The sequence below is a fragment of the Symphalangus syndactylus genome, chromosome 1 (assembly GCF_028878055.3).
Source record: "Symphalangus syndactylus isolate Jambi chromosome 1, NHGRI_mSymSyn1-v2.1_pri, whole genome shotgun sequence".
In the NCBI taxonomy this organism is placed as follows: domain Eukaryota; kingdom Metazoa; phylum Chordata; class Mammalia; order Primates; family Hylobatidae; genus Symphalangus; species Symphalangus syndactylus.
Window position 1 is genome coordinate 35,577,964 of NC_072423.2, and position 144,179 is coordinate 35,722,142.

At 40.7% G+C, this 144,179-nt stretch overlaps 2 protein-coding genes across 6 annotated transcripts; both read right to left on the reverse strand.

Annotated features, from left to right (window-relative positions):
• Positions 1–6,954: 6,954 nt before the first annotated feature.
• ELAC1 (elaC ribonuclease Z 1) lies at positions 6,955–28,283 on the reverse strand. Of its 3 annotated transcripts, none has more exons than XM_055298907.2 (5): positions 27,417–27,576; positions 25,257–25,432; positions 21,049–21,213; positions 11,051–11,518; positions 6,955–8,609 (listed from the first exon to the last, which is right to left on the reverse strand). In XM_055298907.2, exons 3-5 carry the CDS (start codon positions 21,203–21,205, stop codon positions 8,143–8,145), a joined length of 1,092 nt encoding a protein of 363 aa, XP_055154882.2. In that variant the 5' UTR covers positions 21,206–21,213; positions 25,257–25,432; positions 27,417–27,576; the 3' UTR covers positions 6,955–8,142. The 3 variants fall into 3 exon arrangements, with proteins under 3 accessions (XP_055154882.2, XP_063496076.1, XP_055154891.2); XM_063640006.1 differs by having other exon boundaries at positions 25,257–27,106; XM_055298916.2 differs by lacking the exon at positions 25,257–25,432 and having other exon boundaries at positions 27,417–28,283.
• A 9,225-nt stretch (positions 28,284–37,508) lies between these two features.
• ME2 (malic enzyme 2) lies at positions 37,509–107,765 on the reverse strand. 3 transcript variants are annotated; one of them, XM_055298941.2, is made up of 17 exons: positions 107,192–107,765; positions 103,931–104,031; positions 90,239–90,358; positions 77,650–77,783; positions 72,610–72,759; positions 69,310–69,385; positions 68,038–68,199; positions 67,322–67,425; positions 64,988–65,097; positions 64,789–64,886; positions 64,360–64,473; positions 61,329–61,443; positions 59,636–59,778; positions 53,235–53,337; positions 45,942–46,012; positions 45,192–45,290; positions 37,509–38,378 (listed from the first exon to the last, which is right to left on the reverse strand). In XM_055298941.2, the coding sequence occupies exons 3-17, from the start codon at positions 90,344–90,346 to the stop codon at positions 38,211–38,213; spliced, it is 1,755 nt and encodes a 584-aa protein (XP_055154916.1). In that variant the 5' UTR covers positions 90,347–90,358; positions 103,931–104,031; positions 107,192–107,765; the 3' UTR covers positions 37,509–38,210. The 3 variants fall into 3 exon arrangements, with proteins under 3 accessions (XP_055154916.1, XP_063496032.1, XP_055154910.1); XM_063639962.1 differs by having other exon boundaries at positions 103,902–104,031; XM_055298935.2 differs by lacking the exon at positions 103,931–104,031 and having other exon boundaries at positions 107,192–107,229.
• Between the last annotated feature and the right edge of the window lie 36,414 nt (positions 107,766–144,179).

The following is a 144,179-nucleotide window of genomic DNA, read 5'->3' on the forward strand; positions in this document are numbered from 1 at the left end:
AAAATAGGCAAATCTATAAAGACAGCAGATTAGTGGTTGCCTAGGGATGGTAGGTTTGGGGGATGGGAAGGAGTGGGAGTGAGTGCCAATGAGTATGGGGTTTATTTGGGGGATACTGAAAATGTTCTAAAATTGATAGTGGTGATGGCTGCACAACTCTGTGAATATATGAAAAACTACCAAATTGTATGGCATGTGAATTATATCTCCATAAAGCTGCTTAAACAAATCTATCATTGGACAGATTAGATCCTCCTTCAATATTGTTCAAAACAAGTTGGAAACTACCTAATTTATAAAAGAAGGTGTTATTCATTTTTTTCAACGGCAATATCAATATTTCAATTATCCCTTTCACTGGTATCCCAGAGGCTTTTCATTCTGGTACAATGCACAATACTACAGCAAAACACTTTGATTGCAATAGTTCTCAGGGAGATAAACTTTAGGAAATATTTCATATGAGAATATGCCTGTGTATCCTTAGAAAAGTCTTTACATATCTCCAGGGATACTATTACCTAGCCTGAAGACCACTCTACTAGGCTATACTGCCTCTCGGTATAGGCATGCTGGGGAGGATTGTGCCCTATTATCTGCTAGCCGTGTGAAAATGTATTCCATGGGAAGGCCCTTTGTGAGCCAGTTGGGATCAGCATTTGAGTTGCTGACCCAGATATGGGCACTTCTAAGGTACCCATGTCTGGGTCAACAACCGTAATCCCAGCACTTTAGAAGGCCGAGCGATAAGGTCACTTCCAGCCCAGGATGTGTCAAGAGATATAGTCAGACAAGCCTATGACGTCTGGAAGCCATAACAATGTAGAAAACAACCCAGATAACCTTGGTTTCATTTGGTGACAGTGAACTAAACATTGTGTAGTTCTCCACCTGAGGCTGCCTGAATGATTTCTGGCAATTAAAGGTAGATTTATATAGCTGGAAAACTTGATCCCTTGCCTTTCCCCTTTTACTTTTTCGTGGGTGCATTTCATCTTTGTACCTTCCATGTCTGCTGGGTGTATAATTAGCATCCTGACATCTGAGCAGCAGTGCTTCTCAGCTAGCTTTATTTAGGGGTGGAAATATTTTTTGCTTTGGATAAACTTAGGTACTGCTTCCCCCCAAAAAACTTCCTTGTTATACTGGATATGACAGCCTTTTAAACCTTGAAACATATCAAGGACACAGAAATATCTGTGTCTAGATTGCAGCTGGAGTTACCCTGTCCTTTAAGATACACATGAAATTGGCTCAACCCCTGTCACTCTCATTCCATGGGCTATGTTAAGGTCAATGTCCTCTTCACAATTTTCTGAAAATAACTGGGAAACACTGGTTCATGTAATCACCTCTGACTTCAGCTCCTGTGAACTGTATTAGTTTGGGGATTGTCTCACTCTCTTCCCTGCTGTCCTTTTTCCCCCCAGGTCAACCTAGTCATGGAATTTAGAACTTGTTCTCTTTTGGTGGTGTGCAGGGCTGGGGAGGGATCCCCAAGTCATGTGTGTCTAGCAGACTTCAAAGGAAGTTAGGTAGAAAGTAGGGACTTAATTCCAAGCAATGCAGGCAACATAAAATTGAGTATCAGATATCTGTGTTCTTAAAGTTTTTCCACTTTTCCTGCCTGCATAGGGCTCCAGACTCCTGCCTGGGGCTTGGCTGTCTCCTCTCTGTTCTGATTTCCCTATACACTGCAAAAGCTAACATCCCAACTTTTTAGGCAGAGTAAATCTTTTTTCCAACCCTTCCCATGGGTCTAGGTTTCTGTCTGCATATCATATGACACAAAACTAAAGCTTTAAAATTACCACTTAAAAGGATTCACCCCATTAAAGTCACAGACAACCATTATCCTCCTTCCTACTTTTATTTCAGAGACTAGGGGTGGGAATTTTGTTTGTAATATTAATCAGGAAGAATTCCTAGGAAAACAAGGCACTGCATATTAACTGAATAACAGGATGACAGGGAAAACTGAACCAGTCAACACTATTTATTGAGTGCCTAATATGTTCCAGGCACCAAGCTAGGCACAGAGGGAAACGAAAGACACAGTTCTGCTCTTGGGAAGCTTACAATGCTAATGGGAAAGAGAAACATCACTCGCGGAAGCAAAATGAAAATAGTAAGTGCCAAGCACCAGGAAGGTCAGATGCAGGTGCTATAAGAGTAATATGCGGCCGGGCGTAGTGGATCACGCATGTGTTCCCACCACTTTGGGAGGCTGAGGCATGTGGATCACAAGGTCAGGAGATCAAGAACATCTTGGCCAACATGGTGAAACCCCATCCCTACCAAAAATACAAAAATTAGTTGGGCGTGGTAGTGCACACCTATAGTACCAGCTATATGGAGGCTGAGGCAGAAGAATCGCTTGAACCCAGAAGGTGGAGGTTGCAGGGAGCAGAGATCGCACCATTGCACTCTAGCCTGGCAACAGAGCAAGACTCCGTCTCAAAAAGAAAAAAAAAAAAAAAAGAGTAATATGCTACCTAGTGGGGAGGCCAGGGAAGGTTTCCATGAGGCTGTGACTATAGGGCTGTGATCTGAAGCCCAGTAAGGGTTAACTTGGGGAGAGGAAAAAGAGCATTCCAGGCAGAGGGAGCAGGCCTTACAAAGGCTTTGTGACAACAGAAAGCCCTGACAAAGGACTGAAAGAAGACCCACGTGGCTAGGGCTGCAGAAGTGTAGAGGAAGATTAGATTGGGAAGGTGGGTAAGAAATGACCATTAAGTTTCAAGCAGGGGGAATGTGAGACTCAAATGTGCATTTTGAAAAAAACAAAACACACAGACTCAGACTGCAGTATGGAGAATGGGACTGGAATGTTACAAAGGCTTGAGAGCAGCTGCTAACTGCCTGTAGCACCCATGGGGAGACACGCAATTGATAAGATTACTCAGAGCAGCATCTTATCTGTGTGTGTGTTTTAATGTAATTTTTAAACTAAATGAATACACACAAATGGTTTAAAATATAAAATAGTGCTAATACTATTAGGCTTATAAAAAATAGCGGTCCCCTGACCGTCCGTCTCCACCCCTTTGACCCTTCTGACCCCTTCTTCCACTCTTAACTATTCATCTGGTAGTCTCTCCTCCCCTCCTTCTGCTTTTAAAAAACATACTATGCTTAGAGTACTATTTATTTTTCACTTTTAGACATTGTTTACTTCCTACTAAGGAAGAAAAGAATTTTGCGATCTCACCCGCCTCCCCACTCTATTCTTATCCTGCCAAGAGGGAACATTCAGAGCATTACCAGCGCTTCCTTTTTAGTCTTCCCATGTAAGAAAAATACTGACTCATTCATTACCTGAAAAATCCATCAATCAGTAAGTACAGAACCAGCACATTTCACGATAAATTTATACCTTTGTTAGTAAAAAAGTACCTTCCCTGTACATCTATCACGGACGTATTTGAAGCAGTAAGAATTTTTACCCCTAAAGTAAAAACTACCAAATTTTTAAGTTGGCATAAGAATATTCAAGGAAATGACAATACATCCTACTTGCAAGACATAACAAAGTTATTTGCACTGCGAGGTGAAAATAATCTTCATAGGACTAATGTCTTGGGGAAGAAGCATTAGCAAGGTCATGAGCTGATGATACTCCATATCATCTCCAGATAGAATATCGAAACAGGCCACTCCTATTCACTGCTGCTAGGAGTGTAAAAGAACATGGAAACCAGTGGGCAATTCCTACGCAGAACCTCCAAAAAGAAGTCAGATTTTTCACCCTCAGAGAAATCAATTCTAAGGAAGGAAATACTCAGAGATACAAGGATTTATGCATAAGAATATTCATAATAGTATTATTTGTAATAACGGAAAACAATCTCACTGCCTCCAAATAAAAAAATGGTTAAGTGATACTGTATCTATAGAATGCAATAATAGAAAATCATTAAATTTATGCTTTCAGAGAACACTTAATGCCATGTGGAAATGCTCATAATATGCTAAATGAGAAAAACAGTTGAGGTCAGCCTACATGTAAAAATATACATGTGTACATGTGTATAATATACACACATACAAACATAGGTAGAAGCACATACAAAATATCTAAACACACACAAAACTTTAAAAACGCATAGAATAGACAGTTTTTTTCTCCCAATATGGTCTGCCACTCATATACCTCAGAATCACCTTGGGGGCTTATTAAAAATGCAAATTCCTGGGTTTACCCCAGACCTTTGAAAACAGAGCCTAAGTCTTTGAAAACACAGCCTAAGGATCACTGTCTACCTACACACCCTGAGTAATTCTCACCCACCCCTCAGTTTGGGGACCACTGGATCAGAAATAACAGCTCTCTGTGGGTGAAGGAATTACGAATAATTGTCTTCTTTTATAGTATCTTAAAAAAATTCTCTACCAAGCATACGCTGCTTTTATAATTCAAAGTTCATTAAAAGTGCATTAATGAGGCATGAGTATTAAACAGAGATGATTTAGGGTCTATCTGGGCAAGTGTAAACAATTTTGGAGAATTAGAATGTGCACTTTTTTTTTTCTTGAGACAGAGACTTGCTCTTTCGCCCAGGCAGTGCAGTGGTGTGATCTCAGCTCACTACAACCTCCGCCTCCTAGGTTCAAGCGATTCTCCTGCCTCAACCTCCCGAGTACCTGGGATTATAGGTGCCCGCCACCATGCCCAGCTAATTTTTGTAGAGATGGGGTTTCACCAGGTTGGCCAAGCTGGTCTCAAACTCCTAACCTCAAGTGATCCACCCACCTCAGCCTCCCAAAGTGCTGGGATTACAGGTGAACCATGGTGCCTGGCCACAAGTGTGCATTTTTTAAAATCTAAAATACAGAATGAGATTGTCTCAAATAATAATAATAATAATAAAATAAAATCTAAAGTAGGTATCTATGGATTCCTTACAATGGAGGCAGTTTAGGACAAAGGAAGTAATATATTAAGTGTAGACATGGAAATCATTAGCTCAATAAACTGTGCAGGTAAAAAAAATAAATAGAATAATTTTGAGACGTATGGAGAATGCCATTTCTAAAGTTACAAGATCTTCCGTGGCAAAAAGAGGATTCAGTAATCAAGTAAATTTGAGACACAATACATATTATGGTCACCCTCCCCACTTAAGAGTCAAATCCTTGGGTAGATTACAGGTTCTGAGAAGTCCAATATAAGTTTCTTTCTTAATTCTAGCTCCACAAATTCTTAGAATGTCCCTATCACTGAAAACAAATTCTAGCCCAGAAGAGGGTCTAGAAAAAGTTCTCATCATGGACTGATACTCTACACTTGACCCAACATACCATTTCCACATTCCCATGGCCTCTGAAGGCTTAGCCCATATGTATTTATAGAGCCTGATTCTAAGGGCATGGCTCAAGTCAGCTACCAAGTAATGCTCAGGAACAGCAAAATTCGAGTGCCCAGGATACAAGATTAGAACATGTGAAGCAACTACAGATTTACTTTTATCTACTGGTCTCTTTCACTAGGCTGTGTGCTTAGGGCTGGAATTTTGCCATTTGTCTATTCATGTATGTACTACCAACACAATAAAGTCTGGCACTTATTTAGTACTCAGTGAATGGGGCACCACCAAACAGGTGGTTTAAATTCTTTCTGGTAAGTTCAGTAATGAAATGGGCTAGTTTCATTACTATGCACCACCACAGCCAGCTAATCTTTGTAATTTTAGTAGAGACGGGGGTTTAGCCATGTTGCCCAGGCTGGTCTCGAACTCCTGACCTCAAGCAATCCATCCACCTTGGCCTCCCCAAATGTTGGAATTACAAGTGTGAGCCACTGCCCCTGGCCAAGATGGAGTCTTGCTATGTCTCTATAGACTTGAACCCCTGGGCTCAAGTGATCCTCCCACCTCAGCCTCCTGAGTAGCTGGCACTACAGGCACACACCACTGCACTCAGCTCTAGGTGGGCATTTCTAAGGATGTGGCAGTGACTAAGACATAATCTCTATCCTCAGGGGCTTCATGCATTAGAGATACTCATCTGAGCCATTCTAGTCCTAGAGTCCTAGCCTCTTGCACATGTTTAGGTACATTAGATGTCTAATTAATGCTTATTTGAATTTAGAAACCATGACATGCTTTATGCATGATCAAAATTTGGCACTTTTTGGGGGCAGAGTCTACAGTAAGACAGACCATTCTAGAGACTGCATCAGAATGATCATCTCTTAAGTAACCAGACCTATCTTGATCATTGTTCTTTTATTCATTTATTTATTTATTTTTTGAGACAGGCTCTTGCTCTGTTGCTCAGGCTGGAGTGCAATAGCATGATCATGACTTACTGCAGCCTCAACCGCTCCAGGCTCCCACCTTGGCCTCCTCAGTAGCTGGGACCACAGGCACACCACCATGCCTGGCTAAGTTTTGTATTTTTTGTAATGATGGGGTTTCACCATGTTGTGCAGGCTGGTCTGGAACTCCTGGGCTCAAGCAATCCGCCTGCCTTGGCCTCCGAATGCTGGGATTACAGGCATGAGCCACTGCCGCAGCCAATCATCACTACTTTGGAGTCTCCACAACTAGCTAGGAGTCAAAAATTTTGGCCAGAGAAGCCCCAGAACTCAGAGGAATTGAACAGTATGTACTACAACAGTGTTTCTAAATATGTGTGCTGTAAAGCACTCTAGGTTCCTGAGATGTTAACAGGTAGTACCTGGTGAAATATGACTGAGAAAGGGTTTCAATAGAGCTGACAGGCCTCTGTACTGCAGGATTTCTCGACACCTTCAAGCAATGTGCTACGCTCCTTATATATGTTGTCTTGTTTAACAATCTATGACATGGGTCTTACTGTTTTTCCCATTTTTGAAATGAACAAGCTGAAGAAACTCAGAGAGTGAGTTACCTGCTCCAGACCACACAGAGGTACCACCACACGTCACAGAATGGGACTCTGGGATCAGGTATTTCTGGCATCAAACACTGGTTTATGATCATTTGAAGCAATACTGTTTTTAATATGTTGATGGGCGCTACACCACTCCTAGAAGGACAGACAGCAATAATGTGTTTACCAAACTGACTTGACTGAGGAGCCCCTCTGAGTGAATCAGCACTCAAGACTAGCTTTCCATGGAGCATGTTTTAAGAAACATTGTGGAGCAAATAATGTTTATTAATAGGGACACATAAATGAAACCTGTTTAATAGATAAGCATTTTTTACCTCCAGGTTCATAAGCTTCACTTGATGGCTCAATTCTTTTGAATGTTATTTGGTATGACATTACAATTCTAACATATTCACTCTTTAGGATTTGACTTACCTAGTAATTCGACTCATTATGTCACTAATTTTGGTAAACTATATTCACATCAAGAGTATAAACTTTAACTTGCTGTGTATCTCAATGGGCCTGCAATTTGCATTTCGGGGTGAGATGATTCTTTATTGTATACGACTGACCAAAACTTTGCAGGACATCTAACATCCCTGATCCCTGCTGACTAAATACCAGTAGTAGTAGTACCACCACTATCACCACCTACTCAATCACTGTGACAAGAAAACATACCCATAATTTCAAACCTGCTTCTAGAGGAGCAGTGTCACCCCAGCTGAGAACCATGGGTTAAGAGCCAAATAGAAAGTTTAATAAAATGTTAAAATAAACACCTAGCCAAATCCTGCATTCAGTATTCCAGCAAAGTTATGGTCATGCTATTGTCAATCCTGCGTATCCAACGTCTCATGACATTTCTCCCTCTTCTGTTAATAACACAAACAGATTCAATACAAACTGCCAAGATACCATTTTTAGCCACGAGGGCTGAGTCCTGTGCTCTTTGCCAATAGCAGCAATAAAGCTGGGCAGAAGCTAAGCCCAGGACTGCATGAAATATTGGCTATCTGTGGTAGTAGCACAAAATAAGACGTACACCTGAATAGTCTATCATTTTGACAAATCTGGACTTTAAAAAGGATGCTGGGGTTTTTTTTCTCTAAAAAGGTTTATTATCAAAAAGCTTGCTCCCTTTAAATACTGAGCAGCTCCATTCTTTTTAGGATTATTAGGGCCCAAATAATTTCAGACTAAAACAAGAAATAAAAAACTGGACTATAGGTTCAGTAACATATTCACAGACATGTCAGTGTGTACGCAGGAACACTGGTTTCATTTCTTGATTGGAATGCTTATCACCATAAAATCTTCTGCTAGAGTCACTTCTTGGATATCTAACACTGATTCAGCTTGCTTTTTTAGTTCTGCAATGCCATCTGTTTCTCCTTCTCTGGCCAAGGCAACTGGTTTGTACCTCTGACTGAAGTGAGTCAGAACCAGCCTCTTTGCATGGCACAACTTTGCAAATGTTGCTGCCATCTGTGGTGTGCTGTGGCCGTGCTCCTTTGCTTTGTCCATCTGGGCATCATCCAGGGTCGCTTCATGGATCAACAGGTCTGCTTCAAAGCACAGCTTTATTCCTCCATCACCCACAACCCCAGAGCAGTCACCCAATATGCAGATTTTTCTTCCAACAATAGGCTTTTTTAAGACATCTTGGGGAGAAATTGTAACCCCATTTTCCAGAACAACAGAAATTCCATTTTTCAGCTTCCCATAGGCAGGACCTGGCGGAACACCTAATGATGAAGGCAGATAACATTACATCATAGGAATGGAATTTATGACTTTTCAAGAGTCTATTTTAACAGCATTGCAAATAGCTAATGGAAAAGGCATCCGTAATTGTTATAAATGTTTTACTACTTGTGGAAAACTGGAATTATTTATACATTTTAAAAATTTCAGTGTTGATTGATACTAGCAATGCCTTAGTACTTAACACATTTCCCATGCATACATGTCAGACAACTTTTAGTCTCCTAAGTATTGCTAGGACCTTATTGTAGTCACTATAACATTCTTGATTCTCTGCTGTGCACAGAAACAACAGTTTTTGAGAGTGCTTTATTTAATAAGCTCACCTTTGGGTAAAATTTGAGAGTGCATTTAAATAGTGATATAGTCAGGCTGGGTGCAGTGGCTCATGCCTGTAACCCTAGCATTTTGCGAGGCCGAGGCAGGCGGATCACTTGAGCTCAGGAGTTTGAGACCAGTCTGGCCACAAGGCGAGACCCTGCCTCTACTAAAAATACAAAAAATTAGCCGGGCGTAGTGGTGCACACCTATAGTCCCAGCTACATGGGAGGCCAAGGCACAAGAATTGCTTTAACCCAGCGGGCAGAAGTTGCAGTGAGTGAGCTGAGATCACACCACTGCACTCCAGCCTGGACAACAGAGTGAGACTGCCTCAAAAAAAAAAAAAAAAAAAAAAAGATATAATCAACACCTAGTCAAAACAAGTACCTACAAAGTAACTTAAAAAAAAAATTGTTAGCGGGATTGTTTGTATTACGAGATCAAGGAGCATTTTTTCAGGCAATTGTACATTATTAGTCTTCTTGGCAGACAAGGGCAGTTCCACATTTATCAAAGTGGGCTTAAATTAAGGCCGGGCGCGGTGGCTCACGCTTGTAATCCCAGCACTTTGGGAGGCCGAGGCGGGCGGATCACGAGGTCAGGAGATCGAGACCACGGTGAAACCCCGTCTCTACTAAAAAAAATACAAAAAATTAGCCGGGCATGGTGGCGGGCGCCTGTAGTCCCAGCTACTCGGACAGGCTGAGGCAGGAGAATGGCGTGAACTCGGGAGGCGGAGCTTGCAGTGAGCCGAGTTCGCGCCACTGCACTCCAGCCTGGGTGACAGAGCGAGACTCCGTCTCAAAAAAAAAAAAAAAAAATCTCATATTAATTTAAAATAAGACCTGATCATCACTATGGACAATACTTACAAACTAGTATAATATGACCACCAATTCCAACACAGATCTTGTTTAAAGTTTCCAAATATAATAGTGTTTCCACAGGCTTTCAGGTAATAAAAATACCCTTGGCCTAAGTCACTTTTCCTCATTATCTAGCATTTTGTTTTAGTTGAGGAAGAGATCACATAAATAAAAAAAACAAACACACACAAAATGCTACCATGCTTTTTACAGGCACTGCCACAGCATGCCCGTGAAGGCAGTGACGCTGGAGATATAACGTACCTGGACTCTACCTCGCAAGAGGTGCTGAAAAGATCCCCTCATGCATGCTGGCTTAGCATGGAGGAGGTGTGAAGCCTTAGATAAACCCCAAGCCCACCTCTGTATGCTTGCTTTCAACTATGATGAACCCTGATATATAAAACTGGTTGAGGCACAGGGTTTTGAATACCAAATTAATTTAATCAAGGTTAAATTAGTAAGCAAAGTAGATACAGAAGGAAACTCTGAAAGCACATGGTTGCAGCTGTAAGGTTAAGAATGATGGCAAAAATTCTCAGACCAAAGATGTCATCAAAAACACATATCAAAGGGAAGACATGAAAAAATAAAGCCTGGACCTAAAACCACCACCACTACCACCCAAATCACCTTGCCAACCAAGATAGTATCAGATGAAGACAGACTAAGAATGTGGATCCAGGGAGCTGAAGACAGGATTCAAATGTATACTTGGCTTTTGCTCTAAATAGCATTTTTTGGCCCCATGGATTTTCCTTAATAAGCAAACTTTGGGCAAAGGGACTAAGTGGAGAAAATGTCAGTTTTAGGCCTGTGATAGAGGAGTGGAAGCTTACTATGACACTTTTTTTTTTTTTTTTGAGACAGAGTCTCACTTGGTCACCCAAGCTGGAGTATAGTAACACCATCTTGGCTCACTGCAGCCTTGACCTCCCAGGTTCAAGCGATCCTCCTGCCTCAGCCCCCCAAGTAGCTGGGACTACAGGCACATGCCACCCCACCCAGTTACTTTTTGTATTTTTAGTAGAGATGGGGTTTCGCCATGTTGCCCAGGCTAGTCTTGAACTCCCAAACTCAAGTGATCCTCCCACCTCGGCCTCCCAAAGTGCTAGGATTACAGGCGTGAGCCACCACTCCTGGCCTTACTATGACACTTCTTATAGCTTCAGTCAACAGGAGCCCTATTGATGAGAAGCGGGGAAAAAAACAAACAAACAAAAAAAAACACTTACCAAGGTCTTTAAGTTTCTGTGCATTGAGTTTACCTGGGCGTTTCTTTTCCACGACTGAAAACCCAAATGAGGGAATTCTGTGAAAGAGGCGAAATGCTTTTACAACAAACTGTTCATCATCAAACAGAAGGTATGAGTTTTCTTCTGAGTCTAATAGGATAGTTCTTCCTTGTTCCTCTTTGGGAGGACTGTCTGCTCTATTCACATGCGCAAATCCTTTTAGTTCTTCTGCAGGACATTGATCCGCTGTAGGAACCAGTTCATGAACCACATAATGGAAGACCAGCTCCGTGTGAGAGAGTTCCATGGTTCGCCAGATAAAGTCCCGAAGCCCTACAGGGCCATAGATTTCAATAGGCTGTTTGGACACCATGGAGCCACTCTGCAGGCTGATTGTGCAGAGGAGCCCCGGAAGGCCAAAGAAATGGTCTCCATGAAGGTGTGTGATGAAGATCTTGGTAATTCTCCCTTTTGATTGAGATAGAGAAATACATTTGGAAATTTTTCATTAACTAAAAACCCATACAAAGCTATCTGAAACAAGCCTAACAATTTACATTAAAAATAGTAAATTGAATTTAAAAGTCCTACTTATCATCATAAACTTATTCATTTACATTTTGCTACATGATTCCAAAAACAAGAAGACAGGCTTTATTTCACCAGATGGTTTTTTGTTTGTTTGTTTGTTTTTAATAGTTTTTTTTTTTTAAAGAGACAGGTCTTGCTCTGTCATCCAGGCTGGAGTGCAGTAGCGTGATCATAGCTCACTGCAGCCTGACCTCCTGGACTCAAGTGATCCTACCACCTCAGCCTCTCAAGTAGCTAGGACTACAGACCCTACCATTATACCTGGCTTTTTTTTTTTTTTTTAATTTTGTAGAAATGGGGTCTTGCTATGTTGCCCAGGCTGGTCTCAAACTCCTGGCCTTAAGCAATTAACCCACCTTGGCCTCCCAAAGTGCTGGGATTACTGTGCCTAGCCCCACTAGATGGTTTCAATAAGATAACATTTTTCATAAAACATCTTCATATTACATAGTTTTGCAGTTTTCAGAGTATTTTCGTACATTTTCTGTCACATAAAAAAACAAGTAGGCCAGGCACGGTGGCTCAATGCCTGTAATCCCAGCACTTTGGGAGGCTGAGGCGGGAGGATCACCTGAGGTTGGGAGTTCGAGACCAGCCTGACCAACATGGAGAAACCCTATCTCTTCTGAAAAAAAATACAAAATTAGCCAGTCGTGGTGTCGTATGCCTGTAATCCCAGCTACTCAGGAGGCTGAGGCAGGAGAATTACTTGAACCCGGGAGGCGGAGGTTGCGGTGAGCCAAGATTGTGCCATTGCACTCCAGCCTTGGCAACAAGAGCGAAACTGTCTCAAAAAAAAAAAAAAAAAACCAAGTAAAATATACAGGTGTACCAAAATAATTCACTTAACTATTAAATAGATAGGCCTCAAGTATCAAAAGCATCTAGCAATTACATTGCCCCCTACTGCTCCCTCTGAGAAAAGCAAACATATATTCCAGGAAAATAAAATGTTCCACTGGCTCCCACTGACTGGACCAGTGCCTGAACCCAAAATTGCCTTTTAAAGACTCCCTATACCAGACAGGGATTAACCAATCAAGTCACGGCCTGTTTGTCTGGGTGAGGTTGAAGAAGATGGAGAAAAAGGAAGGAGGGTGAGGAAGGGAGGGGAAAAGGGAGGTAGGAGACGGAAAAAGGTGAGGAACTGAGAAGGAAGGTGGGCAACAGATGCCAGAATGCAGGAGGGCCGATCCCCTAAGCTATTATGTAAGGGTACTTGGGTCCATTCTTCCTTTCAGTCTGAACTAACAGAACAGCTTTTTCAGTGCATACTGGCTTAGGTTATAACTTGGTTTAGCCAATGGTAAACTGAATTTATTGCTGGAATATGGCAGGATGCCACATCAGCATTTTCTGAGACGCACCACATGACATTTCAAAAGTAACAACCAAAATTAACACATATCTAGTACAAAAGAGACTTCTGGTCCTTTGCTCAAGGCCCACCTATTTTAAACATTTGATGCTATAAACATACAGAAACAGTTTATTGATACCATAAAAGAACAGGAAGAGTTTACTGTAATGTGATTTGTTCTATAACATCAAGTGTTCTCCAAGCAAGTCTTCCCAGAATTACTACATCCAAGCCCAGGCTCCAGCAACAGAGAACAATAGATTGGCACAGGCTGATTGTGGACCTTGCAAATCCCCAGGAGGCACTCTAGAAGTTTTCTCAATATGCTCCTTTTTGCTGTTTTTTTACCGCCTGAATCCCTCATATCCCCCATCTCGCTGTCCGGGTTGCCAAGCCACCTCCATGAGTGACCTGAGGACTCTGCAGACAAAAGAACTACAGCAATAGGGCCAGGCACGATGGCTCATGCCTGTAATCACAACACTTTGGGAGGCTGAGGTGGGTGGATCACCTGAGGTCGGGAGTTTGAGACCAGTCTGATCAACATGGAGAAAACCTGCCTCTACTAAAAATACAAAATTAGCTGGGTGTGATGGTGCATGCCTGTAATCCCAGCTACTCAGGTGGCTGAGGCAGGAGAATCGCTTGAACCCAGGAGGTGGAGGTTGTGGTGAGCCGAGATCAGGCCATTGCACTCCAGCCTGGGCAACAAGAGTGAAACTCCATCTCAAAAAAAAAAAAAAAAAAGAACTATAGCAGTCACTGAGTCCAGATCCCCCAGTGGCCTAAAAACTGCCAGCATCTGACTTTCTGGGCCCTTTCCCTAACCACTCTAAAACAAAGCCAAACTGAATACCAAAACAACCTGTGAACTCGAAGTGAGGCAAATTAAGTGAAAAACTGCTTCCTACAGTTATCACAGTTTCAAGGAGACAAATATTTCATTTTTCAAGAAACCTGATTTCAAAGGGAGAAGGAATGGCAACCACAATTATCAAAGGTATGAGGAAGCTCTCAAATGAAGACACAAAAATGCCTGAGTTCCCTTTCCCTTGAGAACAAGGAAGTTATGGGGGAATATGTCATCCACAGAGGAGTGGAATATTGAGCATTCTCTAAAAATGAAGACATAGGTATATTTACTGGATTTGGAAAAGCTGCAATATATTGTTTGTATACATTGCTCAGTTGAAAAAAAAAGCAGGTTATGCCAAGAGCAGTATAATTCTATGTATGCAGAACTATACACACACACACACTCCCATACTATCACCATATCTATATACATAGAAAATGCACCTATGGGGGAGACTTGGACTTTTCTTATTTACACTTTTCTGTTTTGTTTGAATTTTTACAATAAGCATTTATACTTTTTATATCATTTAAAAAATCATGCTCTTATAATACTTTTAATAATCATTTCATGTGTACACATAAGTATAGGGTGTAGAATAATATACATGGAAGACTTGGAAGAGTGGGAGGGTGGCGGGGGGCAGGGGGGTGTGGTGAGGGATGATTAGTTACCTGATGGGTACAACGTACATTATTTGGTGATGAGTACATTAAATCCCAGACTTCACCACTATGTAATATATCCATTATCCCTAGAGGTAGTACAAGCTGGAAGGGTTTCAATGAATCAAATAATGATAGGTCCATAATAGGTTATAGAGAGAAATTAGTATGTACTGAGGGTGCTGCATTCCAGTTTGAGACTAGGGGCATCTGAAGTACTAGAGAGTCAAAGGTAATGCCCTAGGATTACTATCTCACCTTCCTCTCTAAGGCCAGAAATTTTTCTTTCTTTTTTTTTTTCGAGATGGAGTCTCACTCTGTTACCCAGGCTAGAGTGCAGTGGCACAATCTCAGCTCACCACAACCTCTGCCTCCTGGATTCAAGCGATTCTCCTGCCTCAGCCTCCCAAGTAGCTGGGTTTACAGGCACCCACCACCACGCCCAGCTAATTTTTGTATTTTCAGTAGAGATGGGGTTTCACCATGTTGGCCAGGCTGGTCTCAAACTCCTGACCTCGTGATCCACCTGCCTCGGCCTCCCAAAGTGCTGGGATTACAGGCGTGAGCCACCATGTCCAGCCTCAGAAATTTTTTTTCTAAGCGTATAGAAATGCAGTAAACTAAAGGTTCCTTTGGGCTTTTGGGGTTGTGTTTTGTTTTGTTTTGGTTTGGTTTTTTTTGGCCAAGATTAGATTTATCAATTGTATGTATGAATGCATGCATTTATGTTTATTTATTTGTTGAGACAGGGTCTTGCTCTGTCACCAGGCTGGAGTGCAGTGGCTCAATCATGGCTCACTGCAGCTTTGACCTCCTGGGCTCAAAGGATCCTCCTGCCTCAGCCTCCTGCTGGGACCACACCTGGCTTTTTTATTTCTTGTAAAGATGGAGTCTCTTTCTGTTGCCCAGGTTGGTCTCAAACTCCTGGCCTCACGTGATCTTCCTGCCTTGACCTCCCAAAATACTGGGATTACAGGCATGAGCCACTGTGCCCAACTCCAACTGTTTATTTAAATCCTATATAGACTGGGAACAGTGGCTCACACCTGAATCCTAGCACTTTGGGAGGACAAGGCAGATGGATTGCCTGAGCTCAGGAGTTTGACAACAGCCTGGGCAACATGGCAAAACCCCATCTCTATTAAAAATACAAAAAAATTAGCCAGGTGTCGTGGTGAGTGCCTGTAATCCCAGCTACTCAGGAGGCTGAGGCATAAGAATCACTTCAACGTGGGAGGCAGAGGTTGTAGTGAGCTGAGATCGCACCACTGCACTCCAGCCTGAGCAACAGAGCAAGACTCTGTCTCAACAACAACAACAAAAAAATCATATATAAATGAACTGTAAAATATACTTGTGGTGGATACTTTAGGTGATCCCTGTGGCCCCTACCTCCTGGTGTTCACGTCCTACAATCCCCTCTCCTTGAGTGTCGCTGGGACTTGTGACTTGCTTCTAACCAGTAGAATATGGCACAAGAATGCAGTGTGATTATGTTATGGGACATAACTTCCTAGCAGACTTACTCTAGAGTCTCCTTCTCCCATGCTGGCTATGAAGAAGCAAGCTACCATGAAGCAGAAACCTACAATGCAGAGAACTCAAGGAGCTCAGGGTGGACTGTCCTACCACTGTAAGCATTCTGCCAACAACCTGAAAGAGCTGAGAAGCAGAATCTTCCCCAGTTGGGCCTCTGATGAAATTGTAACCCCAGCCAACACCTAGATTGTAGCCTAGTGAGACCCTGAAGCAGAAAACCTAGCTAAACCAGGCCCAAACTCCCTAACCTACAGTAACTAGGAGATAATAAATGCAAATAAGCCACTAAATTTATAATCTGTTATGCATTATTAGATAGTATCAGATAACTAACACAAGTATTAAATAAAAAGATGTATCCCCACAGCCAAACCTCTGGTACTCACACTTAACAATTTCTTGTTTCTATTTTAGTACACCTTGCCACCTCAACTCCTACTGTCTAAAATGTTAACTATCAAGTCTCTACTCTGGCCTGTGCCTGTCCAGAGGGCTCTCATGAAGGTTCTTATGAAAGGAATCTCTGTATGATCCAAGAAAAGCAAAGAATAGCACCTGAATTATCTCAAAGTTTCAACACAAGAGAGTATATAATTATGGTTCAATTGTACCTACCTAAAGGCCATATGTCCCAAACAATATGCATTAGCTCCTTCCTCCAACAACTCTTTTCCTGACTTTTTCTCTAGGTCCAGGACATCACCATCAGTAACTTGTATTAATTCTTCACTTCCTCGCACACTAGACATTCAGTGACCATCTCCTCTTGGCTCTACAAGTATCTCTTACATTGAATCTCTCATCTCCATCTCTATACTTCAACATCCTCATTCTCTCTCTCTCTCTCTCTCTCTCTCTCTCACACACACACACACACACACACACACACACATACACAGTGATGATATGGTTTGTGTCCCCACCCAAATCTCATCTTGAATTGTAGCTCCCATAATCCCCACATCATGGGAGGTACCCGGTGGGAAGTAATTGAATAATGGGAGCAGGTTTTCTCATGCTGTTCTTATGACAGTGAGTAAGTCTCACGAGGTCTGATGGTTTGATAAAGGGGAGTTCCCCTGCACATGCTCTCTTGCCTGCCACCATGTAAGACATACCTTTGCTCTGCCTTTGCCTTCCACCATGTTTGTGGGGCCTCCCCAGCCATGTGGAACTGCAAGTAGTCCATTAAACCTCATTTTTTTTTTAATAAATTACTCAGTCTTGGATATTTCTTCATAGCAGTATGAAAATGGCCTGATACAGTAAATTGGTACTGGTAGAGTGGGATAATGCTATAAGGATACCTGAAAATGTGGAAGTGACTTTGGAACTGGGTAGCAGGCAGAGGTTGGAACAGGTTGGAGGGCTCAGAAGGAACAGGAAAATGTGGGAAGGTTTACAACTTCCTAGAGACTTGGAGGGCTCAGAAGACAGGAAGACATGGGAAAGTTCGGAATTTCCTGTTGAATGGTTTTGACCAAAAAGTCCAGGCTAAGGTAGTCTCAGATGGAGATGAGGAACTTATTGGGAAATGAAGCAAAGGTGATTCTTGCTATGCTTTAGCAAAGAGACTGGCAGCATTGTGCCCCTGCCCTAGAGATCTGTGGAACTTTGAACTCGAGAGAGATGCTTTAGGATATCTGGCAGAAGAAATTTCTAGGCAGCAAAGCATTCAAGAAGTAACTTGTGTGCTCTTAAAAGCATTCACTTGTATGTATTCACAAAGATATGGTTTGGAATTGGAACTTATGTTTAAAGGGAACCAGAGCATAAAAGTTCAGAAAATTTGCATCCTGATGATGTAATAGAAAAGAAAATCCTATTTTCTGAGCAGAAATTCAAGCTGGCTGCAGAAATTTGTGTAACTAATGAGGAGCCAAATGTTATCACCAAGACAATGGGGAAAATGTTGCCATGGCATGTCAGAGGTCTTCACAGCAGCCCCTCCCATCACATGCCCAGAGGCCTAGGAGGGAAAAATGGTTTCCTGGCCTGGGCCCAGGGCCTTGCTGCTTTGTGCAGTCTTGGGACTTGGTGCCCTGCATCCCAGCGTGGCTTAAAGGGGCCAAGGTACAGCTCAGGCAGTTGCTTCAGAGAGTGCAAGCCCCAAGCCTTAGCAGCTTGGATGTGGTGCTGGGCCTGCGGGTGCACAGAAGTAAAGAATTGAGGTTTGGGAACCTCCGCCTAGATTTCAGAGGATGTATGGAAACACCTGGATGTCCAGGTAGAAGTCTTCTGCAGGGGTGGAGCCCTCACAAAGACCCTCTACTATGGCAGTGTGGAAGGGAAATATGGGGTGTGAGCCCCCACACATAGCCACTGGGACACTGCTTAGTAGAGCTGTGAGAAGAGAGCTACTGTCCTCCAGAACCCAGAATGGCAGATCTATTGACAGCTTGCACCGTGTGCATGGAAAAGCTGCAGACACTCAACGCCAACCCATGAAAACAGTCAGGAAGTGGGCTATACCCTGTAAAGCCACAGGAGTAGAGCTGCCCAAGACAATGGGAACCCACCTCTTGCATCAGCATGCCCTGGATGTGAGATATGGAGTCAAAGGAGATCATTTCAGAGCTTTAAGATTTGACTGTCCTATTGGATTTTGGACTTGGGTGGGGCCTATAGCCCCTTTGTTTTGGCCAATTTCTCTCATTTGGAATGGGTGTATTTACCCAATGCCTGTACCCCCATTGTATCTAAGAAGTAACTAACGTGCTTTTGATTTTACAGGTTCATAGGTGGAAGGGACTAGCCTTGTTTCAGATGAGACTTTGGACTGTGGACTTTTAAATTAATGCTGAAATGAGTTAAGACTTTGGGGGACTACTGGGAAGGCATCACTGGTTTTGAAATATGAGGACATAAGGTTCTGGAGGAGTCAGGGGTGGAATGATATGGTTTAGCTATGTCCCAACCAAATCTCATCTTGAATTGTAGCTCCCATAATCCCCACGTCATGGGAGGGACCCAGTGGGAAGTAATTGAATCATGGGGGGCAGGTTCTCTCATGCTGTTCTCATGACAGTGAATAAGTCTCATGAGATCTGATGGGTTGATAAAGGGCAGTTCCCCTGCATATGCTCTCTTGCCTGCCACCATGTAAGACATGCCTTTGCTCTGCCTTTGCCTTCCACCACGATTGTGAGGCCTCCCCAGCCATGTGGAACTGCGAGTCCATTAAACCTCTTTTTTTGTTGTTGTTTTAATAAATTACCCAGTCTTGGGTATTTCTTCATAGTGGTATGAAAATGAACTGATACAAGTGAACTGCAATTGCCTTGGAACTGGTCTCCCTGATGCTATTCTCTCTCTCTCCCAATACATGTGCCATCAGAAAACTCGGTCCTAAAACACAAACAAGATTGCCTTATTCCCCCCTTAAAAACATGAATGGTTCCTTTTTCCCAGTAGAACAATAAAGTCTAAATATCTTACTATGCTACAGAGGACTTCACAGTCAGCCCTCACCTTTTCAGCATTCTTAGTTCCATCTAGCCTAGCCAAGTACTCAATGCTCCCCAACATGCCGGTTCTTTCCTGGAAACTTCCTTACTTGTTGCTCACTTTGTTGTCTGTTCCCTCAATGTCCATCTCAACTTCTCTCTCACAAAAACTTCTATGTATCTCTCGGATCCTAGCTCAACTGTTAACAATCTCTGGGATGCCTTCTATTAATGAATGGTCAGTTACTTCCCCCTCCTTTGTGCTCCAAAGTACTTAGAAAATACCTCCATTATTCTACTTATCATATTACATGATGGATTACTGTCTGTTTGCATGTCAGTTTCCATCACCAGACCAAGAGATCCCTGAACACTAGAAGTATCTTTCCTTTAGTCACCAAGTGCCAGGTACTGTGATGAGTTGTAGGAATAATGACTTCAATATTATTTATCAAGACCTAATAAGTGAGAGGCACTGTGCTAAGTTGCTAAACGTCTTATCTATTCACTAAAGTAAAGTAAGTTCCATGATCATTTATATACTTAGTAGATGCCTAGTTGAACAGATATAACTAGGCATCTACTAGGTATACAAATGATCATGGAATGTACTTTACAGTATAGGGAGATAAAGAACACAGAAACAAACTAAATAACATAATTTCAGATACTGATGATGCTAAGAAGTCAATAAAAATAGGACAAAGTAAAGGAATGACTGAGGTGAGAGAGGAACTACTTAATCCAGGAGGATTTGGGAAAGCCTCTGAGAAGATGGCATCTGAGCTAAGATTTAACTGACAAAGATGCAATCACACAGAGAATAAATGATTACATGTAATTCTCATAACACCCTTTCTAAGTAGACTTTTTATCCCCATTTTCAAGATGGGGAAAGTAAAGTTGAAGTTTGTTGATATGCTAAGGTCACAGGCCCAAGACACAGCCAGGACTAGAACCCAGGTCTGCCTGACTCCAAGCTGAAGCTTTTCACCATTGGACTGCTCTATCTCCCAGATGCTGGCCTCTACTCACTCCATTCCCCCTGGTTGAAATGCCCTTCTTCTCCTCAGCCCTGAAATTCCTCCTCCTCCTTTGACAACCCACATGTCAACCTCGCTGAGAAGTTTACCCTGATAACCCCAAGAGGAAAAGAGCATCTCCCTCCTCCAAACATTTCCTACCCTTTGCATCCTCTCATGAAAACTATCTCCCATTGGAGGTAAGTATGTACACTGCTTCCTTGCTAAGGCAGTGTCCATCTAATATGCCCAGTGTATCCCATGACATTTCCCAAACCCCAAGCCTACATGAATCCTTGCTTTCAGCATCTACAGGATAAATGAAAAGCAAGTAAATAAGTAAATGAAGTTCAGTGGACGTGGCCAGATGCCTGCGGGCCTTCGAAGTCTCACCAGGGTCTAGCATTGAAGTGGGATGCAACCATCAGGGCTGTTTCTAAACAAAATGTCCAAGGAGAGCCAAGAAAATGAAGCAGAACAACAAAAAAATCTTAACGAGATAGCTGAAGGCACACTAACCTGCTTTAAGTTGGCTTTTCATAAGCTGTGTCTGTGTTCCCTCACCACAGTCAAAGAGCCAGCACTCGCCTTCACACCGAAGGACCACAGCAGAGGCACCCCGGGTTGGAGATGGGTATGCTGCACCCGTCCCCAGAAATGTCACATCCATAGACATCTTCCACCCTGCAACAGAAAGATCATCTGGGGATTATTTCATATCACTGTACCAAAAACACATTCCTGTAATATTTATCGTTATTATTACTTTTTGGTTATTTAGAACAGTCTGGATTATTGGTCTCTCATAGTATTCCACACATATCCACAGTAAGATTTTAATAACTTGGCTAAAACTACAAGTTGACAAATCTTGTATAATCGTTCACACACCCAAACAAACAAAAATAACCAAACCCAGGCAATTAAAAACTATAGCTGAATTCTAACTATATGATGTTCTCAAAAAGGCAAAACTATGGAGACAGTAAAAATCGTGCTTGCTAGTGATACAGGGGGAGATAAGGAAGAATGAACAGGCGGAGCACAGGGGATGTTTAGGGCAGTGAAACAATTCTGTATGATACAGTAAGACAGACATATGTCATTATACATTGGTCAACTGTACACAGAATGAACACCACTAAAGTGAATAAGCTCTAATGTAAACTTTAGTTGACAGTGTATCAGTATTGGCTTATCAACTGTAACACATGTAGCACATTTTTCTTTTCATTTTTTTCATGAGCTCTTAAGCCTCTGAACATATACCACATTAATGCAAGATGTTAATAAGGGGAAACTGAGGGGTGAGGGATAAGAGAGTATATGGGAACTCTCTGTACTTTCTACTTATTAATTTTTTTAAAAAAATCCTTCTAATAAACATTAAACAACAACAACTCTAGTTGAGATACTGGGCAAGAGATGGTATTTAATGATGCTCACCAAATGGTGTCTCTGATGCCCATAATGATCAGCCCTTTCTCTGAACAATCATAACAGTAATGCTCTATGATGCTCTATAGTCATGCTGATATTTCACAATAATGCTGAACAAATGTCTCACTCCCTACATGACATGGTCCATGACTCACGAGGACTAGGGACTCTGCTATTTTAAGTGATCAGCAACAACCTGTTGAATGTGCAGGTTTATTCCAACTCCTGGCACTATTCCTTTCACTATTTCTAGGTACATCTGACATCACTGATATACTTCTGAGATGCAAGATGTGTATCAAACAGAATACATTAGAATGAACTGAAATTTATACACGACTGATTATAGATTATCCACATTGATGGCAGGGAAGACAACAAATAAGCTTAAGAAAAACTACTATAAGAGAATTTGACCGACAGCTAGATATAAAATATACAAAAACTTCAATAACTCTTCTCAGTTTTAGCAATAACAAGATAAAAACAGAAATGGGGGAAAAAGCCCATTCCAAGAGCAAAAACAAAATTACCAGAAATAAAGTTAGCAGGAAAGGAACAGCACCCAAAAGATTCACACGAATAAGAGATACACATTATGTCCTTGATAGGATGACTTGATATCACAGAGATGTTCATCCTTCCTAAGCTAATGTAGATGTATTTGGTGCAAATTCTATCAGATTTCCAGTGGGATTTATTTTGGAACAGAAACAATCCAAAAATCATATGGAAGAAAAAATAAATGTCTGAGAAGGGGCGAGAAAATTCCAAAAAGCAGTGAGTAGTGACGTGCTTTTCTAGGTATTGACATTTACTACAGCAATCTGACATAATTAAAATAGAATAGGCTGGGCACGGTGGCTCATGCCTGTTATCCCAGCAATTTGGGAGGCTGAGGAGGGTGGATCACCTACGGTCAGGAGTTTGAGACCAGCCTGGCCAAGATGGTGAAACCCTGTCTCTACTAAAAATACAAAAATTAGTCAGGCATGCTGGCACACACCTGTAGTCCCAGCTACTTCGGGAAGCTGAGGCAGCAGAATTGCTTGAAACTGGGAGGCAGCAGTCGTGGTGAGCCAAGATTGCACAACTGCACTCCAGCCTGGGTGACAGAGTAAGACTCTGTCTCAATAAATACATATGTACATACATACATACAATAATATTGGCACAAAAATAGAGGTAAAAGGGAAGGGAAAGTTCAGAAATAAACCAACTACCTATCGGAATCAATACAGTATATAACAAAGGTGTAAAAAGTGTGGTTTCTTTAACGAATGGCACTGACATAATTGGCTGTTCTAGCAGAGAAAAAAGCAAAGAAAGATGCTCACTTTGCATTGTATATAAAAATACACTTCACATAGTTAAGAAATTTAAATGTAAAAAATCCAATAACATGTTCAAAAAAAATTAGGAGAATGTTTATACCCTTAACTGTGGAGATGGGAAGCCCTTATTGGCAAGACATAAAATCCAGAAATTTTAAAAACAGACATTTTCACTAAATAAAATCTTTTATATATATCGAGACTCACAAAGTCAAAGGACAAGAAAAGAAAACCTGAAAAAAATAGTTTGGACCCCCTTATGACAGGGGGTTAATGCTCCTAAAAAAAAAGTTTATGCAAATGCATTCAAAATACAAAATACAAAAATACCGGTGCAATGGAAAAACAGGCAAAGGAGATATATATATATATATATATATATATATATATATATATATATATATCACAGAAGAAATCCAAATGGCCTATAAGCATGAAAAGGGTTCAAACAACTATTGTGTATCTATTTAAAAAATTTAAATTAATAAATAAAAGATAAGGGTTCAGTCTCCAGGTAGTTAGTGGAATGCAAAACAAAGAACAAAGAGGCTGGGTACGGTAGCTCATGCCTGCAATCCCAGCATTTTGGGAGGCTGGGGTGGGAGGATTGCTTGAGCCCAGGAGTTTGAAAACAGCCTAGGCAACATAGTGAGACACTGTCTCTACAAAAAAATTAAAAAACAAAAATCAGCTGGACATGGAGGCATGTGCTTATAGTCCCAGCTTTTCAGGAGGCCAAGGCAGGAGGACCATTTGAACCTGGAAGGTTAAGGCTGCAGTGAGCTGTGATCTCACCGCTGCACTCCAGCCTGCGTGACAGAACAAGACCCACTCTCACAACAAACAAAAAAAGAGAGACCATTTACCACACATCAGCTGGCAGGCAAATATCAATGGAGCAATGCTAATCAGTGCTAACCGGGATGAGGGTAAATGGGTATTGTCACAAACTAATGGTGACAAAGTTATGAATTGCAATTATGCTTTGGGAGAATAATTTGGAATATATATTACCAGTAATAATGATGCTGTTGATAATTATATGCTTTCACCCAGTAATCCCATTTTTCATAATCTACCCAAATAATAAAGATCTATGTAAAATGACGTGTATTGTGGTGCTCTCAAGGTGGCTAAAATATGAAAGCAATCCAAATATATCAATAGGAAAATGGCTGAATATTTTATTGTACATTTGTGCTATTATTTATTCTATCAACTATTTATTCTGCAGCTAATAGAGTCTTCTGTAACTACTGTCGTGGAGGGATGACAAGGAGAAAAGTTACAGATGGCTATGGTATGATCTCATTTTTATAACAATACCCCAAACCCCTACATTTATGTAAGACAGAGAAAGTCTGATGTGGGAGAGGATACACACCATCCTGTTAATATGGGTTATCTCATGGGTGATTAAAGTGATGGGGTGGGGGTTGTGCGGGGGATTAACTTTTCTTTTAAATCTTTTGCATTATGTTTCAATGAGTGGCATTTTATTTAATTTTTTTAAATTTATATTTACTTAATGCTGATGATTTTTTTTTTTGGAAATGTGTCATACGGCCAAACATGCTTCTCTAACTACACACTGCCTAGTCTTCCCTTCCATTTTGGGAAACAGTCCCTCCCCATATTTCCTGCCGCCAACCCTCATACATAAGGTGGTGCATCTCTACCTTAAGCATAGCGTTGAGGTTATTGCTAACATCCCTTTCATGTGTTACTCTACATTATCACCTCCAAGATCAAGTCTTCCTCTGATAATAAAGGAGCTTTATTTGCAGAGGCTTCCTTATTGATTTGCAAGATAGGTAAGAATAAACAGAATGCAGAAAGTTAACATTTGTAAAGGCAAATTAACTGCAGAAGGAATAATAGAATATAATCACTTTGTCATCCCTAACAAATAATGGATTTAGATCAGCAGTACCGGGGGCATTTTAGAATCACCTGGAGAGCTTTTAAAACATATCAGTGAAGGTCAGGTATGGTGGCTCCTGTTTGTAAAGTCAGTACTTTGGCAGGCCGAGGTGGCAGGATGGCTTGAGGCCAGGAGTTCAACAGCAGCCTGGGGAACATGGCAAGACTGTCTCTATAAAAAATTAGCTGGGCATGGTGGCATACACCTGTAGTCCCAAACAAAACAAAAAACCGTATCAATAATTGGACTCCATCTCAGAACACTTAGATAGGAAATTCTGCAAGTGAGACATGTTTTAGTATTAAAAAATAAATAAATAAAATAAAAAGCCTTCTCCTGTGATCCTAACATGGAGTCCGATTTGAGGATCATTTAGTGAAAGGCTAACAGAGAACTGCAATGTATGGATCAGGCTGACCTAAACTCAGTACTCAACTAATCAATCTTTTTAAAAAAAGTTTTATTCTGAAAAACTTCAGACACATACAGAAGTGGAGATTAGCACAATGTAATGCCATACACCCATCATTGAACTTCAACAACTGTTAACTCACAGGCAATCATGTTTCACCTATACACACCACCCCCATTATTCCAAGAATACTTGATAAGACAAACGGTGTGCTGTCTAATGGAAGTACCCCCATTAGGCAGCACGCATTGTCTAGCTGTCTCTCTTTCTGACGTTAACAGCCACTAGTGATCATTGCCAGGATCCATTATTTCATTAGGGGTTGCCAAAAGGTGATATTCTCTCATTTCTTTTGCATGTATTTGCTGGCATTCCCTGGTCAATTGTTACCCTATGGTGCTACTTGTACATAAAAGGTCCACAAAGAGAGGCAAGATGCTATCTAATTCCTCGTGTGATACAATGTGAAAAACACAGTAATCCCCCATTAAGTTTTCTTGCCAAAAAATAGAACCTGACCTGAAAAAGGCTGCAGGTCTAAATACCTGCTTATTAAAGGATACCAGAGATGGAAAAAGCAAAATCCTGGATGTAGAAAACGTGAACCGTACAAATGACTTGTTCAAGTAAAATACAGGGAACAAAATAAAGAGCGAGGGAAAAAGATTAAGAGAGATCTAAGAGGCATCAACCAAATATAACGTGTGTAGATTGTTTGGATACTGATTTGGACAAACTGGGTAAGAGGAGAGAGACAACTAGGAAAATGTAAATGCTGACTGGATAGTAGAGGGTAAAATGAAATGCTAATACACTGATAATGGCTTTATCTCTTAAAACGGTGTTATTGTGTTTTATAAACATGAACAAGGTAACAGATGGAATGGTACATTTCAGATTTGCTTTAAAATACTACAGTGGGGGAGAGGGTAACAGATGAAACAGAACTGATTCTGAATTGGGAGTTCAGTATACTATTCAATTTTCATATATGACTTGAAGGTTTCCATAATAATTTAAAAACAAATATAATGAAAACCCTCCAAACAGGTCGGGAAGTAATCAAAAATTATTTAATCAATGGTGCATGTTTTGGGACATGCACCATTCTAGGCACTAAGAATTAAATGCGAGCAAACCAGATTAGGTCCCTGTCTTCTTGGAAAAAAAACAAAACAAAAACCCAGCTGCTTGCTTTCTCAAGACTGTGATCCACGTTCGGCAAAGTGCGTATTCCAGTCGTGATCACAGTACTGTCATTTCACTCTGGGCCCGTGGATCTCGGTCCTGGCCGCAGATCACAATTCCCCGGTGATGATGGGGCATCAACATTTGGAGGCTTCCCAAGCGATTCTACTGGCTGCCGGGTTGAGAACCGGCGCTCCTTCGTTTTCAGGCAGGCAGTGTCAACCCTGCAATCACTCTGTGGTGTGCCTAGGGCAGATATCGCCGTCCTCCATCTTAGAGCTGAAAGAACCGGGGCCGGGCGGCAGAAAGTAAGAGGCCAAGGCACAGGCAGGTCCAGAGGCCAGATTTCCGGCCTCTGGAGAGCCCAGGCTCCCCTACGAGACCGTGTTAGCCTTGCCGGGTGTGCGGCGGCGCCGGGCGGCCGAGGCTCCGGCCCGCCGAGACTCCGGCCCGGGGCGGTGAACGAGGCGCGTCCTCGCTCCCGGACGCTCCCCAGGCTTAGGTCCCCAGCGCCGGGCCGTGCCTGGTCGAGCCGGCGAGTCCTGAGGAAGCGCGCCCGCCCCCCTCTGGTATGCCCTACCGCACTCACCCTCTCCCCGAGGCCCGCGCCAGGAGCCGAGGGAGGTGCAGGCCCGCACCCTGGCCCAGCTGTCCGCGGGCCTACAATGCGCCCGGGCGGAAGTACGCCGCCGGCCGGGTCCCGCGCGGCCGCTCTAGGATGCGAGGGAGGTCCGCGCTCGGTGGCGCCCGCGCGGGTCCTGGCTCTGGGCGCGCTTCCGGGCTCCCCCGGGGCCGCGAGGGCAGTGATTGAGTTTCCCTCCTTCCCAGGTCGCTGTGTGTCAGGTGGTGGCTATGGCCCTGAGGACCAGAGCAGGATAAACCAAAAGGGAAAAAGTTACTCTTCTTTTGTTTTCCGTGTAATATTTTCCACACAAGAGTGTTCTTCCTGATGTTTTGCTCATACATATGTGTCATTTTTGGTTTTTGGTTGGGATGAATCTTTACTGTCTTTCATCCACTAGGATCCTTTGCCTGACCATGCACCTTCGTAAAGTCCCGTCCATATTCCATTTTCCTACTCTAGGTGGGACTATTTGCTTAACATCTGAAGCTGATTGCGCCGTACTCACTCCAAGCCTTGGTGTTCTCTTAGGTAGCGGACGTGGCTGGAAAAGCCCAGGCTGGCTGTATACAGAACGGGCATGTGGCGATTACAGACCACAGGGAAAAACTCCTTCAGTTTGAATAACAACTTTAAAAAAAGTATTTCAAGCTCCTGTGTACTGCCAGATGCACCGATTTCGTGCTCAATGTACTTGAGGTTGTCAAAATATCCAGCAGCTGGCCGGGCGCCGTGGCTCACACCTGTAATCCCATCACTTTGGGAGGCCAAGAGGAGCGGATTGCCTGAGCTCAGGAGTTCGAGACCAACCTGGCCAACATGGCAAACCTCGTCTCTACTAAAAATACAAAAAAAAAAAAAATTAGCTGGACATGGTGACACACGCCTGTAGTCCCAGCTACTCGGGAGGCTGAGGCACGAGAATCGCTTGAACCCGGGAGGTGCAGGTTGCCGTGAGCCAAGATCGCACCACTGCATTCCAGCCTGGGCGACAGAGGGAAACTATGTAAAAAAAAAAAAAAAAAAAATCCAGCGGCTTCAAAATAGGAATCGGAGTGGTGTTTCTTGAAACCACCAGGACAGAGAGACCGCCACTTGTTTAAAAATCATTAATTGATCTACTTATTGGGCTCTTTTAACCTTTATTCCAATATTAATGGAGCTCTGACTTTGTGGATGGTATTATTTTTGGTGCTGAGAGATTTTTAAAATTTGTCACGGTCCCTGGTTTTGGGGTTATTTTGTTTGTGACAGGGTCTCACTCTATCACCCAGGTTGGAGTGCAGTGGCGCGATCTCAGGTCACTGCAACCTCTTCCTCCCGGACTCAACCAATCCTCCCACCTCGGCCTCCCAAGTATCAGTAGCTGGGACTACAGGACTACAAACTCCCAAGTAGCTGGCACTACAGGCAAGCCACCACACCCAGCTATTTATTTATTTATTTATTTTTTTGTAAAGATGGGGTTTCACTGTGTTGCCCAGGCTTGTCTGAAACTCCTGAGGTTAAGCGATACATCCGCCTCAGTGTCCCAAAGTGCTGAGATTACAGGCGTGAGCCACCGTGCCCTGCCAGTTATTATTTTTATTATTTTTTGAGACGGGGTCTCACTCTGCCACCCAGGATAGAGTGCAGTGGCACATTAATGAATGTTTGCATACATGGCAGAATTTGGTCTGAGACTTGTTTTTATTAAAACCTAGTAGTAAGGTTGTAGGGAGTAGCTAACCCTTACCCACCTCAAACCTCTTTGGTATTGTTATCGACCTGAAAGTACCTGTTTTGGGAGCATGTGTCCAAATTGGTTTAGGTTAGCTCACAACATGGTCTGGAGTTGAGACAGTATATCTGGAAGAAAGATCATATCAGAAAATCTAGAAAGTCTAATTACCTTACCAATAGCTCTAATAGTTTTAGTGTTTCTCATCTGCAAACCTACATCCTGAATCAACTGCTATGTTAGTCTGGGTCATCCAAGAAGGAACATCTCATCCAAGATGAGAATAGACATGCAAGTAATTTTTTTTTTTTTTTTTTTTTTGTCTCTTGAAATAGTGCAGTGGTACAATCAGGACTCACTGCAGCTTTGACCTGCTGGGCTCAAGCAATCCACCCTCCTCTGCCTCCGAGTAGCTGGGACTACAGGGGCACACTACCATGCCAGCTAATTTTTTGTTTCTTTGTACAGACGAGGTCTCACTGTGTTGCCCAGGAACTGCTGAGCTCAAGAAATCCTCCCACATCAGCTTCCCAAAGTGCTAGGATTACAGGCATGAGCCACCGTACCCGCCTGATATGCAAGTAATTTATGTGAGAAGAAATGTCTGTGAAGGTGGGGAGGGAGCCAGGAAGAGCCTGCAAGAGTCTTCATAGCATCATACAGATCTGATCCCAAGTGAAAGAGAGAGGAAAGGAAGAGAGGTTGACTGACGAAGTGCCTTAGGTTGAAGTACAGTTCTGAGCTTGGCAAGGCCACGGGGGAGGGCTTGAGCTAAAGCTCATCAGAAGAGTCTCCTGTCTTCCAGGAATAGGCCTGTCATACCATCCCTGCTGTGAGAAGTCACTGGCTAAGAGCAGCCCACAGGAGGCATGGCTTCCATGTGAAAGCCATGATGAATTTCAGAATGCAGCAATTGGGGATGGTAGTTACTTATATTCCCAGCAGTTGGAGATCTGCAAGGTTGTAAGTGTGATTTTTAGATCAGCTTGAGAAAGAAAATCATTTGTTTTTAAAGTTGTATTCTATTCAGTTTAGACACAGACCAGGTGGTATTTGAGGTCCACACTGTTCAGGATTCAAGAACAGAGCAGCTGTATTTGGGGAAGGAGGTGCTGCTGACCCACTGCTCTTGCTGAGGTATCTGGGTGTTATTTGCTATAGAGGCAATGATAGGCCTTTATTGGTCTGGCTACCTATTTCAGCCTCCATGCAAGTTGGGGCCTGTCTTTCACCATGCCAGCCCTCCCAATAAAGAAGTATGATGGAGCTGTTAAAAAATGGTGTAGGCCGGCCGGGCATGGTGGCTCACACCTGTAATTCCAGCACTTTGGGAGGCTGAGGTGGGAGAATCACCTGAATTCAGGAGGCAGAGGCTGCAATGAACTGAGATCGCCCCACTGCACTCCAGCCTGTGTGACAGAGTGAGAACCTGTTTCAAAAAAAAAAAAAAGAGGCATAGGCTAGTTTTTCTCAACCTATCCCGGGGAAAGGAAGGGCCCTTTGATGAAGGTGATGGACTCTCTCCCTCCAAGAGACACAAGCATAGGATCATGTATTATTTCAGGGGCTTCGTGGACTCCCGGGAGCTATTCATGAATCCTGAGGCAAAAAAAGAACTTTTATCTGAGGGTCTCAGTAGGTATTTGTTATTATATAATTCCCCCCTTCATCACAAAATCAACATAGAGTCTCTCCTGATTTAGTATTTTAACATTAGGGTCTTGGTGTTTGTGTGTGAGGAGTGGGGAGAAGAAAAGGCCATAGAGAATTCCTTTAGTATCATAATTAAATCAAGTAAGGAGAGGAATAGGGTAGGAAGCTGAACAAAAGGGAATGAAAAGATGAGGAGCAAAACTAGTACTCCATATGTGAATTTAAGTCCAACAATACATTCCCAAGAGATCAAGTATTCTGGAGAGAGAAAGAGAGAGAGTGTGTGTTAAGGTTTATATTACCAAGTTTTAAAAGTGTCCTATACACATAGCCTTTAAAAACAAGATCGTAAAGCATTTTATGCATAAGAAAATTTTACTAAGAAAATATAAGAACACACATCTCATTACAACATATCACAAAAGAGAAAAAATAATTCACACAATTATGAAGTTTTTAGACTGATTCTTGGAACCATTTTTAACAAGTCAATCTGGTATAATATGTTCTATACAAGGCATTCCTCTTAAACTAGCATTCCCATAAGCAATTACTACAAGACTACCCATTCCATCATCTTATTAACACAAAGATGTGAAAGGCTAAGCAATGACTTGCAATACGTGGCTTCCTTGAAGTAAATAATTAGTGCTTGGTATGTTAACAAAGGGAACACAAAAATATCAACTGCAAAAGTACGGTTTTAATTTCAGTTAAATTTAAAGGTCATTAGGCAAAGTATAATAAAACATTGGGCAGACATTTTATATTGTCATATATTTAGCTAAACTAGGTCTTTTAAGAAAGTTATTTCATACACATTTTTATATTACTACTTTCTAATTATTCTCACCTTTCAATGGAATATGTGTATACAATACATAGATATCACTTAAAATATACCTTATAATTGAATTGCAAATTGACAGGTGGATTCCTAAAGTGAATATTATAATATATAAGCACAACTGAAATTTATTTGCACAGAAGTGTTAACAGTTGTTGATTCTGCGAAGATTACCGAATCAAAAGATGTTAGTGAATCGGCTACTGAGATTTTTGGTGTAATTTATTAAATTCAAAACCAAATCTTTAATGTTTGTGTCCAGTACTTAAAATGCTGAAGACTAAATGAATAAAAAGTTTATATTATATTTGAATTATAAATGGGAACAAAGTAAAAATCAGATGAACTGGTAAAATGTATTAAAAAGGACCTAAGACTAATTTCATAAGAATAAGTGAGGCCAGGCGCGGTGGCTCACGCCTGTAATCCCAGCACTTTGGGAGGCCAAGAAGGGCGGATCATGAGGTCAGAGATCAAGACCATCCTGGCTAACACGGTGAAACCCCGTCTCTACTAAAAATACAAAAAATTAGCTGGGCGAGATGGCGGGCGCCTGTAGTCTGAGCTACTCGGAAGGCTGAGAATGGTGTAACCCAGGAGGTAGAGCTTGCAGTGAGCTGAGATCGCGCCACTGCACTCCAGCCTGGGAGACAGAGCAAGACTCCGTCTCAAAAAAAAAAAAAAAGAATAAGTGAGAATTCTCATCTGAAGTAACAATTCCTGAAGGTATTAGATAAAATTGCCTACGCAGAAGCCTTTCTTCACTGAGAGGGGTTTGAGCTAAAAACCCAGGCTCTGCCACACATCATAAGACCTTTGACAAGTCATTTAACCTCTCTGTGCCTCTGTCTCTGTCTTTAATCAGGCACAGAAACAGGGGGTAGCAGTGAGGATTAAATATGTCAGATCCCTAGAACAGCGTCTGGTATAGAGTAGGTATTAACCAAAAACTTTAGTTTGTCATTATCGGCCCACTGTATATACCAAATGTGTTGGTGATAATCCAATGGCTGTATAGGAATCAATGATTTGCTAGAATATACACTTAAAACTAGGAAAGGAAAAATTACTTTTCTAGAACATAAAAGAAAATCCTGAAAACCACTGAATATATACCCACAAGTTTCCCCTAGTCTTAACATTAAAAAGTGTGCTGAATGGAGGAATAACTTTCCCGATTGCGAAGTTTTTATTTGGAAAAAACAACATTCTATAGCCATACGAAAATTTTGTTGACAAAATGCTGTTTACCAAAAGACACTAAGCATTCAAATCACTTGACTTAATGTGTCTATTTTATGCAACTGAACTATGAACATATTTCCATATTTACTTTTCTCTTTGAGATGCACAATTTTCCTTATGCAAGAAAGGGAAATAATGTTTTTAAAATCTAATCACTGGTCTATCTAAGTAACTTCTGGCAAGAATAGGATTTGTAATAATAGTCATGTCTTCATTAGGCCCACCTGAACTTACTGAAATTTGAAATAAAGCACCGAGTTTTTTCTCTGCTTACATTAAAAACTTATCCTGATTTCAGATGAGAAAGTTTTCTATAATCAAATTGCTGTGAACATTTTAAATATGAAGTATGTTACTTCAGCTCACCTGTAGAGAGTTTCATTTTAATAATTAGATGCACAAAGTGCAAATCACGAATCAGTTGAGAGCTATATGACTACGTGGCACCTGAACACGTGTGGTCTTGTCTTGGACGGAAACACGATGCTGGTGCCATTTCATTCTTAGGACTTCCCTTTAAATGGAAGCCCAGTAAAGAGCTATGGGTTTATATTAATGTTCTCGAGTATTACATAAGCTCACCAGAGCTGACCCCATTTTGGTGAATTCAACAGAACCCTGTTTTTTTTTTTTTTTTTTTTTGAGACGGAGTCTCACTCTGTTGCCCAGGCTGGAGTGCAGCGGCGCGATCTCAGCTCACTGCAAACTCCACCTCCCAGGTTGACGCCTCAGCCTCCCAAGGAGCTGGGACTACAGGCACCCGCCACCACACCTGGCTAATTTTTTGTATTTTTAGTAGAGACGGAGTTTCACTGTGTCAGCCAGGATGGTCTCGATCTCCTGCCCTCATGATCCGCCTGCCTTGGCCTCCCAAAGTGCTGGGATTATAGGCGTAAACCACTGCGCCCGGCCACTCTGGAGCTTTTTAAGAGTATGAAGAAGTTAAAAAAAAAAAAAAAAAAAAAAAACGCGTCAAAGAAGAGAGGAGAAAAGAATATTATAACCTCTGTCATAAAGGTAGCAGAAACAAACAAACCAAAAAAAAGTATGAAAAAGTTATCCTTGAAGGATACTGACTGGGCTTGAGAAAAAAAGCTATGGGAGCACTTGAAGTATTTTTCCCCAGGCAAGGCTTTCTTCACTCCCCCACCATCCCTTTTGGGTTTTCTGTTATCTGAGAGCCAGTAAATAATGCTTCATACTCCTTAATAATGATATTTTGGTCTTAATTCATTGGCAACTCATTTGCAAAAATGTAAAATCCTGTTTCTCCAGAGGCTGACAATTTACAGAAAAAGGACAAAGGATAAGGTAAGCCATGTCATAAGAAAACTAAGAGAAATGAATGTCCATTTGATAGCTAATCTTTTACAAATGAAAATTGGCTACTAGGTTTACTAAGTATCCTACAAATCTATAATTTAGAATTAAAGAGTATTCTAGTTTTTGTTTTCAGAAAAATATATTCAAAAATTCTCTATTAATTTTCGTTCTTGTAAACAGCCTGTAAAAACATAATAAAACTAGATGAAAACTATTTTGTGTAAGAACATAATTTCAGTTGATCTTTTTCATGTAAATTGAAGTATATGATACATAAACGCTAAAGAACTGCTCACTACATACAGTACCCTGGAGCAATGCCTCTCAGCATGTTGTTCACTGTACCAGCAGCATAGGCATCACCTAGGAGCTTGTGAGAAACGGACATTCTCGGCTGGGTGCAGTCGCTCATGCCTGTAATTCCAGCACTTTGGGAGGCTGAGGTGGTTGGATCACTTGAGGTCAGGAGTTCGAGACCAGCCCAGGCAATGTGGTAAAACCCCGACTCTTCTAAAAATACAAAAATTAGCTGGGTGTGGTGACTTGTGCCTATAGTCCCAGCTACTCAGGAGGCTGAGGCGGGAGGATTGTTTGAGCCCAGGAGGCGGAAGATCCTGCCACTCACTCCAGCCTGAGTGAGAAAGGAAAAAGGAAGAGACCCTGTCTCAAAAAAAAAAAAAAAAAAAAAAAAAAAGCAGAATCTGAGGCCCCACCCCAGGCCCCCTGCATCAGCATCAGAATCTTGTTAGTTTTCCAAAAGATTCTGCTGCCTGCTTTAAGGCAGTGATTGTGAGGGCACAATCGGTGTGTCAGGGGTCCTCCTGAAGAGACACCAGCCAGGGCTCTGCCCCCGGGGGCCTGGAGGGAGAAGGAGCAAAGGCACCTGCATTTTAAAGCTTCACAGTGATCTGAGGCAACTTCTTGGTTATGAATCCATCCTTTAAAAATATTTTAACTAAAATCTTGGACTAAAACTTCTCATTGTCAATAAACCTTACCCTTGCTAGTAATCCAATTTGTTCCATACAACAGGTGGTGGTGGGAGATTAGAAACACATGTATTCTTACCTTTTCCTACTACTTACTGACACTCTAATCATCAGAATTTCTTCTCAATTCAAAATAAAAGATTCTCTATTGCTGTTATTCAAAATAATTACCTTCTTGCTAGGTAAAGTCTCACCGAAGGTAATGTTTTAATTTCTTTTCCAGCTTGATGCCATTCTGGCCTCCCCCGATTTCCTCAATGCTAATAGTCCTTCCTGTATTCTTAGCTTAAATATTAAGCAATTTTACTTTAATTTACATCCAATAATTGATACTTGTTAAAATACTGACTGGTAAATAACAAAGAAAATAGGGAGCTTTTAAAAAAAATAGAATTGTTTTATTTAAGCAGGCTATATGCCATTTAGCCTATTTTTTTCCTTAAAATACTTAATAACTTCCATGAATACTGTACCAGACATACTTAATAAGCAAACTTCATAGTAAAATTACTTAATTCAGCATATGTTCCTGCCTTCAATAAACACTAAGCAAGAAACAGGTTTATAATTATTATACATCTTAGGTTAAACTAAAATCAAGATTTCACACAGAGAGTATGTTTAGGCGTGATTTTGTTTTGATAAAGGGAACATGAAAAACAGAAGCCTCTCAGCCAGGTGCAGTGGTGCACACCTTTAGTCCAAGCTGCTCAGGAGGCTGAGGCAGGAGGAGAGCTTGAACCCAGGAGTTTCAGGCTGCAGTGCTCTATGACCCACGCCTGTCAACAGCCACCACCCTCCAGCAAGGGCGACATAGCAAAACCCCATATCTAAAACAAACAAACCAACACCCATAAGCCTTTTGTCTTTAATTAAAAGAAAGGAATTGTGACCATATGTTATGAAAAAGACTTCTGACTTTACTCATCTGTTCAATGAATTAACCAACTGCATTTTCCCATACTCCAAATGGCAATGCCATTGCAACCATTTTAAAATTATTAAATCATATTCAGAATTATGATGAATTGGACCAGGTGTGGTGGCTCACGCCTGTAATCCCAGCACTTTGGGAGGCCAAGGTGGGTGGATCACCTGAAGTCAGGAGTTTGAGACCAGCCTGGCCAACATGGTGAAACCCCATCTCTACCAAAAATACAAAAATTAGCTGGGTGTGGTGGCGGGTGCCTGTAATCCCAGCTACTTGGGAGGCTATGGCAGAAGAATCGCCTGAACTGAGGAGGCAGAGGTTGCAGAGATCGTGCCACTGCACTTCAGACTGGGTGACAAGAGGGAGACTGTCTCAAAAAAAAAAAAAAAAAAAATTGGCTGGGCACGGTGGCTCACCCCTGTAATCCCAGCACTTTGGGAGGCTGAGGTGGGCGGATCACGAGGTCAGGAGATCGAGACCCTCCTGGCCAACATGGTGAAACCGCATCTCTACTAAAAATACAAAAATTAGCTGGGCATGGTGGCGTGTGCCTGTAGTCCCAGCTACTTGGGAGGCTGAGGCAGGAGAATCCCTTAAACCTGGCAGGCAGAGGTTGCAGTGAGCTGAGATCACACCACTGCACTCCAGCCTGGTAACAGAGTGAGACTCTGTCTCAAAAAAAAAAAAAAAAAAAAAAAAATCAATTTGTATCCATAGGCAGATGATGAAAAAAATGAAGTCTCTTTTTTCCTACAAAGCAATATCAAATACTGTGCATGCTCATATTATCGATAAATTATCTGTTGTTGTTACTATCCTAGAATGAGCATTTAAAAGTTTTCTTCCCTAAAAGCAACCACGGTAGGCAGATACATTTTCCTTTAGAATTCTTCAATATGCAAGCCACACAAGAAAACTGTTCTCAGTAGCCATTATTACCCATTTTACTGGGATTAAAAAAGGCATTTCCTGGATGAACACCAACCTTATTCATCCCCACTTAGCTCTAAATTAATTTTGGTGATTTAAAAAAATTAAGTCTGCCTTCAATGGAGAAAGAGTTGTCACTACTAATGATATTCAAAGAAACAGTATCATAGTAACATCCCAAAATTATCTCAAGTAATAAACAGCATCAGTTCTGGAATAAGGGCATAGTTTCTCCAGTTAAATATGACTCATTTTGATGTGAAGCATGACTAATTTAGATTTAAAAAGTCATGTGATGTTCCCATATGAGTTAGGTATCTTATACTCCCTCCTAGAATCATCTAGAAGTAACAAAAATATGTGTTTTTCATAAGCAAATCTAAATTTCTAGTTGGGCAATAAGATAGCATAACTGAAGCAATTAAATGTAAGATATTTATTAAATAAAAAGGTTACACTATGATTTTTATACACTGTTGAAAACAATGACTTTTATTTATTCAAAGCCAGCAGTAGTTCCCATTACTCTCATAATGTTATAGTTAAGGCTTTAGTTTCAGAAAATAAATAGGGTAAATTTTTAATATTTCCCTAGCTCTGTCTGCTATAAGGGAATTTCAGAGTATGAAGGTAAGATGAAGCAGATATATAAGACATTTTTAGATACTGACAATTTTTCCTTAAAATTTGGTGAAAATTTAGTTTCTTCTCAAAATTCTGTACTTCTATCCATAAAAGTAAATTTCTATTTTAGTAGCTCTAAAAGAACTAGGTGAGAGAAGAGTATTACCCATAATAGTAAATAGCAAATACTTTGGCAAGTCTGAATTAGAGTACAAGTGAAGACATTCACAAACACACTTTTTACATCTCCTGGATGTGGTATGGGCTGTATGTTAGAATTAAAGCATCACAACTATCTGATTGTAGGGTGCTGGTGGGCAATGCAATCAATCAACACGTCTACTCCAACAGATGTGGAGATGCATGGAAAAAATACGTCAACCAAAGTGGTCGGGGAGAACAAAACACAGAAAACACCATAAAACTGAGGACATTATCTCTTCTTGTCTGAAAAAAGGGGTTCACTGGAGCACAGATAGTATTTATCAGGGGAGTGCTTCTATTCTGTTATCACAGGAGGGCTTGATGCAGATTCCGGCCATTCATACACATCTGGCAGCAGGGAATCATATTCACTCCGCCATATTCTTTCTTTAACATATTTGGCCTTGTCTTCAGGTTCTGGGTATCGGAAAGCCATTTTATTAGCATATAGGTATTCTGTAACCTGAAAAATAAATAAGGTTATTGTGTAGGCTCTGAGTATTAACCTATTAGAGAGACAACGTACTATTATAACGCGGGAAAATAAGTTTAGAAGAATGGCATTTTTCTTTCTTCAAAATAAAAAATAACATTGCTTTGACTCCTTTCAAAACATTTGGAAACTATGGAAAGTTTAAAAGATAAAACCAAACACATTTAAGTTCTACTGTGTCATTCTAGTAAATACATTTAGATAACCTGCCCAGCCTATGTCATTCCTCCCAGTCTTGCTGAAAGAGTGGCCTTTCTAGAGGGCCACAGAGACTATTTCCTAATCATAACCAACTTGACCAGGAAGAAAACCTAACCCAAGGTGAGAGAGAGGTTTCTGCTCTAGAATTTGGATTAAGAGGCATAGTAATTATTACAAATCAGGATTTAGACACTAGAACTATAAGGTCATGTGAAGTCAGGGCTAGAATCTATACATGGGAACTGACACCACTATCACTGAGTGCCAGGCACTTTCTATGTGTTTTACAAGGATACCTCCTTAACTCTCGACAAGAACCCCAGGAGATAAGTAGTATCATTATTCTCATTCTGCATATGAGGAATGAGAGGAGTTTAAGCAACTTGCCCAAGGTAGTTACTTGAGAGCTGTTTCAAACCTAAAGCATTGTGAGTCTAGATATTAGACCCTCAACAGTAAGCTCGATTACTCCCCACCAAAGGTGGCTTGAATGAATTTCAAATTTTGCACCCAAGCCACATACCATGATTGATGGTGAGAATAAGCCCTTAAGCCTCAGTTCTGATATAAAATGAGGAATGTGAAACGCTTCCTCACAGGGTAGCACAGCGCCTCTCACACAGTAAAGTTCTCAAGTCATGGTTTTATTGATTGATTGATTGATTGATTTGAAACGGAGCCTTGCTCTGTTATGGATTTATTTATTTATTTATTTATTTATTTGAGATGAAGCCTTGCTCTGTCACCCAGGCTGGAGTGCAGTGGTGCGATCTCAGCTCACTGCAACCTCCATCTCCTGGGTTCAGGCAATTCTCCTGCCTCAGCCTCCCCAGTAGCTGGGACTACAGGCATGCAACACAACGCCCAGTAAATTTTTGTATGTTCAGTAGAGATGGGGTTTTGCCATGTTGGCTAGGCTGCTCTTGAACTCTCGACCGCAGGTGATCCGCCTGCCTCGGCCTACCTAAGTGCTAAGATTACAGGCATGAGCCACCATGCCCAGCACGTTTTATTTTAACTTAAAAAAATGTAGTGACATATGGTAGAAAAAATTCAAACAATTATAAGATGTCACTCTCCTCCTCTAATTCTCTTTCCAAATGGTAACCATTATTAATGTTTCATATTTCAACTTTCTAAAAGAAAAATCTCAGAATAAGATGGTGATTAAAAAATAATCCTTGGTACCAAGAGCTCAATCTCAGTGTATTTTGTGATAGAAAATGTGTTCAATTGTTTTCTGTTCCATTATAGAAAACATATTTTACTAATATTTTATTATCACTGACTAGGAAAAAGAAGTAGGGAAGGGCTAGATCCTCAGTGGCAGGTAACTGCAATAAAGATCTGAGGTTAAAAACCTAAGGGTTGGCTGGGCGTGGTGGCTCACGCCTGTGATCCCAGCACTTTGGGAGGCTGAGGCGGGTGGATCACCTGACATCAGGGGTTTGAGACCAGGCTGGCCAACATGGTGAAACCCTGTCTCTACTAAAAATACAAAAATTAGCCAGGCGTGGTGGCGGGCACCTGTAATCCCAGCTACTCAGGAGGCTGAGGCAGGAGAATCACTTGAACTTGGGAGGCAGAGGTTGTGTTGAACTGAGATTGCACCACTTCACTCCAGCCTGGGTGACAGAGTTGAGACTCCATCTCAAAAACAAACAAATAAACAAACAAACAAAAAACCTAAGGGCCAAATAAACATAACACATGTCATTAGTACAGTTTGTTGACCAAATTGCTCTTCTCAGATTTTGTACTAAACAGGAAAAACAGGAATGATATAAAAAGACAGGCAGAGATTTTTGCTTCCAGGAGGATGGAATAAACACACTTTTCCTCATTCCTTCCGACCTTGGAGAGCTGAACACGTGGCCTGCCTGATGTGAGGGGCAGTGGGAGGTGTTCTGAAGCCAGCGAGCAGCATAATTAACATAAATAAAAAATATAAATTTATAAATAAATGAATGAAGGAGAGAAGGTGGCAGACTAGACACACAAACTCTCACTTGTGGCAGAGCATGGGAGGGAGAATGGGGCAGCGGCCACCATGCATACAATAAGAAGTCAGCTAAAATTTTAAGGAACTGCCAAAGGTCAATGTGAGCTAGTGTTTTATTCTGGAACAACTGCAAGCTTTAGACATAAGGGGGGCTCACAATCACTGCAAATCTCTTTCCCACAGGCTGGTGGTACCCACAGAAAAAGATTACAGGCAAGGCATGAGATTGGAGAAAGCTCCCCTTGGTCCTGGAGGCATGCAGGAGGTGACTGGTGGCTGTCAGAGGAGCATATACAGCCCTGCTCATAGAGCCAAAGGGGTGAATCAGTGGCTGTTTGGGGTGGGGACAGACACAAAGCTCTGCCTCCTCTACTCACCACTTTCTTATTTGCTTCTAAAAAGAAAAGCCTATGCCACTGCAGACACAGCACACACTCTACTCCTGCCTCTGGGGAAACACAAGGAGACATGAACCTGGGCCTGTGTTCCTATACTAATCCTAAGCAGAGGTCTCCTTCTATGACCTCATGTACTACCTCTCATTTAGACATACCAATTATTTCTCTCTCTTTTTCCTTTCTTAGAGACAGGGTCTTGCTCTGTCACCCATAGTGGAGTGCAGTGGTATGATCATGGCTCACTGCAGCCTTGGCCTCCTGTGTTTAAGTGATCCTCCCACCCCAGCCTCCTGAGTAGGTGGGACTACAGGCACATATCACTGTGCCCGGCTAATTTTTTTTTTTGGTAGAGGTGAGATCTTGCTTTGTTGTCCAGGGATGGTCTTAAACTTAGAGCCTCAAGCCATCCTCCTGCCTTGGCCTTTGAAAGTGCTGTGAATAGAGAAGTGAGCCACTGTGCCTGGCCCAGTAATCTCTTAACTGACCAATATCTTCCAAAATCTCTCCCACCTGTAATATTCTATAAATTCTAAAGCTGGACTCTATCATCCTAGTTCTGGGCTCTAAAATCTTCAACTGTTTTGCAGTAGAAGGTAATCATACTCCTTAGCCTGGCACTTGTATATTTGTACAGCTGGCTTTAATACAACTTTCAAATTTTCTTTTATGCCATTTCCCTACCTGTTCCCCCAGGCTCAACTATTATTCCCTAAGCGTACCATCCTTTACCAATTCCCAATCTTTGCTTAGGTTATAGGCACCAAAATAATGCAATAATAAAATTAATAGTCAAAGCTGGCCACAGTGGCTCACATCTATAATCCCAGCACTTTGGGAGGCCAAGGTGGGAGATCTCATGAGCTCAGGAGTTTGAGACCAGTCTGGGCAACACTGCAAACCCCCGCCTCTACCAAAAATGCAAAAAAAAATTAGCTGGACATGGTGGTGCATGCCTGTGGTCCCAGCTACTTGGGAGGCTGAGGTGGGAGGATCGCTTGAGCCTGGGAGGCAGAGGTTGCAGTGAGCTGAGATCATGCTGCTGCACTCCAACCTGGGTGACAGAGTAAAACTCTGCCTCAAAATAAATAAATAAATAAATTTAATAGTCAAAATGATAAAATTTTATGATCAACTGTATAGAAGTTGAAATTGTGGCTGATAAATTCCACAGTCAATCCTAATGCTTAAGAAAAATCTTAGTAATCTAGAAATAGAAGACTACTTCTTTTAAAAAGTAGAAAATACTTATTTCAATCAAAAGCTAGCATCATATTTAATATTAACATACAAAGATGTTAGCCAGGTGTGGTGGCATGTGCCTCTAGCTACTCGGGAGGCTGTGGTAGAAAGATCACTTGAGCCTAGGAGTTTGAGATCAGCTTGGCAATATAGACTCTGTCTCTAAATTGAAAAAAAATACAAGAATACCCTTATCAACCTAATTGCTTAAGACTATTCTGCAGTTTCAGCTAGTTCATAGTTAGAGAAAAACAGACTATGCATATTAAAAAAAGAAAAAATTACTTGCAGACAATTAAAAACTCAACAATTCCAAATGAAATGAAAAACTATTAAAATAAGATTGTTCAAAAAGCTGGTCATCAAGTAAATTCATAAAAATGAATGTTTTCAAATTAGTATTATTCCTACCTTTTCCTATATATTAGAAATGATCAATGAGAAAATACTTGGAAAGAAAAAAAAGTCTTATATACTTCTTTATAAATATATAAAATTTATATATATTATAAATATATAATATAAATATTATATATTTATATATTTATAAAAAAATATAAATATTTTTAAATGACAGAAATTTAAAAATATTTAGAAAAAAGTAAAAATGCCATATTCAGATGAAGAAAACAAAATTATACTGAAAGACTTTTTAAAAAAGATCTTAATAAGTAAAGAGATATAGTGATTGGAGAATACTCAATACTGAAAGACCCAATTTCACCAATTTATAAATGTAACAATTTCATACAAAGTTGCAGAATTTTTTAAAATTAAAAAAGCAGATACAAAAACTTGTCCAAAAGAAAACAATTTAGAACAATCAAGAAAATACTGAAAAAGCATAATGATGGGAAAGTTAAAGTACTAAATGTTACATTATACACATTATAAAATTTAAAACAGTGTCAGATAGTAAACAAAAATGGTCAGGAATAGTAATCCCAGGAACAGATTCAATTCCCAATTAACTGTAAACAACGGATGCATTAATCAATAAATAATGCTGGGACAACTGGTTAACTACTCAGGAAAAAATGTTTCCCTTTCTCATATCATACATTAAAATAAATCCCAGAGAGATTTAAAAAGTTTTATTTTAGAAAATGCAAGTAGACAGTTACGATTTTGGAGTGAGAGAAGGCATCAATATTCATAAAAGGTGAGGATAGAATCCACAAAATAAACAAATAATTCCATAAAAAACTTTTAAAAGACATGTCAAACAATTCTATAAAGTTAAAACGAATGACAAATGGGAAAATATCTGCACCACAGCAAACAGGAGGATCACTACACTTAATATATAAAAAGCCCTCAGAAATCAAAGCCAGAAAGTAGAAAGGCAAATATCCAACATAAAAAAGAGCAAAGGTCATGAAAAAGTAGTTCGTTGAAGAAATACAATTGTTGAATAAACACAAAAAATTCTTCAATCTCACTAATAATGCCTTAATAATGAGAAACAATTTTACCTATTAAATATGCAAGATTAAAAAAATAATTCTAAGTATTGGCAAAAGTGTGGAAAAAGATACACTCATATCTAATTGCTGCAATGTAAATCAGTACTTTTTCTGAAGAGATCATTTGACAATATGCATCAGAAGCCTTAAAACGCCTTAAAAACCTTTGTTCTTAAGCTTAGAATTTATCGCAAAAAAAACCATTACAGCCCGGGCATGGTGGCTCACGCCTGTAATCCCAGCACTTTGGGAGGCCAGGGCAGGTGGATCACCTGAGGTCAGGAGTTCAAGACCAGCCTGACCAACATGGCGAAACCCTATCTCTACCAAAAATACAAAAAATTAGCTGGGCATGGTGGTGGGCATCTGTAATCCCAGCTACTTGGAAGGCTGAGGCAGGAGAATTGTTTAAACCTGGGAGGCAGAGGTTGCAGTGAGCCGTGAGCCGAGATCCCGCCACTGCACTCAAGCCTGGGTGACAGAGCGAGACTCTGTCTCAAAAAAAAAAAAAAAAAAAAATAGAAACCATCACAAATACACAAAAAGATTTATCTGTAAAGATAGATGTTCATTACACTGTTATTTTTTTCTTTTTTTCTTTTTTGAGATGGAGTTTTGCTCTTGTGGCCCAGGCTGGAGTACAATGGCACGATCTCGGCTCACTGCAACCTCCTTCTCCCAGGTTCAAGTGATTCTCCTGTCTCAGCCTCCAGAGTAGCTGGGATTACAGGTGCCCACCACCATGCCTGGCTAACTTTTTTTGTATTTTTAGTAGAGACGGGGTTTCACCATGTTGGCTAGGCTGGTCTCGAACTCCTGACCTCAGATGATCCACCCGCCTCGGCCTCCCAAAGTGCTGGGATTACAGGTGTGAGCCACTGCGCCCAGCCTACAGTGTTATTTCCAACAATAAGAAGCTAAAAACTTAAATGTTGAAAACGGAAATGATGAAACAAATTTTGATAAAATAATAAAGAGAATGCCATGCAGCATTAATGATCACATACATGAGAATTATTATTTAAGTTACATGGAAAAGGCTTACAATATATTAAGTGGAAAAAGTGCAGTAAGAAACCAACTATAAGAATGGGCACAGGTCAGGTGCTGTGGCTCACGCCAGTAATCCAAGCACTTTGGGAGTCCAAGGCAGAAGGATCGCTTCAGGCCAAGGGGTTAGAGACTAGCCTGGACAACACAGGGAGACCCCTATCTCTATTCTTTAAAATAATTTTTCAAAAAGTCACAAGTGACTACATGCATGTGTGTATGCATGCATGTGTTTGCAAAGAAAAAAGACTAGACGGCAACAAACCCAAAATAATCATGTGTGTTATATTCTGGTAGTAAGAATATGGGCCTAAAATTTCTTCTTTGCAGCCTTCTAAATGTTTCAGATTTATCTTAATAAACCTGTATTTCTTGTATAAGAAAATGTCATTAAAATTAATGTGAAGAAGTTTAAGTTATTACTTACTTTAATAGCAATGTTAATAGAAACCTCCTGAATATTAGCAAGTGGTGGGTAAAGTCTCCCTTGGGCTAGCTCTTCATCTGTCAATTGGCTTGTCAGGGCCTGAAGAGAAAAACAGCATTTTGCTTTTGTTTGTTTAAGTAACAGAATAAGGACCCAGTAAAATGGAAAAAGCATTGGGGAAACAGAGAGTAATACAGGTAATATAATTCCTCTTATTTCTTGAAGGAATACCCCTAAACCACTGCAGAAATTAAAACTGTTCATCACTATACAATAAATAACCAGATTTAAAGACTTATTGATTATATTCTGCTTTATATTACACATGTAGAGCTTGGCTTAATTGCAATGGTTACTTTGAACACAGACATTGATTGTATTAATGTGAGTTCTTCAGAAATACTTCAAAGTCTGGAGCTCCCATAGGCCAGCACTCCAAATAATACCAGTACTTGTCCATTAAAAACATGCAAGGAATTATCTATGCTGTCACAATATATTCAGATATACAAATTGCAAGTATAGTCTAAGTGTTATTAAAAGAGAGGATTCAGTTTACAAAAATTTAAAAGTCATGATTAAAAAAATTAATTTTATGTATAAATAGGCAAATCATAAAAGTAATTTATGAGTAACTTCCTTTTCATCAATAAGGCAGATTTAACCCATTCTCTCTCTGCTTTTAACTTTCAGATCTACTCATCTTCATAATTCATCCTTTATAAAATAAACAACATTTAAAACATTTACCTTTGCAGCTTCTAGGAAAACACTGTCACTAATATGCCGGGTGTTACAGAGAATAACAGCTAAAGCCACACCTAGAACACATTTTAAAGTTTACTAGTATGGTCATTTTTCAAATTATGAAAGAAGTAAATTCCTATATTCAGGCAAATAAATGGTAATCCATCCACATCACAAACAGCTCCCCCCAAACAGAAAACAGCCAAGAAGAAACAGAAATCTGAGTTAAAATCAAACGATCTTTAATAATTCTTATTCGCTAAGTAATTTCAGAAATATCAAATGGCTTTTCTCAGTTTAGTTTTTACATTTATGAAAATGACAAATACAATTCATCAACGCTTGTTTTAACCCCAGTTCCCAGCCCACCTCTAACACTCCACTTCTTGCTCTACAGAGGCAATGACTTTCAATTTTTTTTAGCTGATTGTTTAACTCTCCCACTCTTAAATAACTTATGCTTCTTGTGATTTTTCTCTCTCTCTCTCTCTTTTTTTTTTCCTTTTTTTTGCCTTCTCTTATTGTGCTGATCTTGTGTTTTCTGTTTTGGAGATCACTGACTCCTTCCTGTAGGAGTAAGTATTTAGTGCTCTTTCATATTTTCAGCTTTCTTTCTTCTTCCCAATATAGTTAGAGCATAATTTTGGTTCAATCAATATTCAATATTTATATCATGATTACTTTTCCTTTTCTGCATAACTTTGTCTTTCCTGAAGTTAATAATTGTCCTTTTTCCTTTACTTTGATTTTTTTAGTATTTAACATTGTTATTTCACCCTTGAACTCTCACTCAACTGTCTACATTTTCTTCTATTTTAGCTACTTTATATATTCTCAAATTTCATGCTGTAGAATAAATCTGCTAAAGCTCCATTTTGGTCTGGTTGTCCCCCATTCCAGCTATGGAGCTGTCATCCTAGAAAACCCCTTTATCATTATGGGCCTCTTTGCTTCTTTCTAAGTTGACTCCATTTCCTAAATTCAACTTTTCCTAGTTTGTTACTCCCTCTTTTGGTAGGGTACATTCTCCCAAGGCTTTCTGAAGAACAGTACATGGGAGATATATATTTTTTGAAATCTTGCATTTCTGAAAATGTGTTTGTTTACTTCTTTCTACTTATATTTGATAGTTTGTCTAGGTTTAGAATTCTGGCTTGGAAATATTTTTCCTTCAGAACTGTGAAGTATTATTCCAATACCATCTAGCTTCCAGTGCTAGTGAGAAGCATTAATCTGAGTTCAGAGCCTTTTTAGGTGATTGTTTTCGTTTAATCTCTGGATGCATGTAGGATCACTTTAAAAAAATTTTTTTTTGGCAACAGGGTCTCACTCTGTCACCCAGGCTGGAGTACAGTGGCACAATCGCAGCTCACTGCAGCCTCAACCTCCCTGGACTCAAGCAATCCTCCTACCTCAGCTTCCTGAGTAGCCGGGATTACAGGCATGTACCATCACACCTGGCTAATTTTTTTATTTTTTGTAGAGACAGGGTTTTACTATGTTGCCCAGGCTGGTTTCAAACTTCTGGACTCACGCAATCCTCTTGCCTCAGCCTCCCAAAGTGCTGGGATTACAGGCATGAGCCACTGTGCCCAGCCAGATCCTTATTTTTATACCTAACGGTCTGCAATTTCATAACACTGTGCCTTGATGTGCATTATTTTAACTCATCATGTTTAGCATTCAGTGAGTAGGCGCTTCCTATTTGAAAACATGAGTCTTTCAGTTTTGGGAAATGTTCGTGAAGTCTTGGGGATTCACTTCCCTCCATTTTTCTGTTCTTGTTCCCTGACATTTATATTTTCTGATATTGTACCTCTTGGATTGGCTCTCTAATTTTATTTTCCTTCTCCTGTCCTTTGCTCTCTTCTTAGGTAACTTAACTCATCTTTTTCTTCTTTCTGCTTTCAAACTTTATTTTTAGGTGCTTGTTTTGCTTTCTAATTTTTTTTAAAATAAAAATCTGTCTTGTTTATAGGATATAATATTTTGTCCCCCTGAGGATATTGATAATTTTTAAAACTTTCCTTCTCTTCCCATTATCCTTGTTTTTTTTTCCCCAAGATGTCTTTTTCTGTTTGTCTGCTTTGGTCTCTTTTACGAAAATCTTTAATAAAGAGACTTGACTCAGATGACTAGTAATCTTCAAGCATTTCTCACATTTAAGGGTTAAGAACTAGAGAAAATGATTGGAAGCTACGAGCATGAGGGTGGGGTTTACCTCCTCTGAGCATTACTGCACATGCTTTTAAACTTCCTATTTTCTAGCACCTCTGTCCTCAACTATGTCTGGTGTCTCCCAGCCTAGAAACTCTGTTTTACTCTATTCAAAGAATATCCCAAATGGCTTTGAGGAAGGGTAGTCACCAGATTACCTCATGGCTGAGAAGATCACATGGTTAATAGCATTTTTTTTAAGTAGAGAATTTGGTCCATCTAGATTTAATGTAGTTTTTACTTTTATTTTTAGTTTTTTTTTTTTTTTTTTTTTTTTTAAGTAATCGGGGCAGATTTAGCCCCCAAACACTTAGTCTCATCACTCTCATCTCATCTTGTCTATGTTCCTTTCCCTCTTTTTTCTTGCTTTTCGGATTTTTGTTGTTTCATTTCATCCCAACATTACCTTACCATAAACAGGAAGTCTTCGTAGTGTTTTAATGGTTATCCTAAAATTTATATCATGCATCTTCAACTACCAACATTCCACATTAAATTTTTTTTTTGAGACAAGGTCTCGCTCTATTGCCCAGGCTACAGTGCGGTGGCACGACCAAAGCTTGCTGTAACCTCAAACTCCTGGGCTCAAGTGATCCTCCGTTCTCAGTGTCTGGAGTAGCTGGGACTACAGGCGCATGTCACCACACCTGGCTAATTAAATTTTTTTTTTTTTTTGTAGAGACACAGTCTCCCTATGTTGCCAGGGCTAGTCTCAAACTCTTGGCCTCAAGTGATCCTCCCATCTTGACATCTCAAAGTGCTGGGATTATGGGTGTGAGCCAACGTCCCTAGCTCCACATTATAATTTTTAATTTACCTTCCTGCCAATCAATGTAAGTCCCTCGTAACAGCTTAACTCTATAAAACAGAGCTATTGTTGTTGTGCATTTTAATTCTCTCCATATATATTTTACAAAATCCCATGTGATGTTTGTTTCACCCTATATAAACAACATTCATTTTGTTGTACCCACCCACTTATTCATAACTTTCTTTGCTCTTCATTCCTTCCTACACCTTAGAGTTTCTATGTGGGATTATTTTCTTTTTCCCTAAGGAACAAAATTTCCTTTCCTTTAATATAAAAACAGTCTGCCAGGTGGTGAATCCCCGGTTTTTTTTCTGAAAAATGTCTTCATTTTGCCTTAATTCTTGAAGGATATTTTCACTGTGTAATGAATTCTAGGTTGGCAAGTATTTCCCATAAGCAACTTTAATAGGTCATTCCACTGCCTTGGTATCTTATTGTCACTAAGGAGTCTATTGTCAGTCTAACGGTCGCTTCTTTGAAGGAAATCTTTTTGTTCTGGCTGCTTTCATATTCTTCTCTTTGTGGTGATTCTGAAGCCTCACAATAATGTTCCTAGATGTAGATTTCTTTTTATGCATCCCACATGGGTTTCTGTGAGCTTTTTGAATATTGATTGTCAATCACCAGTTCTAAAAAAAACGCAGCCATGAGGCTGGCACATGTTGCCTCTGCTTCATTCTCATTTCTTCTAGAACTTCAATTAAAGACCTATCAATGAAATGTATGTCCCTTACCTATTTTTTTTTTTTTTTTTGGTCTCTCTGTGCTGCATTCTGGATTGTTTCTTCAGAGATATTTTGCTGTTGATTAATTCTCTCTGGTCTAATCTGCCATAAGCCTCATTCACTCAGTTTTTCTTTTCTTTTTTTTTTTTTTTGAGACAGGGTCTTTCTCTGTCACCCAGGCTGGAGTGCAGTGGCCCAATCATGACTCACTCCAGCCTTGACCTCCCAAGCTCAAGTGATCCTCTCATCTCAGCCTCCTGAATAGCTAGGACTACAGGCATATGCCACTATGCCTGGCTAAATTTTTTTTTTTTTTAATTTTGTAGAGATGGGGGTCTCACTATGTTGCCAGGGCTGGTCTCAAACTCTTGGGCTCAAGCAGTTCTTCCACCTTGGTCTCTCAAAGTGCTGGGATTACAGGCATGAGCCACTACACCCAGCTCACTCAGTTCTTATAGATTACTACATTTTTCAATTCTAGAATTTAGTGGTACTTGTCTAAGTTTTCAAGATTGGCTTTTATCTCTATAAACCTAATAAGCATATTTGTTTCATAGCATTTACGTTATATCTAGGGTTTCAGTATGTCTGTTTTTCTTGTTTTCACTGGTTTTGGCTTCTGTTGTTATGTCTCTTTATGTGCCTCATTATCTTTTTTTTATTTTTCTACTTAGGTTGTACTTGAAAATTTATAAAAATAATTTGAGGACTAGGATGGCATTATCTTATTTCAGAGAAATTTTTGTTTGCTTCTGCTGGGCACTTGTGGGCACTGGCAGTCCTGAACAGAGGCTTGAGGTTTTCTAAATCACCCATTGCTGCTGCAAACTATACCCCCAATCCAAGGTACAGCACTTTAGGGTTTCAGTCCAGAGTGGGAGGTAGTGCCAGACACGGACATGGTGCCGATCCTGTCCACCTTCCATGAAAAGCACAGCTGTACCTCTGAGCCACTTTCTTCCTGGTCTATGTTTCCACTGTAAAACTGTCTTCAAAAGCTGGCTCTGTGCATTAGTTCCCTCCCTAACTTTGGTCCAGAATTCTCCAATATTCCATTAGAGTCAGTATCTTATCCCTTTGACCCTTTTAAGGTCTTAAAAAAAAATTTCATCCAGTTGTTATAGTTGCTCAACTAGGTCATTCAAATATTAACAGTTTTTTTTTTTTTAAGTTGCTTTATAAACAGACTTTCAGCCAATCCTCCTGTTTTTAGGCTCATTTCTACCTCAAATGCCAGGTCATTTTATTTTATTTTTTTGAGACAGTCTCACTTTGTTGCCCAGGCTGGAGTGCACTGGCATGATGATGGCTCACTGCAGCCTGGACCTCCCAGGCTCATGCGATCCTTCCACCTCAGCCTCCTGACTAGCTGGGACTAAGGGGTGTGCACCACTACACCTGGTTAATTTTTTTAATTTTTGGAAGAAACAAGGTCTCACTATGTTGCCCAGGCTGGTCTCAAACTCCTGGCCTCAAGCAATCCTCCTGCCTCGGCCTCCCAAAATGTTGGGATTACAGGCGAGAGCCACCATGCCTGGCCAGGTCATTTTTAATGTCTATATTTATGGTATCCACAACTGTTATTAAAGTTAGGACTTTAAAGTGTTATATAAACATAATCAACTGCTAAATTCCTTAATACTCAGGTATGATATAAAAAATGGTTTTGCTGAACTTAGAACAACCACTCAACCCAGCAATCTTATTACTGGGTATATACTCAAAGGAATATAAATCATTCTACCATAAAGACACATGCATGTGCATGTTCACTGCAGTACTATTCGCAATAGCAAAGACATAGAATTAACCTAAATGCCCATCAATGGTAAACTGGATAAAGTAAATGTGGCACATATACACCACGTGTATAAATAAAAAAAAAAATACTATGCAGCCATAAAAATGAATGAGATCATGTCCTTTGCAGTAACATGCATGGAGCTGGAGGCTATTATCCTAAGTGAACTAACACAGGAACAGAAAACCAAATACCGTATGTTTTCACTTACAAGTGGAGCTATGTGATAAGAATTCATGGACACAAAGAAGGGAACAACAGACACTGGGGCCTACTTAAGGGTAGAGGGCAGGAAGAGGGTAAGGATCAAAAAACTACCTGCCAGGTACCATGCTTATTACCCGGGTGATGAAATAATCTATACATGAAACCCCCTGCAACACACAATTTACCTATATAACAAACCTGAAACTAAAAAAAAAAGTTTAAAAAAATAGCTTTGTTAAAATCAGCAGAAAAGTATTTCCTTTCCTACCCTCATGTCTTTTAGGCCATAGAAATGTTACTGAATAGAACACATTAATTTTGAACATTATCAAGTTCTAGAAGGAGATTATGGATGACGGGACAGTTTCTATTATAGAAGTTATGTCTCAAGAGACATACAGGAAAACATGAGGGGCAAAAAAGGGAGAAAAATATAGAAAAGCACCAGGATATTCACAGACTAAATACCCTCTTTACTTTGACAACAGTTATACATGCTTGCCTGATGCCAGCCTATATAAACTATAAGTCTACTTGTCATATCTTAATCAGATCCTGCTGTCAGCTAGTCAGGGAAAGACCTACCAGAAAAAAAAAGACACAAGTGCAAAAGAAAATCATACAAAATTCCTGTTTTACTCAACATAATCTTGCTTAAAAGAAAGAGACAACTGAGGATCACCAGAAATTTACGGAAAATACAGCACAAAGGAAGAAATATTGAACGGAATCCTAATAATTCTCCAGAAAAAGCTGAAAGAATACTGTAACTGTTTTTGTTTTAAAAGTAGCTATTTAGAACGAGCAATTCTAGAATAAAAAAAAGGTATTGGGAATAAAAATAAGTTGTTGAACTGAGTTAATGATAAATGATATTAAGCAATTATTCTTAATTTCCTTTGGTGTGATACCAGTATAGTGGTTGTATCTTAAAAAATAGGAACACCTGGCTGTGCCTGGTGCCTCACACCTGTAATCCTAGCACTCTGGAAAGGGCAGAACACCTAAGGTCAGGAGTTCGAGACCAGCCTGGCCAACATGGTGAAACCCCATCTCTACTAAAAATACAAAAATTAGCCGAGTGTGGTGGTGCATGCCTGTAGTCCCAGATACTCGGGAGGCTGAGGCAAGGGAACTGCTTGAACCTGGGAAATAAATCTATCAGTCACGATAGTAACCGCCAGAAAAACTCCCAGCAAATTATTGACAATGGTTCTGAGAAGTATGATTAAGGAGGTACACCGAGGGGAGATAGAGAGGGTTACATAATTTTGTGCCATTCTGTTCCTCTGCATTTTTACAAATCATGCAATACATTATTTCTATAATAAAAACAAATTTAATTAATAATATGAATAAATTTTCAGAGAAAATGGAGCATGCTGAATTCGATGAATTCCTTGAGTTTCCTTGTACATTTATACCAAAATTCTGTAATACTGTTGCTCATTTCAATTTTCCATTCCAAAGAATTCCATTAAGTATTTTTACATAATTAACTATTGCTCTATAACATAAATAATGGTGGCATTTACCTGGAAAAATATATACGTTGTTTCCTTGACCTGGTGTAAAGACTCGCCCATCTGTGAGTTTCACTGGCCCAAATGGACTACCACTGGCAAACAAACACCTGCCCTGTTAATAAAATGAAATAACTTCAATTTTATTATTTTCTGTGGATGAGAAAATTGAGGTGAATTCATACAAAATCAAGTCCTGGAGTAAAGTAGACCAATATATTACCTGGAAACAAGGCATAATATACTATATAACAATCTTTTCATTACAATCCTTTTGTTAAAATGAGGTTTGTTTTATGTGTAGTATACATTCAATAAATAATAATTAATAAAGTTAAAAATCATTTATTACTAAAAATTTAAAAACCAGACACTTATTTTTAAGAAATTTAAGGCCAGGCACAGAGGCTTACACCTGCAGTCCCAGCACTTTGGGAGGCCGAGGTGGGCAGATCACTGGAGACCAGGAGTTTGAGATGGCTGGCCAACAGAGTGAAACCCTATCTCTACTAAAAATACAAAAAATTAGCTGGGTGTGTTGGCCCATGCCTGTAATCTCAGCTACTCAGGAGCCTGAGGCCGGAGAATCACTTGAACCTGGGAGGCAGAGGTTGCAGTGAGCCGAGATCATGCCACTGCACTCCAGCCTGGGCAACAGAGCGAGACTCCATCTCAAAAAAAAAAAGAAAAAGAAAAAAAAAGAAATTTAAAATGTAGACGGCCAATAAATACCATTCCATATTATAAAGACCAATATAAACACCTATGAATGAAGGGGAAATACCAAAACAAATGGCTGTCATTTACTGTATATCTGCTAAAACTAATTACCAAGTACTTTATATGTGTTAACTCAGTTAATTTTGCCATCATGAAAACTTCATCATCTCCATTTCACTAATTTTAAAAAATCAAAAAACTAAGCCTTTAACATTTTCAAATACTTTGTCAAAAGTCACACATCAAAACTGTAGTAGTTAAATCTTAATCTAGATTTTTTTGTAACTCCACAGCCACAGGTTTTCAGTGATGCGATAACACCTAGCAGCAGGCAGTTTATAACACAGGCATGTGGTATGACCACAGTATCACTCCAGGAAAACAAATGGCCTGATGCCTTGTTAAAGAATACTTCTCCAAATTTGTCACATCTATCCAGTTTTGATACTATGCTCTATAATGGCATATAATAAATGTTACTGGCATATTCAGTGTTTCTAAGAGAATTAATGGCATTATTATTCTTTATAGTATTGTAGACCCTTGGCTTTAGTGGATTTAACATTCAAGAATTTGACTCCAGGTAATCTGAAGGTCAATAATGCAGAGTAAGCATTACTTTTACAAGACATACTTTCCATTTCAAAATGATACAAGGTTTAAGAGTAGAAGCAAGCTATGTTAGTAGGGCACAGCTGACTACCTTAGACTTGCAACTCTATATTGTCATATCATTTTCTATCTATTCTATGGATAGCTATTACAATTATCTATCTGTTCTAAACATTACTTGTGACTAAAAATTTTGTTTCTTTGACGATTAAGGTTAGTTCATGGTTAATGTCATACATGTTATCACAGTAAGTACATAATTATTTTTCTGGCACCATTAATTTTAATAGTCTTATAAGGTAGATTATACAATATAGCACATCATGGAAAAAATGTTCTCATGATATCAGTAAGTTTGGAAATTTAGAAAGATCTTGGGAATCTTCAATAATGACAAGATTCTATAGCAGTTCACATTCTCCAGGTCATCATCCCTGCCTCCCTGCCCATTTAACCCAATAATTAATCCATGGCTTAAATGTGGCCAGGTTTTAATGACAATAGTATATCCTTATTCTGAAGTCCAAGTTGGTCTATGTAAGCAGCTGGCAATTCAACTATGAAGATTTTTTTTTTAAAGTATTTTTCTCACTGAGTGGCAAAGGGTGTTGGAGTAACACCTCCATGGTGAAAACAAAAGGGGACTAAAAATTTAACAGGTGATGACTACTCAAAATTCTATGGCATTATTTCATGTAACACTAAGAAAGAATTTATGTAAAAGTAAGCTGTATGACACAATGCTCTTTTTATTTTTTATTTTTTGAGACAGGGTCTCATTCTGTTGCCCAGGCTGGAGTTCAGTGGCACAATCACAGCTCACTGCAGCCTCAACCTCCCGGGCTCAAGCAATCCTCCCACCTCAGCCTCCCAAGTAGCTAAGACCACAGGTGTGCACCACCATGCTTGGCTAATTTTTAAATTTTTTATACAGACAGGGTTTTGCTATGTTGCCTAGGCTGGTCTCAAACTCATGGGCTCAAGCAATCCTTGATCTTAAAACTGATGAAATACAGTACATCAAACTAGTCTCCTTGGGGAATTATTTATTCCAATAACGTACATTATTACAATAATATTTATTCAAAAAATAAAATTCTTAAATGAGCAGTCTTCTGGTGATATACTACTACTGCTCGAAACACTTAAATTTTTTATATTGTGGAAATGTCAACGATCCACAATGCATTTAATATATTTACCAAATAGTCACTGTAGAAGACTAAGATTTAATTTGGGGAGCAATAACCATTAGTTTTAAGTAGTAAAGCCTGGTGAAAAGGACAGGCAATCAAGCTAAAAGTAATAAAAAGATAAGACAGTATGCTAAAGAGACTAATTTTTAAATATCTGTATGGTGATTTTGTGATTGATTTAGAAGAAGAGATTTCAATAATTATTATATCAATTGGAAACCAACAGTCATGAGAATTTATTTTGACTAACAGAGTGGCCACACAGAAGCAAATGGAATTTTGAGAGAATACATGTGTCAACATAAAGGTTGTTTTTTTGCTGGTTTTTTTTTTTTTTTTTTGAGAGTCTTGTTCTGTTGCCCAGGCTGGAGTGCAGTGGCACGATCTTGGCTTACACAGCCTCTGCCTCCTGGGTTCAGGCTATTCTCCAGCCTCAGCCTCCTGAGTAGCTGGGACTACAGGCGTGAGCCACCACGCCTGGCTAACTTTTTTTTGTATTTTTAGTAGAGACAGGGTTTCACCTGTATTTTTGGTTGGCCAGGCAGACCTTGAACTCCTGGCTTCAAGTGATCCGCCCACCTTGGCATTCCAAAGTACTGGGATTACAGGCATGAACCACTGTGCCTGGCCTACACAGTGTTTAACAATGGGAAAAAAAAAGAATGCCAAATATATCAAGAGTATGAATATTAAGTTCAGGAAGTTCCGAGAGTTCTGCTTTGGCAATGATTTTCTGGGTTGTTTCATACCAAATTTTCCTCTGGTTACAATTTAAAAAAACAGATAAAATACATTTTTAAAAATTTTTGTAAGCAAGTAGAGACCTAACAAGATAGAGTTTGGTGTTGGGGAAGAGAGGTTTCCAAGATTCAAAAGAAGAGGGAAGCAAGATATATGAGCCTAGCATTTGAAGCTTTTCCCCTCAAGATGACCGCTGATTTCCAAATCAAAAGCTGTGACTGAGACCCTGAACAGCAAAGCTACCCAAAGTCTCATGATGACTGAGAGGAAAATGGATGCTCAGGGACCGTTAAGGATGAGAGGTGCTGATAAATACCTCAGGACTTTTGATGATTCATACCCAAAGGGGTGGATATCAGGAGAAAGGGCAAACTGGAAATACCCCAGGCTTCATGTGGACCACATCCTGACTGGATTATGGCGATCTACTCGAAAAAGTAAAGTCCCTTTCTCCAAAGATAACTTTATTCACAGCCTTAAATTATTGCTATAGTTCTTTTTCTACACTATCCATCACTCAATTAAAAGAAAACAAAAACAGGCCGGACACGGTGACTCACGCCTGTAATCCCAGCACTTTGGGAGGTCGAGGCGGGCGGATCACAAGGTCAGAAGATCAAGACCATCCTGGCTAACATGGTAAAACCCCATCTCTACTAAAAATACAAAAAAATTAGCCAGGCACGGTGGCGGGTGCCCAGCTACTCAGGAGGCTGAGGCAGGAGAATGATGTGAACCTGGGAGGCAGAGCTTGCAGTGAGGTGAGATCACGCCACTGCACTCCAGCCTGGGCAACAGAGTGACGCTTCATCTCAAAAAAAAAAAAAAAAGACAAATTAGCCTTACAAACAAACCTGATAACCAAGACAGAACAAAAGATAGATAATAAAAACGAGTGAGATATTTGTTACCATCAGAAAATTTTAATTGCAATTCATATGTTCAAGAAATTAGGTGGGGCACAGTGGCTCATGTCTGTAATCCCAGCACTTTGGGAGGCTGAGGCGGGGGATCACTTGAGGTCAGCAATTTGAGACCAGCCTGGCCAACAAAGCAAGACCTTGTCTCTACAAAAATAAAAATTAAAAAATTAGCTGGGTGTGGTGGTATTTGCCTGTAGGCCCAGCTACTGAGGAAGCTGAGGCAAGAGGATTACTTGAGCCAGGAATTGGAGTCTACAGTGAGCTATGACTGTGCCACTACACTCCAGCTGGGAAACCAAGAGAGATTCTGTCTCAAAAAAAAAAAAAAATTAAATGACAAGATATAATTATTGTTCAAATTATGAGGTAAACAGTACTGTGGTGTGTGTGTGTGTATATATATATTTTTTTTTTTTTTTTTTTTTTTTTTGAGACGGAGTCTTGCTCTGTCACCCAGGCTGGAGTGCAGTGGCGTGACCTTGGCTCAATGCAAGCTCTGCCTCCTGGGTTCACACCATTCTCCTGCTTCAGCCTCCCCAGCAGCTGGGACTAAAGGCACCCGCCACCACACCTGGCTAATTTTTTTTGTATTTTTAGTAGAGACGGGGTTTCACTGTGTTAGCCAGGATGGTCCTGACCTCGTGATCTGCCCGCCTCGGCCTCCCAAAGTGCTGGGATTACAGTCGTGAGCCACCGTGCCCGGCCCTGTGGTTATATTTTTAAAAGAATCCTTAGCTTTTGAGAGATATACTATAATATTTTTCTACTATAAAAAACTTTGTTTTAAAGGAGTGAAGATTAAAAAAATGTATCACAGATTTATTACTTATTCTCAAGGATGTAATCTAGCAATTATAGCTGCTAGACATCATTGTAAACAAGCCTTTAAAAATCACTTCCTAGAGCCACTCAGATCACTTACCACAACAATATAGAAAGTAATTGTGGAGATTACAACTACATCCTTACAGAATGGTAGGAAAAAAACCCAAATGTCAAGTGATTTATAGGCAGATATTTGTAATTGGGCTATAAACCCGTGGTAGTGTCAAAGATCTAAAAGTAGTGAATCTTAAACAGTTTGGATGTAAATAAAAATTTGTTCTCCACAGCGTCAGATGACTCAAAAAAAACAGCCTTAGAAAAGACAAACACTGATGGTGAAGATGCATTTGAAGAGAGTAAAAAGAAAAGTTTCATGAAATGTGAGTACAAGAAAGCAGTATTTAGAGATTATTTCTACAGTACATGATTTTAAGTCTGTTACTAAATTAATAAATTACAGATAAAACAGAAATTCTACAAATGAAAAAATACAGCAACTAAAATTAAGAACCTAACAGATGAGCACAGCTGAACAGAGAATCTGCAAACTGGAAAATAGGGCCAAAGGAAATCACCAGATTGAAACACACAGAGCAAGAGAGATAGTAAATATAGAAAACAGTGTAAAAGATATATATCTCTAACCATATAATTAGAGTCCCATAAGACGAGAGAGAGAATGTGGCCAAAGTAAAGATACTGGCTGATATTTTTTCAAAACAGAAAAAACAAAAACCAAAAACAGACATCAAGCCACAGATTCAGGAGCAGTATAATCCCCATGCGGAATAAATACAAAGAAAACCACGCATATGTCCGCCGTAGTCAAACTGTTAAAAACCTAAGACAATGATATATCATCAAAAAGAAAACAAAAGTCAGAAAAGAGTAAAATGATATCTTCAAAATGCTCAAGTATTTACCAAATTTTACGTCTATGCAGAGTGAAAATATCCTTCAAAATGAAGGCAAAATAAATTACCAAGAGAATTCATTAGACCATAAGACCTACACTTAAATAAAGGAATTCTTCTGGTAGAAGGAAAATGATCCTAGGTAGAAGCACTTGCAGGATGAATAGTGATAAATAAATTAAAATGTAGGTAAATCTGAATAATTTTTGTAAAATATAACAATAATGTATTTTGAGTTTAAAATACATAGAAAATTAAAATTCACAACAATAGTGCAAACAGTGTGAGGGCATTACAATGGAGTTATAAAGTACCTGTTTCCCATAATTGGCATAAGCAATAATTTATATCAGACTTTGTTCACCCATAGATGCACGCTGTAATCTCTAGGGAAACCACTAGAACAACTGTGTAAGAATGTATAACTAATAAGCTAGTGGAGGGAAAATAATATACATATCAATTCATATGATTATTAATACCTCTGTAAGTGTATATGCTTCTTCAGCCGTGCACTCTGCCTGTGCTGTAGGATTACTTAATGCAAATATTACAGGCCTTTCATTGATAGAGGCCATGGCTCTGATTACATCAGGAGTGAAAAGACGACCAGCACCTGCAACTCCTGTAATAAGTAAGGGGGAAAAACAGCAACTTCATTATAGGTATAAAAGCAATGCTTATCAATAGCATTTCTACAATAGGCCTACGATAATAAAAACACAGGTAATACCTCATTACAAAGATGGCACTATCTCAGCAATGCAAAATCTATGAGAACACAATCTCAAATCTGAAAAGAAAAAAAAGTAAGACGCTGAAAGTTCTCACTTAAATATTTATTGTCTACTATACACGTAGTAAATTATGGGAAATTTTATTCTTTCAACTTTTTGTTTTTTGAGACAGAGTCTCACTCTGTCGCCCAGACTGGAGTGTAGTGGCACAATCTCAGCTCACAGCAACCTCTCCCTCCTGGGTTCAAGTGATTCTCATGCCTCACCTTCCCAGGTAGCTGGGATTAAAGGTGTGTGCCACCACGCCTGGCTAATTTTTGTCTTAGTAGAGATGGGGTTTCGCCATGTTGACCAGGCTAGTCTCAAACTCCTGACCTCAGGTGATCCGCCTGCCTCGGCTTCCCAAAGTGCTGGAATTACAGGTGTGAGCCACCATGCCCAACCAATTTTTAAAAAGAGTATATGACTATCTTCATCACTCTAATTGGGAAGATAAAACTTGCTACCACATGGATGAAACTTGACATTATGCTAAATAAAATAAGCCAGTCACAAAGAGAAAAATACCATGTCATTCCATCTATATGAGGTAGTTAAATTCATAGAGAGAAAAAGTAGAATGGTGGTTGTTAGGGGGTGGGGAGTGGGGAAAATGGGGGGTTGTTTATTTTTATTTATTTATTTTTTGAGATGGAGTCTCACCCGCTGAGGCAGGTGGATCACCTGAGGTCAGGAGTTCGAGACCAGCCTGGTCAACATGGTGAAACCCCATCTCTACTAAAATTACAAAAATTAGCTGGACGTGGTGGCAGGTACCTGTAATCCCAGCTACTTGGGAGGCTGGGGCAAGAGAATTGCTTGAACCCGGGAGGTGGAGGTTGCAGTGAGCCAACTCCAGCTTGAGCGACAGAGTGAGACTCTGTCTCAAAAAAAAAAAACCAAAAAACCAAAAAACAAGAAAACAAAAAAACTTACAGCTATATAGAAAATTAAATAGCTCCTCTTTTAAACACTTTTACATTTTCTGCTGAGAATGTAATGCCATGATGGCATAGTCTGATGGCATCTATGCAATGCCTGACTCAAAACACACTTAAAGTTTTCAGCTTTGTTGCCCATGAAAACTTTGAGTCTGCATAGAATTTTCCTGGTAAAATCTGCAAATGGCTTTGGTCTTTTTCATGTTTTGAGTCCAACAGTCATACCAACTCTAAAAGCAAAGCATGATCGACTACACAGTGTCTAGGACCTAAAAGTATAAAGCAACATCTGGTAACTGAATTTCATGCATGGTAACCAAAAAGTTATCACAGAAAACATTGTACATGCTGAAAGCTAGGTAAAACTGCCAATTCATTTTTAGTAATCCTATGTGGTAATTATGACTGGTAACATACAGTTAGGGAGCAAAATTACTTATCAGAAAAACTTTACCTACCGATTATAGTTGAAGGCTTCAGTATATTCACTGCATCTTCAAAAGTATCAGGTATGCTCTCTGGGGCTGGATGAGTAAATGGTTCCTGATAACTATCTATTTTTGCTTTCCGTCCCTAAATTTTGAGATAAAATATAGTATTTTTTTAGTCAATGCATATTAAGGATGAAATAAAAAGACATCATTATGAGTTACACATTGTTTCTACAATAGAAATGTCTTTTCATTTTCATTTACTTTCCTCTTCAACCCATATCTTCCAATTCTATCTTCATCATGTCCATAAACTCAAATAGAAAACAAAAATCAAATCTACCATTATTCCTAGAAACTTTCTAATTCCTCTCAAAAATGCATTTACACTATGAGGTCTTCCTAAGTCCAATATGGCACAAAAGCCTACAGTCCTTTATCTGGGGTAGATGAGTTTTGGAATTAAATTAAGAAATTTTCATATTTCATTTAATTTGATCGATTTATTTTGAGATAGGGTATCACTGTCGCCCAGTGCAGTGGCAGCCTCTACCTCCCCGGGCTCAGGTGATCCTCCCACCTCAGCCTCCAGAGTAGCTGGAACTATAGGCACACAGCACCATGTCCGGCTAATTTTTTCGTAGAGATGGGGTTTTGCCATCTTGCCCAGGCTGGTCTCAAACTCCTGGGTTCAAGTGATCCGTCCACCTCAGCTTCCCAAAGTGGGAAGCTGAGCCACCACATGCATGAGCCACCACTCCTGGCTGAGAATTTTTCATATTTTAGAAATACAATATGGCATATATCAAATATTACATATTCTCCCTCCCAACAGATATTCCACAACTGAACAAACTTCTGAATAGTCACATCAAGTACAAAAGGTTAAGATTACAAAGAGCTTCTTATTAGTTTGAGTCAGGTTTTGCTACTAAGTAAGTTCAAGGCAATCAGATTGGTCACAAAAATAAAGTTCGGAAAAAATTTTGGAATTTCAAAGCCTTTAGGATTTCAGAATTGCAGACAGACACCATGGACTTGTACTACCAAGAGTTCAGAAACAAGAGGAACAGGGAATTCTGGTTAAAGACGGCTGAATGAAGAAACATGCTTTCCTTTCCAAATCCCAGGTCAAAAACCATAAAAGTTAAATTCTTAGTAATGCCACAAAGCCAGAAGAGATATCACTGACAGACTAGAACAATGAAGAATTTCTCAAAGATTTAAGGCAGATAAAAGCATACTGAATGCAAAAACCAACTGAGAAGTTCATATTCTTATTTTGGTAAAAAAGAAGACTTCTGAAAAAGTGTATTTCCATCAGAACTCCAAGATAACTCCAGATAAGAACCTGCAGGGGCTAGAAAAGCAGGACACTATCATCAATCGGCTGAGAAAACCAGGCTGAGCAAACAGTGACATAAGAAGTCACTGTTTTCAGAGTTTCAAAATGAAGGGCAGTGTTTAGGGTCATCAGGAGACACTGGAAGCCTAATGCCCATAGGCCAAGCTACCTGCACACTGGAAAAGAAATACATAATCTGATGATGAATATGGAGATGGACAGGGTTCTCACTTAGTGCTAAGTAAACACATTGTAGCTATCAATACTGTGTTAGACCTGACCTACCAATATGCTAAAGAATCACAACATATTTGATGAAAACCAATATTACAAAAAGAAGTACCAAACTAACTGTTTACTAGTCAAAACATACATCCCCCAATAGCCTTCTAAATATGTGATGTTTTATCCTTGTGCCTTACATACTAGTAAATATGGTAGTTACAGCCTCTTTGGAAGGCAGCACAGCTTAATTATTCAGAGCACAGGCTTCACAGTCAGGATACTTGGTTTTGAATCCTACCTCCGTCACTTATAAGCTGATGACTTTGGAAAACCCCGTTGACCTTTTAAACTGTTTCTTCATTTGTAAAACTTCACAGGATTTTTTGAGATGATTAAAGGAGATAATACATGTAAAGTCTTATAACAATAACAATGTCTGGTATATAACTACTATTACATTTTAAATTACATGTAGTTTAAGCACTCAAGATTTTTCATTCACATACTTTAATTTTTCATTTTTTTTTTTTACTTATAGAATACTGGTTCTAACTAACAAGAAAAGATTTTAGAACTCGAGCAAAGTACATTTAGATAGCTTGCTCCACAGACGTAAATGCCAAGCAACAGCTATACCATTATATTTTAATGTGTACATACAAAAATATAACAGCATTGTGTACTGGATTGGTTTAACTATGAAACAGTTTACTTATATTTCAATGTGTTACACAGAAGATATATGACATTCTTAATCTAGTGAAAATGGTAATCAATGCTAACAAAGGTAGTCAGGCCCAAAGGTACTAAGTTAATCTGGGAGATAAGCTCTTTATTATCCATAAATTGGTTTCAGGAGCACATGCTTTTTTCCTGGGGAAAGGGTCCACAGATTTTTATTAGATTGCTTCAGGGGATTATGATCTCCAAAGGGTTAAGAATTTCTGCTCATGGCCAGGCACGGTGGCCTCGGGAGGCTCAGGCAGGAGAATCGCTTGAACCCAGGAGGCAGAAGTTGCAGTGAGGTGACATCGCACCACTGCACTCCAGCCTGGGTGACAGAGAGAGACTTCATCTCAAAAAAAAAAAATTAATAAAATTTAAAAAAAGAATTACTGCTTAAATATCAAAAGTACTGCAATACTGTAATTTAATCAGGAAGTTCTCAGTTCCTATTAAAAACCTAGTTTTAGGAGTGTCAAACTCGATCATACTTGTACAATGGCCATTTGATCTCTTAAGTGCAAGACAATAAAGCAAGAAAGAGTAAGTCTGATGCCAACATAGAGATTATTAATTAAATATGAAGCAGGAGTCTTTGTAAAAGACAACAAGACTAGGGACACCTGTTGAAAAGAGAGTGGAAGGTCCCAATTGGTATAATTTGGAGACTCCAATGAGAAACAAGATTTTAATGAATAATATTTTAAAAATCCAACTAAAAATATAATAATACTGTTTTGCTTCTCCAAATTTTAAATACCTTACCTTAACTAATAAACCATACTTGTCAAACATCCAGATTTTCTTTTGTGCCTCTTGTTCTGACAGGCCATTTTCTACCATAGACATAACTATAAGATTTGCGATTCCAAGAGCAGCCTGTTCAACAAAACATAAATTTTAATATATACTTGAGTATGATGCAATGCTTGAATTACTTTATATATGAAGATTATATGCTACAAGAAATATTTGGTTTATTTTTCCCTTACAAATCAAACAAAAATTCTTTGTGATATTCTTTCTAAATATATTTTAAATTGCCTGTTTTACAGCAGAAGTCTTGATTTCATACCCTCTACCTCAACAAAATTACAGGCTCATTATGCTCTTTTATAAACATCAATATTCTGCCCATTTTCTAATTCTAGAAGAGAGGATAGGCTTAAGTTTTAAAAAGCCTACAAAACTTACCTCTCCTGCTCCAAGGAATAAGATTTTGTGTTCAGAGATTGGTTTACTAATAACTTTTTGTGCTGCAAGAAGACCTGCTAGAGCTACTGCAGCTGTCCCTGTAAGAAAAACAAAGAGTTTTACAAATAAAAAATGGGCACATTAAAAATGTTTAAAAAGTAGGAATCAAAATCCTTAAGTTTTTTTTTTTTTGCTTTACCTTGAATATCATCATTGAAAGTACAATATTTTTCTCGGTACTTTCTCAAGAACCTGAATGCATTATGATTTCCAAAGTCTTCAAACTGAATGAGTGTGTTCCGGCCATATCTAAAAATAGCAAAACTCACAATAGTTGTGTTGAAAATAACACTATTAAACAGCTTTCCACCTAATATTCCCTATGATAGCATTCAAAAATAATGTATTATGTTAGTTCAGTTAAGGCCATCTGAAAAATTTCAGAGCCTGTGAAAGACTAGATCCAAAATGTAGAAATTATTCAATAAAAAAATGTATGAGATGTTTAAAAAGAACGTGGCATAATGATAAACCCATGGGATATCAATCTATGTAAACTATTTTCAAGTGTCCAGGAGGACACTTCCTTTGACTCTGAACCTCAAAAAATATATATTTGATATGTATATTCTCATTATATTAATAGTTAAACAGCAACACAAGAAAGTATATATTAAATAAGTAATTGAAAAATAATTGCTATTTGAGTTCACTGATATTCAGAAAAAGAAGATGTCAATCGTCTAGGTGAGCTAAAGTAGTAAGGGAAGGCTTGAAAAGGAGGTGCGCCCTGAAAGAACAAAAAGTAAAGAGCTAGGAAAAAAAGCAGGCTGTTATTAGGGTGATCCTGAATTTTCAAAAGTCTGGCTATATATTTCATGGTTTACATTAGGAGATAAGTGAGAAGTTGGTTAATGCAGGTTGGGACCAAATAAGGGAGAATCTCGAATGCTAAATTAGAGAAGAGGGACTTTCTTCTGCATCCCATGTAGAAACAGTAAAGGCTGCAGAGAAAGGAAAAAATTCACATATGACTCCCTTTAGGAAGGATAAACCTGCCAGTGATACGTAGCACATATTGGTGTGGGAAGACACGAGTGACAGAAGCAACTAGGAGTCTACTGTGATATGAAGAGAAGAGATCTGAAGCAGAAGATGCAGGAAGCAAAAGGAGTAACTATGAGCTATTAGGATGAATAGAAATTGATAAGGATCAACTGGGAAATGAGGAAGAAGCTGTTACAATGTAAAGGTAATGGAATAACTAAGAAGATACTATTTGGTTGTCCAAGATAGGAAAGTGAGAGGAAGAAGTAGAGATGGCAATTTCTGGGAAGATGTAAAGTTCAGCTTTAGACTTGTTGACTTTGACTCTGAAAAGGAATTAATGTTTAAATATCTTCTACGTGCCAGCAATTTTAAAGGTAGGCCAGGGTTAGATCATTAAGGTAAAGAGTTTGACTTTATCCTATGGCAACAGGAAACCAATGAGAGATTTCAAGCAAAAGAAAGACATAATGAAGCACACGTTTCAAAACAATTAATCTGGTATTAAGGTGGAGATGAACCGGAGAGGAGAGAAACTGGAGGGAGAATTAGAAAACTCCAGAAGAGAGATAAGGAGAGAGCAAGATTGCGGCAATGGAAAACAGGAGACATTTAAGTGGTAGTACCCACTGAACTTGAGGAATATCTGACTGCATGGGAGACTGCTGGAGAAGGCAGAAGGGTCAAAGATAACACTAAGATCAAAGTTTTGGCAATAGGATGAATGTTACTGCCAATAATAGAAGCTGGGAATACAGAAAATAGGTTGTTTGGAAAGGAAAGGAGTTCAGTGTGGGATATGAATATGCACTCACAACAGAATATCCAGATGGAAGATTCAGGTTATTAGAAATGCAGCCCTCACAAGAACAGTGGAACTACGATGGGTTTTTATGGGTTTAGCAGTAACATGCACAAAGGTCATAGTTGACATGGCTGAAAGAGAAGAGGACTAGGTAGTTATCCACATTTAGTAAGAGACAGCAAGAACCTGTGAAGATGACAAAAAAAAAAAAAAGACCAAGTTAGGAGGAAGCTGTTTAGTAGTCAAGAGAAGAGAGAGTTTCAAGGACACAGAAGTGGGAAAACCTGAGTCGATGGTACAAAGAGGTAGAGAGGTGGGAGGACCAAATGGTCAGAGAACTTAAAATACAAAAGCTGCACAAGAGCTTCAGTGGAATGGTGGGCGTGAGCCTGAAGGTCAAGGCTGAAAAAGGTGCTGAGCAGTAAGGGTTTGATAGAAGCAGTGAGGGCAGACTTCCCTCAAAATGTCAGGTAACTCAAGAAAGCAAGGTAGACCATGGGTACCACCTCGTATCAGCACATCTAATCAGGCAGAAACAGCCAGGCAGAACAAAGTTCTCAAAAATTTAATCGCCTCCTGCTTATGTTCACAAGAAATAAAGGAAAACAAAACAAAACTTTGGTTCTTACCTCGCCCACCCCATTAAAGATGCTTTCATATACTCAAACTTTTAAAAAATACCTGTCAGTAATAGCTTTCATAAACTCATCAATCAGGTCATCATACTGTTGTGTGCGATCTCGTTTCTGGTACAAGCCCATGTAAAATGGGTCTTTTAAGAGTGCCTACAAAATAAACCAAATGTGAAAATAAAATAATTTACATTATATAATCAGTTTAAACATATACAATAAAAATTGCAAAATAAAAAATTACTAATACAATTTTTTAAACTTATTGCCCTACAAGAAACTTTATTTTTTCTTTTTTGAGACAGTCTTGCTCTTGTCACCCAGGCTGGAGTGCAATGGTGTGATCTCGGCTCACTGCAACCTCCGTCTTTTGCATTCAAGCGATTCTCTTGCCTCAGCCTTGTGGCTGGGATTACAGGCGTGTGCCACCATGCCCAGCTAATTTTTTTTTTTTGTATTTTTAGTAGAGTCGGGGTTTCACCATGTTGGCCAGGCTGGTCTCGAACTCCTGACTTTCGGTGATCTGCCGGCCTCAGCCTTCCAAAGTGCTGGGATTACAGGCATGAGCCACCATGCCTGGCCCAAGAAACTTTCAATAGACTTAATTTACTATTATTTATATAAATATTAAAAGTGGAGTTTAAGAAGAAAAAATGTCTAATCATAAAACTTTCCCTTCTTAAATTATCATTTTCAAAAAAGGAATATTGTACACATTTTTAAAAATACAGGAGGAAGATAAAGGGGGAAAATGATGTTACTCACGATATTATCAGTTCCCACATCAATACACACTGGCAGGCATCTATCAGGCCGTATTCCTGCACAAGCTGTATACAAACAAAGTTTTCCTACTGGAATTCCCATTCCATAGACACCCAGATCTCCAAGACCCAGAATTCTCTCTCCATCAGTCACTACAACAGCCTTAATCACAAAAAAAATGCAAATTAAAAGTTGTCAAAAATGGGGCACTAAAGAAAAGCATTTTTAAAAAGACTGATTCACTTCATATATATTTACTCTTTGCTTTTAAAAATAAAATTGTTTCTTGGCTAATTTCCACTGTAAACCAACCAAGCATACTTAAAATTCTAGGACTTCTGACTATTATGAGACATTAACTAGATTTGATTTCCCTCTGACTTCGGTTTAGGAATAGAATTCTTCTGACTAGAGGACCAACTTAAATATCTTCAGAAAGATTAAATATGGCAGAGATGAACAAGATTCTGATGGAGAGATTACCGTAAGAGAAAAATAAGAGTTTAGAAATAAACAGCATGGTACTCCAACACAATAACCTAGGCCAAACAAGAAAAACCTTAGCAACTGTGAAAAAGAAAAAGGTCTAGAACAAAAAAATATACCTACTTATAAGGAAGGTCTTAAGATGATACTGTGAATTTAATTATTTGACCAAATTTTTGCTAGATTATTCAAACCAATGATCATTCAATGTTTATTTTGGAAAGGAGTATAAAGGCAGGTAAGATCATTGCCTATAATAAAATTTACAAAAGCCTACCCAAAGATCTTGAAATAAGTTATTACATTTTATTTTATTTTATGAAAGATAACTAAATAGGCCAGGGCTTATATTTGCTATATTTAACATTTTTATATTTGCTAAGGTTCTAAATCTTAGATTTAAAAGAAAAAAAGGCATAACCAAACTTCTCTAACACCATTCATAAACAAAAGTTTTTATGGCATTTTAATGTATTTTCTTTACCTAGAATAATATTAGTGAAATAGAAACGGAGCTGGAGAAGGCAGGAGACACCAGTGGTGCTGATACCAAGAGGGTTCACCTTGTATTCTAGCTGTAACTTCTTTCTCAGAGTCAAACTTTATACCAGTAGCCCATTTTATAACCACTACTATTATCATCACCTCAGCTGCAAAGCACTAAATCTGCATGTATGTAAGTGCAAAATAAATCAGAGCAACAATGAAAAACTGTTCTTGGAGACTGAGAGGTAATTTACAAGAAAAGAGAAAACATTGTGAAAAGGAGGGTTGTGCTATTAGTACCTTAACATGATTTTCTGGCCAGTTATCCACAATTGATCTAACATGACCTCTGTCTGAGATCGAAATAAATAATCCCCTGCAACAGAACAAAAACACCTTTGCATTTCACAACAGCTTTGTTTCTAAGTTTTTGTTCATAATTGAAATATTTTGATATTTTAATAAAATATCAAGACATGGTATAATTTCCAAGCAGATTTAGCTAAGTCACACTGGTTTATTTTCAAACATTTTCAAGTACTTCAAACTGTAATTACACTGTTCATAGCAGATGCAACAAAGATTATTGTTAAACGATACACTCATTTTACCCAAGAAGAAATGTATCCACATCTCATGTTCAAATAAACTCAATACACCACCAGGAAAAAAAAAAAAAAAAAAATCTAAAGCAAGCCACCAGTGCAGGAGAGCAGTACAAGGCCAACTAAACTATTGTTAAAACTTACTCAAACTGAAAATTTGAAATTCGAAGGAGCAGGAAGGGAGAGAAGAAAATTACAGTAAAATCACACAAAAGATGAGACACCTGAAGCATCAGGAAAAAGTGACGTTACTTTTACTTATTTAGTATTATTTTTTAATTTGCAAAAATTGGATATACAGCTGACCCTTGAACAATGTGGGTGTTAGAAAATCAAGTCAAAAATTTACATATGACTTTCCAAAAACTTAACTACTAATGGCCTACTACTGGCCTTACCAGTAACACATAGATTGACTAACAATTTTTTTTTTTTTTTTTTTTGACTTGGGAGTTTTGCTCTTTCACCCATGCTGCAGTGAAACGGTACAATCTCAGCTCACTGCAACCTCCACCCCCCACTGAGGGTTCAAGCAATTCCCCTGCCGCAGCCTCCAGAGTAGCTGGGATTTTACATGCCCGCCACCACGCCTGGCTAGTTTTTGTATTTTTAGTAGAGACAGGGTTTCACCATGTTGGCCAGGCTGGTCTCGAACTCCTGACCTCAAGTGATCTACCCGCCTCAGCCTCCCGAAGTGTTAGGATTAAAGGTGAGTCACTGTGCCTGGTCGACTAACACTATTTTGTATGCCATATGAATTCTATACTGTATTCTTACAATAAAGTAATCTAGAAAAAAGAAAATGTTATTAAAAAATCATAAAGAGGAGGAGGAGGAGGGGTTGGTCTTGCTGTCTCAGGGGTGGCAGAAGCACAATAAAATCTGAGTATAAATGGACCTTCACACCTGTGTTATTCAAGGGTCAACTGTATTTATCATGTACAACATATTTTGAAATATGTATAAATTGTGGAATGGCTAACCAAAAGTCATTTTAAACACAGTATGTTGTTACCTAATTCAGATAATCAATCCAGATTTCAAAAGAGAAAGCAAAGAAGGAAGGGAAAGAAGGAGGAAAAAAAGAAGAAATGCAGGTTCTAGAACACAGGTCAGGCAGACATGAGGGCCAATGGATCCTCATTGCTGTCAAACTGATCTTATGTTTAACTTTCTCATTGGTATCTTGAATTTGGCACTACTATTACAGTTCAAATCAGTTTAGTTCAGCAATTTCTCAATCTGGCTACATAATGGAATCATCTGATAAGCTTTAAAATGCCAGGGTCCCACCTCCAAAGATTCTGATTTAATTGGCTTAAAGTTTAGATCAATCAACCAACCAACCAAGATTTAATGACCATCTACAAAAACAAAACGAACAACAACAAAAAAAACCCATAGCACAATACATTGCATAAACAATATACAGTATTTGCCCTCACACATAAGCCATGCTCTTCAGGTTTCAAGTCAGTTCTCAACTCTGGGTATACATCAGAATCAAACCAGGCTCTTTTGTGAAACTCCTAAGTCTAGACTAACTGAATCTGAATCTCTGGGGGTGGGGCTCAGGCATCAGTATTTCTAAGTTTCTCTCTATCTTTTAATCATTCTAATAAGAAACTATAAAATAGCTGAGCAGCATGGTTATGTCACAGAAATGTTTTAGTTACAGTAATTGTTGGCAGCATCTAGGTTAGAACAGTCTGTTTCTCAGTGTCTTCCAGGGAACACCTGCAACACAATCACTGAGGGTGCTCACTAAAATCCGGACCTCCAGACCTTTTTTCTTTTTCATCAGAAATCTTGGGGATGGGGAGGAGAGGAAAGTTGGCAGAGATCAACATTCTGAATAAGTCCCACAGGTATTTCTTACACACATTAAAGTTTGAAAGCCACTAGACTAGATGACAGGAGACTGAATTTCTACACGTGGAAGAATGTGTTAATTGGGCATGGGGAAAATATTATAAGGACTGAGAAAATAATAGATTAGAGGAATAAGAAAACTCAGATTAAGTGAAAACGGCATATATGTGTGTGTGTGTGTGTGTGTGTGTGTGTGTGTGTATATATATATAATATTGCTTATAATTTTCCAAAGAACTGTCACATTGGTTTCTCCAATAGCTCTTTGATAGGTCCTGCTATTCTCATTTTACACATGAGGAAACACATTCATGGGGATCACGTGACTCATTCAAGAACTTGAGTCAGTCCTTGCCATTTCAGTACTCTTCCCACTTATAATGTTTGTAGGTCCTACAACTATCTGGAATCAAAACTCATTAAAAAAAGGAGAACAGGCCAGATGCAGTGGCTCACGCCTGTAAATCCCAGCACTTTGGGAGGCTGAGGCAGGCCGATCACTTGGGGTCAGGAGTTCAAGACCAGCCCAGCCAACATGGCAAAATCCCATCTCTACTAAAAATACAAAAATTAGCAATGGTGGCGTGCACCTGTAATTCCAGCTACCAGGGAGGCTGAGGCACAAGAATTACTTGAACCTGGGAGGCAGAGGTTGTAGTGAGCCAAGATCATACCGCTGCACTCCACTCCAGCCTGGGTGACAAAGACAGACTCTGTCTCAAAAACAAAAAACAAACAGAAATTAAAACTGATTAAAAAATGAGAAAAAAAAAATCTCTTAATTTGGCTTTACTGACAAAAATTTTAATGATAATTCTGGAGAATCTCCCACCAGAATTAAGACTTTTTTTGGTGGGGGGGGCAGGTTCCAAAAGTGTGTAATTCCTCTAACAATCACAATAATTTAAAGAAGATTAGAAATGAATTATGCTATTTTTACAAAGATAAGAGTTATGAATATGTTGGGATTTTGTTAATCTCTTTTAATCAAAATTACGTTTTTCTGAGGTGGGAAATGTGATTTGGCTAAGATACATAAAATAGAAATGTAATGGGTGGTATGGAATGATATTTTCCTTATTCAATAATCATTTACAAGTGTTTTTTTAAAAATAAGCCTTACTTAGGTCTTCTAAAGATGTGTCCATACTGGGAGCAGGCAAGACCAACCGTCGGTGTATATACAATTGGCATTAAACTCTCAATGTCATCTTGCAGTATTCTATAAAACAATTTCTCATTTCTTTCTTGTATTCCCATTATGTAGATATATCTGAAATGAAACACAGTAAATAATGGCTAAGTCAGCCTGCATTACATTAAAAGTCTTGGCTTATGAAAGTTAAACCTAAATGTCTAAAATTGAAATTGAGCCCCATTCTCACATCACATTCTAAAAAAAACCCAAAACCTTAGATTATTACTATTTAACACCAAGGACTAAAAATTAACAAAAATATGAGGGTACTTAAATAGTAGATGATGATGATGATGATGAAATAACAATAGAAACAATGTTTACTGAACCCTAACTGTGGGTCAGGCTCTGTAGAAGGCACTGGAAATGCAAAGATCACCATGAGGTCCTTACCCTTAAAGAATCAGTCTTCAAGGAGACTGACATATAAACAAGGAAGCAAAATAAAGTGGCATTAATTCAAACATTTGCTTAACACTATATGCCTGGCACTATTCTCTAGAGATATAAGAAGTAACCTCTATTTTCAAGGAGTTTATAACCCAGGAGGGTTAGAAGCATTATAAGGTCTACACAGAGTGCAGAAGCAGCACAAAAAAGGCAATTGTCAATTTATGTCAATAAATATATAAATAACTTCTTTTTAAATTTAGAGAACAGGCAAATATCAGCTTGAAAGCTTGAAAGTCAGTAATCATCTTGAATTAAATATGTCTAAAGCAGACTTATCTTTCCCCTGACCTTGTTTCTTCTGCTATCACGTGACCAAATGCGAAACCCAGATTCCATTCTTGATTTACTCCTCTCCTACCCTCCCCAACACCAATCCTATAAATCACCAAGTCCTACAGAGTCTACCTACTAAGTAGCTTTCAAATATATCCATTTGCTCCCTCCACCCTTGCACAGTACAAGCTACCATCATTTCTCAGCTGATTTACCTCAAAAGCCTTCTTACTAGTCTTTATAAATACAATTTTCCTCCTATGCTCCAATTCATTCTTCTCTTAAAAACCTAACTGTGATCATTTCTGTTCTCCTTAAGTCACTTCCAAATAAATCATCGTAAAATAAGGCTCAAGCTCCTAAAATAATTAACAAAACCTCTGCCTACTTTTCAGCCTCATCTTCTTCATGTTGACTTACTTCAGCTCCTCAAATGCATCACAACTCAACCTGGACTTGCTGCGTTTGATGCACCATTTGCCTGCACTCTCTCTCTAGGTATAGTCCTATACACATGCGCTCCAAATGCAGCTCAGGTGGCGTGCTCTCTGGGGCCCCTTTTCTGTCCATTCCCCTCCCCTATCATGTATACATACACACTTTCGACTTTCCTGTTTTCAGGTCCCATGATACCCTACTTCCCTCTGTTAACTCTCACTCCACTTCTTGACTTTCTGGCTTCCTGCAGTCTAGACAATACCGTAAGTTAGAAACAATCACCTCATATACTTCTATAGTTCCAGGAACTATTAATAGCAATATGTGGCATATAACTGGTGTGCAAATATTTGGTGAATAAATGAGAAGTGATCCCTTCAATTTTATTTTCTACATAGCTAATAGTGGAAGAAATGGTATCAATAGATAGAAATTAAAGGGAAGAAGACTTCTCTGCAGTACAGGGAAGTAAACAAACTGGGCTGCTAAAATGGAATGGATGGCTTTGTGAGATGGAAGTAATGTTAAGGAAAGAACAGATGACCTATGAGGCATGTGATAGAGGGAAGCTGTGCAAGTCATGGATCTCCTCAATGTTACCACTTTCAACCTTTATTTCACTTTACTCACTCTTCTGTGTGCCTCAGTGATGGGCAGCATTCGTTATAGCTCAGCAATGGTGAATGCCCTTATCCACTCTTGGATCACAATCCTCTAACATTTTCGGTAGCCATATGATGCCCTCACTTCGTCATCCTTCAGAGGGATCTCTAGCTCTTTGACTGCTTCATTTTCTTCCAATTCTATGGGCTCCCTTTGGGATCCTCTTTATTTCCTGCTCTGAATCCCAGGATCAGATCTCTCACTCTGAGCAAATCTCTCCCTGTCATTACTGTTTAGGAATCCCCACATGATTTATCACTGTACTACCCTTTCACAGTGTCTGCCTTTCCACCAGAGACAGTGAACTCTCTGAAGAGAAGGGCTGAGTGTTTTCATTTCTGGAGTTCCAAAGCTTAGAACAACGCCAGGCACATTAGCAGTTCTGAATATTAACTGAATTAATTTATGTAATACCTGCCTTTGCCAGCCCAGCAAACTCCAAGCCTGAATCAATGTTACATTTCATCTTTTCTGTGGAAAATAACATTGCTGTGCAGAATGGCACCAATATAAACAAGATCTTGCCACCAGGCCATCAGGGTCTGCTCTCACCCCTTTAACCTGCTCTTGTTTAGCCTTTCTTTTTTTTTTTTTTTTTGAGACAGGGTCTCACTCTGTCACCCAGGCTGGAGTGCAGTGGTGCAATCATGGCTCACTGCAGCCTTGACCTCCTGGGCTTAAGTTATACTCCTGCCTTAGTCTTCTGAGTTGCTGCAACTATAGGTATGCAACACCATGCCTGGCTAATTTTTTTTTTTTTTTTTTTTTTTTTTTTAGAAACAGGGTCCCACTCTGTTGCCCAAGCTGGTCTGGAACTCCTGGGCTCAAGTGATCCTCCCACCTTGACCTCCCAAAGTGCTGGGATTACAGGCATGAGCCACCAAGCCTAGCTCTTGTTCAGCTTTATCTTATAGCCACGTGGCTCTTCCAAGCATTTCTCACTCTCCTCACCAACTCTACTCAACCCTGGCCCTTCTAAATCTGAGCGATGACTTTCATATTCTATGTCATAAAGGAAAGCAAAGTCATCAGCTAAGATTGAGAGTGAATTACTTCTGCTCAATCATCTCCATACTTATCCTTACTATCTGTATTTATGTTTACTCCAGCTTCGGAGAATGAGCTGTTCTTTGTTCTTGCTCAAGACCAGCCACTGTATCTCTGCATTTGACCCTATGCCTTCTTCCTTTCCCTGAGACCTTGCTCTATCAATTATCCTTTCTCCTGGGCTCATTCCTCCTAAGTACGATGAAACATTAAATTTTCTCCCAGCTTGAAACACACTTAATCCCAAGTCTTTTTTTTTTTTTTTTTTTTTGAGACGGAGTCTCGCTCTGTCGCCCAGGCTGGAGTGCAGTGGCGCAATCTCGGCTCACTGCAAGCTCCGCCTCCCGGGTTCACGCCATTCTCCTGCCTCAGCCTCTCCGAGTAGCTGGGACTACAGACGCCCGCCACCACGCCCGGCTAATTTTTTGTATTTTTAGTAGAGACGGGGTTTCACCGTGGTCTCGATCTCCTGACCTCATGATCCGCCCGCCTCGGCCTCCCAAAGTGCTGGGATTACAAGCGTGAGCCACCGCGCCCGGCCAATCCCAAGTCTTGCTTTACTTCTTGTTTAACGTCTTCCTTCCCTCCTTACCTGAACTTCTTGAGAGGGTAGTTTACATTCCCCCCCCTCCATTCATTTTTCAATCTATCACAGTATCTCTTTTGCTCCATCACATCAAAGAAACCACTCTTACCAGTCACCAATAATCTCCTATACTTAACAAACTCAATTGATATGCTTAGTTCTATATGCAGACCAATCCCTGTACAAAGAATACTTTGCCTGTTACCTGGAACATACTGTTTACAATTCAGCTTAGGCATCACTCCCTTCAGGAAGCTTTTATCTGATTCCCCAAGTTGAGCTAGATGCCCTCTGCGTGCTCTCAGAATATATCTGCATGTACCTTTTTCTCATTGTACTGTACATTGTGGTCTAGAGACCAATAACAATCACAGCATAACTATCTGTTGATGACTTTTAGAAGACAGGGCTGTGAGTTACTGGGTTGGTCATATATATTAAGTTTGCTGCCTGGTGCAGTGGCTCAAGCCTGTAATCCCAGTACTTTGGAAGGCCAAGGCGGGCAGATTGCTTGAGTCCAGGAGTTCGAAACCAGCCTGGGCAATATGGTGAAACCCTGTCTCTACTAAAAACTACAAAAATTAGCCAGGTGTGGTGGTGCACTCGTGTAATCCCAGCTACTTGAGAGGCTGAGGTGGGAGAATTGCTTGAGCCCGGGAGGCAGAGGTTGCAGTGAGCCGAAATTGTGCCACTGCACTCCAGCCTGGGCAACAGAGTGAGGCCCTGTCTCAAAAAAAAAAAAAAAAAAAAGAAAGAAAGAAAAGAAAAGAAAAAGTCCAGGCGCAGTGGCTCATGCCTGTAATCCCAGCACTTTGGGAGGCTGAGGCGGGCGGATCACCTGAGGTCAGGAATTTGACACCAGCCTGGCCAACATGGTGAAACTCCATCTCTACTAAAAATACAAAAATTAGCCAGGCATGGTGGTGGGCGCCTGTAATCCCAGCTACTCAGGAGGCTGAGGCAAGAGAACTACTTGAACCTGGGAGGCGGAGACTGCAGTAAGCTGAGATTGCGCCACTGCGCTCCAGCCTGGGCAACAGAGCAAGACTCCATTTCAAAAAAAGAAAAAAAAAAGTTTGCCAGGGGTAGCTTTGGGTACACCTCTTTTTTATTCTCCAAAGTATCCTAGGTGATATAGTGTATGGTCATCCTATCTATTATCCACTTTATAGCCTCAGTGGCTGGTATAGTGTCAAACACAAATCAATAAAAGTTGTTGAATAAAATGAGTGCAAATTAGATGGTATCCTTTGCTTCTAATATTCCATTCAAACCTGAATTGCTCTGACTGTAAGCATAAAAACTAATTTGTTAAGTTTTACAACAGTGAATACTTGTGAAGTATTCACTGAAGTGAAAGAAACACAATCATTATAAAAGTAGTTAACTGACAAAACACAAACTTATATAAGATTCTGTATTTCTCATGCCATAATAACCATAATGCTCATAAGTTTTCTAATCAGAGTACCAATAAAAAAATGAAACATCTAAGCAACTCTTACTTTTCCAAAGGGCTAGTCATTTTCTTCAAGTTTCTATGAAATCGTAAGGCTTGAATATCTTGTGTCTCTATTTTGGGAGGTAGAAGTCCTTGAAGACCAAGCATTTGTCGTTCTTGTAAAGTAAATGCCATTCCCTAAAGAGGAGAAATAAAAGGATTAAAAATTATTACTTACTGGGGTAGCAATGACATTGTTCTTCAAAATATAATTTAAATGCAAATTTGAAAAATCAATGACATATTATTTTTGCCCAGGCTTTCAAAACTTTGTAAGACTGATGTCCAGTATTGGTCAGGGTGTGGAAAATATTCTCACAAACCACTGCTGGGAATATAAACTAGTTTAGGCCTTTGGAAGACAGTTTTAAAGTATTCTTAAATTTTTTATACACATATTATTCATCAAGCAATCTGACTTCCAGGTAGCCATTCTAGAGAAACATTCTTAAGGGCATACAGAGGCATATACAAAAAGTTTAGTTGTAGCATTGTTTCTAGTTCTCTTGGCTATTACAAGCTAACAAAAAGCCCATTAACTATGAAAGAGTTAAGCATCCTACGGTATATTCATACCATGAAATACCATAAAAAGGGGATAGAAGACATGATGCTTAAGAAAAAATTAATCTATGTCATAAGAAAATCTTTTTCAATTTCTAGTATTTGACTATGGGTTAAATTCTTCGTATCAAAGCAATGTCAATGAAAATGCTGGAGCAAGGCCTTTGGAAAATCTTTTCCTCCATAAAAGCAACAAGAATACTGGACAAATAACCAGAAGCAACTTCTTCAACATTCTGGAAATTTACCAAAGGAATGCAGCAATCAGGGAGCAGTTATTCAGGAAAAATGGCTGGATTTCAGTAAGCAACAAGCTTTGTGAGTTTTAAATCGAAAACTAACACCTCACAATTACTGTGAAAATCAGCAGCCTGGAAGCCACCGGGGTAGGAAGAAGGGGTTGGAGATTCTTCTAAGCCCCATTCCAGGAAAATGTCATTATTTGACCTGTCTGGCGGTTCCCTGGAAGACCCCACTTGCAAGGCTGTCTTTATTTGACCTAACTTGGTGCTCACCCAGTGTGAAAAGCCATTTCCCCAGAAGTGCTTGTTGGAAACAATAAGAGGCAATAATTTAGCATAGCAGCTGCCCAAAGCAGTGGGTAACAGTTGAGAAAAACAATAGGGTAACAAAAAGCTGACAAGGAAAAGCTAAAGAATGAGATGCCCATGGGGTTGGAGCTTTGAAAAGCCGTGAGGTATTACCGGGACTCTAGAAGGTCACATACATGAGCTGTGGACACATCCAGGAAAGACCTGAAAAGACCCTAGCTCACACCTCTGGCTAACCTTGAGGCTCTGTGCAAGCAGGAAGTGAAGGCTTCTGGGTAGTTGTAAACTGCCTGGTTCAGTGCTGGAGGTATGCCGCAACATGCACACGGAGCCGCTTGGCAAAAAATGGGAAATTTACTAGTTCCAAGCATTTAAGTCTTTGTCTAATTATCAGCTGACCACAAAACTAACCAATCAGAGACTTCAGTGGGCATGTACAAGAATACAGACTTTATAAAGAATAGTTTGGAGGCTGGGCACGGTGGCTCATGCCTGTAATCCCAGCACTTTGGGAGGTCAAGGTGGGCAGATCACCTGAGGTCAGGAATTTGAGACCAGCTTGGCCAACATGGTGAAACCCTGTCTCTACTAAAAGTACAAAAATTAGCTGGGCGTGGTGGCACGTGCCTGTGGTCCCAGCTACTCAGGGGGCTGAGGCAGGAGAATCGCTTGAACCTGGGAGGTGGAGGTTGCAGTGAGCCAAGATCATGCCACTGTACTCCAGCCTGGGCAAAAGAGTGATACTCCATCTCAAAAAAAGAAAAGAATTAGTTTGGAAATATCACTAAACAAGCAAAAGTAGCAGCAATACAACAAACCCTGGGAGGAGTATTTGATTTCCTGAACTGCTACCTTATTTAAAATGTCTAGTTTTCAACAAACAAATCATGAAACTGTCCTTGAGGAAGCCTAAACATTGTACTTACTAGATAAAGACTTTACATTCACATCTTTGAATACATTCAAAGACTTAAAAGACATCATGTCTAAAGAACTAAAGGAAAGTATGAGAATAATGTCCCACCAAATTGAGACTACCAACAAAGAAATTAAATGGAAATTCTGGGGATGAAAGCACTGCAAACCAAAAATAAAATTCTAAGGTCTCCCAACCACCTGAATGGACTTCCTCCTTGGCCAGGGCACTCTAACATTTAACCTGAAAAGGCTGGTTTAGGTTATGATGGCATGGGGGGTCGGATATGCCTCACTATACTCCTCCAGCATTAACATCAACACAGACCTTAAGCCTGATAAGAAACATTTACAATCTATTCTCTCTGAAGCCTGCTATCTGGAGGCTTTCATCTGCATGAAGAAACTCTGGTCTCCAAAACCTCCTATCACAATCCAGACATTTATTTCTATTGATAGTAACTCAACCAACTGCCAATAAGAAAAAATTTAAATCTGCCTATAACCTAGAAGCCCCCACTTTGAGTTGTCCCACCTTTCTGGACTGAACCAGTGTTTACCTTAAATGTATTTGATGTCTCATGTCTCCCTAAAATGTACAAAACCAAGCTGTGCCCCCACAACCTGGGGTACATATTTTCAGGATCTCCTGGGGCTGTGTCACAGACCATGGTCACTCATATTTGGCTCAGAATAAATCTCTTCAAATATTTTACAGAGTCTTAATATTTTCATCAACAGTACAATAAATGAAAATAAAAAATTTACCAGAGAGGTTCAACAGTAGATTTGAGCAAGTGGGAAAGAATCAGCAAACTTAAAAATAGGTCACCCAAGATTATCCAGTCTAAGATAGAAAGAAAAAAGAATAAAGAAATATGAACTGCCAGGTGCGGTGGCTCAGGCCTCTAATCCCAGCACTTTGGGAGGCTTAGGTGGGTGGTTCATGAGGTCAAAAGATCAAGACCATCCTGGCCAACATGGTAAAACCCCATCTCTACTAAAAATACAAAAATTAGCTGAGTGTGGTGGCATGTGCCTGTAGTCCCAGCTACTCGAGAGGCTGAGGCAGGAGAATTGCTTGAACCCAGGAGGCGGAGGTTGCAGTGAGCCAAGATTGTGCCACTGCACTCCTGCCTGGTGACAGAGGGAGACTCCATCTCACAAAAAGAAATATGAACAGAATATCAGAGACCTGTAAGACACCATTGAGTATGCCAACACATGTATAATGAAGTTTGAGAGGAGAGAAAGAAGCAGAATATTTCAAGAGATAATGCCCCAAAACTTCCCAAATATGAGAAACATTAATCCACACATCCAGTAAGCTCAACAACTCCAAGTATGATAAACTCAAAAGAGATCTACACCTAGACAAAGAGAAAAACAACTCAGCAGATGGAGCATAGTCTAAATGCATTACCATACTTCTCTAAAGAAATAATGTCGGCCAGGTGCAGTGGCTCATGCCTGTAATCCCAGCACTTTGGGAGGCTGAGGCAGGCAGATCACCTGAGGTCAGGAGTTTGAGACCAGTCTGACTAACACGGAGAAACTTTGTCTCTACTAAAAATACAAAATTAGGCCGGGCGTGGTGGCTCACGCCTGTAATCCCAACATTGTGGGAGGCCGAGGCAGGTGGATCACAAGGTCAGGAGTTCTGAAACCAGCCTGGCCAATATGGTGAAACCCCATCTCTACTAAAAATACAAAAAAAATAAGCCAGGCGTGGTGGCGGGTGCCTGTAGTCCCAGCTACTCGGGAAGCTGAGGCAGGAGAATAGCTTCAACCCAGGAGGTGGAGGTTGCAGTGAGCCGAGATTGCACCACTGCACTCCAGCCTGGCTGACAGAGCGAGACTCTGTCTCAGTAAAAAAAAACAAAAACAGAAGAAATAAAACATAATCCAATTATATGCTGTCTGCAAGGGACACAAATAAGTGGAAAGTAAAAGGATGGAAAAAGATATACCACACAAATTGTAACCAAAAGAGAGCCAGAGTGGCTATACTAACAATAGACAAAACAGACTTTAAAATGAATGCTGCTACTACAGAGGACATTTTACAATGATGAAAGGGTGATTCTATTATGAAGATATAACTATTATAAATATAGACATACCTAACAACAGAGGTCCAGAATACATGAAGCAGAGCTAACAGAATTGAAGAAGGAAAGACAATTCAACAAGTCGGAGACTTTAATACCCACTTTCAATAATGGAGGAGACACTAGACAATAATAAACATGTGTCTCATGTTTCTCCTTGTATGATTTTATTGAAGGCTGGGAAATACAAAGAAGGTAAAACCAAAACTGTCACTCTTGCGTCTTTTTTTCCAACTCTAGCGAAAGGCTAAAGGAAAAGGCTAAAACGTATGTTTAAATGAACTATGCAGTTCATTTAGAAGTGCTTTGGGCCAGGCGCAGTGGCTCATGCCTGTAATCCAAGCATTTTGGGAGGCCAGTGCGGATGGATTGCTTGAGCCCAGGAGTTCGAGACCAGCTAGGGCAGCATGGTGAAATCTCGTCTCTAGAAAAATACAAAAATTAGCCAGGTGTGGTGGCACATGCCTGTAGTACCAGGTACTCAGAGGCTGAGGTGGGAGGATCTCCTAAGCCTGGAAGGTCGAGGCTGCAGGGAGCCATGACTGTGCCACTACACTTCTGCCTGGGTGACAAAGTGAGATCCTGTCTCAAAAAAAAAAGTACGCTTTGCCTATCCTTATTGCCAAAGATAAATGGAGTTGACTATACAAGGTTGTACTGCCTATTTCCTATCTAGATTTAAGGGACACTCAAAAGTGATTTATTTATAATGCAGAGTAAAAAATAAAACGATTAAATAATTTTATGTATAGATATTTATGTTAACAGTTGATTAAGTTCTTAAATTTGCTAGGCTGGTGTTAATAAGTGAAGCAAGCCTGTGATGACGACATTAGTTTAAAATGAATGGCTTGATTAGTTTAGTATTAAGCAGAAATGATCATCTTCTCATCTACTCTTTCACTTTCTCCATCTCCCTTTGCCACTTCTCCCAAGTCTCCCTTTTTCTCATCTATGCAACAGCAATTCCCTCCCTCCCAATTTACATAGCAGAGGTGTACTTCCTCCAGCTGACCCTGAAAGATCCTGAACTATTTTACTTTAGGCACATGCAGCTTCTCCACTTGAGTCAATATTGACACAAATCTCTTAAACAGACACTTGAACATTCAGGTAAACATGCTAGGGGGCCAGTAAAGGTGCAAAGCTGGGAGTCTCATCAGCCACTGGAATTCCAAATCCAATGGCTACTACATTATTATGCACCCATATATTTATTATACGGCTTACCAAACATTTTAGAGATATATTTATAGTATACTTTTCCCAGTCGTAAAATTGCATATAAAAGTACATGCTATAATCTTAAAAGTAAGTATATTTTTAAGAGAATCATGGCCAAATAAAAATAGATGATAGAGGCCAGGCACAGTGGCTCATGCCTGTAATCCCAGCACTTTGGGAGGCTGAGGTGGGTGGATCACCTGAGGTCAGGAGTTCGAGATCAGCCTGGGCAACATGCTGAAACCCTGTCTCTACTAAAAATACAAAATTGGCCAGGTGTGGTGGCACATGCCTGTAATCCCAGCTACTTGGGAGGCTGAGGCAGGAGAATCGCTTGAGCCTGGGAGCGGAGGATGTGGTGGGCCAAAATCGCACCACTGCACTACAGCCTGGGCAACAAGAGTAAATCTCCATCTCACCAAAAAAAAAAAAAAAAAAAAAAAAAAAAAAAAGATGATAGAATAATAGGAATGTGATTTTTTAAATCTTTTATTAGTCATATTATTTGTGTAAATAAGAACCAGAAGAAAATTCTAAATTTATTAAAGAACTAGCCGGGAGAAGTTAAAATATAAACAAATAAATTAACAAAACCCTCAGAGAACTAATAACCAGAAAACCAGAGTTCCAGATACAAAGCTTGAGCATGTCCTTAAATCTTAGGGATGGAATCTACAAGATAAAGGAGTTATTATTATTATTATTATTTTTTTTGAGACGGAGTCTTGCTCTGTCGCCCAGGCTGGAGTGCAGTGGCGCAGTCTCGGCTCACTGCAAGCTCCGCCTCCCGGGTTCACGCCATTCTCCTGCCTCAGCCTCTCCGAGTAGCTGGGACTACAGGCGCCCGCCACCATGCCTGGCTAATTTCTTTGTATTTTTAGTAGAGACGGGGTTTCACCGTGGTCTCGGGGTTTCACCATGGATCTTCTCGATCTCCTGACCTCGTGATCCACCCGCCTCGGCCTCCCAAAGTGCTGGGATTACAAGCATGAGCCACCGCGCCTGGCATGATAAAGGAGTTATTGATTCTCTTCTTTAACATTCCTTCTCGAATTAAGTTAATGGTTTGCATAGGTATTTACTATGTACTTAGCTCTTTTAGTTTTGGCAATCTATGGTTCATTATTCTAAATAGAGTCCATTAGGATATTTGAATTTGGCTGAAATAAATTAAGAATCTGTAGTAAAATCTCTTCACAATCTTACATCTTGAAAACAATACTTGGTTTAAAAGAGATGCTTAGTAGTATTACAGGAGGAACTAGAAAAAGAAAAAAACGTAGATAGCAGGAGTTATTTGAGAATTACTAGCTTATATCAATAGTGTTCAGGTGTTTTTTTAAAAAAATTTCAGGACTCCTATACCTTTAGCCCACTGGGTCATCAATAAAAATGTTGGCATCTCTCTTGCTAAGGCAGCCAACACAGAGGCAGGAAGAACAAAAGTGAAAAAAAAAAATTGAAGGTAGGAGGCTATGTACATAGTTTAGAGTTGGCTCATCTTGTAATCAAACAATTGTACACTTTTACTGTTGTAATCATAATAAACCTCAGCCTGAATCCTTCCCAAATTTCTTGTTTGAGCACTCTACCCTATGGAAGCATTATTAAAGTGTAAAAGAAAGTATCACTTATAGCTACCTCTAAAAGCTTTAAATCCACACTAAAAATGAATAGCCAATTCATTTATTATATATTTTCTCATCTCTCTGATTCAACCGAATATTTATTTTCTGGTACTCATTTCATACTTTAAAGCACATTTTATCTGTATCTTTAAGCCTTGTACAATCTAATATAAGACATATCCTGAGAGTAACAGAAATAATCTAAGACTAAAACAACTCTTTAATACAAATCAGACTCTTTAATACTGATTTAGGTTTGTAATGAGAAATGTAAGATAGAAGGCAAATGGTTCAGGAGATAGAATCCATTTATATACATTTATATGCAGGAGATAAAATGCATTCCCTTAACCTCAATATGGATAGGCACTATGTAGCCAGTGCCTCACTAGCATTCAAATCCTTGTTTAGACTTCTGAAAATGTGTTAATTGAGATGAACTTGCACTAAAAAGGGCAAATTGTAACTAAGTGGCAAGCTCTGTTCATCACAAATCCACAATTATTCACATCACATGTTCTATGGCTTATGTCGTTTTGGTATAGGAATTAGGTGTTAATACATAAATGTGAAATAAAATATACTCATTGTATTAGCCCATTCTCATGCTGCTATGACAAAATACCAAGACTGAGTAATTTATAAGAAAAGAGGTTTAACTGTCTCACAGTTCCACATGGCTGGGGAGACCTCAGGAAACTTACAATTATGGTGGAAAGCCCCTCTTCCCAGGGTGGAAGGAGAATGAGTGCTGAGAGAAGGGGGAGGTCCCTTATAAAACCATCAGATCTTGTGAGAACTCACTCACTATCACAAGAACAGCATGAGGGAACCACCCCCATGATTCAATTACCTCCACCTGGTCCTACCTTTGACACATGGTAATTATTAAAATTCAAGATGAGATTTGGGTGGTGATGCAGAGCCAAATCATATCACTCAACTGAAAACTTTTTAATGTAATTTAAAATTGTTCTTGGCCGGGCGCAGTGGCTCACGCCTGTGATCCCAGCACTTTGGGAGGCTGAGGTGGGCGGATCACGAGGTCAGGAGATCGAGACGACGGTGAAACACCGTCTCTACTAAAAATACAAAAAATTAGCTGGGCATGGTGGCAGGCGCCTGTAGTCCCAGCTACTAGGGAGGCTGAGGCAGGAGAATGGCGTGAACCCGGAAGGCAGAGCTTGCAGTGAGCAGAGATCATGCCACTGCACTCCAGCCTGGGCAACAGAGCAAGACTCCATCTCAAAAAATAAATAAATAAATAAATAAAATTATTCTTACTTTTTTCCTTCTTCTTCCTCCTATTCTTATTTAAAAAAAAAAAACTGCATCACTCAATTTTTAAGACTTTGTAAGATGAAATGGGCTTTGTAATGCAAGCCACGAGGAGTGGCTGTGAATACAGATGAAGCTTCACTTGCTCAAAAAATGATAAGAAAACACATAAATCAGCACATTGGAAAAAGAGGTGTGAATAGGGGTATTTCCTAACTTGTTTTACAAGAGTAGGTAACAAAACTCCTATCTAATCCAAACTTATATTCTGGAAACAAAACCTATGTTTAATTATCTGTGAAACTCTGAGCACCAATCATGTCAGATTTTGTTTTCTTATGTGCTCACTTGTTTATGCATTCATCCATCTATCCAGCATGTACTGAGGCTCTGTGTGTGCCAAGTACTCTGGGGTAAGATAATGAGGATACAGACTAAGATATGGTCATTGTCCTCAAGGGAGGAATGAGATAATTCCAACTGAGTATGATACATGGTATTGACAGAAGTGAGCACAAGAATGCTCAAAGGACAGGGGAGTAACTCACCCAGTGTGGTGAGGAAGTAGGAAAAAGGGTCAGTGAAAACTTCCTAGAGCAGTGGTCCGCATCCTCTTTGGCAGCAGTGACCAGTTTCATGGAAGACAATTTTTTTTTGAGACAGGGGCTCGCTCTGTCACCCAAGCTGCAGTGCAGTGGCATGATCTCACTGCAACCTCCACCTCCTGGGCTCAAGTGATCCTCCCACCTCAGCCTCCTGAGTAGCTGAAACTATTGGCATGCACCACAGTGCTTGGCTAATTTTTTAATATTTTTGGTAGAGACGAGGTCAGGCTGGTAGAGACCAGGCCAGGCTGGTCTCAAACTCCTGAGCCCAAGCAATCCATCTCAGCCTCCCAAAGTGCTGGGACTACAGGTGTGAGCCACCACAGCCAGCTGAAGACAATTTTTCTTTTTCATGTCTTAGTTGTTATTGAAGTCATTGATGATAGTTACATTTTCATGAGTTTTTATCTTGTTGACTATATTTCAGGGGGTAGGGAATGGTTTCAGGATGAAACCATGCCACCTCAGATCATAAGGCATTAGATTCTCATAATTAGCATGCAACCTAGATCCCTTGCATGCGCAGTTCACAATAGGGTTTGCACTCCTCTGACAGGAGGCAGAGCGCAGGTGGTAATGCAAGCCATGAGGAGTGGCTATAAATACAGATGAAGCTTCACTTGCTCAACCACTGCTCACCTTCTGCTGTGTGGGAAAGGATGCAGAGCTGAATTTCAGAAAATTATGAGAAAAGACAGCCAAATGAGCATGGGGAGAAAAGAAGAAATCCAATTTTGTACTTGTATAGCCCTTTAAATGTTTCCAAATGCTATTACCTATATTATTTACATGAAAAAACTAAGGCCTAGAGAAGTTGAAGGGTTTGCCAAAGTTTCATGGCTAGTAAATGGTAAAGCTCAAATTAGCACCTAAACTCCTGCTTATAACCTAGCATAACGGTGTCCCACCTTTTAAAGTGTAAGAAATTTTGGCCAGGTGTGGTGGCTCATGCCTGTAATCCCAACAGTTTAGGAGACCAAGGCAGGCGGATCACTTGAGCCCAGGAGTTCAAAACCAGCATAGGCAACATGGCAAGACCTCGTCTCTACAAAAAAATACAAAAAGTAGCCAGGCGTGGTGGCACGTGCCTGTAGTCTCAGCTACTCGGGAAGCTGAGATGGGAAAATCACCTGAGCCCAGGGAGGTCAAGGCTGCAGTAAGCTATGATAGTGTCATTGCACTCCAGCCTGGGCAACGGAGTGAGAACCTGTCTCAAAAAAATAAAATAAAATGAAATAATACTAGGTTTCTACTTGGGATAATAAAAAAGTTCTAGAACTAGATAGTGGTGATGGTTGCACACTAAATGAATTTAATGTCGCTGAATTGTATACTTTTAGTTAAAATTGTCAATTTTATATTATGCTTCCTTTACCACAATAAAAAAGTTTTATAAACAAAGAGCAGCTATACCTTGAGTATACAGTGATTATAGACATACAATTCAAAAGAGTAAGAATTCAATACTGCCTTTAATTACTATTTTATTAATTACAGCAGAAACGTATCCTTAAAAATAATATTTATAAAAATGTGAAAAGTTATTAAGTCTACAATGTTTGAAGCACAAACTAGATTTCTTTACATGGTAAGTTCCTGAGGAGTCTATAACCCATGAATTTGGAATCACTGGTCTATGTTCTTTAAACAAAAATAAACTCTTCCTGATGTTTAAGGGGTTTCCAGAAGTAGTCCTTCAATGATGTGACCATACAGATGCTATTCAATCTTAGGGATTTCAGAAGGCCAGAATGTTAGACATTCTTTTCTTTTTCTTTTTTTTTTTTGAGATGGAGTTTCACTCTTCTTGCCCAGGCTGGCATGCAATGGCACGATCTCAGCTCACCGCACTCTCCACTTCCGGGTTCAAATGATTCTCCTGCCTCAGCCTCCCAAGTAGCTGGGTTTATAGGCATGCTCCACCACGCCCAGCTAATTATGTATTTTTAGTAGAGATGGGGTTTCTCCATGTTGGTCAGGCTGGTCTCGAACTCCCAACCTCAGGTGATCCACCCGCCTCAGCCTCCCAAAGTGCTGGGATTACAAGCATAAACCACCATGCCTGGCCTAATTTTGTATTTTTAGTAGAGACGAAGTTTCTCCATATTGGTCAGGCTAGTCTCGAACTCCTGACCTCAGGTGATCCACCTGCCTCAGCCTCCCAAAGTGCTGGGATTACAAGAGTGAGCCACTGTGCCTGGCCAACATTATTTTCTTTAGGAAAGTATGGTAATGCACTTAGACTACGCTCCATCTGCAAACTTGTTTGCCACTCAACGTACTTTATAAATTTCTTATAATCTCTAAGTCCCCAGAGTAGGTAAATAAATTATTTCCATAAAGATAAAATGTAAAATAAAACCAATATATTTATCAAATGCACTCATAGCACTGTCAAAGATACACAGAAGTATTTGAATGGTCCCTGCCCAAAAGGAACCTGAAATACAGTCAAGAAGATATAAACTCATGAAAATGTAACTACCATCAATGACTTCAATAACAGCTTAAACCATGAAAAGAAGCACAAAGCAACACATATTGATTACTTGCCACAGGAACAGGAAGAAACTGCTATGGAGTTTCAGAGAAGGGAGTAATTACTCCAGTCCATGGTGGTGTAAAAAGTTTCTACAGGAGAAGTGGATTTGTAATGAGGTGCGTCTTAAAGAGCAAATGAGATTTGGAGAGGTCAGGCACAAACAAGAGAGGATCAGAATATCCTTCATTAAGCTTCATTTAATGCACTAACTGCTTGTTGAACTCATTCTGTGTCATGTACCAAGAATACAAAGGTGAGGTGCTCTGTGTGACCCATTGTCAAATTCCCCTTTGTAGGCCTGAAACCCCTCAAAACTTATCATACGATAACAATTAACAATTAACTATTTTCCCTGATAGTGGGAAACAAATGGGACTGGCAAGTTTTTTTATGACTGTTCTTTTAAAATAAGTCACACCTTTCATTTGAATTTACCTTTCCCCAAAAGGTAAATTTCGTATATTGCAATAAACTCAATGTATCCTCTTGCAAGCTTCTTGTAAAAAAAATCTCTTCCCAGAACTTTTACTTACTATTTAATATTGCCACTAACAAACAGACAGGCACTTGTCCACTGAACCAAACATAGATGAAGGATGAAGTCATTACTGGATCTCAATATTGCACGTCACTTTTGTCACAAGAGTATAATAAAGAGCCAGGAGTCTATTTTGAAGCAGTCATCTAATCATTCTAATTAATGGGCAAAATTTTTTGTGTGCAATGGTTTGTGTCCAAAAAGATAGATGGAGGTGGGGTGATGTGGACTTTACATAAAGGTTCATTTCACAATTTTGACCCTACTTTCCAAGGGCCTAACTGATTAGCTCAGGGTGAGTACCTGATATGAGCTGGGGAAATGTAACTATCTCACACGTGGCCCAAAGTCCTAGCCAAAGCACTATTCCGGGATTTTTTATTTTTTATTTTTTAAAGCTAGAACTAGGAATCAAAGTCAATCCTTTTCTGGTGGTAAAAGTCATGAGGATGAAATTGAGGAGGTATAAAGCAACCACGATTTTGCCATGTGGAGAAGCGTGAAAATTTCATGTAAACAACTATCTCTGGACAACCTTAGCATAAAGCTACAAAAATATGTCACAGCTTATCAGTCTTAAATATATCAAACTTTAACAGGAAGAGAGAAAATGCACATTGATATTAATGTTACTAACCTTGTTTGTTCTTGGATTCAGCATAAGTGGCTTGCCTTTTTCTTTTATGTGCAAATGTCGACATGCCAAAGTACAAGTGGTGGAAACTACCCTTAACCGGGACAACATCTTTTCTTTCACCTGAAAAAAACAAAGCAAATAAACCACTGAAGAGAATCATATTATAGGCCTGCATGTCCATCAGGTATCAGTTTTCAAAACACATTTATGTTTCCACAGGCTGCAACAGTTTTAAAAAGGTAACAAGAGGCGAAGGTGAAAACTTACTTTTTCTGATAACACTCTCCTGTTCTTGGGAAATAATCACTGCTACTCTTTAAGTAACACCTACTATGTATCAGACACTGCAAAAAACATTTAACCTCTTTCTAGCCACAGAAGTGTGGCAAGGTATGCATCTCCCACTTGTAACAGAAACACATTAAGAGGTTAAGAAACCAGGTAACATAGTAAATAGCAAAGTGAGTTCCATTTTAATGAGAGTTTAGCTTGAAGGTGGAAAAGTAAATAATAAGAAAGTAGAGACACAGTCAGAGGAAGAAAAACTATCCTGATTCTTAATCTAGACCTAGAATTTTAATGGACTATGTTCAATGTTTAAATTTAATGTACTAGAATTTTTTGTCTTAGAAAACCTGTTATTTAATATAAACAAATCATATAAGTTGGCTAGAAAACATATAAAGTAATTGTATGTAATTACTTTATATAAAATAATGTATAAAATAATTGCATCCATCATAAACGTGGATATTTTTAAAGAGAAAACTATATATTAAATCTAAAATATTTAGTGATAATAGTCTTCTACTTACCAATTATCTCACCAAAAATCAGAATTTGAAATGCCTATTTATTTCTTTAAACATTACAAATCATTGCAATGATTATGCTGTTAAGTTTTTTAAAATGGATTTCTATTTGTGGAGAAATCCATGATATGTGTGGGGGGGGGCAGCAAAACCATTTACATAAGGATTTTTTTTTTTTGAAGCTCATATACCATAAAAGTAACCATTTTAAACTGAACAATTCAGAGGCAATTCAAAAATTCTTTTTTTTGTTTTTTTTTGAGATGGAGTCTCGCTCTGTCGCCCAGGCTGGAGTGCAGTGGCACGATCTCAGCTCATTGCAAGCTCCACCTCCCGGGTTCACACCATTCTCCTGCCTCAGCCTCCCGAGTAGCTGGGACTACAGGCACCCACCACCACGCCTGGCTAATTTTTTTGTATTTTTATTTTTAGTATATAAGGGGTTTCACTGTGTTGTCCAGGATGGTCTCGATCTCCTGACCTCGCGATCTGCCCACCTCGGCCTCCCAAAGTGCTGGGATTACAGGTGTGAGCCACCATTCCCGGCCAAAAAAGGGATTTTTTTTTTTTTTTTTTTGAGATGGAGTCTCTTTCTGTCACCCAGGCTGGAGTACAACGGCGTGATCACAGCTCACTGCAACCTCTGCCTCCCAGATTCAAGCTATTCTCCTGCCTTAGCCTTGTGAGTAGCTGGGATTACAGGAACCCGCCATCATGCCCGGCTAATTTTTTTCCTGTATTTTTGTATTTTGTAGAGACAGGGTTTCACCATGTTGGCCAGGCTGGTCTTGAACTCCTGACCTCAGGTGATCCACCTGCCTTGGCCTCCCAAAGTACTGGGATTACAGGCGTGAGCCACCACGCCCAGCCGAAAAGGGATTTTTTAAACGTGTTGCTTGATCACTTATTCCTGGACACTGAAACACTCCAGTTTGCAAGTAACTTTGCTGAAGTTGTTTTCTGCCTCCCATACCACTTCCATCCACCAACCTTTGAAATCAAGTGCGATTTGATGTTTCAAGACCACTTGCATGAGGCTTAGAGTTTCATCAACACATCCATGTATGGATGGTAAGCCTGATATTAAATATGACGCAGTCAGGGGTAGAAGTCCTTCAACATTGCCAAGAATGTTTCACTCATATTAAATAGTCATGGATGTAATTTAACTGTAAATAATCAAAGCATGAAGGACATAAATGAAAAGAATGTGTGAATGATTTAAAAGGTTTCCTGTTTTTTTGTCAAAAAAGTGGAAAACACTGTACAGGTAGCCAGGCCAAGATAGTAGGGATGGTTTTGTTCACAGCTTCAAAGAAGAAATTTAAGAATTAATTGTGGGACTTAAGAAAACACTGACAAAGAATGCAGAAAATGGGAAGAGCAGAAAGAGTAAGAGGAAGAGGCAGCAGTAGAAAATCTTCAATGTATTGTTAAAAAAATGATTTAATTTCTGAATATGTTCTGTCAGTAGAACAAAACTACAAAATCACACGTAGGAGATTTGAAACCCTTTTAAGAAATATTTGAGCTGTACAAAAGACAGTAAGACAGAAAAATAACCAGTAGCTGGGCCTACACAAAACTTTTGAGTCAAACACAAGCCAAATACTTCCTCAGTTACCAAGGCTGACTACTGGGGAGGCATCAAACTCTAACAACTTCCTGATGGCCTTTTCAGGGGAAAGGTAACACAAATTATTGAAATTATGTATTTTGCTCATCTGAATGGTCTTATTCATTAAGCAGGTGCCACATCATTATCCTCATCCTTTTTCATTGCTGGATTTTTATCATAGTCATAATAGTGTAGTAAAAGTAACCATGATGAAAAATGAGTGTTCAGGTTTCTTTTTAGAAATTAATTTATGCTACCATCTTGATCCTTTAAGTTCAAAATACCATAAAATTACAATTTTGCATATACACTCTTTATTACTATTATTCTGTATATTTATGCTTATTTTATAATAAGTATTGAAGCAAATTTAAAGGGTTTTTTTTTTTTTTTTGAGATGGAGTCTCACCCAGTCGCCCAGGCTGGAGTGCAATGGCACGATCTCAGCTTGCTGCAACCTCCGCCTCCCAGGTTCAAGTGATTCTCCTGCCCCAGCCTCCTGAGTAGCTGGGATTACAGGGGTGCATCACCATGCCCAGCTGATTTTTTGTATCTTTAGTAGAGACGGGGTTTCACCATGTTGGCCAGGCTGGTCTCGAACTCCTGACCTTGTGATCTGCTCACCTCGGCCTCCCAAAGTGTTGGGATTACAGGTGTGAGCCACTGCACCTGGCCTTAAAGAGTAATTTTTTACTATATTTTTCACTTCATGACTCCACTGAATTGTTTTTCTTAGAATAAAAAAGCAGCATTATTTTGGGCCCATTTACAACAAAGGTCTAAAGCTGCAGATGATATAACTGCCATCTAGAAAATCTGAGACAATCAACTGAAAAAAATACTAGAACTAATAAGAAGACTTCAGCAAAGTGGCTGATTATATCAGCAATAATAAATTAAGATATGTAATAGGATAAAAGATTCTATTTACAATACTAATACAAATTATAAAATACCTAGGAATACACCAACACAGAAACTAATAGACATAAAGAAGTCCTAAATATATGGATAGAAATACCCATTTCTGGATGGGAATAGTCAACAGTAAAAATATCAGTTTCCCCGCAAACAATCCACAGTTCTAAGGCAATTCCAACAAAAATTCCGAGAATATTTACAGAGTTTTATTTTTTATTTTTTTAGAGACAAGGTCTCATTCTGAGCTCAGGCTGGAGTGCAGTGGCACAATCATAGCTCGCTGCAGCCTTGAACTTTATGGAGCTTTAGACTCAGCTTAAATATATATTTGAAAGAACAAATGTGAGAAAATCCAAGAAATGTTGAAAAAGAATAGGTAGAAGGATTTGCCATTACAGTTAGCAAAACCTTTCAAACAGATTAAAGACATTAACATTTTTTCAAAAAGTAAGGAAACTATAAAGAATTACGAGCCCAGGCCGGGTGCAGTGGCTCACCCCTGTAATCCCAGCACTTTGGGGGGCCGAGGCAGGCAGATTGTTTGAGTTCAGCAGTTCGAGACCAGCATGGTCAATATGGTGAAACCCCGTCTCTACCAAAAAAAAAAAAAAAAAAAAACCCACACACACAAAAATAAAATTAGCTGGGTGTGGTGGTGTACACCTGTGGTACTAGCTAAGGTGGAAAGACTGGATGAGTCTGGGAGGCAGAGGCTGCAGTGAGCCGAGATTGTGCCATTGCACTCCAGCCTGGATGACAGAGTGAGACCCCATCTCAAAAAAAAAAAAAAGAATTATAAGTCCAATTCCAGGTGGGCCTCCTGGTGTCATAGAGTAATGGGTCTGTGACTAGTGCCCCCCACAAATTTGTGTGATACTAGAGACAACATACACAAACACCATCCTTCACTGTCTATGGCAACAAGAGTCTTCTGCTATCTTAGCCTCTTCGTGGGAGTGAATTTCTTTGGGGATCACGCGGAACCACAACTGTGCCATTTAAAAAATACCACTCCTGTCTATGGTATTCTAAACCTGCAAAGTTACCTCTGGGACTTTCCATGAAAAAGGCTTATTGGCTTAGGTGCTTATGGAATAAATTAATTGGCTGTATTTATGAGAAAATTTTGCAGAGACCTCTCATCTTTTCAGAGACCTATGAAAAGACACAAAAGGAATATAGCAAGCAGAATTCAGATTTAAAACAAAGTAAAACTCCTTTGTATGCTCAAACTGCCTGCTTTGAATCCCCTGTGGGATTTATAAAGAAGGCCACTCCACCTTGTAGTCTGGTAGTTCAGATTAATCTTCCTTGGTGTCTCCTCTGACACATCCAAACTCCTTCTTGAAAAAGCTTAAATTCTCTCTATTTGAAATAAGCTACTTTAAAAATTGTTGGTAAAATAGGAATGTCTCAAAATTGTCAGTATTAAATATAATTCAGACATTTTTGCCTTGGGTCTACTGGTCAGATTTACACAGTTTCTTCTACCTATTTTAAGGTCATCAAACTACTGCTCCTGAGATATTTTAAATATTTGTTTGATTTGCCTGAGCTTATGCTTTTGGTTTTGAGCCTTTAAATTCTGCAGTCTACACAGGTGACCATGGTGAGGCCCAGGTACATACGTTTATCTTCAGTACCTGGGCCACCAGCTGCAGGGCAGAGCCAGGCTCAATATGGCCCTGCCCTCCTGGTCCAGCAGTGCCTCCTGGCCATGCTAGAAGGGGTTGGGTCCTCCAGACGTAGTCTTAATAGCTCTGTTCAGAACTCTGTACCCGGTACATAGCAATTAAAATTGCTTCCTACTAGGTTTTATACTGGAAATTAGTAAGAGTCAAAATTGTAATATATGTAATTAAAACAACTAGATATAAAGAAAAACAATTCTTTTACAAGAAAGGCAGGATGCTTTTTGGTGAGGAAGGTTATAAGAAAGACAAAAGATGTGCTTTTTTGTTGAAAAAAGGAACTCTGTCTAGTTTAGAGGTTATTTAAAGGTTTCATAATGAAGGAAAAATGATATAGATAAAACTAAATGGATAAAACAAGTTGGGGAAGAAAAAAACCTGAAATAATTTTGTAAGTAGTTGTAAAAAATTTACAGAAATCTTACGTTGTGTGGTCAAAGCTGACTGAGATTGAATTTGTTTGTAAGGTTTTATTAAAATTCACTTTAATAATAATACATTGAGGCCCTGCATAGTGGTGCATGCCTGAAATCCCAGCACTTTGGGAGGCTGAGATGGGTGGATCACTTGAGCTCAGGAGTTCGAGACTAGCCTGGGCAACATAGTAAGACCTTGTCTCTACAAAAAGTATAAAAAAAGAAAAAAAAATATTATATTGAATTTGGTTTTCTCTTCTGAACAAGATTTTTGTGTAGTATTAATAAAAAATAACAAAAGATTGTAGTTTGCCTTTTGAGTAAGCTGCAAAACAGAAGAAACATTCTATTTGCGTCATGCTGTCTTTATTAGGCCTTTTGTTTTTTTTTTTTTTTTGGACAATGGGGTTGCTTTTCTATCAAAGAGTGAGGATTCTTGATTTTTGAAATCTCTTGATTTTTGAAATCACTTCAGCTGAATGAATATTATTTTATTTCATCACAGTGACCTTGGATACTATTTTTGATCAAGTGTTTTAAACCTTTGACATAATTAACAGGCTTCCCCAAATCAAATTTCAAATCCTAAATTACGTCTTTTTGACCTTAAACTAACTATTAGACATTCCAAAAGGGCCCATGGAAGTCCAAGGGAAACATATTAGGCTAATTGGGCATGTTAAATTATATGGGAAGCATTGCCAAATAAGAATAATGTTTAACCATTTCCTAGAGTCCCATTAACATGAACAGGTTAATATGTGTTCCAAAACTGCATGAGATTCCTAGAAATCTGATACGTCTTAGGAAATGTCAGTCATAATTCTAATGCTAAATTGTTGTATGTCACAAAAATAACTAAATTTCCTTGTCAAATGTATCATTATTATTATGAACTCTTATCAAGTCTTTAACCATGGCCCATTTTTAAGTCTTCTTATCCACGGTAAATTGCTTTATTCTAATACGTCTTCAAAAAGATCCCCCTTTATTATAAAGGATACAGATGAAGAGCCAGATAAAGAGATGTAGAGGGCAAGGTATTGGGGGCAAGGGGATGCAGAGTTTCCATGCCCTCTCTGGACAGGCCACTCTCCCAGCACCATGTGTTCAGCAACCCAGAAGCTCAGCAAATCTTGTCGTTCAAAAGTTTTATAGAGCTTAATGTCCAGAACCCCCTTCCCCAAAGCTCATGGATAGGGCTGAAAGTTCTAACCCTCTAATCGCTTGGTCTTTCTAGTGATCAGCCATACCCTGAGGGTGCCTAGGGGCTCTACCCTAAGTCACCTTAGGTGACTAGCACACACTCAGGTGTGATCAAAAGGGGATCATTATGACAAAAAACACTCCTATCATGGGGGGAGGGGATTAATGGATAAAAATATACAGCTTGACAGAAGGAATAAGACCTAGTGTTAGACAGATCAGTAAAGTGACTATAGTTTATAATAATCGTCTGTACATTTAAAAATAGCTAAAAGAAGAACTGGAATGTTTCTAGCATAAATACAAATATTGAAAGTGATGGATATCCAGAATACACTGACTTGATCTTTACAAATTATATGAATACATTAAATCATCACATGTACCCTGAAACTATGTACATCTATTATGCATCAGTTTAAAAAAAAATTTTTTTTAAAGACACTCCTACCATTCAGGAAATCCAAGGGTTTGAGGAACTCTGTGACAGAATCAGGAAGATCAATATATTTAGTATAACATCACACTATTTAATACATTGTTATGACCCTGATACCCTTTATAGAGCTTCCTTCCTAAAGCATTAGAGTATATATCATGTTACCAAGCACATAAACCTTAAACTAAATAGTGCTTTATTCTGATTAGATTTACACACTTAGATTTTCCTTGAATCACAATTATAGTTATCACGAGTCTTAGACATCACCTAGTTTAAATATCTTAATTTAAATGAAAAAAAAATAAAGCCCAGAGATAGAAATGGACATGTCCAATATCACTCAGCTTACTAGTGGTAGTCCAGGGTTTTTATTGTTTTCCCTTCCTGTTCCAAATTTTTCAGCCTCTGAGCCTTTGATTCTGTTGTTTTTGTTTCATAAATATATTCCCTCCCATTCCTTTCTAAATCCCATTTTTCAAGACAAAATTTCATTTCATATATTTTCTTTTCTTTTTTTTGAGACAGGGTCTTGCTCTGTTGCCTAGGTTAGAGTGCAGTGGCACGATCACAGCTCACTGCAGCCTCAACCTCGGGGGCTCAAGCAATCCTCCCACCTCAACCTCTCAAGTAGCTGGGATGACAGGCATGTGCCACCACGCCCCTAATTTTTGTGTGGTTTTTTTTTTTTTGTAGAGAAAGAGTTTCACCATTTTGCCCAGGCTGGTCTCCAACTCCTGGGCTCAAGTGATCTGCCAGCCTCAACCTCCCAAAGTGTTATGATTACAGGCGTGAGCCACTGAGCCTGGCCTCATTTCTTAATTAAGCAAATTATCCACAACCTAACTTCTTATATAGCTCTTTAGTTATCTATTTCTGAATTCCATTTTTTCACTTCAATTATTTTATGTCTATATTTCTATTTGGTTCTGTTTTATGGTCACCAGTTCATGCTTCATAACTTTAAATTCTGGCTTCATTAAATATTTATTTTAAAGACCTTTTCTAATGTCTTTAGTGCCTGGATATAAATTTCCAGTCTCTTTCATGGCATAATTTTTGTCTATAAGCTCACTTTGCAATCTTTGATGGTGGTCCCATACACGTTGTGTGTTGTGGAAACCAACCCTTGGAAGTAGTTTTAAGTTTGCCTCTATATGAGATCCCGAGGGTTTACAGGCTAAAACTAGTTTCTGCATTAGTTTCTGTGTTAGATGGTTACACACCTCGGGTAGAATTCCAAAGCCAAATTCAAACAAGTTAAGGCTTAGGATTCTACTTATGGTGTGAGATGGATGGTTTAACTCCTGTCTCAACCTCAGTGAGGATACAGTCTTCATTTATGGAGAGAAAAGTGTTTCCCCATTCTCAGATTCCCAAAATATGCCTAATTTTGATTCTGAAGATTGAACAGGCCTTGGGAACTCAGTTTCCATCTCCTGGCAAGCAATAAACACTTCAGATCCTAAGTAGTATTTATGTACTGTATTTGTTCCTTGTCTACCCATGGAACATTTGTCTTCAGTCAAGCTCACTGCTATAGGTTCTTTCTTCATTCCTGCATGTGGAGATTTCTCTCTTGCTTTCAAACTTGGCTCTGTGTTGTTTCAATTTTACTTACCATCTCTGTGTTTTTAGAGCAAGAAAGGGAGATTTCAACATGTGACTAATCGATCACTTTAAACTGGAAGTTGATTCAGTTTAAACCTATATTATACTTATTTACTCATCTATTGAGCACCTACCACACGTCAGGGCTGGAATGAGGCCTAGGGTTAGTATTGCTCTCATATTCTTACTTAACACTATAGGAATCCATGTCTTTTTAGCCGCTATGAAACTTACACCATCAGATTTGGTTTTCTTTTTTCTTTTTGAGACAGAGTCTTGCTGTCACACAGGCTGGAGTGCAGTGGCACGATCTCGGCTCACTGCAGCCTCCGTCTCCTGGATTCAAGTGATGCTCCTGCCTCAGCCTCCTGAGTAGCTGGGACTATAGGCATGCACCACCATGCCCGGCTAATTTTTTGTATTTTTGGTAGAGACAGGGTCTCTCTATGTTGCCCAGGCTGGTCTCAAACTCCTGGCCTCAATTGATCTGCCAGTATTGGCCTCCCAAAGTGCTGAGATTACAGGTGTGAGCCACTACATCCAGCCAGATTTGGTTTTCTCTAGGTAAACATCAGAAGCATTAAACAGAATCTATTAAATCACCACCATGCAATATTCTCTTAATGTTCTATTACCAGGAAGTTATAAAGTCCTAAATAAAGCTCTCCTTCGTGCTTTTTAAAAAGAACTATAAACATGAACAAAACCAAGAAAAAGAACTTGGCCAGGTGCAGTGGTTCACACCTGTAATCCCAACACTTTGGGAGGCTGAGGCGAGTGGATCACTTGAGGTCAGGAGTTCAAGACCAGCCTAGCCAACATGGTGAAACCCCATCTCTATTAAAAATACAAAAATTAGCTGGGCAGGGTGGTGCGTGCTTGTAATCCCAGCTACTCAGGAGGCTGAGACATGAGAATCTCTTGAACCTGGGAGGTGAAGGTGTGCTGAGATCATGCCACCTTCCAGCCTGGGCAACGGAGTGAGATTCCATCTCAAAAAAAAAAAAATATCTAACTTACTCTTTCTCAATTTTAAATTAAAAAATAGACACATACCTATATAGGCTTCCCAAGTTTTCCTTTTTTTTTTTAATTTTAAATTTGTGTGGGTATATAGTATAAATATATACACACCCACACATATATAGAACCAGCATTGTGTACTTATGAATTGTCTTCACTATCTGAATCTAATAATGGATATCTATTAAATGTGTACAATCTAGAGGAAGAAACAGTGGTAGAGCCTGCTTTGAGCAAACTCCATTGATTTTATTTTTAAGAGAGAGAATTTGCTATATAAGAGAATTCTTAGGCCGGGCGCGGTGGCTCACGCTTGTAATCCCAGCACTTTGCGAGGCCGAGGCGGGCGGATCACGAGGTCAGGAGATCAAGACCACGGTGAAACCCCGTCTCTACTAAAAATACAAAAAAATTAGCTGGGCGTGGTGGCGGGTGCCTGTAGTCCCAGCTAGTCGGAGAGGCTGAGGCAGGAGAATGGCGTGAACCCGGGAGGCGGAGCTTGCAGTGAGCTGAGATTGCGCCACTGCACTCCGGCCTGGGCGACAGAGCAAGACTCTGTCTCAAAAAAAAAAAAAAAAAAAAAAAGAGAATTCTTCACTGGATTTCTTTAAATAGCAAGATTTTTCAGGCTATTTTTAAATTTTAAGTTACTCAAATTTGACTTTTATACATCTTTTCAGGATTATCTTGCATAAAAGGTCTATGTCACTTTATTTCCATTTATTAGTGTACTGAAGAAAGTATCAGCAGTTGGCTCTAAAAGTACAAATTATATATACATTTCTACACTTTTAAAAATTATTAATCAATATCATATGACTAATAATGTTAATTATAGCAGCACAGTGTTAAATATATATATATACCAAGTAGCTTTCTCCCCAGAATCCCCAATATGGTGACAAAAGTATTATTAACAAAATTGGGATGGTTGATACTCTGCTAAGTGGCAAAAAAAACCTATTCAAATTTTATAAATTGTCATTTAAAAAAAGTTTTATTATTATTATTTTTTTAGAGACAGTATCTCACTCTGTCACTCAGGCTGGAGTACAGTTGTATAATCACAGCTCACTGCAGTCTTGAACTCCTGGGCTCAAGTGATTCACCTGCTTTAGCCTCCCAAGTAGTTGAGACTACAGGTACAAGCCATTGTGCCCGGCTAATTTTAATATTTTGTAGAGCTGGCGTTTGCTATGTTGCCCAGGCTGGTCTTGAACTCTTGGCCTCAAGCAATCGTCCGATCTCAGCCTGTGAGTTGCTGGGATTAGAGGCATGAGCCATCACACCCAGCTAAAAAGAAGTTCTAAAAGAATTCATCGTATGTTTGTGTGGCTCTTCCAGGAGAGAGAGCATTATTTACTATAGTTAAAACTTTGGGCCTGGCGTGGTGGCTCATGCCTGAAATCCCAGCACTTTGGGAGGCTGAGGCAGGCAGATCACCTGAGACCAGGAGTTCGGGATCAGACTGGCCAACATGGCAAAACCCTGTCTCTACTAAAAATACAAAAAATTAGCTGGGTGTGGTGACCGGCGCCTACAATCCCAGCTACTCAGGAGGCTGAGGTGGGAGAATCGCTTGAACCCGAGAGGCATTGGCTGCAGTGAGCCGAGATTGCACCACTGCACTCCAGCCTGGGCAACAAGAGCAAAACTCCGTTTCAGACACACACACACACACACACACACACACACACACACACACACAAACTTTGGTGATTAGTACTGCAAGGTAGGCAAATCTAAAATGGTATGGAATACATTTTATTTTGAATCAAAGGCAATCCCCAAAAAATACATTTTGGAATCAGCAGTTAAGATCAGGTTTCTGATACATGAAATCTTCTATTTTCAACTCCTAGTTAAAATCTTGCTCCTATCAAATAATGAATTTGGGCCTGGTGCAGTGGCTCATGCCTGTAATCCCAGCACTTTGGGAGGCCGAAGCGGGTGGATCATGACATCAAGAGACCGAGGCCATCCTGATCAACATGGTGAAACCCAGTCTCTACTAAAAATACAAAAATTAGCCGGGCGTGGTGGTGCGTGCCTGTAGTTCCAGCTACTCAGGAGGCTGAGGCAGGAGAATTGCTTGAACTCAGGAGGCAGAGGTTGCAGTGAGCTGAGATCACGCCACTGTACTCCAGCCTGGTGACAGAATGAGACTCGGTCTCAGAATAAATAAATTTAAAAAATAATGAATTTGGCTTGTATATAAAGATAACACCACCTCTCAAATCTACCTCATAGAAAACTGTGATGATCAAATGAGAGAATATATGCAAAAGAGTATTATAATTAAAGATAAAACATATATTATTCAAATTAATAGAGAACTTAATTTTATTAGCAAGTGATAGAGTAAAATAAAATATAAAAGTAATTTTAATAGTGTCTTTAGTAGGCATAATTAAAAAAACAACCTAAGGAATAAAACAATCTTTGCCGAAATCGGAACTTAGTACACTTACAGACAGAAACAGACAGGTGGGCTTAATATCTGCTGGAGACAAGACAGAACGGGGAAAACACACACCTAACTCCTTATGTTACACAAAGATGATAGAAGGAGAACTGCAGGAGCGAGTGAAGTAACAACAGGAAATAAAAGAAGGTGGGGATTCTAATTTTGAATAACTAAGTAAAATCAAGCTATTTACTGGAGAGTTTTTTTGTTTTTTAGACAGTCTTGCTCTGTCACCCAGGCTAGAGGGTAATGGCACGATCATGGCTCACTGCAGCCTCCACCTCCTGGGTCAAGCAATTCTCCTGCCTCAGCCTCCAGAGTAGCTGGGACTACAGGCGCCCACCACCATGCCCGGTTACTTTTTTGTACTTTTAGTAGAGATGGGGTTTCACCATGTTGGCCAGGCTGGTCTTGAACTCCTGACCTCAGATGATCCGCCCGCCTCGGCCTCCCAAAGTGCTGGGATTACAGGTGTGAGCCACCACTCCCAGCCAGAGAGTTTCTTGAATACTGGAATATGCCCGTGGTTTCTTGCCCTGGTATGGTCACTGCCTTGCCCCTTCCATGAGTAAGCACGGACAAAAGAACTACCTCAAACAGGGAAGCAGTGGAACTCACTCTCTGGGTGGTATTTATAAACTGGACTGGGACTAAAGTTGTTAAGATATTGGCTGCTGGAGACTATTCTCACTGGCCCCCTACCTGGGGGGAGAAGGAAACAGTCAACACCTGAGAAAGACTGTTCACAGGAGACCAAAACCCTAGACACTGTTCAGTAGAAAGAGCTCATGACAGGGCAACAAGCACAGGCTTTGCGGTCAGACAGACTGGAGAGTGAATCTGGACTGGACTCAGCTAATTACCAGTTCAGAATCAGTTGTGTCACCCAGGCATTCCCGAATGATCTCTAAATTGGTGTTAGTTTAGGACATGTTTTTGACAGGTCTATGACCAAATGAGGAAAAACTAACACAATGTAATATAGTTTTTCATAATATTAAATTTATTCTGTTTTTATGTTGTAACTATTACCTTCCTACCTTTGTGGTGGTAAAAATGTCCCCTTTTTAAGGAAAGGATCAAGACAGTAGATTGCAGTAGTTTTTTTGAGACAGAGTCTCAAAAATCACTGTCGCCCAGGCTGGAGTACAGTGGTGTGATCTCAGCTCACTGCAACCTCTGGCTTCCAGGTTCAAGTGATTCTCCTGCCTCAGCCTACCGAGTAGCTGGGATTATAGGTGTGTGCTACCACATCCAGCAAATTTTTGTTTATTTTTAGTAGAGACGGGGTTTCACCATGTTGGCCAGGCTGGTCTCGAACTCCTGACCTCAAGTGATCCATCCACCTCTGGCTCCCAAAGTGCTGGGATTACAGACATGAACCACCGCACCCGACCAGACTGCAGTAGTGTTTAAGAAGGTTCTCAACCTTGACAGAAATAAAAGTTGGAGATCTTACGTCTGGTCCCAATTGTCCCACACACATACGGTTTTTTACTTGCTGGCGAAGTCCAACAGTCTGGAAGCCACTGACTTAGATGTTTCATTTTTCTCATCAATAAAGTGGGGGAGGGTAAACTTGCAGAATTCTGTGAAGTAATGTTGATATATACATATTATTAATAGTGTCAAGCCTTTAGAGTTTTCAATAGCATCTCTATAAAGAGCTTGACTACTTGACCTCAAAGTTTGCTTTAAAAAACCCATATGAAATAGTCTAGCTGAGTGGTCAAAGGGCAAGTTCTGGAGTCAAACTGCCTGGATTTAAATCCCGTGGCGAACACCTGTAATCCCTAGCACTTTGGGAGGCCAAGGTGGGTGGGTTGCTTGAGCTCAAGAGTTCCAGGTCAGCCCAGGCAACATGACAAAACCCCATCTCTACAAAAAATTTAAAAATTAGCTGGGGGTAGTGGCACACACCTGTAGTCCCGGCTACTTCGGAGGCTGAGGCAGGAGGATGGCTTGAGCATGGGAGGTTGAGGTTGCAGTGAGCCATAATAGCACCACTGCACTCTAGCCTGGGTAAGAGTGAGACCCTCTCTCAAAAACAAAAACAAAACAAAATAAATCCTGGCTTTGCCATTTGCTAGCTCTTTGATGCTGAGTAAATCACAACCTCCCCAATTCGCATTTTCTCATCAGTAAAATGGGAACGTTAAACTACAAGACCTATTAAATAGGCTGTTTTAAGATTTAAATTAGATAATCCATTAAGATGCTTATCACAATGCCCTCTAGGTGCTCTAGAAACACTAGTTATCATAAGCATTACTATTAGTAGTTGTAGACTAAGGTGGTCACAAGGTGCCTACTAAATGCCTCCTAGTTTCTGCATCAACATCTTTTAATGATCAAATTAATATAAGAGGCTACAAGGATAATCATGATTAACATTTATTCAAAATATTTCAAATCAAATCTAAAAGTCAAGAATGAGAATCTGGATGGCATACAGATACAGGCAACATCAAATGTCATCCTAAACAAGTATATACAGAATATATTTTTTATCACTTTTGAAATTTGTACATATTGATCAAAGGAGGTATAATATGCCGCCATAAAATCAAAATCGTAACTTTCAAATAAAATAATTTCTAATAAAAGTGATCTTTTTATAAAGTCAATGTAATTTTTATTTAGTGTGAATTTTGTCCTGTAACATTAATCCTTAGTAAATATAGGTTTTAACGTTATTTGTGTTTTAAAATATGGCTAGTTCACCGGGCGTGGTGGCTCACGCCTGTAATCCCAGCACTTTGGGAGGCCGAAGGAGGTGGATCACTTGAGGTCAGCAGCTCGAGACCAGTCTGAAAAACATGGTGAAACCCTGTCTCTACTAAAAATACACACACACACAAATTACCCAGGCATGGTGGTGCATGCCTGTAGTCCCAGCTACTGGGAAGGCTGAGGCAGAAGTGGTTGAACGCGGAAGGCGGAGGTTGCAGTGAGTGGAGATCGCAACATTGCACTCCAGCCTGGGCAACAAGAGCAAAACTCCGTCTTAAAGAGAATAAAATATGTCTAGTTTGTCTGAAATTCGCCAAAATCAATTAGAGTTTTTAACTTAATATACAAATTATACATATATAGCTATATAAGTTTTTAATTTTACAAAAGAAGTTCCCAAATGGTAAATGGGTTTTTTCCTTTATGAATATTTTGTTTTCATAAATATATTAAAAGACAAAAACATATAAACACCCTCTGAGGGTGTCACCCATAAGCAGTTCTCAGGCATAGCTATTAAGCATAAATATATTATTCTCAAGAGAATATTTCTACAGAAGCATAGCCCAACATTTCCTATTAATGCATGATAAAAGTCATATTAGGAGCTAGGCGCGGTCGCTAATGCCCGTAATCCCAGCACTTTGGAAGGTCAAGGTGGGTAGATCACTTGAGGTCAGGAGTTCGAGACCAGCCTGGCCAATATGGTGAAACCCCCGTCTCTATTAAAATTACAAAAACTAGCTGCCCTCAGGTTATCCACCCACGTCGGCCTCCCAGAAGCGCTGGGATTACATGCGTGAGCCACCGCGAACGGACTATATGTATGTTTTTAAAAACAATTGTTTCTCTCATCTAATTCACGGAATATTTGTAAATTGAAAATCAAAACTATGGGTACAACATCGCAATTAGCTTAACAACATGTCCAATGCTTAAGGAGCATACACGTTTACGGGAGTGGGGGTGGAGGATGCAGCTATGAAGTTAGACCACTTGAGTTTGAATCTAGGCTTTGTCACGTTAAAACTGTGGTCTTAGGCAAGTTACTTAACCTACCTAAACCTTAGTTTCCTGGTTTGTAAACTGGAGACAGTAACAGTATCAACCTCAAAGGGTTATTTTGAGATAATCCGTGTAGAAACTAGCGCTCTGCCTGTCACTAGCAATTAATACATACTACTATTGTTATCGTTATCAACTGCAACACTAACAGAAATAGCAACGCTATTAACCTCTTTGCTTAGAGGTGATAGCCACAAGCATCAGGAAGGTAAATCCACAGACAGAAGATGATAAAACGTTTTGTAAGAAAGCACGTGTTAATTTGATCACGCTTCTCACCACAAGCAACGTAAATTTTCTAGACTTATCTCCGGAACCAAAAAAGAAAGTCGAAACCTAGGACCACCTAGGTAACACCACATGCAGAGATAGTTATCGCCAGCGTGAAAGAAACACCTGCCAATCCCGGTCCACAGATGGCATTTCATAATAGACGGAATCGGTCCAATCTTAGAACTCTCCAGCCCGCAGCAAGTCTTTTTTTAAAGGGAGGAGCCACACACACAGCCTAACTCCTGCCGTTAACTCGGCCCGACTGAATAAAGGAGATACAGTTGCCAAAGGGTTTCCAGCCACAGAAGTCCTTTTGTGGAGGGGTGCAGAAAGAGCGAGAAAGAGATGCTGGCGTTTGGGAGGCCTAGGGCCTTGTTCCCGGGCGAGAGCGGGTCGCCCCGGCACCAGCGGGCGGAGGAACCTAGAAATCGCGCGCCGGGGAGAGCCGCGGCCGCTGGAACCTGGGTCGCCGCGACGCAGCCGGTCCCTCGCCCTCAGCGCGGACTCCGCGGGCCGCTTCCCTTCCCCCAGCCCCCACCGCCAGGCCGGGACCAGCGGGGGCCGCACTCGCAGAGGCCGGAGGCGCGGCAGCGCTGTGCTCTCGGGGCCAAGCCAGGGGAGGCCGGCGCCCGCTCCTCTCCCGGACCCCCGCCCGGGCCCCACCGCGCCGGGCCTTACCAGAGGTCTCGCGCCGCGACAGGTGGTGCAGCCGGCAGAGAGGCCGCGCCCTGCCGCCCGCCCTGGCGATGCTCAGCTCCGGCGCCGCCCGGCCCTCCCCTTCTGCGAGCCTCCCGGAGCCGCCGCCAGCTCAGGCTCACGCTGGCGCGGGCGGCCCCACACCCAGAGGTAGCCCAACGAGCGGCCGGGTGAAGGGAGGGCGCGAGGAGCCGGCCAGGCGCGGGGCCGGGAAGGCGCGGCCCACGGTGGAGACGGACGGGCTCGCGGGCCAATGGGAGGCAGGAACCGGTCGGAGGGGCGGGCTCCGTCTGGAGGCTTAGCTGCCGGCGCCGGGGTTCCTGTCCTCCCCGCCTTCCTCAACCCAGCTCCTGGAGGTTACGGTTCCGAGGCGGGGCGGGCGGCAGCGTGGACGCGATGCTGAGGCTGTGAGAAGTGCCGTGCAGAGGAGGAGAAGGAGCTCCGCCGCTCCCTGCAGGAAGCTGGGGCTGGCCGACCGCGCCCCCAGCACTCCTGGCCCGGGGTTCCCAGTCTGCGAACCCGCGGAGGCCAGGGAAGCTGGGAGTTGGGGTCTGTCCTGCTTGAGCCACAGAGGAAGGGGGAGGACGGGAGGGCGGGAGACGGCAAAGGAAGGAGGAAGAGGACCCAGGAAATGCAAGGCTTCTGCACTTCAGCGACGCTTTCACTTTCCGAGCTGTTTTGTGTGCATAGGACTTGCTCTTCTGCAGAATTCTTTGCCACTCCTCATGGCTGCTGGCAAGGTTATTGGCCTGCGGTGAATTTACCAGTCACCTCCACTGTCACAGTCACCATAAATAGATGTTCAATGTTCTGCCTCAGAAAAGCACTGGAACACTTAATTGTCTTGTCCTTGAAAGCAGCAGGGACCGTGCCTTCCTACATCCCTACCCCCGCCCTCCCAACGGTTGTGACATGGGAGGATATTTCTTCACCCTTATTTCAGAAAATGTTATCACCCAAAACTCTACTATAATGAGCTTGTGTACTCTTAAAACAAGGCATGGTAATGACAATTTCAAAAATAAGATGTAAAATATAAAAAAGAGGCAAGGCAGAATCAAAAGTGATGGAAACGTAGGATTGAGAAGATGGAGTGGAAGTAGAGAAGAGTGAATTGCTCCCTCCTAAACTCTGACAATTTATAAAATCTGGGGCAACCGCCCCTCTCTGAACATTGAAGGTTGGGCCTGTGAGGAGGAAACTCCAGTTAGGTGATAATCCATAGGTGTGGTTGCTGTAATAACCACCGCAGGCAAGGAGAGGTTATAAATATGCATGACCTAAAGTAACTCTGCTTGCCAGGAACTTACGAGATGCAGCAGGTTGGATGAAGGAAACGAAACATTACCAGTGTCTTTCTACATAAACGCTTCATTAGTAGAGGTGAAATTCTTTTGTCTTTGAAAGACAGTTGTGGGGGTGTGTGGGGTGGATGGGGAATGGGGAGATGTTGGTCAAAGAGTAAAAAGTTTCAGGAGTAAGTTTTAGAAATACCGCACAGCATGGTGACTATAGTTCATAATGTATATTTCGCAATGGCTAAAAGAGTAGATTTTAAATGCTCTCACCAAAAAGAAATAAGTTTGTGAGGTGATGGATATATTAGCCTAATTTGATCATTCCACAATGTATTGAAACATTACATTGTATCCCATTGCATTGCATTAAAGTATATACATTTTTTTTCTTTCGAGATGGAGTCTTGCTCTGTCGCCCAGGCTGGAATGCAGCGGCATGATCTTGACTCACCCAAACCTCCGCCTTGCAGGTTCAAGCGATTCTTTTGACTCAGCCTCCCAAGTAGCTGGGATTACAGGTGCCCGCCACCACACCTAGCTAATTTTTGTATTTTTAGTAGAGACGGGGTTTCTCACCATGTTGCCCAGGCTAGTCTCGAATTTCTGGCCTCAAGTGATCTGCCTGCTTCGGCCTCCCAAAATGCTGGGATTACAGGCATGAGTCACCCGTGCCCGACCATAATTATATACAATTGTTTGTCAATTTAAAGAATTTAAGGACAATTTGTCCTACATTCGAATAATCCCAGGTTGAAGGTTGTAGAGAGCTATCATGGAGGGAACTTACTTTGCTTAAATTGAAGTCAATTCATTCCTTATTAAATACCTGCTACTGTTAAGGAGGTAGACATTGCTGTTTTCTGGTCTGCTCTGACAACAATTTCTTTCCCCTTAGCCACTTCCAGTGATTGGTCAGAGACTTTCTAATGAAAACAGAATTCCATCCTGGTAACACGGTGAAACCCCGTCTCTACTAAAAATACAAAAAATTAGCCAGGCGTGGTGGCGGACGCCTGTAGTCCCAGCTACTCGGGAGGCTGAGGCAGGAGAATGGCGTGAACCCAGGAGGCCTAGCTTGCAGTGAGCCGAGATCGCGCCACTGCACTCCAGCCTGGGCGACAGAATGAGACTCCGTCTCAAAAAAAAAAAAAAAAAAGAACAAAAGAAAAAGAAAACAGAACTAACTTTTTCTGCTACTGTGCACACACAGTCACCACAGAATACAATACTTCACCTTTAGTCACCAAAACGTATGTGGGTTGCTCCTCACGAACAACCAGTTCTTCAGCTGTGACCTGGTGGGTGTCCTATCATTTAACTCAATTCTGATTCTACCAGGAGATAGTGTCGCATCGCACAGGTTGAGGGCTCAGTCTCACAAGAGTGTCCCCTACTTCAGATGCCAGTCACAAGTCCCAGATTGCCATTACCCTGTCACTGGGTTATATTAACTTGCTAGGATGGCTCACAAAACTCAAGGAAACACTTTACGTATGTTATAAAGGATGTCATAAATGACACAGATGAACAGCCAGATGGAAGAGATGCATGGGGCACAGTATGTGGCAAGGGGTGTGGAGCTTCCATGCCCTCTCTTGCTTACCACCCTCCACATGCCTTCACGTGTTCAGCAATCAGGAAGCTCTTTGAACCCTGTCCTTCTGGAGTTTTATAGAGGCTTCCTTACATAGGTGTGATTAATTACATCATTGACCATTAGAGATCAACTCAACCCTTATCTCCTCTTCCTTCCCAGGAGGTCAGGGGGCAGAGGATGGAGCTAAAAGTTCCAGTCCTCTAATCACATGGTTGATTCCCCTGGCAACCAGCCCCCATCCTGAGGCTATCTAGGAGCCCACCAAGAGTTGCCTCATTAGAACAAAAGATGCCCCTGTCACTCAGGAAATTCCAAGGGTTTTAGAAGCTTTTTCTCAGGAACCAGGGCAGAGACCAAATGTACATTCCTATTCTATCACAATGTCACAGGCTTCTTTTCCTATACAATATAGTGACATATGGCTATTGAGTACTTGCAATGTGGCTATTTTAAGTTGAGATATACATTGGATTTGCAGACAGTGCAAAAAAATAAAGAAGGGAAATATCTTAATTTTTAAAATATTGATCACATGTCGAAATAATATTCTGCATATTTTGGGTTCATGCAACATATTATTAAAGTTATTTTTTAAATCTCTTTTACTTTTTAAATGTGGCTACAGAAAATTTAAAATTATATACATAATTCCCATTTGTGGTTTGCACTGTATTTCAGTTGGATCATGCTGGTCTAAGGTGATCCTGTTAGAAACACATACAAGGAAGCTGATGGCTGGGGCTTTTGGAAAGGCTTTTTTAAAAAAAAGAACAGATTCAACTGGCATGTGTCTTTGGCTTTTTTGCTTCATCTCACTTTTTGCCACAGATGTTTAGTGGCATGGCACCCATCATTGGGCCATAAGATGACAAACAAGAGAATGAAGGCCTGCACTTTAAAGATGTCAGAGGAGTAGAAGAGCCTGGGTTCTTCTCCAGTGCACACACGTGCATACCGGAAAAGTTAATATAGCAACCTAACATGTTCCTTTCATGTAACAGCTGCTGAGTGACATATTACATATATTGGGATCTGAGCAGTGAAAAGGCAGGAAAAAGACATGTGTAATTGGAAAACATGAGTAATCATTAGTAGAAACATAGTGTCTAAAACCTTCTGAAATTTCCCTCTGCTGGTTTCTACGGGCAAGAATTACACTGGCGGATATAACTCCTGGGTTAAATAAAGTGGTCATTACTCTGCAACTGGTTGTGAATTTTCTGCACGATCATCTTAAGCTTTGAAAAATACTGTGCTTTCTTGCATTTACCTTTTATCCCCAATCTGTCCAGCATTCTTGCTTGAATTGAGCTATGTCATCTTTAAATGATACTATTTTGGGCTGAGTGAGGTGGCTTACTCCTGTAATCTCAGCACTTTAGGAGGCCAAGTTGGGCGGATTGCTTGAGCACAGGAGTTCGAGACCAGCCTGGGCAATATGGTGAAACCTCATCTTTACAAAAAAAAAAAATTAGCCAGGCCTGATGGTGCAGGCCTGTAGTCTTAGCTACTTGGGAGGCTGAGGTGGGAGGATAGCTTGAGCCCAGGAGGCAGAGGTTGCGCTGAGCTGAGATCGCTTCCCTGTACTCCAGCCTAGGTGACAGAGTGAGACCCTGTCTCCAAAAAAAAAAAAAAAAAAGCTTCTTTGATCCAGTAATAGTTATAGTGAGACACTAAGATGTCTTATTAGTTAGTGCTTAAAAGACCAAGGGGAATTATATACATCCATAGGTCTCCAGAAATAATGTAAGTGTGTAGTTATTTTTCAAGTATAGAATTTTTAAAAATGAATGTTAAGGTCTAATGTGTAGTAGGTTGGGGCACACAGAATCAAAACAGTACTATGATTATCCTTAATACTATTATTACTAATCTACTACTAGTAGTTTATACTTGACATCCTCAATTTGACCTAATAAGAGTTAATGAGCTATTCTAAAGGAGGAAATATAAATGAAGATATTACGACAGGAACAAGATTTTTGTGCATTTTAAGAGTAACTGTTAGAAATGATTTTTAGCTCCCAACAACAGAAAGCCCAATTAGAGTTGATGTATACAAATATGGGCTTTTTCACAAAAATATGAGGGTAGGATTTAAGGCTAAACATGGCTCAATCACTTTCTGGATAATCCTTGAGAGAAGGAAAGAATCTCTTCTAAATGCAGGGTCTTTCCAGTAAATGAAGATAAAACCTGACAATTTTTGACTGGAACTATGGCTGGGCAAGAAATATAACACCAAGCAGAGTATAAGTTATCCATAAATTAGACATCCCAATTATAGATAATCAGGGAATGATGGAAAGTTATTTGGATTCCTATGGGGTGGGAGTGGAAGGCATGGAGGGGGTGTTTGAAAATTATCTGGACAAATGCCTCAGTTCTTCAAAAAAATTTTTTTTTTTTTGCTTTTGTTTTATTTTGTTCATTTACTTATTTACATCGAAGGAAAAAGCACACTTTGGGAGTGTGGAATACTTGATTTCTAGGGCTAGCTCTCACACTGTCTTAATAAGAGGCTGGATGTCTTTTTCTCTGGTTAGGTGGACACAATTAAACTTTCCCTACATATCTCAAAGGGCATTGAAAAGAGGAATGAGACAAAAAATATTCAAGAGTTTTGCGAAGTTTAAAAGGATATAGATGCAAAGTATTCTCATGCAGGCTGTCTGCCTGGCATGTAGATGATGTTTGATAAATAATAATTACCATTCATTGAGTACTTACTATTTGCTAAGCATTGCTCTAAGGCACCTAAGGTATTTTATTTATTTTCACTTTTTTTTTTTTTGAGACAGGGTCTTGCTCTATTGCCCAGGCTGGAGTGCAGTGGTATGATCTCAGCTCACTGCAACCTCTGCCTCCCAGGTTCAAGCAATTCTTCTGCCTCATTCTTCTGAGTAGCTGGGATTACAGGTGCGTGCCACCACACCTGGCTAATTATTGTAATTTTAGTAGAGACAGAGTTTTGCCATGTTGGCCAGGCTGGTCTTGAACTCCTGACCTCAGGTGATCCACCCTTGGCCTCCCAAAGTGCTAGGATTACAGGCATGAGCCACTGTACCCTGCCCACCTCATGTATATATTAAAATTATTTAATTGTCCTAACAACACTATCAAGTAGGTATAATTATTTCTGTTTCTTTTTTTATTTTATTTTAGAGATGGGGGGTTTTGCCATGTTGCCCAGGCTGGTCTTGAACTCCTGAACTCAACGAATCCTGCCATCTTGGCCTCCCAAAGTATTGGGATTATGGGCATGAGCCACCGTGCCACTCCTGTTTTTGTTGTTGTTGTTGTTCAAGATAGGGTATTGCTCTGTCACCCACGCTGGAGTGTAGTGCCAATTGTAGCTCATTGCAGCCTTGATCTCCCAGGGTCAAGCAATCCTCCCGCCTCAGCCTCCCAAGTAGCTGGGACTACTGGCATGCACCACCACAACCAGCTAATATTTTTTATTTTTAGTAGAGACAAGGTCTCGCTATGTTGCTCAGGCTGCTCCTGAACTCTTGATCTCAAGCTATTCTCCCACCTTGACCTCCCAGAGTGCTGAGATTACAGGCATGAGCCACTGTGCCCAGCTGGTAGGTATAATTATTATCCCCATTTTACATATGGGAAAACTGAGGACTTAGAGGTTGATTCATCCACTAATAAGTGGAAAGAGGATACAAACTACACTGTACACTGAATATTTTAAAATATGTTTATGTACAGTTCAGTGTCTTGGAAAGATTTGAAAGTAAGCTTGGAGCATTATGTCACCCCACTCCCCAACCTGGGAAAGCCTTCCCCACTGTAAGCTGTTGATTAAAAACTGCTTCATAATTCAAGGACAAATTCTAATCTCACCTCTTCAGTGAACACTGGTGTAATAGTATGTAAATGCACACTGGAATCACCAGGGAGCTTTAAACGAATTGATGCCTACCTTATACCAATAAAATAAGAATGTTCCGATATGGGTCTCCAACACCCATGTTTCTTAAGAGTTCTCATGTATTTCTGTTTTATATACTTTTTATACAACATACTAGAAACTCCATGAGAGTAGAGATTTATAAAAAGTATTTCTTCCTGTATTCCTAAGTCCTCAGATATGACTGATGCTTGATTAAAGGATAAAACTGTCTGTTTTATTGTGCAAATCACTCAGCGTTGACATCTAACGCAGGAGTTCTCACAGTGTGGTCCCAGGCCATCATCATCATCATCACTGAACTTGTTAGAAATGTAAATTCTCAGGCCCCACCCCACAGCCACTGAATCAGCAACTCCAGAGTTGGGGCCTCCAACTCCAGAGTTGGGTCTTCCTTTTAACAAGCCCTCCAAGTGATCTGGACACACACTCAAGCTTAAGAACCACTGTTTGACGTTGTGCATTCATCAAGCATTCCTCAGGGCATAATTTATTTTCCTGTGTTAAATTTCCTGCTGAGAAAAGGTAATTGGGAAATAGAAATGAAAAAGACACAACATTTACCATCAAGGAGTCTACATTACAATATGGAAACAAAGGGTTTACTCATGTAAGTATTTAAACAGGCAGTATATTATTAAATATTTACAGGTGAAGTGATACAGTCATTATATTTCTAATGAGATTGTTGAGGTTGGATGAGGTTTTTTTGGTTGTTGTGGTTTGCTTTTGTTTTTTGGTTTTTTTGAGACGGAGTTTCACTCTTGTCACTGAGGCTGGAGTACAGCAGCACAATCTCGGTTCACTGTAACCACTGCCTCCCAGGTTCAAGCAATTCTCCTGCCTCAGCCTCCCGAGTAGCTGGGATTACAGGTGGGCACCACCACACCGGCTAATTTTTGTATTTTTAGTAGAGATGGGGTTTCACCATGTTGCTCAGGCTGGTCTTGAACTCCTGATCTCAGGTGATCCGCCCACGTTGGCCTCCCAAAGTGCTGGGATTACAGGCGTGAGCCACTGCACCTGGCTCCAGATGAGGTCTTTATGGGGTTCATTATACTACATTTTCTACTTTGCGGTTTAACCAAGCATTTCATTATAAAAGTTGTGGGTTTTTTTGTTTTGTTTTGTTTTGTTTTAAGTCACCATGTGAAGAATAAGCTCAAAGTGCTGTAGTAGTTCAAAAGAAGTAGTCACTTCTTAAATTTGGATTACCTCAGAAAGCTTTGTGAAGAACGTGGACATCAGAAAGAGCCTTGCCTCAAGCAGAAAAGTCCCTTAAATAATATATTATCAGCTTGGTGCGGTGGCTCACACCTTTAATCCCAGGACTTTGGCAGGCCCAGCAGGGTGGATCACTTGAGGTCAGGAGTTTGAGACCAGCCTGCCCAATACGGTGAAACCCCTTCTCTAGTAAAAATACAAAAATTAGCTGGGCATGGTGGTGCATGCCTGTAATCCCAGCTACTCAGGAGGCTGAGGCAGGAGAATTGCTTGAACCCGGGAAGTGGAGGTTACAGTGAGCCAAGATCATGCCACTGTACTTCAGCCTGGGTGACAGAGCAAAACACCGTTTCAAAATAAATAAATAAATACATAAATATAAATATTATCTACTACAGATCCACAAACTATTATCTATAATTCCAAAATCCAAAAAGTTTTTTTTTAATTTTGTCATTTTGGTAGTGCCAGAATTTATTTGGTGACAAATAAGAATTTGTCACAAGGCTGTCTATAGTCTTTATTTCCCCAACATAGTGTAAATATTTATTTATTTCTCTTCAAAAATGTGAATGTGTTAATAGGCACTGCTCCGGATCCCACAGTGGGTATTATGTAACATAACAGTATATGCTCCAAAAGTGTCTAAATTCTGAAGCCCAGCCTGCCCAAAGGGCATCATTCATTTGTGTGATCAAAAAGTGAAGCTCTTCTTGTGGTGAAAGAAATTAGGGAAAGGCTTTGTGTAGTTCTCACTTTCAATTTTCCAATTTCTTAATTAAATACTGCTTATTATAATGCCTGAAACCTAAGCTTATTATGAATGAGAAACAATTATGACATTTTATTTGCTGTTGTGCACACAGAAATGACTCATTTGAGTTTTAAGAACTTAACCTTGGCTGGGCACGGTGACTCACACTTGTAATCCCAGCACTTTGGAGGACGAGGCGGGCAGACTACTTGAGCTCAGGAATTCAAGACCAGACTGGGCAACATGGCAAAACCCTGTCTCTACTAAAAATAGAAAAATTAGCCAGGCAGAGTGGCACACGCCTGTAGTCCCAACTACTCGGGAGGCTAAGGTGGGAGGATCATTGGAGCCTGGGACGCAGAGGTTGCAGTGAGCTGAGATCACAGCATGCCACTGCATTCCAGCCTGGGCCATAGAGCGAGACCCTGCCTTAAAAAAAAAAAAAAAAAAAAAAAGAACTTAGTCTTTAAGGAAATATTTGTGATGACAGAAGTCACTAAAGTGGTTACTGTTAAGATAGGTTGGCTGGAAAGAGACATAAAGGAAATTTCTGGAGGCTGAAAACCTTCTATCTTTCAGTCTGGGCAATGGCTACATAGGTGTGTACATATATAAAAATTCATCATGTTTGAAATTTATGTACTTTATGTACCTCACTGCATAAATTTTATATCCACTTCAATAAATACATAAAATAAGCCATTTGCATTGTGCATTGCTGTTTCTTTGGGAGTAAAGGTTCACTGCAACTCTGTTGTGAATTCAATATCTTCCTAATGGGCTTCCTCCTTGGTGTCTGATAGTAAACTCTCTGAGAAAAAGGAAAGAGCCATCCTTGGCACATTCTTGATTGCCCAGAATAAAGCTCACCAGGCCTTGTCAGTGTGGTCAAATGGCCTTGCAGACAATACAAGCAATGCTGGGCCCAGAAAGAAGACATAAGCTCTTCTGGGAAGAAAGATGGGTTACGATACAGAGGATCAGGTAAAACAAGGTGTCAAGGCCCAAATGAACATGAAATCAGAGGAGGAAATAGGTGTTCGGTTTGATTATGGAACAAACAGAGGAAAGCAGGGGTGTGGAATAGTTGTGTGAATTCTGTACTGGTGGAAATTGAGGCTGCTATTTTGGGCTTTGTTTTCAGTTCAGCCTATTCACCTGTGAACGGGGAGGAACCTTAAAGTGGCAGTCTGCGGGCACACACCTGGCCATGTGACTTCCCTGTAAAACCCTTCCGTTGGCAAAGTGCAAAGTAGTATATGTGTCAGTTATCTCAAGATGGGCATATATTCATCAGCTTTTCTTAAAATTAAAGGAAGATGCCTGGAAAAACTTTTGTATCAGGTATCAGTTGCCATGAGAATGGAGCAGCCTTATCTCATCCAGGCACCATGATTCCTTTTTTTAAAATTTATTATTATTATTATTATTATTATTATTATTGCGGCAGGGTCTTGTTCTGTTACCCAGGATGGAGTGCAGTGTCCCAATCATGGCTAACTGGAGCCTTGACCCCCTGGGCTAAAGCGATCCTCCCACCTCAGTTTCCTGGGTAGCCAGGACTCAGGCGCACACCACCATGCCTGGCTAATTTTTGGGGTTTTTTGTTTTGTTTTGCTTTTTGTAGAGATGGGGTTTTGCCATGTTGCCCAGGCTGGTCTCTTACTCCTGAGCTCAAGGAATCTGCCCGCCTCGGCCTCCCAAAGTGCTGGGATTACAGGCATGAGTCACTCTGCCTGGCCAAAATCCATATTATTGAGATTTCAGAGACTTACAGACGGTTATTATCTTGGTAATAAGAGTAGTATATGAGTAAGATTGTCGGTTTTAGGTTGACACATTACCTACTGCAAAAGCAGATTGTGCTACTCACATCTTTAGATTTGTGTAACTCCATCTGCTTTAGAATAGAAGATATTAATAATGAATACTGACTGCACCACTGAGAATTATTCTCCAATAAATTAGGATCATTAAAAATGCAAACTCTAAAAATACAAGAGTAAGTAAACAGTAAAGGCATTTTTTTTTTTTTTTTTTTTGCTAGACACACTGCAAAAACAAACCTCTTGTCAGCCTGGTCTGAAAGTGAAGCATAAAAGCATTTGGTGTAGGTAAGTATGATCATTAAGAAAAAATCATGTTTTCCCCAAATACAGTGAAGTGCTAATGGTGGTAATTACCTCCAAAAAAGTACTAACAATTCTTTATAAAATTAAAATAAATACAACTTCCAAGTTGTCTAAAGAGTAAACTAGTGCCATAATAAGCAGTGTCTTCATTATCAAAATATGTTAAGATAAGTTCTAGAAATTTTTGTGAAGAATAAAGAAGTTAACATGACAGGCTTATTAACAATAGAAGAACCTTTATTCCTTAAGGAAAAATAGCATGTTCATAGTTATGGATAATATTGTACTACATTTGATTTTCTCTTCGGGCTTTAGGTAACCTGGAGGGAGTAAAGCAAAAATTGACTAGCAACATGGCATGGTGGAAATATCCTCTTCTTTTATGAAAAGTGATTCAGTCTTGCTGAAGCCTCACCCCTAAAATCTTCCTGAGTTGTAGGCTGCTTGTTGTTACTTATTCTAAATCCTAGTCCTGGCTCCATCACTATCTAGAAGTCCTTACCTGAGGACTCCAGAAACAGCAATTCTCGCATCACTAGGCAGCTTGTTAGAAAAAGCCACTCCAGGGCCGGGCGCAGTGGCTCACGCCTGTAATTCCAGCACTTTGGGAGGCTGAGGCAGGCAGATCACGAGGTTAGGAGATTGAGACCATCCTGGCTAATACGGTGAAACCCTGTCTCTACTAAAAATACAAAAAAAAAAAAAAAAAAAAAATACCCGGGCATGGTGGCGGATGCCTGTAGTCCCAGCTACTTGGGAGGCTGAAGCAGGAGAATCACTTAAACTCAGGAGGCGGAAGTTGCAGTGAGCCAAGATTGCGCCACTGAGCTCCAGCCTGGGCGACGGAGCCAGACTCCCATCTCAAAAAAAAAAAAAAAAAAAAAAGAAAAGAAAAAGCCACTCCAGGCTCGCTGCATCAGGATTTGTACTGCAATAGCATGCCCAGGGCACAGTAATGTTTGAGAAATACGGAGGACCTCTGAAGTGCTAGATTCTGTGAACTCACACTGCTGTAAGTAGACTTGTTTCTAGATAGGGGATAATGAGAAGCCCATGGTTTGCTCTTTACCTTCCAAAAGGTCCTGTGCCAAGACAAATGCACAGTTGTTCTTTTTCTTCCTACACTGAGAATATGCTATGCTTAAACCATGAGCATTACAATTTTATTGTTCATTCCCTAGATGTGTAATAATGAACTAAGCACCAAATAGGATAGATACAGTTTTTGGTTGATGTCTGGGGAAAAAAAAATCCCAAGAATATTTACCTTGATCATCCAAATAGTATTCCTGGTATCTTGAAATTAATTCTACGTAAGTGTCTTTAATAGACCCTGCAGGCTTCAAAGCTCTTAGACTATGTGAGTTTGAAAAGCTACCTCTGAGATTCTATCTCTTGGGGGCAGTACAGCGACATTTTTCTGTAAAGTGTTCATAATTTCTCTGGCCAAGAGAGCAGTTACAACAGGTACAGTCATTTAAGGACACCAAAATGGATAAATTGTGTTTGATTATCCAGTACCTTTTCCTACTAAGCAACAAATGGTAAGTTCTTTTGTGCAGGGGATCTCAGAACCCTAAAAACAGCTTTGACATTGTATATTGAATCTTTCAAATATTTCACATGAACAAGATGTGGTTGAACCACAAAAGAAACCTCCTAGGTGTGCCTTTCCTTCCAATAGGTTTTTCTATTTGAGACAAGGTTTCACTCTGTCACTTAAGCTGGAGTGCAGTGGCACAATCTTGGCTCACTGCAACCTCCGGCTCCTGGGTTCAAGCAATTCTTCTGCCTCCTCCCGAGTTGCTGGGATTACAGGCGTGTGCCACCATGCCTAGCTAATTTTTTGTATTTTTATTAAAGATGGTGTTTCACCATGTTGCCCAGGCTGGTCTGGAACTCCTGGGCTCAAGTGATCCGCCAACTTCAGCCTCCCAATGTGTTGGGATTACAGGTGTGAGCCACCATGCCTGGCCCCAATAGTTTTTTACTTTAAACTTGCTAGCCTTCTGAAGTGCTTTCTGAATTGAATTACCTCCTACGGCAAGCTGTGCTCCTGCGCTGAAGATACTTCCAAATGTTCTTCTCATGGCCATTAGTTACCTTAGGAATGTCTGCGGGACTCCAAGACCTCTTTAGAGGTTTGACTCAATTCCAGTGTTTCACCTTGGGACTTGGCCATTTTGGGGTCTGCACCAGCCCCAGAAATTAACTGGGATCCTTCCTGATTAACAGGCATCCAAAGGAAAGTAGTATGTCTTTCCTTCCTTGCACTTGAACCACATGTTCTGCTTAAACCATGAGCAGTACAATTGTATTGCACTATTCACTAGATGTGTAGCAATGAACAAGGCAAGAGGTAGAAGGTTTCACTAAATAGGATAGAGGCAAAGTCTCTGGCTGATACCTGGAAAAAAAATCCCAGAACAGGAATTGTACTTAGATTGTAAAACCAAAATTGAACCAAAATTGTAAATTAGATTGTACAGAAGGACATAGACTAAATGATTATTCCTAAATAACACTACTTTGCAAAAAGGATAATCTAGATTCCAACTTATTAAGTCCACCAAATGGTGCAAATAGAATTTCTTGTTCATATCTTTGTGCCTGCAACTAAAAGATGATGGCCTAAAAACTTTATTCATAAAGTACTAGATCAAGGGTTCCTAACCTTTTTGGTGTGCTGGACACATCAGCGGTCTGATGATGCCTACAGACTCCTCAGAATGTTTTATTAAATGTGTAAAGCAAAATACATAGAATAACCACAGAATCCAATTATAATGAAATAAAGTTACCAGAATAATTTTTTAACCCCCAAATTTCTGGTATAATAATATATATGCTACTTTTTAATGCATTAAATAACAGTGGCTCTAATAACTAGTAAGAATGATATTTCAAAGTATTAGTTTGGTGCAAAAGTAATTGTGGTTTTTGCTATTACTTTCAATGGCAAAAACCTCAATAACATTTGCACCAACCTAATATCTGCAACACCTGCAAAGTGACATAAAAAAATCTGTAATTTCGGCTGGGCACAGTGGCTCACGCCTGTAATCCAAGCACTTCGGGAGGCCAAGGTGGACGGATCACCTGAGGTCTGGGGTTTGAGACCAGCCTGACCAACATGGAGAAACCGCGTCTCTACTAAAAAAATACAAAATTAGCCAGGTGTGGTGGCACATGCCTGTAATCCCAGCTACTCGGGAGGCTGAGGCAGGAGAATCGCTTGAACCCGGGAGGCAGAGGTTGTGGTGAGCCGAGATTGCACCATTGCACTCCAGACTGGGCAACAAGAGCAAAACTCCATCTCAAAAAAAAAAACAAAAAAAACTGTAGTTTTTGTTAATTCTAGCAGTTTGTTCCCTACATTGATAATTGAAGAAAATGTTAAATTCCAGTTAGAAATTAGTGCAAATAAATACAGATGCTCGTCAACCTCTGATGGGGCCATACCCTGATAAACCCATCATAAAAATATTGTTAAGCTGATAATACATTTAATTCACCTAACCTACCAAACATTATAGTTTAACTTCACTTACCTTCAGTGTGCTCAGAACACTTACATTAGCCTACATTTGGGCAAAATCATCTAGCACAAAATCTTATTTTATTTTATTTTATTTTTGAGACGAAGTCTGGCTCTGTCACCCAGGCTGGAGTGCAATGGCGTGATCTCAGCTCACTGCAACCTCCACCTCCTGGGTTCAAGCAATTCTCCCGCCTCAGCTTCCCGAGTAGCTGGGATTATAGGTGTGTGCCACTATGCCCGGCTACTTTTTGTATTTTTAGTAGAGACGGGGTTTCACCATGTTGGCCAGGCTGGTCTCAAACTCCTGACCTCAAGTGATCAACCTGCCTCGGCCTCCCAAAGTGCTGGGATTACAGACGTGAGCCACTGTGCCTGTCCACAAAGCCTATTTTATAATAATGTGTTGACTTTCTCATGCAATTTATTGAATACTGTACTGAAGTGAAAAACAGAATGGTTGTATGGATACTTGAAGAATGTTTTCTGCTGAATGTGTATAACTATCCCACCATCATAAAGTTAAAAAAATCTAAAGTCCGGGACTGTTATGTATTTTTCCCAGTCCAAGTTCACATATCACCTATGGTTAAGAACTCTTGTACCAGGCTATCAGTTTTTATCTAAGTTCAACTAGGAACCCTGTTTTATCTGTCAGCAATTTATGAGTTCAACTTATGATCATGGAAAACAATTTCCTGTAGCAATTTCTTTTGTCAGATCCCCAATTTCAAGGTGAAGTGGGGACATTCTCTGTCAACAGGTGTTTTGTGACTTTCAGTAAACTCCACTCTTTCAATTTATTGAGCTTTGCCAGGGACAATGTTACATTACCTGGGCTTTCCAGTTACTGGGTGAATCCATACTATGACACAAATGCAGGTTTAACTGATTAACATTGCAGAGGTTGCTTTCAAGTTGAAAACCGGCCAAATTTCCCAGCCTCCAAGGTTTATAATTTAGGGAACTTGTCTTAGCTATCTTCTGTTCCATGTGAAGAGGAATTTGTTTATGTCTCTCCTTGTGCCAGGGGCACATATTTTTAGGTCAAGAAAGTAATTTATTCCTGACATACTGACTTTCAGAATAATTGCTGTAGAATATGTTTTTGAAAGCCTCCCACAGAGAATTTTTTAAAAAGCAGTTTACAACTTTATTTTTGGTACAAAAATATTTTAGCTTCTTTTGTGAAGAAAAATAACATATATATGTGTATATATATATATATATATATATATATTTTTTTTTTTTTTTGAGACAGAGAGTCTCACTCTGTCATCCAGGCTGGAGTGCAGTGGCATGATCTTGGTTCACTGCAACCTCCACCTCCCAGGTTCAAGCAATTCTCCTGCCTCAGCTTCCCAAGTAGCTGGGACTACAGGCACACACCAGCACGCCCGGCTAATTTTTGTATTTTTAGTAGAAATGGGGTTTCACCGTGCTGGCCAGGGTGGTCTGTGGTCTTGAACTCCTGACCTCATGTGATCCAGCCGCCTTGGCCTCCCTAAGTGCTGGGATTACAGGCGTGAGCCACTGCGCCTGGCCCTTGTTTATATTTTTTATGTTTTATTTACATTCTCTGAATAGGCATTAGCGGGCAATAGTCATCTTTGTGTAAGGTTGGGAAAGGAATAAGATTTCATTTTATGCCAGCTGTGAAAATATTTTTTTTTTCTTTTTTTGAGACAGAGTCTCGCTCTGTCACCCAGGCTGGAGTGAAGTGGCGAGATCTCGGCTCAGTGCAACCTCTGCCTCCCAGGTTCAAGCAATTCTCATGCCTTAGCCTCCTGAATAGCTGGGATTACAGGCACGAACCACCATGCTGGCTAATTTTTTTGTATTTTTAGTAGAGATGGGGTTTCACCATGTTGGCCAGGCTGGTCTGGAACTCCTGGCCTCAGGTGATCTGTCAGCCTCGGCCTCCCAAAGTACTGGGATTACAGGTGTGAGCCACTGCACCCGGCCTCAGTTGTGAAAATAATATTCAAAAAGCATTATGCCAACAGTGAGGAAAGGGAAATGGAACTGTTCTCGGGTCACAAACCCTGTGACTCTCAGCCTATTTTGTACTTATTGAGGCAGAAAGGAGAAGAAAATATGAGAAATAACATTCTGGGGCTCACTGTACTCCATCCAAATGGGGGAGCTTAACTCACCTCCTTATTGCCAAGCCATTTCCACAAGCAGCCTACAGACTCCTGTGAAGGCAGTCACATCTGCAGCTCAGGGAAGCTGGCTTCTATCCCCACAACTTTTTCAAAACTGTGCAAAAGTTCCTATTTTTTGGTGACATTCAAACCTTTTCTCAGTCCTCAACTTCCTGATTCTTTCAGCCAAATTTGGCCCAGCTGATCTTCCTTTCCTTCTAGAAACACTTTTTTTTTTTTGAGGTGGGGTCTTGCTCTGTTGCCCAGGCTGGAGTGCAGTGGCTCCATCTTGGCTCACTGCAACCTCCGCCCTCTCCAGGTTCAAGCGACTGTCCTGCCTCAGCCTCTCGAATAGCTGGGATTGCAGGTGGCTGCCACCATGCCTAGCTAATTTTTGTATTTTTAGTAGAGATGGGGTTTCACCATGTTGGCCAGGCTGCTCCGGAACTCCTGAACTCAGGTGATCTGCCCGCTTCAGCCTCCCAAAGTGCTGGGATTACACTCATGAGCCACTGCACCTGGCCTGGAAACACCTTTTTTGGTTCCCCTGGCCTGGGACTCTTCTGGATCTCTTGCCTCATCTTTGTCATTTCCTCTCCCTTGTTTTCATAATTAGGGGTGATCCCCAAGGTTCAATTCTAAACTTAACTCTACTGAGAGGACTCTCATATCTGGGTGCCCCACTGTGAGTTTTTACTTTTGATCCAGTCCTTTTCCCCCAGTTGGCACCATTCTGTCAGCAAACACCTTTGGAGTGCCTACTTGGTTTCAAACAAATATATGATTGCCCCTGACATGACAGAGCTCTCAGGAGGTGGCAGAGAGGCGAAGAGAGGTGGGAGGCAGATACATCTACAGATAATTATAATGTCAGTGCAATAAGAGAAGTGTTACAGACTGGGCATGGTGGCTCAAGCCTGTAATCCCAACACTTTGGGAGACTGAGGTGGGTGGATCACCTGAGGTCAGGAGTTCAAGACCAGACTGACCAACATAGTGAAATCCCGCCTCTACTAAAAATACAAAATTAGCTGGTCATGGTGACACATGCCTGTAATCCCAGCTACTCAGGGGGCTGAGGCAGGAGAATTGCTTGAACCTGAGAAGCGGAGGTTGCAGTGAGCCGAGACTGCACCATTGCACTACAGCCTGGGCAACATGAGTGAAACGCTGTCTCAAAAGAAAAAAAAAAGTATTACAGTGTATAATGGGGGCACAAAGAAGAGACACCAACCTAACCCATTTGGGATGGGGGTGGAGAAATCCATTAATTTTTTTTTTTTTTGGCGGGGGGACAGGGTCTTGTTCTGTCCCCCAGGCTGGAGTGCAGTGGTGCAAGCAGGGCTCACTGCTGCCTCCACCTCCTGGGCTCAAGCAATCCTCCCATCTTAGCCTCCTGAACAGCTGGGATTACAAGTGCATGCCACCATGCCCAGCTAATTTTTGTATTTTTGGGAGAGACACGGTTTCACCATGTTGCTCAGGCTGGTCTCGAACTCCTGAGCTCAACCAATTCTCCTGCCTCGGCCTCCCAAAATGCTGGGTTTACAGGCATGAACCACCGTGCCCAGAGATAATTGCAGAACCGAGGAGTGGAGGTGGGTCGAGCAGGAAAGATGACAAGTCCTGTTTGTAGCCTGTTTAATTTGAAGGCCATCAGGGTGGACATTCCCAGCAGGCAACTGGTGAAGAAATGTTTCTAAAGCTCAGAAGAAAGGTCTGCATTGGGCAAATAGACTTGGATGTCACTGGCATATAGGTAGGGTTGGAAGCATGAGAGTTTACTCCTGGAAAACTGAGACCCCTCCTAGAACGTGAATTTAGTGAGAAGAATGGTGAACCCAGGACAGAGACCCAGGCTCGTCATCTGTGTATTGTCTCTTGGCTTCAAATCTGTCCTTCTGGACTCTGTTCTTTGAGGCTATAGTTGAGGTTTGCAAACTGTTTTCTCCAGTCTCCCACTATTTCTGGATGTGTCTGTGAGGGTGTTTCAGGAAGACATTAGCATTTCAATCAGTAGGCTCAGTAAAGATTTGCTGTCACCAGTGTGAAAAGACATCATCCAATCTGTTGAGGGCCTGAATAGAACATAAAGACAGAGGAAAGGAGGCTTTACTCTCTGCTTGAGCTGGGACATCCAGCTTCTCCTGCCCTTGAATGTCCATCTTCTGCTCTTGGATATCAGAGATCCCGAGTCTTGGGCCCTTGGACTCTGTGACTTACACCAACCCTGGCACTCCCCCTCACCCTTTCCCAGCCTCCCATTCACAGGCCTTTGGCCTCAGATGGAATCACCATGGGGTTTCCTTGCTCTCCAGCTTGCAGATGACACATTGTGGGACTTCTCTGCCTCCACAATCGTGTGAGCCAACAAATTCTCTCTCTCTCCTATCTATTTATCTGTCCATCTGCCTGTCTACTTGCCTCTCTGCCTGCCTGCCTTCCTTTCTTTCCTTCCTTCCTTCCTTCCTTCCTTCCTTCCTTCATTTTCTTTCTTTCTCTCTCTTTCTCTCTCTCTCCCTGTCTTTCTCTCTCTCTCTTTCTCTCTCTTTCTCTCTCTCTCTTTCTCTCTCTCTCTCTCTTTCTCCTCTTGGTTCTGTTTCTCTGGAAAACCCTGTCTCTAATTCTCTAATTCAAGGGTCAAAGCCCAGCTGTGCAGTAAGGGAGACGGGTCTCTGAGAGCCTCTAGAGGTGGGGGTGAACCTCACCTCTTTTTCAGCCCTAGGACTGGGGGTGGCTTCCTGCAGTTATTGATCTGGGCTATCTCAACACTCTCCTGTATATTCTTTCAGCTTTCCAATGGCTATTTCATCAATTCCCTGTATTGAACACCTTCTTTTTATAGGGAAACTTCTGTTTTTCTGATTGGACTCTGATTCGGACCCCTAGGGCAGGCAGAGGGAAAACCTGCAGAGGAGGCGATGGAAGGGTAAGAAGGGTGCCAAGAGAACTGGAGGTCAGAATAAGGACTGTGTCTTACGGAGACAATGTAGCAGGGAGCTTCAGGAAGGAAGCAATGATGGCCTTTTAAAAAAATTATTATTATTATTATTATTATTATTTTTGAGACAGTCTTGCTCTGTCACCCAGGCTGGAGTGCAATGGCACAATCTTGGCTCACTGCAACCTCTGCCTCCTGGCTTCAAGTGATTCTCCTGCCTCAGCCTCCTGAGTAGCTGGGATTACAGGCATGCACTACTACACCTGCCTATTTTTTTTTTGTATTTTTAGTAGAGACAGGGTTTCACTGGTTGGCCAGGCTGGTCTTGAACTCATAACCTTGTGATCTGTCCACCTGCACTTCCCAAAGTGCTGGGATTACAGGCGTGAGCCACCGTGCCCAGCTTAATGATGGCCTTTAAAACATGGAGCAGCTGGGTGCGGTGGCTCATGCCTATAATTCCAGCACTCTGGGAGGCTGAGGCGGGCAGATCACCTGAGGTTGGGAGTTCCAGACCAGCCTGATCAACATGGAGAAACCCCCGTCTCTACTAAAAATACAAAATTAGCCAGGTGTGATGGTGCATGCCTATAATCCCAGCTACTCAGGAGGCTGAGGCAGGAGGATCGCTTGAATCTGGGAGGTGGAGGTTGCAGTGATCTGAGATCGTGCCATTGCATTCCAGCCTGGATGAAACTCCATCTCAAAAACAAAAAACAAAACAAAACAAAAAAACGTGGAGCAGACCATATGATCCAGCAATACCTCTTCTGGGTATATGTCCATAAGAATTGAAAGCAGGATCTAGAAGAAATATTTGTATGGCCATGTTCATAGCATTATTCACAGTAGCCAACAGGTGTATGCAATCCAAATGTCCATCAGTAAATGAATGAATGAACAAAATATTGTTCATCCATACAATGGCATATTATTCAGCCTTAAAAAGGAAGGAAATTAGGCCAGGCGCAGTGGCTCATGCCTGTAATCTCAGCACTTTGGGAGGCCGAGGCGGGTGGATCACCTGAGGTTAGGGGTTCAAGACCAGCCTGACCAACATGGAGAAACTCCGTCTCTACTAAAAATACAAAATTAGCCCAGCATGGTGGCACATGCTTGTAATCCAGCTACTTGGGAGGCTGAGGCAAGAGAATTGCTTGAACCTGGAAGGTGGATGTTGCGGTGAGCTGAGATCACGCCATTGCACTCCAGCCTGGGCAACAAGAGTAAAACTCCATCTCAAAAACAACAACAACAACAACAAAAGGAAATTATAACACATCCCACCACATGGATGAACCTTGAAGACATTATGCTAAGTGAAATAAGCCAGACACAAACAGACAAATACTGTATGATTCTACTGATATGAGGTATCTAGGATAGTCAAATCCATAGAGATAGAAAGTAGAATGGTGGTTTCCAGGAGCTGGAAGAGTGGGGAGAGTGGGTAGTTGTTGTTTAATGGGTTTGCACAACAATGTGAATATATGTAACACTACTGAACTGTACATGTAAATATTGTTCAGACAGTAAACTTTATGTTACGTATATTTGACCAGAATTTAAGATAAAAATTTTTTAAAAAGGAGCAGAGGGGCCCAGGAAGATAAAAATAAGATGTGTCAATTAGGAGGGCATTTAAGATCTTAGGGGTATGGTTTCCAGAGCTAATGGAAGTGAAAGTCAGACTGCAGCAGGTTGAGAAGCAGATGTGAGGTGAGGAAGTCAAGGCTTTCTCTCTTTTGAGAAGTTTGGAGAAGCAGGGATGGAGAAGTGGCAAGGTGTAGGAGGAGAGGTTGGAGGATGTTAGAAGCTGACAGAAAGGAGCCAGCAGAGGAAGACAGATGACACCCAGTGGTGTGAAGGAGCAGAATCCTGAGAGGCCCAGGAGGGCAGGTCCTGGCCTTGGGCAGGAGGGACAGAGGCTTCTCTGTTGAGGGGAGGCAAAGCAGTGGCAAGGCTGTGGATGTTGCTACATTTATAGGTAGGAGGATGACGGAGAGAGAAGGTGTGATGCGCTCAGGCTTTTTCTATGAAATAGGAGGCAATGAGGGAGAGACTCTGGGCAGGGGAAGAATTGAGGGGTGCTCACGGCCCAGCTGAAGTTGGAGATTGTGAGTGTTCTCTGCAAGACTGAGGAAGTTTCCTCTGGCAACTAAGTAAAGGTGAAGACAGGTTGTAACATCCAGCCAGGATTGGGGTATTGTCTGAGAGATTTTACAGAGTAACATCTGTACTTCTCCACTGGGGTACTGGGAAATCAAAGGCAAAAGCAGGCTTTGGATAATGAGCTAAGGCATCTGGGGTTATTGGAGAGATAGAGACATCTGGAGGAACTAATAAAAAAAAGACTGGGGCAAGGCATGGTGGCTCACGCCTGTAATCCCAGCACTTTGGGAGGCCGAGGCGGGCGAATCACAAGTTCAGAAGTTCAAGACCAGCCTGGCCAACATGGTGAAATTCTATCTCATACAAAAAATTAGCTGGGCATAGTGGCAGACACCTGTAATCCAAGCTACTCGAGAGGCTGAGGCAGGAGAATCGCTTGAACTTGGGAGGCAGAGGTTATAGTGAGCCAAGATCGTGCCACTGCACTCCAGCCTGGGCGACAGAGTGAGAATCTGTCTCAAAAAAAAAAAAAAAAAAAAAAAAGACTGGGAGACCAGTACTCTTTGGGAGGCTAAGGCAGGAGGCTTGCTTGAGCCCAGGAGTTCAAGTCCAGCCTGGGCAACACAGTGAGCCCCTATCTTTACAAAAAATGAATAAAAGTAAAATTAGCCAGGAGTGGTGTTGTGTACCTGTAGTCCTAGCTATTCAGAAGGCCGAGGCAGGAGGATTGCTTGAGCCCAGGAACTTGAGGTTACAGTGAGCTGTGATCACACCACTGTACTCCAGTCTGGGTGACAGAGTGAGAGCCTGTCTCAAAAACAAAAACAAAAGCAAAACAAAACAAAAAAGACTGGGAGAAAATAAAAATATCAAGGGATTGATGTTTCTAAAAAGTCAAAGGCATTTTGGTGTTTGCAATAGGAGTGATAGAGCTGGAGGCCTGGAAAGTTGGAGAGTTGTAGACAGAAAGCGAGGTTTTAAGTGGAACAGTTGCCTGAGATGGCCAAGATACAGTGTGATCCAGAGGGAGTCACGCAGTGAAGGTCACTGGTTTTTATGTGAGTCAGGATGGAAAGCAAGACGTGAGCCAGGTCAGTATGGAACATCTGCAATTGGGTATCCTACCACAGCTCAGATCCAAATCAAAGCCAGTGTATTTCCTCTCTACGGGCCACTCCTCCCAGCAATGCCATTTCTTTAAATGCCACTTCTCTAGATCCATAATGTCATGAAGAGAATATGGGATTTGGAATCAGGATGCCTGGATTCAAATTCTGCTCTACTACTTACTAGCTATGGACCATGGCAATTCTTTCAATATCTCTTACAAAACTTATTTATCTCTGTGGGATCATTCTGAAGACCAAATTTAAAGAGCACATGAAAGCACTTAAGAGTATAACTAGGAATAGAATAAGAAGCCAGGTGCGGTGGCTCACGCTTGTAATCCTAGCACTTTGGGAGGCTGAGACTGGCGGATCACCTGAGGTCAGGGGTTCAAGACCAGCCTGGCCAGCATGGTGAAACCCCACCTCTACTAATAATACAAAAATGAGCCAGGTGTGGTGGTGCATGCCTGTAATCTGCTACTCAGGAGGCTGAGGCAGGATAATCGCTTGGACCTGGGAAGCAGAGGTTGCAGTGAGCCAAGATTGCACCACTGCACTTCAGCCTGGGCAACAGAGCGAGACTCCATCTCAAAAAAGAAAAAAAAAAGGAAAGAAAAGAAATAGAATAAGTGTTCAATAGATGTCAGTGGAATCTGAAAAGGATTTCTCCTTTTTCGCCTATAATGCATTTGTCACTTGCTTCCTGTCTTTGCATTGCCTTCTCCAGACCTTATTAATTGCCATACCTCTTAACTGGCCACATTTCTGTCTTCCCCGTCTTCCAATGCTTGCCCACCTTACAAATGGTTACTTAACTTACCTTTCTTTCTTTTTTTTTTTCCACTCCGTTGCCCATGCTGGAGTGCAGTGGTGTGATCTTGGCTCACTGCAACCTCTGCCTCCCAGGTTCAAGTGATTCTCCTGCCTCAGCCTCTTGAGTAGCTGAGATTACAGGTGCTCATCAACATGACTCAGATAAAATGATAAATCATTGAACCCTCCCGGGTTCCAGTCATTCTCCTGCCTTAGCCTCTTGAGTAGCTGAGATTACAGGTGCGTGCCAACATGGCTGACTAATTTTTGTATCTTTGTTTGTTTGAGACGGAGTCTTGCTCTGTTGCCAGGCTGGAGTGCAATGGCGCGATATCGGCTCACTGCAACCTCTGCCTCCTGGGTTCAAGCAATCCTCCTGCCTCAGCCTCCTGAGTAGCTGGGACTACAGGCGTGTGCCACCACGCCCAGCTAATTTTTTGTATTTTTATTAGAGACAGGGTTTCACCATGTTGGCCAGGATGGTCTCGATCTCTTGACCTCGTGATCCACCCACCTCAGCCTCCCAAAGTGCTGGGATTACAGGAGTGAGCCACTGCGCCTGGCCAAAGTTTTGTATTTTTTTTTAGTAGAGACAGGGGTTTCACCATGTTGGCCAGACTGGTCTTGAACTCCTGACCTCAGGTGATCTGCCAGCCTCAGCCTCCGAAAGTGCTGGGATTATAGGCATGAGCCACCACACCCAGCTAATTTAGCTTTCAAAAATAGCACTTGGACCCACATCATGCCCCCAGGTCAAGGCAGTACAAAGAGGCACTGCACCTTAAATCAGAAGTCTGGGTAAACATTTCACTTCTCCCATTTCAGGTTCTTTCTCTTTCTTAAGTGTGGGGAAGTGCCATACAAAGCCAGTACTGGTGTAATGCCAGCTTAGGTTCCTGGAGCTGGATAGCCCAGACAAGGACCTGGAATTAATCCCCATCAAGGTATTCAGTTGAGGCATTATTGTTGGGGGGCCTGAAATAATTTGATTCACATGTGGATCGAACCTGATGGCTGCCCCTGTATCTTGCATAATTCTTAGCGTACTTTGAGGCTCAGATGACATGAGGGATGTTTTGTTCAAAGTCTGAAGTCCATTGTTTCCCCTCCTTATTACCTACCAGCCTTGCCCTCTGCTCCCTCTTCTAAGTCAAGGTCAGATTTCACAGCCTGCCTCTGCAGACTCTTCAGACTCTCCAGGAGTTGGTCCTGTTTTATTCCTACCCAGTTCTATTCCCCACTGAGCTGTTAATTTCTTTTCAGGTGTTAGTTTTGCCCTGGCTGTTGCCCTTAGGCTCTTTTGTACTTCCCAGGGATGTAAAAAGCCACTTGCTCAGAATGTTCACTACTGAGTGAATGAATTCCTCTGCCACAGTTTGAAAGCTAGAAAGGGATTATTGGTTACCTAAATAAGTTCAACATTTTTCCTTCTTGGAAGGTGAAGTGAGGCTTGGACAGGTAAGTGAATGAGTCCCCTTAAGACTCACTGCAGGCAAGGGTCACACTGCCAGCCAGAACTCCCCCCTTTTCACCCACCACACTGGCAGGGCAGTCATCTGTCTACAAAATGCCTTTTTTCAGCGTCCTTTGTGAGATGCTGCGCAAATCTCGTAGTTCATTACTCAGCGCCTTTGCAGTTAACTCACTGACTGCTCTGAGACCCAGCACTCTGGGAATTTCAACATAACCTTTGCCTCAACCTTACAAAGCCCTAAATCTAATCTCTGCCCTCATTTGCCGGGGACCTTGAATATGTTCCTTTATCCTTCTGGTTTCCTCTCCTCCCCTGACTCACAGGGAATACAAAAGAATTGATTCTTATGAAAAGTGCCAAGTAGGCACTACTACCTAGTTATCTGAAATGTAACTCACTTGGATGTATAATGAAAGCTCCTTTCTGCATAGACTAACCTCTGGAGTGAGGATATGATTGTATGATAAATGATTAACGTCATTTCGGGACAAAACGTGCAAATTTTAAAAGTTTGAAGTTGAAGTTACTTAACTATAAAACAAAGTTGTTGACAACATTCACTACTAGTGTATTAATGAATTTCTCTTTCTTATTTATTTATTTATTTGAGACAGAGTCTTGCTGTGTTGCCCAGGCTGGAGTGCAGTAGTGCAATCTTGGCTCACTGCAACCTCCACTTCCTGGGTTCAAGTGATTCTTGTGCCTCAGCCTCCTGAGTAGCTGGGACTATAGGTGCATAATTTTTGTATTTTTAGTAGAGACGGGGTTTTGTATTTTTAGTAGAGACAGGGTTTCACTATGTTGGCCAGGCTGGTCTCTAACTCCTGGCTTCAAGTGATCTGCTCACCTCAACCTCCCAAAGTGCTGGGATTCCAGGCATAAGCCACTGCACCCAGCTGGATTAATGGATTTAATAAATAGTTCATTAAGTAACTTTATGAAAGGGAGTGTGCTAGGCATTGAAAAGGACATAAAATTCAATAACACTGTCCTTGGCCTTATGGAGTTTGCAATTTGGAATAAGAACTAGGCTGTGTGCACAAGTTACTGTAATACAAAGTAAAAGGTGACAAATGCTTATAAGGGGGAGGTTCGTGGAAGTGTCAGGAATGGGGGAAAACATTTCAGGTAGGGAATATCAAGGAAGGCTTGTGTAGTAGATGTCATTTGTCATTTTATCTGAGTCTTGAAAGATAGCTATAGTTCTTATAGGTCAAAATGAATTCCAGACAGAGAAGTAGATGTGAAATCTTAGAGCTTGTTCTGTTAGCAGGAATTTGGAACATAAGAATGTAAGCAAGACTAGATTAGCAGGTTGGGGCTCAAATGTGGAAGCCTTCAATACCATGCGAAGTAATTTGGTCTTTGCTCTGCAAGCAATGGAGAGTTAGTAAGAGTTTTTGGAGGTTGCAGGGGAATGGGGTGACAGTAGTGACATGATCAAAATGTGGTTTGGAAGTATCATTCTGGAGTGATATCAGGAACCAGGTGACCATGTAGGAGGGTAGAACAATACCCTAGACTAGACCAGGGGAATGGGAATAGAAAGGAAGAGATGGAACACAGAGCTCTGCAAGTTTGACAGAGAGAGGGAGGCATTTTTCTAAAGTTTTAAGAGTAATTGGTTTTTCAAAGAGATGTGACAAAATGGGAAGTGATCATTCTTTGGTCAGACAGAGTAACAGAATCAGGGAGGCCGGGCACAGTAGCTCAGGCCTGTAATCCCAGCACTTTGAGAGGCTAAGGCAGGCAGATCACCTGAGGCCTGGAGTTCGAGACCAGCTTGGCTAATATGGTGAGACCCTGTCTCTACTAAAAATGCAAAAATTAGCCAGCTGCAGTGGCGCACGCCTGTAGTCCCAGCTACTTGGGAGGCTGAGGCAGGAGAATCACTTGAACCTTGGAGGCGGAGGTTGCAATGAGCTGAGATTGTGCCACTGCACTCCAGCCTGGTGACAGAGTGAGATTCTGTCTGAAACAACAACAACAACAACAAAAAACCCCAAAAATAGAATTAGGTAGAGTCTTAGAAACACAAACAGACTGCTTGATAAAGAGCAGCCCGTGTGTTCTGCAAGCTTGCATTGTCCTGGGTTGAAAGTCAGGTCAGAAGGAAGCAGGTGATGAGGCATTGGTGAGCTTCCGTTTGGAAACAGAAGCAAACTATGAGTTTATCTATAGTTTACCACTGGTTTCTGTGCCATGGGAGTGGTGATAAAAAATCTCCCTAGGAAAATGGATTGGACGTTCTTTCCTTTGACTTAACTTTGGCGATAATCCTTGGATGAGGAGGGGAACCCTGGCTTCACCCCTGGAGGTTGCAGCAAAGATAGGAGGAGACTCCAGCAGCTGAGTAGGCCCAGGTAGGAAACAAGCTTTGGGGCTGAGTAGTGGAAAGATCTATAAGGCCTCCCAACCTGGGAAATAGATACACTTGTTAAGGATTGAAAAACCAGCGTGTGGAAAGGTGAAGGATTCTATTTTGGACAAATTGAACTGGAGGTGCTGGATGTACAAAGACAGACTAGTCGTGGGTAGCCAAGCCTGGACTGATGGGACTCATCGGTTTGAAGCCCAGTTTGCGTCAAATGAAAATAAGATCTAGGCCGGGTGCGGTGGCTCACGCCTGTAATCCCAGCACTTTGGGAGGCCAAGGTGGGCGGATCACGAGGTCAAGAGATCAAGACCATCCTGGCCAACATGGTGAAACCCCGTCTCTAATAAAAATACAAAAAATTAGCCGGGCATAGTGGCGGGCGCCTGTAGTCCCAGCTACTCAAGAGGCTGAGGCAGGAGAATCGCGTGAACCTGGGAGTCAGAGCTTGCAGCAAGCCGAGATCGTGCCACTGCACTCCAGCTTGGGGACAGAGCGAGACTCTGTCACAAAAAAAAAAAAAAAGAAAGAAAGAAAGAAAGAAAAAGAAAATAAGATCTAAATTGGGTTGGGCATGGTGGTTGGAGCCTGTAATCCCAGCTACTCGGGAAGGTGGAGGGATCGCTTGAGCCCACGAGTTTGAGACCAGCCTGGCAACAGAGCAAGACCCCATCTCAAAAAAAAAAAAAATCTAAATTAGGAAGGGTGGTCTTGATAGGCAATATATGAGTGCAGTGACCTCTAATCCTATCAGAGACAGAGAGTCCTGCCCCAAGGCCCCTGCAGACTCAGGTCACATTTCCATGTCAACACAGAGTCCTATGTCAGGGATGGATAGTCTGTCATTGTAAGCACTGGCATAGGTTTTCTTGAAGGAGAAATGATTTCACTGAACAAGATGTTTCAGATTTCTGTTGCAGGAAGGATTCTGCTCATGTGCAGTGGGGAGAGGTTTCTGAGCCAGCTGATTGCTCTCATGCTCTCATACAGACCATACTGACTTTCCAGGGAAGGAGTTAACATGGCTTCTTGGAGCTTAAGTCTGCCTGTGTTTGTTGCATGCGCCTAGCTCAGACTTCTTCCTCTTCTTCTTCTTTTTTTTTTTTTTTTTGAGACCGGGTCTTGCTCTGTTGTCCCAGCCTGGAGTGCTGTGGCCAATCTCAGCTCACTGCAGCCTTGACCTCCCAGGCTCAAATGATCCTCCCACCTCAGCCTCCAGAGTAACTGGGACAACAGGTGTGTACTGTCACACTTGACTAATTTTTTTTCAAATGCCCAGGCTGGCCTCTAACTCCTGAGCTCAAGCCATCTGCCCTCCCCAGCCTCCCAAAGTGCTGGGATTGCTGGGATTACAGGCATGAGCCGCCGTGCCTGACCAAGCTCTGGCTTCTTTAAGGGTATCAACTGAACCCATTCAGTAAGAGGACTTGAAAAGCAACAGGTGAGTGAAGAAGTGAAAGCACAGGCTATGGGGCCAAATATCACCCACCTAGATAATAGGCTCTTGGCCATCCTCTCACTCCTCTCTGCTCCTTGTTAGGTTTGACACAATCTCTTTCCTTAATCAGTTGGCTTTTAACCCAACTCACTGTTGCCTTCTGCTTCCTCACTTTCTTTCTTTTTTTAAGACGGAGTCTTGCTCTTGTCACCCAGGCTGGAGTGCAATGGCACGATTTCAGCTCACTGCAACCTCTGCCTCCTGGGTTCAAGTGATTCTCCTGCCTCAGCCTCCCTCAGGGGGGTTACAGGCACCCACCACCACGTTCAGCTAATTTTTGTATATTTAGTAGACAGGGTTTCACCATGTTGGCAAAGCTGGTCTGGAACTCCTGACCTCAGGTGATCCACCTGTCTCGGCCTCCCAAAGTGCTGGGATTACAGGCATGAGCCACCGTGCCCAGCCTTCTCTCTCACCTTCTCTTGAATATTCCCTTTAAAGAGATGTTTCCGAGCACGGGGGCCTCTCCTTTATGCAACAGAGTTTTTTCTTCTTCACTTGCTTCATCTCTTCCTTGATTTACTGAGAACCCATTTCCTATAGGATACACGGCTGTGTCTGGCTAGACATGATGTCCAAAGACGTAATTCCTGTCACCAAGGACTTTACAATCTAGTAGAGGAAATAAGATTTCCACGTATTTCACCATAACACGAAAGTGGAGGAAATTGGAAAGTGTCATATGATAGGGTGAAATAATACTCAGGAAGTTCAAAAGATGGCAGATTGCTTTTGGCTGGAGAGGTGGGGAAGGCTTCCTGGAGGAGGAGACATTTACACTGAACATTGAAAAGTGGAGACAATCTAGACATTTCAGAGACAGAACATTTCAACTGTATTACATCAGACATATGCACTTAGCCATGTCCATGTTTCTCAGCCTCATTTCAGAGTGCATAAATCACTGATATGGGATTCGTAAAAGGGAAGCTGGTAAAATGCATATGTTAAAATATAGCCGGCTATTATTGTTCCATCCTTCACCTTCAGAACCAGACAGCTCTCTGGGTATCAGCTGTCTGTGTGAGAACTGTCTGGTGGAAGTATAGTAGAAAGAATGCAAATATCGGCTGGGCGCGGTGGCTCACGCTTGTAATCCCAGCACTTTGGGAGGCCGAGGCGGGCGGATCACGAGGTCAGGAGATCGAGACCGCGGTGAAACCCCGTCTCTACTAAAAATACAAAAAAATTAGCCGGGCGTGGTGGCGGGCGCTTGTAGTCCCAGCTACTCGGAGAGGCTGAGGCAGAAGAATGGCGTGAACCCGGGAGGCGGAGCTTGCAGTGAGCCGAGATGGCGCCACTGCACTCCAGCCTGGGCGACAGAGCAAGACTCCGACTCAAAAAAAAAAAAAAAGAATGCAAATATCTTTTTAATGGATTTATATTTAATAAACCTTCCAATGCTGATATTTTAGATTTTATAATATATAGATGATAAAATGGTGAATTTCCTCATATCTCTATGTAGCAAAGGGGAAGCTGGATTTAATCCTGGGTCACACAGAGAAAAAAGTGTTGAATCAGGATGACAACAGAATCAGCCTGTGACAAAGATTTCACTAGTCTATGGTGAAATGAGAAAAATAAGGTGGCTTCAATGAGTTTTTCATAAACTTAAAATGTATTAAACACAATAATTATCTTTTATCCAGAGATTAAATTTCTGGTCTTAACATGGCTTATTAAAATGACATGATGGTGATGATTTGTAGGATGGTGGGACTAGGAATAAAAAAAGTACTTCTTTTGTCAAAATAAAAGACTTCTGACCAGGTGCAGTGGCTCACACCTGTAATCCTAGCACTTTGGGAGGCCAAGTTGGGCAGATCACCTGAGGTCAGGAGTTAAGACTAGCCTGGCCAACATGGTGAAACCTCGTTTCTACTAAAAATACAAAAATTAACTAGGCATGGTGGCAGGTGCCTGTAATCCCAGCTACTCGTGAGGCTGAGGCAGGAGAATCCCTTGAACCTGGGAGGTGGAGGTTGCGGCGAGGCGAGATTGTGCCATTGCTCTCCAGCCTGGGCGACAAGAGCGAAACTCTGTCTCAAAAAAATAAAAATAAAAATAACAACAACAACAAAAATAAAAGACTTCTAACCCTCTGAAAATCCTGTGGAAAAAAACTGGGGGCGAGGGAATTTTACTGGCCTATTAAATCTTAAAACTGAATGCTCAGACTAATAAACTTGCTGATTTAAGGAGCAGAGGGGTAGTTTTTTGTGTACGGAGTCAAATGATGTCAGAACTGAAGGAAACACAGAGATCATCTGGTTTGTGCCACCTCCTCATTTGAAGATGAGGATTTTGCAGGGCGTGGTGGCGTGTGCCTGTAGTCCTGGCTACTTGGAAGGCTGAGGCAGGAGGATTGCTTGAGCCTAGGAGTTTGAGGCTGCAGTGAGCTATGCACTTCACGCCAGCGCACTTCAGCCGGGTTTGTAAAGCGATCCTGTCTCTCTAAAAAATAAAAATAAAATAAGAATGTGCGGCCCAGAAATGTTAAGTGGCTTGCCCAAAGTCATTTGTCCTTTATTTTTGTTTTCAAGTGGCCCTATTTATAGTGACTGTGATTTGTGTGTAACTATAACTGACAGAAAAAGGTCGATGAGCTCGTATCAGGATATTTATCATAAATTCAAATATTCAAATATTCAAATATTATTATTTATAATAAACTTTTAAAAAAGTCTCACATCACTTTCTCTAAGTCTGTGCTATTATTGTTAAGTACTCATGAAATAGTTGTGTTTTCTTGTTCTGCATCTAAGAAGGATCTCAAGAACTTACAAGATCATGCAGAGCTACTGACCTGTCAAAATGCGCTTTCTGTGCTTTCTCACCTGTACAAAAGCAAAACATCCATACCACTCATTACATTACATCAGTAATTATAATGCAATGGGAGATGTGACCTACTCCATGGGCTTCAAGGTTGTTCAATGCATTTGGCTGTAATTTACTCACTACCTACTCCATGTTACATACTGTGCAGGCTTACAACAGAGGGTCAGCAAGACCAGCTTTGCCATCCAGAAGGAGAAAGTCTCCTGGAGGAAGCTCAATTATGAAGAAACTTGAAAAGCTGATAGTGAACTATAGACTGATATTGTAGAGGTCCCAGGGAGCCACGATTCTAGGTGTTTGAGCTAAGGAATGACTCAATGGGGATGGTGTTCTAGGCATATTTGGCAAGGACGTGATGGGCAGATGGAATGCAGAGGAGCCTAGAGTAAGCGATGTTATAATCATTGTGTGGTTACTAAGGACTGCACTGGCTGAGAACGGAAGAAGAGAAAACATCACACTTTTCAAAGAAATGATGCCCAGAAGTTGATGACTCATGGGATAAGAGAGATAAAAAAGAAGAGTGAGTCAAAAATGACACCAAGTTTTAGAATTTTAAGCTTGGCTGATTGAGAAATTGGTGATAGTAATTAGACCAAGACAGGAGTATTGGGAAGGAAGCCCCAACCCTAAGTTGAGCTGAAGAAACTGGGTCCTTGTTGTATGAATGTGTCCTGTACTTTCAGGATTCTGCTTTTTTTTTTTTTGAGATGGAGTCTCACTCTCTCGTTGCCCAGGCCGGAGTGCAGTGGCGCAATCTTGGCTCACTGCAACCTCTGCCTCCCGGGTTCAAGTGATTCTCCTGCCTCAGTCTTCTGAGTAGCTGGGATTACAGGTGCGGGCCACCAGCCCCAGCTAGTTTTTGTATTTTTAGTAGAGACGGGGTTTCACCATGTTGGTCAGGCTGGTCTTGAACTCCTGACCTCGTGATCTGCCTGCTTCAGCTTCCCTAAATTCTGGGATTACAGGCCTGAGCAACCACGCCCAGCCAGGATTCTACATTTTAATGAGTTCATCTGAAAACCAATTTATGTCGTTAATGGTAGTATGATGGCTAGTTGTATGGGTTAACTTCACAGGGCCATGGGATATCTAGATAGCTGATTAAACATTATTTCTGAGTGTGTCTGTGAAGCTGTTTCTGGACGAGATTAGTATTTGAGTTGGTGAATGGATTAAAGCAGTTGTTCCTCCCCAATGTGGGTGGACATCATTCCCCTTGAGGGCCTGAATAGAACAAAAAGGCAGAGGAAGGCTGAATTCACTCCTGCCTGACCACTTGAGCTAGGAAATTGATCTCCTACCTTCAGTGCTCCTGGTTCTTAGGCCTTCAGATGCAGACTGGAATCTACATCACTGACTTGCTGAGGTTGTTAAACCACGCCACTGGTTTTCCTGGGTCTCTAGCTTACAAATGGCATATTGTGGGATTTCTCAGCCTCCATAATTACATGAACCAACACCTTGTAACACAGAAAGAGAAAGTGATACAGTAAGAGAGGAAGGAAGGATGGATGCAAAAATGGAAGGAAAGATAAAAAGAAAAGGAAGGGAGGAAGGAAAGAAGGAAGCGCTGGGTGCAGTGGCTCATGCCTGTAGTTCCAGCACTTTGGGAGGCCGACGTGGGCAGATCACTTGAAGTCAGGAGTTCAAGACCAGCCTGGCCAACATGGCAAAACCCTATCTCTACTAAAAATACAAAAATTAGCCAGGTGTGATGGTGCACACCTGTAATCCCAGCTACTCAGTTGGCTGAGGCACAAGAATTGCTCGAAGCTGGGAGGCAGATGTTGCAAGAAAGAGTCTATCTATCTATCTATCTATCTATCTATCTATCTATCATCAACTGTTCTACCAACAGAACAGTTGGTTCTGTTTCTCTGGAGAACTCTAATACAGGTAGCTTTTTTATTTTATTTTTAATAGATAATTACATCTTAGATAAGCAAAAAACAATCTATAATTGGCTTAGGTTATTTTTCGTAGCTGCATACGTGAGGAAGTGACAAGGTTTGTGTTTCTGCTTTGGGAGGTGAGTGTAGCAAATAGTTGTGTATACCTGTGTAGCATCCATGTTTTTGTCTAGAATGACAATGGTTCACATCTCTGGTTCTATTCTTTTTTTGAGATGGAGGCCCTCTCTGTTGCCCAGTTGGGAGTGTAGTGGCATGACCTCAGCTCACTGCAACCTCTGCCTCCCGGGTTCAAGTGATTCTCGTGCCTCTGCCTCCCAAATACCTGGGATTACAGGCGCACACCACCATGCCCAGCTAATTTTTGTATTTTTAGTAGAGACAGGGTTTCACCATGTTGCTCAGGGTGGTCTTGAACTCCTGACCTCAGGTGATCCGCCCACCTCGACCTCCCAAAGTGCTGGGATTACAGGCGTGAACCACTGTGCCCGGCCATCTGGTTCTATTCTTGAAACTGAAGAGCTGGAAATTTGGGTGTGGACTGGCTTGTCAAGCTGGAAGGGGAATAAATTGGAATGGGACAAGAGCAACAACTTTGAGCAGGCTCTGACTTTTGCCCCAAGAAGTAGTGGCCTGTTCCCAGATTTTAGGCCTGGAATATCTTCGCACCACAGAGTAAAGCCAGAGTGTGGCCCTAAACTGATATCACTGGTAGATATTTGACCTGGGTGATTGGGCTCTCTATTCAGCTTCCAAACCACAGGCTATTCTGGGTTTGCTATGTAATTCTGCAACCCTTTGATGTTAGGGTTGTTCTGATATAATTACAGAGAGGACAAACAATACACAGTTGTGTTTATAACAATGCAGGATATATTGTTGCTAACTTTTGAGGCCCTTAAATCCAGTAAAGTAGATTCCACCAAAAATACATTCGTCTAGCCTGCTTTTTCTTACAAGCAGCTACCCTGTCATACAAAATTGTGAATAGCATTTTCAAACCCTTGTAATCTTTGTGTCCTACAATGCTTTCTTTGGGAAACCCCACCCAAGAACAACTTTATTTATTTGTCCTATTAAAACGGTAGTATACCAGGGTGGGCATCTTCAAAACCTACAGTGATATCGCTTGAAAATTCTGGGGCTAGAGGTTTGCGAGTGACTGCCAAATGCTGTCCTTGAAGTCACTTTAGTAAATAAGTAACAAAAAGTCAGAGTAACCAGTAAGGATGCACATAACTAGGTAGGAAATTCTCCCCTTCTGTTTTTTTTTTTTTCTGTTGTTGTTTTTTAATTTAAAAATTACATAACCCATTGCATAATTTACCTTGACATTTCACATTGTCCTTTTTAAATAATGCAAATACAACTAACTGGTTTGTCTCTTCCAAGTGAGGACAATGTTGGAGCATTTCCAAACAATTACTATTGTGGTTCTTTCCTGATATTCGTGTTAGGAGCTAACTTTTTGTGTATGGGTGAAAAGCTAACACTTTGATTTGGATAGCTCTCCACTAGCTGAGAAGGGTGATTTGTACATAAAACCAAGGGGTAATAAATAGGACACTGAAGGATAGACTGTAACATGCCGATGAACCAGAGAGAAGCAGCAAATATCTAGCAGCACAAATCATACAGTTGGTATATCTATGGGATATGCCATGGCAAAATTATCCAAGTGTAATATATATTACATAGCTGGAAAAATTCTTGGGGATATTAATTCTCATCTTGACACTTGAAAAAACAGTACAAGCCAAACACAGTGGCTCACGCCTGTAATCCTAGCACTCTGAGAGGCTGAGGTGGGCAGATCACTTCAGCCCAGGAGTTCAAGACCAGCCTGGCCAGCATGACAAAACCCCATCTCTACTAAAAATACAAAAAGTTAGCCAGGTATGGGCGTGCATGCCTGTAGTCCCAGCTACTGAGGAAGCTCAGGTGGGAGGATCACCAGAGCTTGAGAAGTCGTGGCTGCAGTGAGCTGAGATCACACCACTGTACTGCAGCCTGGGCGATAGGAGTGAGACCCTGTCTCAAAAAAACAAAAAACAAACAAAACAAAACAAAACAAAAAGTACAACTGAGCAAGTGACTGAGTATCTCAAATTCCCCCCTGAAGGAAGCCATGTGGTTTTCCTCTGCTGAACTCTAGCTGTGTAGCTTTGGACTAATCTCCAGGCCTCAGTTTCCTCAATTATAAATAGGGCTGTGATCCTCCTTCTTCAGTGTTAAAAACATTGAATTGTACCTTAAGTGTTATGGGCTGACACGGGTTCCCCAAATTCATATGTTGAAGTCCTAACACCCAGTACTTCAAAATGTGACCATATTTGAAGATAGAGTCTTTAAAGAGTTAATTAAGTTAAATGAGGTCATTGGGCCCTATTCTAATATGATAGGTTTCTTTACAAGAAGAGAAGAAGATTAGGAAACAGACAGAGGGAAGACCATTTGAAGACACAGGGAAAAGACTCAAGCCAAAGAGAGAGGCTTCAGAAGAAACCAACCGTATGAACACCTTGATCTCAGGTATCTAGCCTCCAGAATTGTGGAAAATAAAGTTCTGTTGTTTAAACCACCCCATATGTGGTACTTTGTTATGGGAGTCTGTGATAATCAATTTTGTGTGTCAACTTAGCTGGGCCACAGTATTTAGATATTTAGCCAAACCTTATTCGGGATGTTTCTGTGAAGGTGTTTGTTAAATGAGATTAACATTTAATCAATGGACTTTGAGTAAAGCAGATGACCCTCCAAAATGTGGTTGAATCTCATCCAATCCATTGAAGTCCTTCAGAAAAAATAAGAACTGACCTCCACCGAGTAAGAAGAAATTCTGCAGACTGCCTTTGAACTTGAACTGCAACTCTTCCCTGGGTCTCCAGCCTGTCAGCAGATTTTGAACTTGCCTATACAAAATTGTGTGAGAGAGTTCCTTAAAATAAATATTTCTTCCTCTCTCTCTCTCTCTCTCTCTCAGTACACATCTTCTTGGTTCTGTTTCTCTGGATAACCCTAACATATGGACCTAGCCAACTAATACAGTGTGTGAATTATATCTCAAGTCTGTGTTAAAAGAAAACTTAGACAGCTGCATCCAAAATGTTAACAGTAATTATTTGATGGTAGAATTTGTTTTAGGTTTATTTTTTGTTTAGTTTATCTGTACTTGTGACTTTTTGTGACCATGTGTTGTTTGTGTAATGATAATGTGAGAAAGTATTTCCATTCAGAGGAATGCTTAAAAGCAAGATTAGCTAATACAGAGCTCAGAGGA

Bases quoted from the DNA above. Each gene is read 5' to 3' on its own strand.
- ELAC1 (XM_055298916.2), bottom strand. From the start codon at position 21,205: ATGTCTATGGATGTGACATTTCTGGGGACGGGTGCAGCATACCCATCT. The intron at 11,519-21,048 runs GTTAGTGTGCCT...CTCAATCAAAAG, and splicing joins GAAAAGCCAACTTAAAGCAG to GGAGAATTACCAAGATCTTC. The intron at 8,610-11,050 runs GTAAGTGTTTTT...CTTCATCATTAG, and splicing joins ACAGAAACTTAAAGACCTTG to GTGTTCCGCCAGGTCCTGCC.
- ME2 (XM_063639962.1), bottom strand. From the start codon at position 103,928: ATGTGTGTGGGACAATTGGGACCAGAC. The intron at 90,359-103,901 runs GTAAGATCTCCA...TGTTTTTTTCAG, and splicing joins TGGGACAATTGGGACCAGAC to GTGAAAGAAAAGATGTTGTC. The intron at 38,379-45,191 runs GTAAGTAATAAC...TTTATTTTTCAG, and splicing joins CTATTAACATTGCTATTAAA to GTTACAGAATACCTATATGC.